This window comes from Myotis daubentonii, chromosome 5, assembly GCF_963259705.1.
Source record: "Myotis daubentonii chromosome 5, mMyoDau2.1, whole genome shotgun sequence".
Classification (NCBI taxonomy): Eukaryota; Metazoa; Chordata; class Mammalia; order Chiroptera; family Vespertilionidae; genus Myotis; species Myotis daubentonii.
This window is the reverse complement of record NC_081844.1, coordinates 25970950-26115128: the sequence shown is the minus strand read 5'-3', so window position 1 is coordinate 26115128 and position 144179 is coordinate 25970950. Positions and strand designations below refer to the sequence as shown.

Here is a 144179-nt window from a genome sequence, read left to right as displayed (position 1 = left end):
CTTTAAACACGTTACCCAGAGAGCAGGCAGAGTCGGCTTGAGATGGGAAACTTAAGAGCTGGAAACAGGCTCAAGACCTGCTGATGCCCAAGGATTAGATTAGGACATTCCCAGGCTGACCTCACCTGTGCAGACCAGTTGGTTTCCCCATTTCAGATCATCTCATTTCCTGAATAGGACTCCAGAACCCTGGCGTCACCTCAAAGGTGGGGGCCAGGAGCCTATCGCTGTCTCAGCAGTTGTGTGAATGAGGGCGGAGGTTGCCCCAGAGGGTGATTCCTGAAATTCAATCCTGTTGTGTCCTCCCCCAGACCTCTGTTCTTTATAAGAACCCCAAGGCGGGGGAAGGAAGTGTTGCACATGTAGCGCTCCAAGTTCAGGACAGTTCAGCATTCTCCCAGCAGAGGAAACATTTTTGTCGTTTTATTTATTTATTTATAGATATAGTTTTATTGCTTTCAGAGAGGCTGGGAAAGGGAGAGGTAGAAACATCAATGATGAGAGAGATTCATTGATCGACTGCCTCCTGCACGCTGCCTATGGAGATCAAGCCCACTTTGGGCATGTTCCCTTGAATAGAATTGGAACCGGGACCCCTCAGTCACAGGTCAATGTTCTCGCCACTGAGCCAAACCAGCGAGGACCAATTTTGTTATTTTATATTGTTTTTAATGTTTGCACAGTTTCTGGAGTAGTTATGAGTTTTCAGTAATACAATTACATCACCACCGAGACAGAGATCTCCCCATCGACCAAAAGGAACACAATTGTGGTGGCCGTTTATACTGGATTTGTTACAGCTTCCTCTAAACCAGTGGTTCTCAACCTTCTGGCCCTTTAAATACAGTTCCTCATGTTGTGACCCAGCCATAAAATTATTTTTGTTGCTACTTCATAACTGTAATGTTGCTACTGTTATGAATTATAATGTAAATATATGATATGCAGGATGGTCTTAAGCGACCCCTGTGAAAGGGTCGTTCGACTGCCAAAGGGGTCGTGACCCACAGGTTGAGAACCGCTGCTCTAAACCTTTACCTTTTTTCTTTTCTTTAAATATTTTTTTAATTAATTTCAGAGAGGAAGGGAAATGGAGAAATAGAAACCTCAATGATGAGAATCACTGATTGGCTGCTTCCTACATACCCCATACTGGGGGTCAAGTCTGCATCCCAGGTGTGTGTCCTGACTGGAAATTGAACCATGGTCTCCTGGTTCATAGGTCAACACTCAACCATTGAGCCACACCAGCCAGACCAAACCGTTTCCTTTTCCAGAATGTCATGTAGTGGATCACCATGTTGTTTCTCAACCTGGCTGGGAAGCAAGGATGGTTAGAGCATCATCTCAATGTGCCGAGAGCAGGTTAAATCCCAGGTCACACAAAAATCAACCAATGAATGTAGAAGTAAGTAGAATGATTGATGTTGCTCTGTCTCTCTCTCTCTCTCAAATTAATTATATACAAAAAAAAAAAGTAAAAGAAAGCTCTTGCTGGTTTGGATCAGTAGATAGAGCATGGGCCTGCCGATTAAAGTGTTCAGGGTAAGATTCCTGTTAAGGGCAAATGCCCGGGTTGCGGGCTTGATCCCCAGTAGAGCAGCCGTGGGCAAACTACGGCCCGCGGGCCGAATCCGGCCCGTTTGAAATGAATAAAACTAAAAAAAAAAAAAAAGACCTTACCCTTTTATGTAATGATGTTTACTTTGAATTTATATTAGTTCACATAAACACTCCATCCATGCTTTTGTTCCGGCCCTCCGGTCCAGTTTAAGACCCACTGTGGCCCTCGAGTCAAAAAGTTTGCCCACCCCTGCCAGTAGAGGGTGTGCAGGAGGCAGCCAATCAATGATTCTCTCTCATCATTGATGTTTCTAACTCTCGGTACCTCTCCCTTCCTTTCTGAAATCAATAAAAATATATTTAAAAATAAAAAGTAAAAGAGAGTCATAATCTATCACTAAGAACAGCTTCTTTGGAATAGAGATTCTAACTTTGTTTTCCTGCTTGGATTGTATTGTTGGACAGTATTCCTAAATTTATGAACTTCAGGTGACTCATAGAGGAGATAACTTTTCAAGGAGTAAATGATTAGAAATTATATATAGATCACTTTTTGGAAATGCACCCAATACCCTCTAGGAAATATTTCAGTGTTCAGATAACAAGGAAGGCAAAAGCTGTTCCAGAAGAGTTGCAGGCCTTGCACTCCTTGCCAGCCCTAGACATACATGGTTGAAAAGAAAAGGTCACACATGTCCATCATCACACAGAGCTACTCCATGACCACAATGAATCAAGACACACACAAAAAGGCATTCATGTCTGTATTCCTGATGAGAACAGGTTTCTAAAGAATATCACAGAATCCAATGCAGAAAAATGTCTGGCTTCCCTGAATGGCAAACAAATGACCTATCACAAGGCAAAATACAGCAAAAAACTAAAAAACAAACAAAGAAAAACATGAAGTTTTAAATATTTTGAACGAATAAAAAAGCAGTCTGTTCCAAACAAATATAAACAATATAATTTCCCTGAGGAAACATGTCTGAGTTTATACACACATGATAATTGTGACTCAGATTGTATGATTAAGTGGAAAAGATTACATGTTGATCTGAAAATACATAATTACAATGGGACATTTACACATATCTCAGGAAACAATAAAATGCAATAGCTATTAGCATAAGAGTGATTGGAAAACAGTTCATGTTTCGTTAAAAAGTACAGAAACATTGATTAGAGAGAAAAAATGCACATAATTTTAATCACATACAACCCAAGATAAATGAAAGCATTGAGAGATTAGGCTCAGCTCTGAGTGACACCAAACATCCAGAGTCCGCCTGCAATGGGGAAAGTGCCGATTCTCACATGGGAGGACTGGCTCAGAGCCCTCACTGCAGAGGGTGGTACAAGAACAAACTGTCACGGGCTCCGTGGCACTGCACCACTGCAGCTGTCACAGTGGCATCTGAATCAGAGTCAGTAGTAGAACCAACAGGACAAGTTGATTTCTAGTCAAATTAGATCTAATGCAAATGCAATCTAGAGAAGAGAGCGTACCTTTCAGTAAACAGCCTCAACCATGATAGTCTATGTTTGTTGCCTGGTGGACACCTATGGGCTTGCAGGAAAAGCCAACCTATGCTGGCTCTTTAATGTTGAATTATGAAAATCTGTAAAGCTTACACCTGACATCAAGGGAAGTGAAGCAGTCGCTGGTGGTTTTGAGGGTATTCTTGGCTGGCAGGGCAAAGATTGAGAAAAGAAACTCAAAGCCAGTGTACACAAATGCTCTATGCTTCTGGCCATCTCCTTTATACAAGTGGATTCAGAACCAGTCTAATCCTATCTCACCTCTGCATTCAAGTTTCATGGAAGTGAGGCCTTGCTGATTCTAACACGGAACCATAAAGGCACCAGATTGTGCAAAATGTAGCTCACAACATTCCTCGCGTTGACCTAACGGAGTCAGGAAGGGTCATCTCTGACTCTAGATCTTATTGTCCTATCACAGGTATTCTCCTCTTAATGCAAACTTCATAGTCCAAGCCCAGCCAAAAGGAATGACAACAAGCAAAGGACATAGGTGAAAATAGCTCACCTGGGACTCTACAGTGCACTTTGCGTACTTACAAATAGATGGCAAATATTTATTGACTAAAGTAATACTGAATGTCAACTGCAATTGAAATATTACAAAAACATTTATTGACAAGAAAATGGAGTAAGCTTCTCCTGGTCACTGAAAAGGCACTTTTCCATTAAGGTAGAATATATATATATGGGTGAGACACATTCATTCAATGCTTGCCGTGGGAGGCCAATAAGACAACATGAAGAAATACCAAAATAACCTTTTTCTTATTTTTCCATTGATTTCTTAGAGAAAAGAAGAGAGAGGGAAAGAGAATATAGATGTGAGAGAAAGATACCAATTGGTTGCCTCCTCACGAGCCCTGACCATGGCCCAGCCAGGGAAGAGCCTGCAACCAAGGTACCTGCCCTTGACTGGATTCTAATCCAGGACCCTCTGGTCTGTAGGCCGACACTCTAATCCTTGAGCCAAACCGGCTAGGACTGTCTTATATCTTTTAAATATATTTTTGTAAATTTCAAATAAGAAGAGACAGGGAAAGAGATATAGAAACATCAATGATAAGAGAGAATGAGTGATTGGATGCCTCCTGGGGATCGAGACCCCAAGCAGAGCATATGCGCTGAGGACTCTAACCATGACCTCCTGGTATGTAGGTCGACATTCAACCACTGAGCCACATTGACTGGGCTGTATACGCCAACTTTTTAAAAACAGTGCCTGGAACTTGGAAAGAACAAATTACATGATAGCTATTACGACCTCAAGTGAGGATCATTTCCTTCATCTAATATGGTAGAGAAACTAGATACAATGACTCTATAATGAAACACAGAAACCTGATTATTTTTTCTGTGACATCACCTTCCAAAATTAAAAAAATTTTCCTAGACCAAGAGAAGGAATCTATTTCTTTGTCTCCTCCCCTGTCAAGTAGAAGCCATTTGTCTTTTACCTCTTTACCAATGCTCTCAAATAATTTCCAAATATTATCCAAGATTTTGGTTTCTAGCACTCGAATAGTTTTTTATTTACATGTTTTTATTGATTTCAGAGAAGGGAGAGATAAAAACATCAATGATGAGGGAATCATTGGTCAGCTGCCTCCTGTAATGCCCCTAATGGGGATCATCCCCGCAACCGGGCATGTGCCCTTGACCAGAATCTAACCTGGGACCCTTCAGTCCCCAGGCTGATGCTCTATCCATTCAGCAAGACTGGCTAGAGCTTAGTATGTCTTTTTATTACAGGAATTTCTCAGCTCAGAATCTAGGAGGGTAGAGGGACAATTGTATTTCCTTATACAATATACTGTAGAGGAGTAAGGTTGAAAAAGCAAACTGAATTTTGTAAATGTGAATTTGGAGCCATTATAAATACTGTCTCAAGACCAGGGCTTTCTTAAACTCCTATAGCCTCATAAAACAAAAAATTATAGTGATATTATTATTCTTATATACCTGACTCTAAGAGTTTGGGATTGTATGGGAGGAACAAATTTCCCGTATACCATTCTAGGCTGGTCTAAGAATTGAATGGACATAAGAAACATTTGTTGCAGGAAATGGGAACAACAACAGATGTCTGACTGGTATGGTCAGACAAAACCTGGGTTCAGCAACCTGGGTACTTGGGTTCTGGCTGGGAAAGAATTAGGAGCCAACACCCAGACTGTAAGAGAACATTTATTTGGTAAATCACAGATAGAAGTAATTCCTAGAACAGATGGGCTGAGGAAACAAATTATAGAGATAAAGGAAGGTCCCTGGGAGCTTGGGAATGAGGAAGCGAATGGTACCGGTCCTGGTGCCGGAGGGGGCTAGGCAAGGAAAGATGAAGGAAATTGATGGGGATGCTCTCAGGTTTCTCAGACCTCAGAGTTTTAACGGTAGAGATTTAAAAAATACATATATTTTTACTGATTTCAGAGAGGAAGGGATAGAAACACCAATGATGAGAGAATCATCGATCAGTTGCTTTCTGCATACCCCCTATTGGGAGTTGAGCCCGCAACCCAGGTATGTGCCCTTGACCAGAATCACACCCAGCACCCTTCAGTCCACAGACTGACACTCTATCCACTGAGCCAAACTGGTTAGGGGAAGTCCCTGGGGAAGAGCTCAATTGAATATTCTGCGGTTTTCCAGGTGTGTCCTTTCAGGGTTGAAGTCGCCACTGATTGATTGGCAGGCACTAGGGCAAGGACTCATTATTCAATGCAGCTGGTCCTCAAGCTGATTTTATTGCTTACCTGAGCCTGCACCTGAAATAATACTGAGGAATAGAGGTTGTCTACAGGGAGGAAAGGTCAAGGGGCCCAAACTGTGTGGATATGCAGGGTGAGGAAGTCACCTGGGGGGAAGGGTCCCACCCTACAATGGATTGTTCCTTGCTTGGCACCTCGGGCTTTTCTACCCTGGTGACCTTCAGTACTGGCCCTGCTTCCTTGCACCCCTCATGCCTAACTGCCTAACACGGGTCATCAAGAAACAAAAAAATTTTCATTAGGATTTTTTACATGCAGAAATTTCACAAAGATTTGAGACTTAACTGGCAGTCAGAGAAGTGAGACTTCTATGCCATCTGGAGGTGAGCAAGGTAGGGGTCTCGAGCTTCTGGGGTTATGGGAGGCAATTCACTTGAAGGTGAGAGGAAGCAATGTTTGTTAAGCAAAGGTGGTCCAGTTAATAGGCAAGTCTCTTAGGTGAAAAAGTTATCTATACTAATAATAGAGGAATACGCAAATTGTCTGGGACGCCCTCACACATAACAACCAGAACAGCAGGTTGCCTGGGGAGACCAGGCCAACAGGGGGTTTACTGAGGGACGACCAAATGCCCAAACAGCAGGCCATGTGAGGTGACCAGGCCAGCAGGGGTGTTAGTGAGGGATGACCAAACAACTGAACAGCAGGCTGTGTGGGGTGACCAGGCCAGCAGGGGAGCAGTTGACAGCAACCAGGACAGCAGGGGGGCAGTTGAGGATGACAAGGCTGGTGGGAGGGGGGGCAGTTGGCAGCAATGAGGCTGGCAGGCAGAGGTGGTTAGGGATGATCAGGCTGGCGGGGGGAGGGGGGGTAGTTAGGGGCTATCAGGCAGGCAGGCAGGTGAGTAGTTAGGAGCCAGTGGTCCTGGATTGTGAGAGGAATGTTTGACTGCCGGTTTAGGCCCGTTTCCTGATTGGGCCTAAACCGGCAGTCATACATACCCTGAGAAGTTCTGCATTGGAGAGGGTTCAGGCTGGGCTGAGACCCCCTCCCATGCACAAATTTCGTGTACCTGGCCTCTAGTCCTATATAAAAAGAGCTAAATATGCAAATTTTCCCTCTGAAGGAGTCTGACCGGGAGTCTGACCATTCGCTATGACGTGCACTGACCACAAGGAGGCTGCACGGAACATGGTAGGCATCAGTGAGGCGGCACTGGCAGTGGGTGGCAGTGGAGGCACTTCCTGCCCCGATGGGCCCTGAAGAGAGCAGGACCAAGGCGGCATGGAGGAGTAGGTGAGCGGGCAGCGCCATGCCAAAGCATGTGTGAGCAGGTGCCTGATCGCCTCGTAGATGGAGACCAGCGGTGGCCACGGGGGTTGAGGCTGGTACCCGGCTCCCAGGTGCTGAGGGAGCCAGGAGAGGCTGCGGGCGCATGCTGGGTCTTCGAGCTTGGGGGTTGATCCCCACAGAACACCCCAAGGGACCCACTGGTGCACAAATTTGTGAATTGGGTCTCTAGTCTCTGACAATAGTACTCTTCCAGATACAAAGGCCCCTTTTCTAGTGTAAATTTCCTTTATAATTGCTGATTATCTCACAAATGGGGAATGTTATACTTTCTTAGGTTTGGGGGGCAGTGCAGGAAGAACTAAGGGCTTTTCCTGAGTCTATTGGGTTCTGATTGCCTTCAACTCAAAATAAGCCACATCCAAAATGGTGAAAGGAGCTTTGGGGGCAAAATAGGCAGGTTTAGGAAATTTTAAAAAATGAAGGGGTCCATAGGGAAAGCACACGGCTGCAAAGACCATACATTCACAGAATAAGGGAGCTGCCAGAAGGTACACATTTCCATAGAATAAGGGAGCTGAGAGCTGCAGAAGAAATACATTTAAAAATAAAGGGAATGAAGCCCCTTCTTCAGAGAGGGAAGAGGAAAGCTCAAAAGGAACTAGGAAAACAATAAGGGAAAAGCAGAGAACCTCAGGTACCTCACCTGTGGTTTGAGCTCTGGGGTGGCTATAGTGACAAATCAGAGGGGATAGTGACCAATCAGAGGGGATATCAAGGCCCAAAGAAATACAGCCTTTATAAACCATAGAAAAAAGGGACATAGTGGGATTCTCTCACTCTCCCCACATGGGAGTCTGTGCTTCTTTCTCAATTAATTTCCTTTATTATACCATCTGTTGTCCATGGTTTCCTTCAACTCCACTTGGACAAGGACCTGGGAATCATCCTGCCCAGAAGGACACCATGCTTTCCAGTCCAACTTTTGTGTTTCAACGTTTTGAGGTGCCATGCTCTGCACCCCGTAAGGAGATAAAATAAATTCTTTCAAAATATATGGATAGGTGACCAAGGCTGCGTTGTAATTTGGGTGTGGTCCATCCCTCTGTCCCAGAGCCTGTGCACTTCCCATAGCCCCAGGTGGGTGAATGGAAAGTTGATGGGATTCATGGATGGTGGTGCTCAGTGAGTGGAAGTAGATGGGCTTAATAATAAAAACATGAGAATGAAAGATTGGGTTTAGGAGAGAGAAATCTGTTTGACTGGAACCACTTGAAATAAACTCAGGGATTGAAGGAAGAAATACTTTCTCACACACAACAACTAATGATTTCAGGTAACGACTGTTCCTCTGACCAAAAAGCTGCTTAGCTGGCTTCATTTTCTTTCAGCTCCCAAATCTGGAGGAGCAGCTGTCCAGCTGAGCTCTGACTGGCTGCAGGTTGGGGGAAGGGTTTCTCTTGGCAGCTGGAATTAAAAGGTCAGGGGACTTGCAGGACTCATAGGCCACCATCTAAGTGAGGACTGAGATTTCTGGGGCATCCACTTTTCACTGCAGAGCCCAGCTTCCCGAAGAAACCCACCTCAGTCCATGCCTTCTTTCGGGGTCCACTGGTGGTTGAAGCAGCTCTGGCAGGACTCCCCGCAGTAATCAACTATCCCATCTGTCTGGATGACCTGAAAAAGCCTGTCACTATGGAAGGTGAGCACAATGTCCGTCACTCCTGCATCCAGCTGCCCTGGGCTGATCTACAGGACAGGTTCCCTTGCCCTGTGTGCCGTCACCCATGCGAAGAGAGGCATGTGAGGAGCAACACCCAGCTGGGAAGGATGGTGGACATCACCAAGCTCCTCCAGACCACCAGGGGCAAAAGGAGGCAGAAAGAGATGCTTGTTGCACAGGCACATGGTCCTGACCCTATTCTGAGAGGAGGACGTAGAGCTGCTGTGTCACCTGTGCAATCTGGTCCCGGACACCAGGAGAGGCCCATGGAGGGGGCTGCCTGTCATCACAGGCAAAGGCTCAGCAGTTACACTGAGCCCCTGAAGAAGCAGGTGGCAGATGTTCAGAAATTAAGCATTCAAAGCAAAAAACTCTTAGAACTTAGAAGGGGAAAACCAAAGGCTGGAATTATTCTCTGAATTTGAGCACCTCAGGCGGTTTTTAGAACATGAGCAAGAAGCAGATCTTTCAAGATTAACCAATGAAAAAACTACTGAAAAGAAACTTGGAGCTAATACAACTGCATTTCCAAAGTACAATTCCACATTCAAAGACCTACTAAGTAAGGTAGTAGAGTGCACTGCGCTGAGGGAAGTGGAATGGCTGTTTATTTATCTTCCATGACTTCGCTTTCATGCTCCTCCTCTAGCCTAAATAAGCTTTCGAAAGAGTGCCCCACAAATACACTCTTTTATCTTTTCAGAATCCAACTCATCTTTCAAGAACCCAGCCAAACAAGTTATTCTCTGTAAAACTTGTCTGGACAAGTGTCTTCTTTCTACTTGAAAACTCCTATGAAACATACTACCCTTAATATTTAGTTGTAATATTTCTCATGCTGCCTTGTATAATTTTGCAAGACTACATTGAAGGGGTTGGGCCTACAATAGTGTCTTTTTGCTGTCTCTCACTTGATGTTCAATAAATACATGTCTATATCAAAGACACTGTCCAATGGATCGCACAGGAAATATAATAAATCCATACAAATAGCACCCATCATTCTCTAATTCACATCTCCAAGTGAAAGGAGGAAGATGCCTCCTTATACCAATATTTCTTCATTTTCACCATTAATAACTACATTCCAACCTGTAGAACACCTCTCTTGTTTTTGCCCACACCGTATCTCTTCTCTCTTCTTTTGTGACAATAACTCTATTTTTGATGGGAACAACCATTTAACTCTGCATTACACCACAATGGGAACATCTTTCAATACTCTTCCCCCTCCTCTGGCCTGGGGATGGTCATGAAACTAAAGGGATCCGGGCAATTCAACTCTGTGAGCAGTAAAGCCAAGGGAAAGCCAAGGGAGACCCTGGTTAACGCAGATCCATTCCAGGGCAGACCCTGACAGGACTTGAGCTGACCCTGTTGGGTCCTTTCAGAGGCCTGTGTTTATCTGCCCCATTTCAGAGAAACGCCTGCCTTCCTTAAATTAGCCAGAGTTCTTTTCTGCTAGCGAACAATTAACCTCAACTAAAAAGCCTTCACATTTTTGAAGTCACTGAAGTGTCTGGGCCTATGACATGGCAGATCATTTTTAGCTTTTTACTGAATGGTAGGATTCATATCCACAAAATACCAAAGCAGGCAACTTGCTCATATTGACAGTGATTTACCTATGTAATTGTTGGTGAGACAGATTTCTGGAATTGTACTCATTGTAAAGCTAAAAGCTACAGATGCCAGAACTCTGGGTTAGCTAAGCATCAACGCAAAAGCATTTATCAGAGAGAGAGAGAGAGAGAGAGAGAGGGAGAGAGAGAGAGAGAGAGAGAGAGAGAGAGAGAGAGAGAGAGAGAGAGAGAGAGAGGAGAGAGAGAGAGAGAGAGAGAGAGAGAGAGAGAGAGAGAGAGAACCATTTGCTGCATGAATTTGTCTAAGTCTCGCATTTTATTTATTCATTTTATTTCCATACATTGTCAATTCATGAGTCCCTTAAAAATTTAGAATCAATCAAATTATCCTTAAAGTTTATTTCATTCTCTACAAAATATATATATTTTTAAAACTATTATTTTTATTGATTTCAGAGAGTAAGGCAGAGGGAGAGAAGGAAACATCAATGATGAGAGATTATCAATATGGCTGTGTCCTGTTCACCCCCTACCAGGCATTTACCTAGCAATCTGGGCATGTGCCCTTGACTGGAATTGAACCAGGGATGCTTCATTACTGAGCCCAATGCACTATCCACTGAGCAACCTTGCCAGGGCCAAATTGTCTTTAAATGAGTCTCAAATCTACTTCCAGGTGAAAAAAGAGAACTTTTTAGTCTTAATAAGGAATTGTTTGGTTATTATTTACTTGATTAATTAAACGATGGTAACTATTTACCATCTAAGCTCTTGTAGGGCTGGAACTGTGTTTCATGTCTTGGCTGATGGACTTCATTCAGTGATAAGATCATAGTAATATTTCTATTAATTTATTAATCCAAATTAGTGCTTTAATGTCACTCAGCTGTGTATTTTTAAAAGGTCACTCGTTTTATTTTGTGCCAGCAGAGTTACTCAGTTAATTCTAGGTACAACCATGCTTTCCCTAAAAATGTTACAATATACTTAAGAAAAGATTTCTTGCAATTATGCTATCACTCCGTACACTGTAAAATAGGGCACTGTATTCTAGTAATCTGCTTTGGATCCATCTAAGAAAGGAGACTCAACAATCCTTGCATTCCTACCATGCCTGCCTAAAATCAAAACATCCCATTGTTCTCCAAAGTCAGTTTCCAGGTGATGATAGCCACAGGTCTGGCGGATGGTCTGCCTATTGCAGCTGCTCCAGGTCCCACAGCCCTTCAGAGCCAAGGCAGGAGACCCACAAGGAGGGGAGATTCGCCATGCATTCGCCAGCGGGACAGAGTGAAGCCCAGCAGCTGGGCGAGTCCGGGCCACGCATGGAGCCTAGACTGTGAGGCCATGCGCAGCACACGGTTCCTGGAGCAGATGCAGCATGCACGAGGGCTGTGCCCAGCAGCCAACCCTGGCAGGGAACTAGGAAAATAAGGCTGAAGCTAATATGTCAGAGCCTCTCTGGAGTCTCTTCCTGCAACCCCACACTCCGGGCCAAGCCTGTTCCTGAGGCTTATTTCCATCCTGTCTTCTTTTATGTCTTCCAAGATGTGACACAACGGAAGGTTTTCCCACATTGCTTACATTCATAACGTTTTTCCTCAGTGTGTGTTCTTCCTTCCATGCTAAGAGACTTGGAGAAACTGAAAGCTTTACCACATTCCTTCCATTCATACAGCTTTTCTCCACTGTGTGTTGTTACATGTCTGGGCATGGGCAGGAGGGCAACCAATTGATTTGTTTCTCTCATATCAATATGGTTCTCTGTCTTTCTCTTTGACTTCCACTCTCAATGGAAAACGATTCTCAGGTGAGGATTAAAAAGAAAGAACTAGGATGGTCAAAGGCTTTTCTACAATCTTTACACGATAGGGCTTATTTTCAGTGTGAGTTCTTTCATTCATTATGATTTCTCTCCACTATTAGTGCTTTTGTGATTTTGAAGGGAACTGGGATGAATAAAAGGTTTGGCCCATGGTTTACAGTCATAGGGTTTTTCCTTATTATGAGTTCTTTCATGATATCAGAGGGAAAGTGGATAATAGAAAGTTTTACTGGATTCCTTTCATTCATAGGGTTTTCCCTCACTATGAGTTCTTTCATGATGTCAGAGGGAACTTGGATAAGAGAAAGTTTTACCACAATGGTTACATTCACAGGGTTTTTCCCAAGTATGAATTTTTTCATGATTTCTAAGCAAAGAGGGATAAAGGAAAGTTTTACCACATTCCTTACATTCATGAGGCATATTTCCATGATGAGTTATTTTATGTTCTCTAAGGCATTTGGCAGGAAAAAAGGCTTCCTCACATTGCTTTCTGTCATAGTTTCTCTCCAGTATGTATTTTTTTCATGATCTCTAAGAGATGCAGAAAGACTAAAAGCCTTACCACACTGCTAACATACGTGGGACTTTTATCCAGTGTGTGTTCTTTCATGATATCGCAGGTAAGCTGAAGAAGATACAGCTTTACCACAATGCTTACATTTATAGGGTTTTACACCAGTATGAGTTATTTCATGTCTTTTAAGGAAAGAGGGATAAATAAAGGTTTTACCACATTCTTTACATGCATGAGGCTTCTTTCCATCATGGCTTCTTTTATGATTTCCAAGAGAGCTGGGAGAAATGTAGGCTTTCCCACATTCCTTACATTGATAGGGTTTTTCCCCAGAATGGATTCTTTCATGATATTGAAGGGAAGTTGAAGAAGACAAAACTTTACCACATAGCTTACATTCATAGGATGGTCTAACAGTATGAGTTCTAACGTGACTTTGGAGAGAAGATTGATAATAGTAACCTTTACCACACTGCTTACATTCATAGCGTTTTACACCAGTATGAGCTCTTTCATGATTTTGGAGGGCAGATAGAAAACAGAAAGCTTTGCCACAATGCTTACATTTATAGGGTTTTTCCCCAGTATGAATTCTTTGATGATATAGGAGGTAAGTGGGATAAGAGAAAGCTTTGCCACAATGCTTACATTTATAGGGTCTTTCCCCAGTATGAGTTCTTTCATGACATTGGAGGGAAGATGGATAAGAGAAAGCTTTGCTACAATGCTTACATTTATAGGGTTCTTCCTTATGATGAGTCCTTTCATGACTTCGCAGGGAAGATGGATAACAGAAAGCTTTACCACAAGGCTTACATTCATAACGTTTTACACCAGTATGAATACCTTCATGAAGTTGGAGGTAATATTGATAATAGAATGTTTTGCCGCATTCCTTACATTCATGATTCTTCTTTCCGTCATGTCTTCTTTTATGATTTCCTAGAGAGCTGGGAAAAATGAAGGCTTTCCCACATACTTTACATTGATAGGGTTTTTCCCCAGTATGCATTCTTTCATGATATTGAAGGGAAGCTGAAAGGGAGAAAACTTTACCACAAACCTTACATTCATAGGGTTTCTTCCCAGAATGAGTACTTTCATGATTTCTAAGGGAATAGTAATGATGGAATGTTTTACCACATTTCTTACATTCATGAGGCTTCTTTTCATCATGACTTATTTTATGATTAGCAAGAGAGCTCCCGGAACTGAAGGCTTTCCCACATTGCTTACATTCATAGGGTTTTTCCTCCGTATGAGTTCTTTTATGATACTGGAGGGAAGTTGAATAAGAGAAAACTTTACCACATAGCTTACATTCATAGGGTGTTTCCCCAGTATGAGTTCTTTCATGATATCGAAGAGAATATTGATAATAGAAACCTTTACCACAATGCTTACATTTAAAGCGTTTTACCCAAGTATGAGTTCTTTCATGATTTCTAAGGAAAAAGAGGTGATGGAATGTTTTACCACATTCCTTACATTCATGAGGCTTCTTTCTGGCATGACTTCTTTTATGTTTTCCAAGAGAGCTGAGCCAACTGAAGATGTTCCCACATTCATAAGGTTTCTCACCAGAGTGCATTTTTTCCTGATTTCTCAGAGAAGTGGAACTGAAAGCTTTTCCAGATTTCTTACATTGATAGGGTTTTTCTGCAGTGTGTCTTTCATTTTCTCCAGAGTACTTGGGAGAACTGAAAGCTTTGCCACATTGCTTACTTTGACATGGTTTCTCTCCACTATGAGTATTTTTGTGATGTTTAAAGTAAGTGAGACGACTAAAGCCTTTTCCATATTGCTCACACACATACGGTATCCCAGGAATATGTGTTCTTTCATGATTTCTAAGGGAAGTTGAATAGTGAAAAGTTTTCTCACAGTGGCTGCCTTCACAACTCTGAATATGTTGGTGAGGCTTGAAAGCTTTCTCAGCTTCCTTATATTTATAATGTGTTTCTTCATATTCCGGACACAGGTACAGTTTGGGTCCAATGTGAGAGCTCAGTTGGTTATTCAAGGATAAATAACGTATGAAGATTTGCCTACACAACCTGGATTTAGGTTGTTTTATTTCAGGAGTTTCCTTCTTTTCATTATTATTTGGAATCTGGCTGAAGTTTTCTCTGCATTGACTACCATCCTTCCTTGTACAGAGTCTCTCTACCATATGACTGCTGTAAAAATCAGAAACATATTATTAATACACTGTAAATGATTTAATATTTAATAATAGCATGACAATGACATTTTTACCATTTTCAAAGAAAGGGTAGGGTTCCTGAACATTCCATTTTTGAAAGTGGATATCTTAAAACTTCTGTTATAGGCTGAATAACGAATGTTATGAAAACATTTATATTCATTAATGGTACTTCTTTTTTTTTTTTAAATAGCTTTTCCATTCTTTTTTTTATATATATATATTTTATTGATTTTTTTACAGAGAGGAAGGGAGAGAGATAGAGAGTTAGAAACATCGATGAGAGAGAAACATCGATCAGCTGACTCCTGCACATCTCCTACTGGGGATGTGCCCGCAACCCAGGTACATGCCCTTGACCGGAATCGAACCTGGGACCTTTCAGTCCGCAGGCCGACGCTCTATCCACTGAGCCAAACCGGTTTCGGCATTAATGGTACTTCTTTATATTGTTTCCAAGTGTAATTTTTTTTTTAAAGGAGAGAATGATGATTTTTATTTTTATTTTTTAAAAATAGACTTTATTGATGTTTTTATAGAGAGGAAGCGAGAGGGATAGAGAGTGAGAAACATTGATGAGAGAGAAGCATCAATCAGCTGCCTCCTGCACGCCCGCCACTGGGGATGTGCCTGCAACCAAGGTACATGCCCTTGGCCGGAATCGAACCTGGGACCCTTGAGTCCACAGGCTGACATTCTAACCACTGAGCCAAACCGGTTAGGGCATGTAATTATTTTTTATACACTAAACATGTAGGTCATATTTCTGAAAAAAAAAAAAAAAAAAACAACAAAAAAACATTTTGATGAGATTATTCTGAAAATCAATACATTTAAAACTGGGCTAATACCATTGGATTATCTGTTTTTAAGATTCTTTTGTGGACTGGGCCCATATGGCTCAGTGGTTCAGGATGGACCCACGCACCAGGGGCTTGCCGGTTCAATTCCCTGAAAGGGAGCATGGCCAGATTGTAGATTTATTAAACCCAGTACAGGGCATGCAGGAGGCAGTCTATTGATTTTTCTATTTCTCACTCTCACCTCCTTACTCTAAAATCAATAAAAACATATTTTTTGCATCACCAGCGAGGCTCAGTGGTTGATCACTGACCTCTAAACCAATTTCTGGTCAGAGCACATTCCCAAGTTCTGGACATGTTTCCGAATGTGGGGCATGAAGGAGGCAGCCATCAATAATTCTCTCTCATCATTGATATTTCTTTCTCTTTCTCCCTCTTCCTAACTCTCTGAAATAAATGTTAAAAATATTAAATGTATAAATAAATAAAATATATAAAAACCTATGTTAAAAAAACACTAAGATGCTCGTAACGCTTTGTCATAAATAATTTTATGAATTACTTATAGGTCAATGCGACTCACCTAAGATGCATCCAATGATTTTCATACTGATCTTCACTGTCATGGTCATCACATTGTTCTTCTAAAATACATGCTAGAAAAAGCATTATAAACTATTAAAGAATATAAAAAAATGGTTAGATTTTAGGTATCCAATGAGCTATGCATTCCTGGTTTAATTACCAATGTACTCCCTTTCCATATTTCACTTCTTGAAACAGGATTAATGAACAAGCAACACTAGTTTTCTAATTGCCTAAGTACCAAGTTGTTAAAGGCCATAGTTGCTCTGTGGTTGACCATCAACATATGAACTGGTATGAACCGGAAGGTCACAGGTCAATTTAAAGTAGGACTGGTTTGCAGGCTAGATCCCCAGTGTGATGCTCGCACCAGGTACCCAGTCAGTGATTCTCTCTAATCATTGACTTTGCTGTCGTTCTCTCCCTCTCCTTCCTCTCTAAAATCAGTAAAAATATACTAAAAAAAAGAATTTGTGATAACTACCTACTGATGCCAGGTTCCAGAAGGTTTCCAGCATCACATCTGTGTAGAGTTTCTTCTGGGTGGGATCCAGGAAAGCCCACTCCTCCATGGTGAACTCCACATTAACATCCTCAAAGGCCACTGAGTCCTAAAACATTCCACATATACATATAAGAGAATGGGTGAGACAGACAACACTGGGGACCTACAAATAATTCATAGAAAGTTCACATAGAACACGTGGTCACCAACATTTAGTGTATCACTTGATTGTAAGACTATTATTAATTTGCCAAATTCATTTCCTCAAGAACATGTGGGATTTATTGATATGATTTTACTTTGATCACTTCAACTCTTTTTTTTTCTCTTTTTTAATTAAATTTTTATTATTCAGATTATTACAGTTGTTCCTCCTTTTTCCCCCATAGCTCCCCTCCACCTGGCTCCCATCCAACCCTCTGCCCTTACTGCCCCCCACTGTCCTCATCCCTAGGTGCACGACTTTTGTCCAGTCTTTTCCCACACCCCCACCCCCCTTCAGATTTTCCATTCACTTGATTTTTAGATTCACCCGTTGATAGATATGTACTTTTTGTTCATAATTTTTATCTTTACCCCTTTCTTCTTCCTCCTCCTCCTAAAGAACACCTCTCAGCATTTCATACAATACTGGTCTGGTGGTGATGAACTCCCCTAGCCTTTTCCTATCTGCGAAGCTCTCTATCTGGCCCTCAATTCTGAATGATAGCTTTGCTGGGCAAAGTAATCTTGGTTGTAGGTTCTTGCCATTCATCACTTTGAATATTTCTTGCCACTCCCCTCTGGCCTTCATAGTCCCCGTTGAGAAATCAGCCGACAGTCGTATGGGTACTCCCTTGTAGGTAACTCACTGTTTTTCGCTTGTTGCTTTTAAGATTCTCTCTTTGTCTTTTGCTCTTGGCATTTCAATTATGATGTGTCTTGGTGAGGTCCTCTTTGGATTCCATTTGTTTGGGGTTCTCTGTGCTTCCTGGACTTGTAAGTCCACCTCTTTCACCAGGTAGGGGAAGTTTTCTGTCATGATTTCTTCAAATAGGTTTTCAATATCTTGCTCTCTCTCTTCTTCTGGCACCCCTATAATTTGGATGTTGGTGCGCTTGAAGCTGTCCCAGAGGCTCCCCACACCATCTTCGTATTTTTGGACTCTTTTTTCTTTTTGCTTTTCCGGTTGGGTGTTTTTTGCTTCCTCGTATTTCAAATCCTTGACTTGATTCTTGCGATCCTCTAGTCTGCTGTTGGATCTCTGTATAATATTCTTTATTTCAGTCAGTGTATGCCCAATTTCTAGTTGGTCCTTTCTCATATCCTCGAGGGTCTCACTAAATTTATTGGCGGTTTCTAGAAAATTCTTGAAAAACCTTATAACCGTGGTTTGAGCTCTATATCCAGTCATTTGCTTTCCTCCGTTCCTGTAATTTGTGAACTGTTTCTTTGTCTACGCATTTTGGCTTCTTCCCTGTGTTGATAGAGTGACTTTCTGTGCTAGGTGTCATATAGGGCACAGTGGCTCAGCCTCCCTGATTACCTGAGGTGGACACTCTTGGTGCACCCCTTTGTGGGCTTTGTGCACAGTCTTATTGTAATCAAGCCTTGATTGTTGTTGGTATCAGTGGGAGGAACTGAACTCCAGGCCAACTGGCTGTGAGATTCATCTGCGTCTACAGTAGGAGAACTTCTGTCCTGGAGATACCTTTATGGAGCAAGACTTGCTTCAGTGAGGCTTTGGTGCTCTCTGAGTCTGCTCCCTGAGTGAGTGTCCCTTATGAATCTGAGGAATTGTAATCTGGATCGTCCCACTCTGACCACTGGGTACACTGACTCTTGGATCTCTAAGGAGGTGCTAATTTAGCCTCTGCCTGAGGCCACCCAGCAGGAGCTACAGAGAGATCTACAGATTCCTCTTCTTTGTTTGGGGTGTGGAGGTGCCCAAATGATCACTTCAACTCTTCATTGATCTCTAATGTCAGGGTAAAAAAACACCTTGAACAATTTCTATATTAATAAGTTAAAATACTTCTGTTTTAAGCCCATCGATTCCTTGTGAGAAAACTCATCTCCATTATAACCACCATTTGATGCAGCAGTCCATGAAACATATTGTCATAGCTGCATAAAGTTTTAGTGACTTTGAATACAATAAAGGCCTGGTAGCTTTCTCTTCTATTCTCATCACCAAACAGGAGAGGCCAGGTGGTGTGTGGAAATTCAAATTAGAACAAAATGTACTTGGCCATATTTCCTGAAGTACTCCAAATTATCAGAAATAGTCAGATACACCTGAATGAATGAAAATATTCTTGTAGAGGAGTATGAACAATCATTTCTTTTTATATTATTTGTTAGTAACTCAGTTTGACCTTCTTTTGCCTCTCTCATTTAATAGAGATAGGATGTTCAGTTAGAGGTCAGGCATGAGCAAGATAGGGCAACTTAAGCCCTCCACAAAAGTCCTCTACTCATGAGCCTCAGGGTTACTTCATACTGATTTTTAGGACACATAAACACGTGTATTAAAATCCTAAGATCATACTCAAAAGAAGTCTTTCTGGCAGAATTGTGACACTATAACCAGGGCCTGGCCCTTGAGGAACAATTTAAGACTTGGCATGTACAAGGGCCTTTATTGATATCTGCAATATTTTCATGTTGAAATTAGTTTCACCTAAAACTAATACAAAATAAAATTAAATGTAAACTGCAATTGGAATGTAAAGTATAAATAGAAGCATATATGGTGTTTATGGAGAGGAAAAATTAATATAATTAAAATGTCCATACTACCCAAAGCAATCTATAGCTTCAATGCAATTCCTATCAAGATACCCATGACAAATATCACATAACTAGAACAAATATTCAAAAATTTTATAGAGACCACAAAACACCCTGAATAGCAACAGCAATCTTGAGAAGGAAGAACAAATGTGGATGAATCACACTACCTAATATCTAACCGTACTACAAGGCTATAGTACTCAAAACAGCATGGTCCTGCCCTAAAATCAGCATTTAAATCAGTGGAACAGAACAGAGAGCCTAGATATAAACCCATGCCTTTATGGTCAGAGAATAGTAGAAAAAGGAAGCAAGAATACACAATAAAGTAAAGGTAGTATCCTGTATAATAAAAGGCTAATACGGAAATTATCACTGGGAGTTTGACCAACCGGGATTTCCACGGCTCGCTATGATGTGCACTGACCACCAGGGGGTGGCACAAAACATGGCAGGTTCCCGCAATGTGGTGCTAGTAGCGGGCGGCAGTGGAGGCGGTGCTGGCCCCGATGGGCTCTGATCAGACTGGGACTGCTACGGGATTGTGCAGTAGATGAGCGGTCGGTGCCAGGCCAAGGTGGATGCGAGTGGGGTCCCCGAAAACCCCTCCTGTCACCCCAGAGATGGAGACAGGCCAATACGTTGGGGGGCGGTGCCAGCGAGTGGGCAGCACCAGGCCAATGTGGGTGGGAGCAGGGCTGATGGCCCCACTGTTTGCACCACAAATGGCAACAAAATACAACAGTGGTTAAACAGTTGTGAAAAGCAAATGGTGCCTTGGTTACAAGGAAACACTTAAAGGGCCTTTTGGAGACGATTATAACTTATAACCCTTGCTTCCCTGATGCTAGAACATTAGACCTTGATCTATAGGAACAAGAAGGTAGGAATTGAAAGAGAAATCAGGCCCAGGGAAAACAAGTGCCTTTGTCATCGTTAACTATGTGGGTTCTTGTTGAAGCTGCACTATGCCCACTTCATATTGAGAATCAAAAGCCTGCAGAAGACCAGCAGGATTTATCACCGCCCCCTCCTCCGGCAGTAGAGCCTGTAAAGCCAGCAAAACCGAAGGCCCCTGATCCTCCGCCTCCAGTGTGGGAAGGCTCATCAACTAAATCCTCAGTTATGGGATCATGTGTCAGGCAAGCTATGTTAGGAGAGCTTCTGGCTTGCCCATTTATGCAAGATGCAAGGTAATTGGATACATGAACCCCTCTCCTTTAATACCTTTAAAGAAATAAGGAAAAGTATGAGAGAAAATGGGCCATTTACAAAAGGACTCCTTCATGCCTTGTCTGAAAATTACCATAAAATGCTTTGGGACTGGCAGATTTTGGCTAAAAGAACTCTGGACTCCAGTCAATATTTAATTTTGAGAGCAAAATATGATGAGATGTGTGAACAACAGGCTGTTTGTGGATGTTTACTGGCAACCCTACCTGGGAGTCCTCTGGACCACATTCTGGCTGTAAGCCCCAGGCACTGTAACACATCGGAAAGATCCGTGAAAAGGACTCTGGTTCATTAAGTCTTGTCTGTGAGTTATGCACGCCTGTAAAAATTGTCCATAGAGTGTCTCTGTTAATTGTTATTTTATGTCTTTGTTGTTTGGTTTAATTTGTTTAAGGATAGGGCATATTTCACTTTGCTAGAGGCCCCAGCTATCTGTGTTAGGCTGAACATGTGGCAGAAATTGCAGGAACTTCCCAGCAGGGGCCAAGAATTCTAATCTTGGGGACCCCTTTCCTGCTCTCCCTCTCAAGTCATCAGCCATTACCTAGTGAAAGTCATTATCTAGTGCTATAACCGGTTTGGCTCAGTGGACAGAGCGTTAGCCTGCGGACTGACGGGCTAATGGGCCAGGTTCGATTCCAGTCAAGGGCATGTACCTTGGTTGCGGGCACATCCTCAGTAAGGGGTGTGCAGGAGGCAGCTGATCGATGTTTCTCTCTCATCGATGTTTCTAACTCTCTATCCCTCTGTCTTCCTCTCTGTAAAAAATCAGTAAAATATATTTCAAAAAAAAGAAAGTCATTATCTAGTGAAAGTTCTTCTCTGTCTCTAATGCAGTGGTTCTCAACCTGTGGGTTGTGACCCCTTTGGGGGTCCACCGACCCTTTCACAGGGATCACCTAAGACCATCGGAAAACACATATATAATTACATATTGTTTTTGTGATTAATCACTATGCTTTAATTATGTTCAATTTGTAACACTGAAATTGGGGGTCACCACAACATGAGGAACTGTATTAAAGGGTCACAGCATTAGGAAGGTTGAGAACCACTGCTCTAATGTACCTTGGTTATTGAGGTTCTTTGCTTGTTTTCTTATCTTTGGGGGACTTTGCTGTTTTATGAACACAGGGAATCCTCTGTCTCTACTGTTTGGCCTTTGTGCCACTCAGAACCCATTTGCTGTGATGGGTCAGTGTGAGATAAGATTCTAAGGCTAATGTCCCAGTCCAATGTTTTATGAGTACCCATTTATTTACTGTAGGGATTTTTCTGTTTCTGTTTTTTTTTTTAATATATTTTATTGATCCTTTACAGAGAGGAAGGGAGAGAGATAGAGAGTTAGAAACATCGATGAAAGAGAAACATCGATCAGCTGCCTCCTGCACATCTCCTACTGGGGATGTGCCCGCAACCCAGGTACATGCCCTTGACCGGAATTGAACCTGGGACCTTTCAGTCCGCAAGCCGACGCTCTATCCACTGAGCCAAACCGGTTTCGGCCTGTTTCTGTTTTTAACATCTCTTCTTCTTCTTTTTTAAAAATACCTTTTTATTTATTTCAGAGAGGAAAGGAGAGAGAGATAGAAACATCATTGACAAGAGGGAATTGTTGGTTGGCTGCCTCCTGCACGTTGGACTGTGCCCACAACTCAGGCATGTGCCCTTGATTGGAATCAAACCTGGGACTCTTTGGTCCACAGGCCGATGCTCCATTCAATGAGCCAAACCGGCTAGGACAATCTCTCTTCTTACAGGTAAGATTTCATGTTGTTAGACTATTCAGAAAGAAAAAATATGGGAAATAATTATTTAAACCCTCAAGTCTTTTTCACAGGAGGATTAGACCTGTAGAAGTGCCTTAGAGCAGGCTGCAGAAATAGCAGTGGAGGGCCACTTCCACTTTTGTAAATAGAAAAAAATACATTATAGCCACTAAAGGCCAGTGAGTTATCCCTGTTACAAAATTTCCCAAGAAAATGCCTTGGGTAATAATTGGCTTTAAAATCTCACTACTTTAAGGCAAAATAAATACAACTAAAATGAAGGGTATATGATAAAGCTTTATCCTGGGTAATTATATCTATGCCTAAACAGTTTTCCAAAGTCTTTGGTAACTTAAAACTTTGAAGTTTGCTGGATTAAATAGTAAATTATTAAATATCTAGGCATTTTGAAATAACATGATACTGAAATATTAATCTGAATTTGCCTCATATGGAGAATCTAAAGGATAAATTTGAACCTGTTAATAAATAAGTCTTGAATTTTATTTGAAGCAACTCTTAAAATATGAATGTACTGCTCATCTGAGGAATGTTAATTACTTACATGCTACCTAAACATTAAAATTTCTAAGGGTTAAGAATTCTAACCAATTGGAAAGAAAGTATGGCTTTGGTGTAATGGAAGGCATGAGGCACGGAGATGCATTTTGAAGGAAAAAGAAAGTGGAATCTAAAGCTGGTTAATTCTGAGTTATAAGGTATCTGAAGAAAGATTTGTGAAAGTGGTAGAAAGTCTGTGGAAGCTGTGGGATTTTGTGATGAGAAATGTTGAAAGGAAACTGTATAAATGACACAGGCCAGTAAGCCAGGACAAGGGGAACAGTGAAACTGAGATGGTTAAACAGCGATTTAGAGCCATCTAGTAAATGGAGCAGACTGGAGCTGTGTGAGCAGAAGCCAGGATTGGGAACTCGGAGGGCAGAGATCAGAAGACAGACATCCCCAGATTCCTGGGCAGACGTCCCCTGTTTCATTCCCTCACATAGCAGAGGGCATCTTTCCCACACAGACATTTGCCTTGTCTGGAGGGAAGGCAGTTGACACACACTATTGGAAATCACCTTGCCCTGAGGCCACTTAGGAGACTAAAAATTACAATTAGCCTCCAGGCAGAAGCAACTGCCCCACCCTGTTGAGAAAAACTCACCATAACTCAGGACCACTGCCTGGAGGGACAATTCAAGCCTGAAACCTATCAGTGTGTAGGTAGAGGTGATCTCTGGAGACTGAGTCTTTGCCTGGCCTAATTAGTCAGAAATAGCATTTGACACTATCCTGAACTAGAGTTTGAGAGGCGTAGAGGATTTACCTAACATATAGTCCCAAACCCAAACAGATAGCCAAAATGAGGCAATGAAACAACCCTCCAATGAAAGAACAAGAGAATTCTCCAGAAAAAGAAATACATGAAGCAGAGATAAGAAATTTATCTATAACGAAGTTCAGAGTATGATGTTAAAGATGCTCAACAGTATGAAAAATGATATAGTAACTATGGAAAAAGAAGAGTTGGAAATAAAGAATGATATAACACTAATAACACACTGGAAGGAATACACTGCAGATTAGGGGAAACTGAGGATCAAATCAATGAATTACAAGACAGAATTGAAAATATCACTCAATCAGAGAACCAAGAAGAAAAATCAATTAAAAAACATGAAAATAGCTTAACGAAGCTATGAAAGAACAAGAAATGTAACAATAGTAGACTAGCATGTGGGCCAGATAGGCAGAAAGGGAGAAGTGACCTTGTTTGAAGAAATAATGGAAGAATACTTTCATAATCTGGTAAAGGAAAAAGTCTCACAAGTTCAGGGGGCACAGTGAACCCCAAGCAAGAAGAACCCAAACAGACCCAAGACCCAGACACATCATAATTAAAATGCCAAAAATTAAAGACAAAGAGAGAATCTTCAAGGCAGCAAGAGAAAAGCAAACTACTACCTAAAAAGGAGTTCCCATAAGGCTGACACCTGATTTCTCATCAGAAACTCTACAGGCCAGAAGGGAATGGCATGAAGTACTCAAGGTAATGGGAAGCAAGGGTCTGAAACCACGATTACTGTATCCAGCAAGGCTATCATTCAAAATCAAAGGTCAAATAAAGAGCTTCCCAGATTAAAAAAAAAAAAAAAGGCTAAAGGTTTACATCATCACCAAGTGCTAAAGGGGGCAAAGGACCTAAATAGACACTTTTGCAGAGTGGACATACAGAAGGCCAAGAGACATAGGAAAACATGCTCAAAGTCACTAATCATCTGAGAGATGCAAATCATAATGACAATAAGGTGCCACCTCACACCTGTCAGAATGGCTATCAACAAATCAACAAATGACAAGTGCTGGTGAGGATGTGGAGAAAAAGGAACCCTGGTGAACTGCTGCTGGGAATGCAGACTGCTGCAGCCACTGTGGAAAACAGCATAGAGTTTCCTCAAAAAATTAAAAATGGGACACCCATTTGACCCAGTAATCCCACTTCTAGAAATATATCCCAAGAAATGAGAAACATCAATCAGAAAGGATATATGCACCTCTATGTTCATAGCAGCACAATTTGCAATAGCTAAGAGTTGGAAACAACCTAAGTGTCCATCAGCAGATGAGTGGATTAAAACCAACCAACCTGTGGTACATCTATACAATGGAATACTATGCTGCTGTAAAAAAGAAAGAATTCTTACCATTTGCATCAGCATGGATGGACCTGGAGAGCATGATGCTAAGTGAAATAAGCCAGTTGGAGAAAGATAAATATCACATGATCTCACTCATCTGTGGAATACTGTATAATGAACAACATAAACTGATCAACAAAAATAGATCCATAGACATTGAAGCATCAAACAAACCGTGAAACCTCAGAGGGAAGGCAGGGGAGGGGTGTGGGATAAAAGATCAACCAAAGGACTTGTAAGCATGCATAGAGGCATAATCAATGGACACAGACAGGAATGAGGTGAGGGCATGTGCCGGGGGTGGGGAGTAGCTGGGGAGAGGTCAATGGGGGAAAATGGAGATATATGTAATACTTTAAACAATAAAGAATTTAAATTTTTAAAAAAGAAGAAATGCTAAAGGGACTGCTGTAATGAGAACAAGAACCAGAGAGAAACCTAGGCATACACAATTAAAATGGCAATAAATAAGAACCTAACAATAATAATCCTAAATGTAAATTGATTAAATGCTCTAATCAAAAGGCATAGGGTAGCTGAAGGGATACAAAACATGACCCAACTATATGTTGTCTACAAGAGACCAACCTCAGAACAAAAGACACACACAGGATGAAAGTGAAGGGATGGAATCAATTTTTCCATGCAAATGGAAAAGAAATGAAAGCTGGAGAAGTAATACTCATATCCAACAAAATAGACTTTAAAAGGAAGGCCATCACAACAGAAACAAAGGGATCGATCCAACAGGGGACATAACCTTGGATAACATGTATGCACCCAATATAGTAGCACCTATCAGGTGTACTGGTTAATAATGTGGGTTTTGTAATCAAAGAAAACAAGATAATTCCAAGAGAAACATAAAAAGTGCTTTATTCAAAGTAATGTCCATTGCAACTACACATTTCCCCATCTTTCAGGTAATTTGCGGACACTGTCCCAATAGAACTTTTCTTGTTTTGAGGCAAACCATTGAGGGACCCAATTTTCCACTTCTTCATACATTTTGAAGTGCTGCTCAGACAGTGTGGAACAAGTGGCAATTTGTAGGAGCAAGGTCTGGTGAATACGGCAGGTGGATTAATACTTCCAAGGCAAGATCTTTTATCGTGTCTTTAACTGGTCTTGACGTGTGTGGTGTTGTGTTATCATGAAGCAAAATTACTTTGCTGTGTCTTCTGGCCCATTCTGGTCGTTTTACAATTAAAGCGTGGTTCAAATTGATTAACTGTTGTCAGTAATGATCAGTATTAACGATTTCACCTGGTTTTAGAAGTGCATAATACGCCACATTTGATCCCACCAAATGCAGAGCATTGTCTTCTTTCCTAAGGGATTTGGCCTTGCAGTCAATGTTGATGGTTGACCTGGATCAACCCATGATTTTGTGCCTTTGGGATTCAAAAAATAAATCCACTTTTCATTGCCAGTCACAATTCAATACAAAGTAGACTCTTTTGTTCCATTGAAGCAACATTTTTAAAAACATATTTTTTTGATTTTTTTACAGAGAGGAAGGGAAAGGGATAGAGAGCTAGAAACATTGATGAGAGAGAAATGTCAGCTGCCTCCTGCACACTCCCTACTGAGTATGTGCCCACAACCAAGGTATATGCCCTTGACCGGAATCAACCCTGGGACCCGTCAGTCCGCAGTCTGACGCTCTATCCACTAAGCAAAACCGGTTAGGGCTGAAGCAACATTTTACAGATGACTTTTCGGTTTTCCATTTGTCTTTCGTTAAGTTGATGTGGAACCCATTTTCCTGCCTTTAAAATCTTTCCCATTGCTCGTAAACTAGCTGAGTTTGAAACGCATCTTTAACCAATAATGCTTGTAATTGTTGGTCTTCAAACTTTTACAATTGACCTGGATGTTCTTTCACATAGAAATCATCACTTTTAAAGCATTTAAACCAGTGTTCACAAGTATCTTGAGGTGGAATATGTTCACCATAAGCTTCCCAAAGTATATAGTAACTTTCAGCAGCACTTTTCTTCAAAATAAAGTAATGAATTAAAACTTGCCGCAAATGCTATTTTCTTGGCACGAAATTCGACATTTTTAAACCTAAAAATATCTATGATGTTAACACCTGCAGAAAATTTGACATATGAAGTTTTGAAGCTTGTTGTCAATACAACAAAATAGCATACATATCAAATCACATATATATCAATATATGTGCAACTCCATCGATTGAAAAAAATCCGCATTATAAACCGGTACACCTAGTACATAACTTCTAGTGAACTTTAACAGAGAGATCGACAACAATACAGTCATAGTACGAGACTTCAACACCCCACTGACTTTACTAGATAGATCTTCCAGACAAAAACTTAAAAGAAGACAGTAATTCTAAAAGAAACTGTGGATCAGGATGATTTAACTGACATTTATAGAACATTTCACCCCAAAGAGCAAAATATACATTCTTCTCAAGTGCGCAAGGATCATTCACAAAGAAAGACCTCATTAGGACACAAAACATGTCTCTAGAACAGTGGTTCTCAACCTTCCTAATGCCGTGACCCTTTAATACAGTTCCTCATGTTGTGGTGACCCTCAACCATAAAATTATTTTCGTTGCTACTTCATAACTGTAATTTTGCTAATGTTATGAACTGTAATGTAAATATCTGATATGCAGGATGTATTTTCATTGTTACAAATTGAACATAATTAAAGCATAGTGATTAACCACAAAAACAATATGTAATTATATATGTTTTTTCTGATGGTCTCAGGCGACCCCTGTGAAAGGGTCGTTTGACCCCCAAAGGGGTCGCGAGTCACAGGTTGAGAACTGCTACTCTAGAATGTCAAGAAGATTGAAATCAAATCAAGCATCTTCTCAGATCACAGTGGAATGAAATTAGAAATCAACTACAGTAAAAACACCCAAAAACATTCAAACACATGGAGGCTAAAGAGCATAATATTAAACAATGAATGGGTTACCAATGAGATCAAGAAAGAAATCAAAAACTTCCTGGAAACAAATGAAAATGAACACACAACAGCCCAAAATCTCTGGGACACAGCAAAAGCAGTCCTGAGAGGGAAGTGCATAGCACTACAGGTATACCTCAAAAAACAAGAAAAATCAAAAATATATTATTTAACACTACACCTTAAAGAATTAGAAAGAGTACAATAAGAAAAGTCCAGAGTAAGCAGAAGGAAGGAAATAATAAAGATTACAGAACAAATAAATTACATCGAAACAAAAACTAATAAACAAAAACAATACAAAAAAATTTAATCAAACTAAAAGCTGGTTCTTTGAAAGGATAAACAAAACTGATAAACTGTTAGTCAGACTTATCAAGAAACAAAGAGAGAGAATCTAAATAACTAAAACAAGAAACGAAAGTGGAGAAGTAACCAACTACACCACAGAAACACAAAGGGTTGTAAGAAAATACTATGAACAGCTATATGCCAACAAGCTGGACAACGTTGATGAAATGGACAAATTCCTAGAAAAATACAATCTCCTAAAACTGAATCAGAAGGAATCAGAAAACCTGAATAGGCCAATAACAACTGATGAAATAGAAGCAGTAATTAAAAAACTCCCAGCTAACAAAAGCCCAGGTTCAATGGCTTCACAGGGTAGTTCTTCTTCATTCAAAGAAGAACTAACACCTTTACTCCTCAAACTATTTCAGAAAATCCAAGAGGAAGGAACACTTCTAAACTCTTTTTATGAGGCCAGCATTATTCTAATTCCAAAAGCAGATAAAGACACTACAAAGAAAGAATTACAGGCCAAAATCCCTCATGAACATAGATGCTAAAATCCTCCACAAAATATCAGCAAATCGCATCCAGCAATATCTTAAAAAGATCATACAGCATGACCAAGTAGGATTTATTCCAGGCTGGTACAATATTCCTAAATCAATAAACATGATACATCACATAAACAAATTGAAAGACAAAACTCACATGATCATATCAATAGATGCAGAAAAGGCATTTGACAAAATCCAACACCCAGTTTTGATAAAGACTCTCATTAAAGTGGGATTATAGAGAGCATATCTCAACATGATAAAGGACATATATGACAAACCTACAGCCAACATCATACTCAATGGGCAAAAATAATTGTTTTATGATCAAAGCGTGGTTCAAATTGACCTGGAACAAGACAGGGATGTCCGCTTCCACTACTCTTATTCAACATAGTACTAGAAGTCTTGGTCACAGGGTTCAGACAAATAGAAGAAATAAAAAGCATCCAAGTTGCAAAGGAGGAAGTATACTCTCATTATTCACAGAAGGAGGACGTATACTCTCATTATTTACTGTACACAGAAAACCCTTAAGACTCCACCAAAACACTGCTAAATTTAATCAATGAATTTGGCAATGTAGCAGGATACAAATTAATACCCAAAAATCGATAGTTTGTTTATATACCAACAATGAATTATCAGAAAATGAAACTAAACAAACAATCCCATTTACATTGGCAACAAAAGAAATTAAGATACTTAGGTATAAACTTAACCAAGCAGGCAAAAGACCTGTACTCGGAAAACTACAGGATGTAGAATAAAAAGATAGAATATATAACCAACTGGAAGAATATACTGTGTTCATGGATTGGTAGAAGCAACATCATTAAAATGTCCATACTGTCCAAGGCAATCTATAGAGTCAATGAAATCCCATTAAAATACCAATGTCATATTTCACGGAGCTAGAACAAATACTCCAGAAATGTATATGGAATCAAAAAACACCCTGAATAGTTGCAGCAATTTTGAGAAAGAAAACCAAAGTCAGAGGAATCACAACACCAGATTTCAAGTTATACTACAAAGCCACCAAAATGAAAGCAGCCTGGTACTGGCACAAGAACGGGCATATAGATCAATGGAACAGAACAGAGAATCCAGAAATTGAACCAATCCATTATGCTCCATTAATATTTGACAGAGGAGGCAAGAGCATACAATGGAGTCAAGGGAGTCTCTTCAATAAATGTTGTTGGGAAAACTGGACAGACACATGCAAAAGAAATGAAACTAGACCACCAACTTACACCACACGCAAGAATAAGCTCAAAATGGATAAAAGACTTAAATGTAAGTTGTGAAACCATAAAAATCCTAGAAGAAACCATAGGCAGCCAAATCTGAGACATCTCTCGTAGCAGCATGTTTATAGACACATCCTCCTAAGGCAAAGAAAACAAAGGAAAAATTTACAAGTGGGACTACATCAAAATATACATCTGCACAGCAAAAGAAACCATCAATGAAACGAAAAGGGAGCCCACAGTATGGGAGAACATATTTAGCAATAATAGATCTAAAAAAGGGTTAGTATCCAAAATATATAAGGAACTCATACAACTTAACGGAAGGAATACAAACAATCCAATATAAAAAGATGGCCAAGAGACATATAAAAAAAATGCTGAAAGTCACTAATCATCCAAGAGATGCAAATCAACAGGACACCTTGTCAGAATGGCTGCCATCAACAAATCAACAAATGACAAGTGCTAGTGAGCATGGGGAGAAAAGGGAACCCTAGTACACTGCATGTGGGAATACAGACTGGTGCAACCATTATGGAAAACAGTATAGAGTTTCCTAAAAAATTAAATATGGATCTGCCATTTGACTCAGTGATCCTACTTCTAAGAATATATCCTAAGGAAATCTGAAACACCAATCAGAAAGGATATATGCACCCCTGTGTTCACAGCAGCACAATTTACAATAGCTAAGATCTGCAAACAGCCCAAGTGCCCATCAGTAGATGAGTGGATAAAAAAGCTGTGGTACATTTATACCTCAGAATACTATGCAACAGCAAAAAAGAACAATCTCTTACCATTTGAGACAACATGAAGGGACCTGGACAATATCATGCTAAGTAAAATAAATCAGTCAGAAAAGGACAAGTATCATATGATCTCTCTCTTATGTGGAATCTAAGTAACAAAAAATAAACTAATAAAAGGAGTGGATCCAGACACATGAAAGCCTGGAAGAGAGTGCAGAATCTCAGAGGGAAGGCGGGGGAGGATGGGAGGATGGGAGCTAATCAACTAAAGGCCTTGCATACATATAAGCATAACCCATGGACAAAGACAAAAAGGTGCTGAACACCTAGGGTAGGGGGCAGGATGCGGGGGGAGGGGTCAATTGGAGAAAAAAGGTGATATAGTAGGTCCTCCGGGTTACGTCGGAGATCTGTTCCTATGGCACAACGTAACACAACCTAACACGACCATAAGTCAGAACCCACCTACATAGCAGTAATGAAGTGAAACAGTAAAAAAAATTTAAAAGAAAGATAACAATTCCTGACCTTTACTTGTAAATACAGGAAATAATAAAAAACATAAAGCACATATGTATAGTACATATGTAGAAATGATGGAACTTTTTTTTTTAATAAATAAAAGGGAAATGGCGACATAACCATGAAACAATGTATGTCGAGTCCGAAGTAACCCAAGGACTGCCTGTATATGTAATACTTTCAACAATAAGGAATTATTAATTTTTTTAAGGAAGTACATACCCTACCTGCTTTGGCTCAGTGGATAGAACACCAACATGCAAACCAAAAGGTCCCAGGTTCAATTCCAATCAAGGGCATGTACCTTGGTTGCAAGTTCCTCCCCGGCCAGCTCTGGTCAGGGCTCGTGCAGGAGGCAATCAACCAATGTGTTTGTCTCTCACATCAATGTTTCTCTCAGTCTTTCTCTCTCTCTTCCAGTCTCCCTAAAACAATCAAGGGGAAAATATTCTCAAGTGAGGATTAACAAACAAAAACAACAGCAGAAAGGAAGCACAAATTGGTAGATACAAAGTAGTCAGGGGGATGGAAAGTAGAGCATAAGAAACACAGTCAATAATATTCTATTAACCATGTGTGGTATCTGATGGGTGTTAGACTTTATAACTTATGTACCTGTCTAATCACTATGTTGACACATGAAACTAATGTACTGTGTCAACTTATTGAAAAAAAAAGTTTAAGCCCTAACCACTATCACTCAGTGAACAGAGCGTCGGCCTGTGGACTGAAGGGTCCCTGGGTTCGATTCCGGTCAAGGGCACATCTTGGATGCAAGCACCCCTCCCGGCCTGGGCCAAGGTTGGGTATATGCAGGAGGCAACTAGTAGATGCGTTTCTTTCACATCAATATTTTTCTCTGTCTTTCCCTTTCTCTTCCCCACTTTCCAAAAATCAATGGAAAAATATCCTCTGGTGAGAGTTTAAAAAAAATGTTTAAAAGAAAATGGTGCATGATTTGGAAACAGCCTTAGTGGCCATCAGTAGATAAGTGGATTAAACAACTGTGGTACATCTACACAATGGAATACTACGCTGATGTAAAAAAGAAGGAACTTTTACCATTTGCAGCAGCATGGATGGACCTGGAGAGCATTATGCTAAGCCAGGGGTCGTCAAACTTTTTAAACAGGGGGCCAGTTCACTGTCCCTCAGACCGTTGGAGGGCTGGACTATAGTTTAAAAAAAAAAACTATGAACAAATTCCTATGAACACTGCACATATCTTATTTTGAAGTAAAAAAACAAAACGGGAACAAATACAGTATTTGTATTTGCATGTGGCCCGCGGGCCGTAGTTTGAGGACCCCTGTGCTAAGCGAAATAAGACAGTCAGAGAAAGATAAATATCACATGATCTCACTCATATGTGGGATATAATGAACATAAACCTATGAACAAAAATAGATCCAGAGACTAAGAAACACTGAACAGACAGGACAGTGCAACCTCAGAAAGAAGGGAGGAGAGGGGGTAAGAGGTCAACCAGAGGACTTGTAGGCATGCATATTAGCATAACCAATGGACATGGACACTGGGGCAATGGGGGCTTGTCCTGGGGGCAGGCGGGGGGGGGGTCAATAGGGGAAAAATAGATATATGTAGTACTTTAAATAATAAAAAAAGAAAAGAAAATGGTGCACACATACACAGAGGAATATTATTATATTATTCAGCCATTAAAAAAAAAATTCTGCCACTTGTAATAACACATTCATGGACCTTGAGGGCAGGATGCTTTGTGAGATAAGTCAGAAAAAGGGAATTACCACGCGTGCTCACTTATCTGCAGAACCATTAAAAAAGCAAGTCCATAGATACAGAGCACAGACTGACTGATCGTTGCTAGAGGTTGCGAGAGTGGTGTATGGGGGTGCAGTGGGGTCAAATGGATGAAGGGTGTCAAAAGGCACAAACTTCCAGTTATAAAATAAGTCATGGAAATGCAGCTTACAGCATGATGACTGCAGTTAGTAATACTATATTTCAGATGTGAAAGTTGCTAAGAGTAAATCTTAAAAGTTCTCTTCTCAAGAAAAAAAAATTCTGTAAGTATGTATGATGACTGATGCTAACTAGACTTATTGTGATGATCACTTCACAATACATACAAATATCAAATCATTATGCTGTACACCTTAAACTAATATAATGTTGTTTGTCAATTGTAACTTAATGAAAAATAAAATCCCTTCTATAAAACAAAAAGATTACAGTGGATTTGAAAAACTGAAATCACCTAGTGATGTCACACCCATCACGATGTCATAGGGAAATGCATTACTCAGAAGTTTATAATGACGCTGGTGTAAACAAGCTCCCTGTGCTGCCAGTCCTATGAAAGTCCAGCACACACAGTTATGTTCACTACTTTATGTGTTTGCTATACTAACCTTTTTATCTTTGTGAGCCTTGTACTTAGTGAAAGGAAACTTTGCTGTGAAGCAGTATGCTGTTTATGCGGGCAGCAGCCTCAGAGATCTTGGGTTGACTGTGCCTTTCGATTGCATCATTGCCTCCTGGGCTTGATTGAATCTGTTGTTTTGTAAATTTCCTGGCCTAAGTGTACACTGTGATAAAGTCTAGAGTCGTGCACAGTAACATCCTAGGCCTTCATATTCACTCACCAATCACTGACTCCTGCAGAGCAGCCTCCAGTCCTGGAGCCCATTCAGGGTCAGTGCCCCACACGGATGTACCATTTCCTACCTTGCACACCACATTTTTACTGCACCTTTTCATAAATGCTTCCTACCATTGCATTACAATTGTCTACAGTATTCAGTACAGAAGCATGTTGCACAGGTTTGTTGTCTAGAACCCACAGGCTACACCATATGGCCTAGGTGTGTAGCAGGCTACACCATGCAGGTTTGTAAGAGAACTGAAAATAACAGAACTGCCCCAGGATGTCCTCCCCAGGTTCAGGGGTGCAGGACTGTAGGTAACTGCAGTTTCACCTCTCCCAGGAGTAAAATTTTAACCCAGTCACTCTGCAACTTGCTGTTCCACACTCATCTGTCTAAAGACTCCTGCTGTTCCTTCCCCTAAGGAAGGGTGACCCTGCCTGAAGCAATCCCCTCTTTTCTTTCACTAATAACCTCTCAAAGCCACTTCATTTCTGCCTATTGTACAGACCCTCAGATTCTATTTCCTAGATGGGATGCGGCCCGATTCGTGAATGGGGAATCAAACCAGTTAGACCTTCCAACTTACTCAGCTGAATTTTGTTTGAAAAGCACCACAAAACAAATAGCTGATAAGAAAGACGCTGTTACTCAGAGAGGGAAGATGGCGGTTAGGATTCGGGGAGAGCCTGGAAATGCAGGCATTTGCTGCAGAGCTAGGCCTGGGGGACAGGGGGTGGACTTGAGAGCCTGCTCCACAAACATCAAAACTCAGGAGAAAACGGGTCCTTCTGGGGAGAAAGGAGGGACAGGGGCCCCACAGACCACAGCTCCTCCCGTGCACGAACCGCGGGGACCGAGTCACCGTTGTCCCCATGACCCTCCCCGTGGTCCCCGCACCGACTGCGGAGCCGCGGGGATGAGGGTGCAGAGCTGCCCAGACGCGCTCCGCAGCCCAAGGCCCTGCCGCGGGGACACACTGGACGCCCGGGTCCCGGCTGGGCCCCGCCCTGCGAGCCCGAGGGGCCTGCAGTTTCAGCGGAGCCCCCGGCGCCTCGGGTCCGCAGGCTCCGGACCTGACGGTGGGGAGACGGTCCCGCCACGGCGGCTCCACCCGCCCCTCCTCCCGTCCCCGCGCCGGCCGCACACTCACCATTTCTGGTTCCTGGGCCTCCCGAGTCCGCCTGCAGCTCCCACCACCTTACAGATCGCAGATGGACGAATGGCGGAAGAACAGGCAGATGGGATATGAGTGAACTTCCGCATAGTAGCAGAGCGTAGCCCCACCCACCTGCCCCCCAATAGTCCCACCCATGTGCCGGAACCGTAACCCTACCCACCTGGCGCCCAGCGCCCGTGACAGACACTTCGCTGGACATCGCCCCCTAGCGCCTGAGGTGCACAGGCCTGAGCCCAAAGCAGCCAGATCTCCTGTCCAGGGACATTTGCTGCTATGGGGGTGCAGTGGGGTCAAATGGATGAAGGGTGTCAAAAGGTACAAAATTCCAGTTATAAAATAAGTCATGGAAATGCAGCTTACAGAGGCAGCGCTGAGAGTCCCCAGGGAACAGTGGTCCTTCCTTGCAAACACACACACTTAAAAGGCACCTAAGGAATCTGGCTCCATTTTCATCTTTGTTGACACCTGGAGTCTGACGTGTGTATTTGCCCAAAAGGTGCACAGGCTCAGGTACCAGGGATGCCTTAGGACAGTGGTTCTTAATCTTTTGGCCCTTTAAATACAGTTCCTCATCTTGTGACGCCCAACCATAAAATTATTTTCGTTGCTAGTTCATAACTGTAATTTTCCTACTGTTATGAATCATAATGTAAATATCTGATATGCAGGATGGTCTTAGGTGACCCCTGTGAACAGGTCGTTCAAGCCCCGGAGGGGTCGCGACCCACAGGTTGAGAACCGCTGCCTTAGGGTGTTATCCTCCCAGAACTACAGGCAGATTCCCCAAAAGAGCATTGAATCCAGAAACAAGCCATCATTTCCAGCGTGGAAAGTGACTTCTATGTATTCAGAATGGTTAACTTTAGAAAATGTTTTTCACATGAAAACATGTGTTCCCACTGGTTTCAACCACACTCCTCTGAGGTCATGAGCCACCCCTTACTTGTGGTTGTCTTGTGGGCAGTTCCACAGGCCTACCCAGAGCAAGGAGATGGGCCGGGCACAGAGGTCACCATGGTGGGAAGCCCAGGTGTCCAGCAATGGGCAACCAATTGTAGGGTGGGGCCTTGTCCCCAGGGTGACGTTTCCTCCTCTACCTCCAGGCCCAGATAAGCAGCAAAATGCCAGGGCTGACATCAGGACCAGCTGCATTGAATAATGACCCCTGTCCTGGTGCCAGCCAATCCATCAGTGGAGGCCACATCCCTGAATGGACACACCTGGAAACTACAGAATATTCCATTCAGCTCTTCCCCTGGGACCTCCCCTGAAATCTCCACCCTTAAAACCTTTAGGAAGGAGGACCCAGTGTGCTCTCCCTCCCTGGAGCACACCTGTACCTTTCCCTTCCCCTCCTTCTCCTCCTCCCCCAGGCAGGTTACCATTAGCTTGCACTCCCAAGCTCCAAGGGCACTTACGTTACCTCCTTAACACCTTTCTGAAGCTCATTTCTTCTAAGAATTACTTCTCCTACCTCTGTAATTCAATAGTAAATGTTGTCTTATAGTTTGGGTCTTGCTGTGAATTCTTTCCTAGCCAGAACACAAGTACCCAGGTTGCTGAACCCATATTTGGTCTGAGCCCAGTCAGACACCTGAGGCCATTCCTGTTACCACCACAGTTACACTGTTTAATCCAGCAATAATGAGATTTATCAGAAAACTGGGTTCCATCTGTCAATGTAAGAATCATTCATGAGAATTTTTGAGTTTATTGTCAGGAAGCAAAATGTCAATGGATTGAGATATTGTTCCTGGGAATGGCAGTTTTCTACCTTATCTATAACTAGTAACCCTGTGCATGGAATTTGCGCACATTAAAAGGGAATTAATTAGAGGATATATTTTAATATTGCTATTCACCATTTCTCTATAATAGAAGTGTCAGAGATGAAAGAAAATTAGTAAAATATATATGAAAATCTTCTTCCTGTCAGAGTCTGGGGCACGCCACAGGAACCAGTGTCAAGTCCCTGCCCACCCATGTGCGCCTCAAAATCAAGTGAGACCCAGACCTGGACTGCTCCACCCCCATTTGGCTATATCCAGACCTGGCCAGCCCCATCTCTTTCAAGCCCCACTGGGTGGGGGGTGGGGGAGAGAGGGGGCGTAGCCTAAAGTCACCTGGCCTGGTGCAGAGGTCCCCCGGCCGGGCTGGGGCGGTGGGCATGCCTTGAGGTTTCCTGTCAAGCCCTGCTAGGTGGGGGGCACGGCCTCAGGTCCCACAGACCAGCGCTGGGGCATGGGGCGCCGCCTCAGATCCCCTGGCTCAGTGCCTGGTTGGGGGGCACAGCCTGAGGTCCCCCCGCCTGGCGCTGGGGTTGGGGGTGTGGCCTGAGGTCCCCTGTCAAGCCCTGCCAGGCAGGGGTGGCACAGCTTGAGGTCCCCCAGCCTGACACCCGGGCAGGGGACACGGCCTGAGGTCCCCTGTCAAGCCCCAACAGGCGGGGGCACAGCCTCAGGTCCCTGCTGATTGCTCCTTAAGGCCCCTTACTGGAACTCCGCGGGGGGCGCAGCCATCTTGTGTTATAGAATCCCTGCCTCCACGGTTAGTGCAGCTATCTTGACTGTTAGGGCATGTATTCCCTCTTTATTAGATAGAATAATAAAAGCGTAATATGCTAATTAGACCACCTGTCCTTCCAGACAAAGCCGGGGCTGAGAGGGAAGCCTGGGTCCTAGGTTCCACAGGCGACCAGAGGGAAGCCAGTGCCAGAGCCGGGGGAAGGAAGGCTTACTCTTGCACGAGTTTCATGCATTGGGCCTCTAATTTTATATATTACAATCAGAAGACAAGATCCAAGCGGGTTACAAATCCATTGGTGACACAGTAGCGGGTAAGAGGAGGTGGTTCCTGTAGTCTCCACCATGAGGTCTCAAGACTCACCCTACAAGATGGTCCTTTCAGCCAAAGAACTCCATGGAAAAGGCACAAGGAGTTCCTTGTATTTACAGAGAGATTTTCCCCGTAGCCTTGGCACATGGCTCTAATGGAAAGAGTCACACAAGGTTCAAGCAGCTGCTCTGTGGGAGGGTCACTGAGATAACGTGACAGCTGGTCAACCAATGAGCTAGGCCAGTGGTCGGTTGCCCAGATTTTTAAGTGGCAGTTCGAATAAGCACAGGAACTTGCATACCAGGGTGTTCTTGGGAGGCCATTAGAGCAGTAGACCTCCACACTGCCCACCAGAATCTTCAAAGTTTACCAAAGTTACTCATTAGTCAACAGAGCCAAATATCAACAGTACAACGATTGAAATTTCTTTTGAGAGCCAAATTTTTTAAACTTAAACTGTATAGGTAGGTACATTGTTATTAACTTAATTAGGGTACTCCTAAGCTGGCCTTTGCTAAAAACGTCCTCAATCTGATTGAGGTACGTTCACTGAGGTCGACCTCTTCCAACTCTCCCATCCACACTCCTCTTGTATACTCATTTCGTCTATTTCCTTTCTGAAAACTGACTTCTGCGCATGGGCCACGAAGTTTCAATCGCACTGTACGTGCGCGCCCGCACATGGTATTTTGTGGAAGAGCCACACTCAAGGGGCCAAAGACCCACATGTGGCTTGCAAACCACAGTTTGCCGACCACTGAGCTAGGCAATGAGATTCCTTCCTCCCATCCCTGTACTTGGGATATAGATTCTGCCCACTGATGGAGAACTAAAGCCATTTCCAGGACGGAGGTTTGAGAGGACAATGCTGCTGACCCCATCTGACCCGGTGACCCAGTGAAGGCTTCTAGGTAAACTTTGAAGATTCTGGTGGGCAGTGTGGAGGTCTACTGCTCTAATGGCCACCCAAGACCACCCTGGTATGCAAGTTCCTTTGCGTATTACAACTGCCACTTAAAAATCTGGACTGGTCTGTCTCTTTCTTTGGTCTTTCCTTTTCCTTCATGTGCTGGGCCAGTTTCAGTGTTCACTGGAGAACTCCCAAGTTGCACTCCAGCCTCTTATATCTGAGTGAAAATAAGGAAGCAATGGATCCTTTTTGTGATAAAGCATGAAGTACCTTTAAATGGCAGAAGAACAGATATTTGTTTGTACCTAAAAATATTTTTCCTTGTGGTCTGACTGAAATATAGACATGGTGTTTGAAGCAGTAGTGGAAGAATCAATGACATTTTTTTTTATCTAGTTAAGAAGGCAATACATCATAATCACAGCATATATTTTGAAGGTTTCAGAGGAGGAAATCAAAATAGTCATCACAGAATTATATTAAAAGCATTACTTCATAGTTATTTTACCTGTCAGTTTAGATTTGACATTTTAAAAATGATATACAGTGGGGCCTTGACTTACGAGTTTAATTTGTTCTGAGACCGAGCTTGTTAAGGAGCTCATTAACTCAAATTACTCTATCAACTCAATGCAAAACATCGGCCAAGAGACAGCTGGTATCTCAAAAAACTCGTTAGTAGGGACACTTGTAAGTCAAGGCCCCACTGTATATGTATGTCTATATATTTCATTTATTTCAGAAAAGATAGGAGAGGGAGAGAGAGATATAAACATCAATGAGAAAGAAACATAGGTAGGCTGTCTTCTGCACTAAGGACTGAATTTATAACTCAGACATGTGTCCTGACCAGGAATCAAACCAGCAGTCTCTTGGTGCAAGGGTTGATGTTCAACCACTGAGCAACACTGTCTGAGCAACTGTTTTAGTGTTTATAAGATAATGACAATGAGAATAGGAACAGGAATGCTAACACTAATAATAAAGACACTTTACGACGCACGCACCTGTATAGTATATGACCGTCTAAAATCTAACCACTGAATGGTACAACCAAACCAATACATGAAAATGAATACTTAAAATAAATGCAGTGGTAGAGGCTTACTAAGTGTAAGACACTCAGCACCATGAGAGGATTGACTCAGTACTTTACATCTTCAGAGATTCCTAAACATGGAAGCACTAATCTGATCACCTTTGGTTAGAGAGGCAACTGAGACTTTGGGAGCTAAATGACTTGTCCACTTACATAGGCAGTCAGTAGGGCAGCTCAGGTTCATCACCACAAAAACAAACAAACTGCAGACATATTTCTCCTGTGAATATAGATTATAAAAAAGAAAATATCTTAACCCAGTGGTCAGCAAACTGCGGCTCTCAAGCCACATGCGTCTCTTTGGCCCCTTGAGTGTGGCTCTTCCTAAGCCTTAGGAGTACCCTAATTAAGTTAATAACAATGTACCTACCTATATAGTTCAACTTTAAAAAATTTGGCTCTCAAAAGAAATTTCAATCGTTGTACTGTTGATATTTGGCTATGTTGACTAACGGGTTTGCCAACCATTGCTTTAACCAATAGTAGCACCTAATCCAGCAACATCTGAAAAGAAGTATGCAGCATGACCAGGTAGATATGTGAGGGTGGGTTACATCCCAAAATCAACTAATGTAATACATCAGATTAATAGAGTAAAACGCAAAAATATCAGGGTCATCGTAAGAGACTCAGAGGAAATTCTTGAGAAAACCCAACATCCTTTCATGAGAGAAATACTCAGCAAATCAGGACTCGAGATTTTCCTGAACCTGAGAATGAGCGAATATGGGACATCCACAGGTACTTCTACCTTTAATGCTAAAGTCTGGATGTTTTCTCCTGAAAATGAGGAATAAAACCAGGATGCCAGCACTTTCCACTTCTATTTGGCAATTTACTATTGATTTTAGCCAGAACAATTTAGACAATAAAGAAAATAAAATGTATCCAGATTGAATAGAAAGCAGTAAAACTACCTTCACTTGCTATGACTGACCATGTGTACAGAAAACTCTAAGGAACCCACTGAAAATAGCTATTAGAACTGATGATTTAGTACAGCAAATTGGTATGATACAAGATCAGTATATAAAAATAAACTGTTTCTATATACTGCAATGAACAATCTGATAACAAAATTAACAAAAGAAACCTATTTGCAATAGAATCAAATGAAACAAATGGGAATAAATTTAATAAAAGTAGAAAAAAATACTCATAAAAGTGCCAAACATTATTAGAATTTTAATAAATATCCACAACTGTGAAATGACAAGTGTTGGTGAGAACGTTGAGATAACAGAATCCTTGTGCACTGTTGGTGGGAATGTAAATTGGTGAAGCCACTGTAAAAAACTATGGATGTTATTTTAAAAATTTTAAATAGAGATACCATATGATTCAACAATTCCACTTCTGTGTATTTATTTGACAAAAAGAAAAGAAAACTGTGTCTTGAGAAGATATATGCACCCCCATGTTCACTGCAGCATTATTTACAATCACCAAGATATGGAAACACTCTAATGGTGCACCCATGGATGAGTAAATAAAGAAGATGTGGTAGTGCCCTCCCCTTCCCGGGTGCATGCATCTGCCTTTCACTCCATCCTTGTTCTTCCCCCGCACACAAGCATCTCCTAAATTCTAAGGTTCCCATGAGACTTGCAACCAGGGGAGCTATTGGCAGCATCTGGTCACCCCCTGATCCCATGCCAAGGGCCCCTTTTGTCTGACTTTCCAGTGAGCCAACGCAGCCCTGCCCAGGCTCTCTCCTACTGCTTCTTCTATCCTAGTCCCTTCCTTGTTTCACTGTCCCCAGCTTTAATTTAATTTGCCCTCCAAATCATCTAGACCAGTGGTTTTCAATCTTGGCTTCACATTAGAATCACCTGGGAATTATCTTTTTAACATCCTGATTTCTGGGCCTCATCCTCCGGAAATTCTGTTTCTTTGTTACTAATGTTGTGGCCTTACCCCATAACAAAGAAACAGAATTTCCAGGGATGAGGCCCTGAAATCAGGATTTTAAAAAGATTCCCAGATGATTCTAATGTGCAGCCAAGGTTGAGAACCACTGATCTAGACCCTGCTGCATACATTACTTTGACCATTTTTGTTATGCTGGTCATGGTAGGCTCCCTCAATGTAGAAGTGACCCGACTGGCTTGTAGCACGGTAAAAGCCCTGAATGCCACCTCCAGGGCTTTACCTGGGATAAATCCAGAGCTGAGCCAGGTCAAGGAGGCAGTTCTAGAAAATCGGGCAGCAATAGATTACTTGCTATTGCAGCATAAACATGGTTATGAGGGCTTTAAAGGAATGTTTCTGACAGTTCTCAGTTGATAGAAAACACATCCAAGATCCTGCATGTGGTGTATTCCTTCCCTGGGAACTGCTTTCAAGCAGAAGCAGATGCAGTCCAGCAGGATGAGACTTTTCATCTAAAACTAACCTCATAGAGATGAGATGATAGAAATAGCAGTGGGGAAATGTTAGGGGCAGGAATAGAATATTGGGACGAGCTATGCTTATGCAAAACATTAATCATGCTCTGTTAACCAGGATTGCCTTGTGTTGGTTCAAGAAAGGTCATTCTGACCTGGCTGGGAGTTGTATGCCCCTGGGACCTGAGAGTCAACCTTGGACCTGGGAGTCAACCATGGAATGTGGTCCATTCCCATGGAAAGATTAACAACTTTATTGCCCAAACAATGGAGTCCACCCCAGCCTCCTACTTCCCCATGCTTGTAATCCCTGCTTCCCCATATCACACATATAATCCATATTTCCCTGTGTAATCTATGTCTTACCCTACAAAAGCAGCTGGTTTATGAGGGGCTGCAGAGGAGATTTTTGTGGATGACCTGCTGCTCTCCCAGACTGCTGGCATTATTGGAATACACACTCATATATAATTTATTTATTTTTATTTTTTATATATTTTATTGATTTTTTACAGAGAGGAAGGGAAAGGGATAGAGAGTTAGAAACATCGATGAGAGAGAAACATCGATCAGCTGCCTCCTGCACACTCCCCACTGGGGATGTGCCCGCAACCAAGGTACATGCCCTTGACTGGAATTGAACCTGGGACCCTTGAGTCCACAGGCTGATGCTCTATCCACTGAGCTAAACCAGTTAGGGCTATAATTTTAAAAATAATCTAGAAAAATGATAAAAAATAAAATTTGGTTGAAGAAAAAGATATCAAATCTTGTATGTTCATAATAATAATAATTCATAATATATCCTATAAAATAAAAGGCTAATATGCAAATCTATTGAACGGCAGAATGACCGGTTGTTATGATGGGCACTGACCATCAGGGGGCAGATGCTTAATGCCAAAGCTGCCCTTTGGTGGTCAGTGCACTCCGACAGGGGGAGCACCACTCAGCCGGAAGCCCTAAGCCAGACTCATGGATGGCGATCAAAACGGTGGTGGCGGGAGCTTCTCCAATGTCTGCAGCAGCACTAAGGATATCTAACTGCCTAAGGCATCAGTCAGACAGCCCCCAAGGGCTCCCAGACTGCTAGAGGGTGCAGGCCAGGCTGAGGGACCCCCCCTCCAGTGCACAAATTTTGTGCACCAGGCCTCTAGTAATTAAATAAAGGTAACAACAATGTTTACCTGAAAGGCCATATTAGAATGGAATATTTTCTATATCGTCTCCCTATGTGAAAACACAATATCAGTTAGCATTAGATGGCTTAGTAAAAGTTAATAAAATATTCTTTTTAATACATTTTTATTGATTTCAGAAATGAAGGGAGAGGGAGAGAGAGAGAAACATCAATGATGAGAAGGAATCATTGATCAGCTGCCTCCTGCACACCCCCCATGAGAGATTGAGCCCACAACCCATGCATGTGCCCTTGACCAGAATAAAAACCGGGACCCTTCAGTCTGCAGGCCGATGCTCTATCCACCGAGACAAACCAGGTAGGGCAATAAAATATTTTTATAAAACAGGAAATGCATTCCCTTATTAGAAAAATGTACATGCAGCCCTTATCAAGGAGCTCAGCTAGTTAGAGCGTTGTCACGCTACCCCAAGGTTGCAGGTGAGATTCCCAGTCAGGACACAAGTAAGAGGCAATCAATGAATGCATAGATGAGTGAAATAACAGATCAATGTTTTCTTTTTCTCTCCAAAATCAATTTTTGAAAAGTGAAAATAGTTTAAGGGAGCTCTGAGATGACATCAGGCATAACAACATTTGTGTTATAGGGATAGCAGAAGAGATGAAAGAAAGCAAAGAATTGGAAACTTTTTAAAAAATAAGTACTGAAAATTTTCATAATCTGGCAAAAGAAAATAGACAGAAGTCCAGGAAGTACGGACAGTCCCAAGCAACATGAACCAAAGGCCTATTTTAAGACCCATCATAATTAAATTGCCAAAGATCAAAGACAAAGACGATCTCAGAGGCAGTAAGAGAAAACCAGCTGGTTACATACAAGGGAAATCCCATAAAAGTGTCAGATGGATTCTTAATAGCAACTTTACAGGGATGTGCCCACAACCAAGGTGCACGCCCTTGGCCTGGATCAAATCTAGGACCTTTCAGTCCGCAGGCTGACACTCTACCCACTGAGTCAAACCTGTTAGGGCAAGCCTGGATATTTTTATTGATGAGAGAGAGAGAGAGAGAGAGAGAGAGAGAGAGAGAGAGAGAGAGATCAATGTGGGAGGAAAACATGAATTGGTTGCCTCCCATACCTTCACAACCAAGGATGGAACCAGCAACATGGGTATGTGCCCTGACAATGACTCAAACTGGCAACCTTTCTGTGCTCAGGACAATGTCCAACCAACTTAGCCACACTGGCTAGGGCTGGCATGGAATATTCCTAGTAATGAAAAGACCTACAACCTAGATTACCCTACCCAGTGAGACTATAATTCAGAATTAAAAACAAAAAACAGATAAAGACTTTCCCAGACAAGAAAAAGGTAACAATGTTCAGTGCCATTAAGCCAGTTTTACAAGAAAAGTTAAAGGGCCTTACTTAAAAACAAAAGAAAATATTAAAAATATGAATAATAAAATGTTAATTAATTATTGTTCCCATAGCAAGAATTTATTTTATAAATTATTAATCATACTTCAACACCTCCAGTCTAAGCTCTAAAAATCTATTTGACTCACTCGAAATAATAGAGCTTGTAATATTCCTACCAACACTCGGAAGTAACAAGCCAAACAATAATTTAATACATGCAATCTAACGATAAAATATGTTATTTCTCTGAGAGGCACTTGTGTCCAGAATACTTGAAAATATCTTTTTTAAAAAATATATTTTATTGATTTTGTACAGAGAGGAAGGGAGAGGGATAGAGAGTTAGAAACATCGATGAGAGAGAAACATTGATCAGCTGCCTCCTGCACACTCCCTACTGGGTATGTGCCCGTAACCAAGGTACATGCCCTTGACCGGAATCAAACCTGGGACCCTTGAGTCCACAGGCCGATGCTCTATCCACTGAGCCAAACCGGTTAAGGCCTTGAAAATATCTTATACTTTATTTTAAGTTGCAATCATTGCATACATTTTTATTCATTAAAAACCTGAGACTAAAATAAAGTGAATAAATATTTAAAGGTGACAAACTTGGGGAGAGGAAGTGCTGCATCCAGAAAGATACCCAAAGGAATCACCAAAGGACTTCTCATAGGATTTCTGTTCCCCAGAAAAGATCCTGGAAAGAGAGACACAAAACGTTTATGCAAATTACACCCAGGTGGTTGTTAGCTACCTGTAAATACACACACACACACACACACACACACACACACACACACACACACACACACAATACACCTTTTAAAAACAGCCATTCATTGACTGGGAAAATAAACAATTAAAATTTGTGTCTGGCCCTGGCCGGTTTGGCTCACTGGATAGAGCACCAGCCTGCGGACTCAAGGGTCCCAGGTTTGATTCCGGTCAAGGGCATGTATCTTGGTTGCAGGCACATCCCCAGTAGGGGATGTGCAGGAGGCAGCTGATCAATGCTTCTCTCTCATCGATGTTTCTAACTCTCTATCCCTCTCCCTTCCTCTCTGTAAAAAATCAATAAAATATATATTTTTAAAAATTTGTGTCTGTTCTATTAAAAAAAAAAGGGTCAATGGGCACACAATAAATCACTTGTGTAAAGTCACATCACCAAAAGCAAAACTTAATACAGTCATGAGCCACATAACAACATATGGTCAACAACACACCCCATATAGGATGGTAGACCCATAAGATTAAAATGGATTTGGAATAAAAAATAAAATCCCTAGGAATAAATTTAACCAAGAAGGTAAAAGACCTGTACTCAGAAAATTATAATACACTAAAGAAAGGGATTGAAGAAGATACAAATAAATGGAAGTAAATACTATACTCATGGATAAGAATTAACATCATTAAAATATCCATACTACCCAAGGTGATCTATAGATTCAGTGCAATTCCTATCAAAATACCAATGACGTTTTCCACAGGATTGGAATAATTCAAAATGTGTCCCTAGCTGGTTTGGTTCAGTGGATAGAGTGTCAGCCTGCAGACTGAAGGGTCCTGGGTTTGGTTCTGGTCAGGGGTACATGCCCAGATAGCAGGCTCGATCCACAGTGCGGGGCATGCAGGAGGAAGCCGATTGATGATTCTCTCTTATCATTGATGTTTCTGTCTCTCTCCCTCTCCCTTCCATTCTGAGATCAATAAAAATGTATTTAAAAAATATTAGTAATTCAAAATTTTATATGGAACCACAAAAGACCCCAAATAACCATAGCTATCTTGAGGAAGAATAACAAAGTCTGAAGTATCCATCTTATATAAAAACTGCTGTTTGAAATTTTAACCCTGCTATTCTGGCTTCTGTCTTAAATAATAAGGAAAATAGGACTACTCCTATTCCAGAGAGGCCATAAACTATGCCCCAGACAGAGTTTTCAGTGCTGACACCAGGCCAGGCCTTGGAATGTGGTCTCATGGCCCCTTCCCAGCACACAGGCCTTCTTTCTCAGAAGGCCCGGAGGTGCTGGGCTGCATATCTGGCGCTTCGGCCAGGCATGGCACGCTGTGCTCTCTGTTCCTAGAACACATAGATAGGAAGGTGGACACTGTACTGATGCTGTACTGTGTCGGGAACAAATTGTGTAAACAAGGCTTTGTAACTAACTTTGTGGTTTTTGCAAATAAAAACGCTGTAACTCCTGTAGTTGGCACTGCAGTTCAGCCTTTGTTTCGGCAGGGTGCTGTAACTGTAGTCGCTGGCCAGCTTAATAAAGGCTCCTGAATCTTGATCTGAGTCCCTGCTGGTCGTCTCCACAGGTCGCCCCATTACAGTCAGAGATACCACATTAACTGATATCAAACTATACTACAAAGCTATAGTAATCAAACCAGAATGGTACCAGCATAAAAACAGACATATAGAACAATGGAAGAGAACAGAGAGCCCACAAATAAGTCCACACTTATATGGTAAATTAATATATGACAAAGGAGACAAGTACACACAATGGAGTAAAAACAGTGTATTCAATAAATGCTGTTGGGAAAATTGGAAAACGTGTGCAAAAAAATGAAACCTAGAGAGAAACCAAGATGGCAGCATAGGTCAACACCGGAAATTGCTGGCTCACACAACCACTTCAAAAATACAACTAAAAGACGAAACAGACATCATCCAGAACTACAGGAAGGCTGGCTGAGTAAAAATTCTACAACTAGAAGGAAAGAGAAAAGCACACTGAGACTCAGATGAGGTGAGGTAGTAAAGTGCAGAGGTACGGAGGTGCACTCGGAAAGGGCTGGCAACTGAGGACACAGGGCACGTGGAAAGGGCTGGCAGCTGAGGACACAGTTGTCTTTTTCAATCAGGAGGGAGTCTCAAGCTCCAGACTGCTCTGAACTCCAGTTCTGGGTGAGTCTCTGGGGACCCAGGCTCATACAGGAGAAACTGGACTGTCTGGCATCGCTCGGAACTCAAGGGCAGCTTTCTCTCAGAGGTACTTGCAGTGATTACCGGGACACTGAGATGCGGGGCATCTTAGGGTAGGACTGAGGAGCAGCCATAGCTGCTAGCTCCTCCCTGTTGATCCCCAGAGACCCTGCCCCACCCAAGCTGTGCACAGAGGCTTTTGCATATGAAAGGCCTGGCCCTTTGCAATCTGAAAATTACCTAACAAACTGCAGCTGGGCCAGACACACCCAGAACTTCCAAAAGAAGGCCCAAGGCCCCACAGCAGTTTGCATTGCTTCACAGCTGGGATCCGGCTGGGTAGCCTCAGGCAGAGTCTAAATTAGCACCTCTTTAGAGATCCAAGAACCAGTGTACCCAGTGGTCAGAGTGGGACCATCCAGATTACAACTCCTCAGATCCATAAGGGACACACTCAGGGGGCAGACTCAGTGAGCACCAAAGCCCCACTGAAGCAAGTCTTGACCCTGAGGGGCGTCTCCAGCACAGAAGTTCTCCCACTGCAGACACAGCTGATTCTCACAGCCATTTGGCCTGGAGGTCAATTTCTCCCAGTGATACCTACAACAATCAAGGCTTAACTACAACAAGACTGTGCACAAAGCCCACAGAGGGGTGCACCAAGAGTGTCCACCTCAGGTAATTTGGGAGACTGAGCCACTGGGCCCTATAGGATACCTAGCACAGAAAGCCACTCTATCAACACAGGGAAGCATAAAAAATGTGGAGACAAAGAAACAGGTCACAAATGAGAGAAATGGAGGAAAGCAAATTACTCGATATAGAGTTCAAAACCACAATTTTAAGGTCTTTCAAGAATTCTCTAGACACTGCTGATAAACTTAGTGAGACCTTCAAGAAATCTAGTGAGACCCTCAAGGTTATGAAAAAGGACCAACTAGGAATTAAGCATACACTGACTGAAATAAAGAATATTATACAGAGTTCCAACAGCAGACTAGAAGGTCACAAGAATCAAGTCAACGATTTGAAATACGAAGAAGCAAGAAAACACCCAACCGGAAAAACAAAAAGAAAAAAGAATCCAAAAATATGAAGATAGTGTAAGGGGCCTCTGGGACAACTTCAAGCATACCAACATCCGAATTATGGGGATGCCAGAAGAAGAGAGAGCAAGATATTGAAAACCTATTTGAAGAAATAATGACAGAAAACTTCCCCTACCTGGTGAAAGAAATAGATTTACAAGTCCAGGAAGCACAGAGAACCCCAAACAAAAGGAATCTAAAGAGGACCACACCAAGACACATCATAATTAAAATGCCAAGAGCAAAAGACAAAGAGAGAATCTTAAAAGCAGCAAGAGAAAAAAAGTCAATTACCTACAAGGGAGTACCCATATGACTGTCAGCTGATTTCTCAACAGAAACTATGCAGGCCAGAAGGGAGTGGCAAGAAATATTCAAAGTGATGAATAGCAAGAACCTACAACCAAGATTACTTTACCCAGCAAAGCTATCATTCAGAATTGATAAAAGGAGTAGATCCAGAGACATGGAAGCATGGAAGAGAGTGCGGAATCTCAGGGGAAAGGAGGGGGAGGGTGGGTGGGAGGTAATCAACCAAAGACCTTGCATGCATATATGCATAACCCATGGACACAGACAATAGGGTACTGAACACCTAGGGTGGGGGGTAGAGTGGAGGAGGCCAGGAGACAGCTGGATGGGGTTAATGGGGTGGGAAAGGTGACATATGTAATGCTTTCAACAATAAAGAATTATTTTTTTAAAAAAAGGAAGTACAGCCCTAGCTGGTTTGGCTCAGTGGATAGAGCATCGGCCTGTGGACTGAAGGGTTCAAGGTTCAATTCCAGTCAAGGTCACATACCCAGGTGTGGGCTCGATCCCCAGTAGTGGGCGTGCAGAAGACAGCCAATCAATGATTCTCTGTCATCATTGATGTTCCTATCTCACTCTTCCTCTCTGAAATCAATAAAAATGTATTTTTTAAAAAGGAAGTACAAATTGGTAATTACAAAATAGTCAGGGAGATGTAAGGTACAGCACAGGAAATATCCTACCCTATATCTATACTAATAAAAGCATTATATGCTAATTGACTGTCACTCAATGACAAATGGCGGTGCCCATAGCCACAAAGATGGAGGCTGTGGCCTGGAGGAACCCTGCGGGCTCCCCCTCCCTCTGCCTCTGCTGTCGCTGAGATAGGCCCAGAGGTGCCCAGAGTGTATGGGGCTCTGGCTTGCTCCGGTCGCCGGGGCGTTCCTGCTCTGCCACCATGGGGGGGCGCCTCTCTCAGCAGTTGACCCTGCAGTGGGGAGGAGGACTTCCTCCTCCCTGCTGTCAGTCTTCACAGAGGTGATGAGGAAGCAAGCTTAAACTTCCTGTGGGTCCATTTTATTCTTTCCCCCAGTTCTGGGAAGCCAGCGCAGTACACTGGGGTAGAACACTGTACTGGAGCATGGGTGAGAGCCCATGTGGCCACAAGATGGTCACCACAAGATGGCCTGCAGGGGAGGGCAGTTAGGGGTGACTGGGCCGGCAGTGGAGGGTAATTGGGGATGACCAGGCTGGTAAGGGAGGGCAGTTGGGGATGACTAGGCCTGCAAGGGATGGCAGTTTGGGGATGACCAGACTTGCAGGGGAGGGCAGTTGGGGGTGACCAGGCTGGCAGGAGAGGGCAGTTTTTCCATTCAGATCTTCCCCTGGGACCTCCCCTGAAATCTCCACCCTTAAAACCTTTAGAAAGAAGGACCCAGTGAGATTTCCCTCCCTGGAGCACACCTGTACCTTTTTCTTTCCCCTCCATCTCTGTCCCACCCCCCTTTGACCCCTACCCCAGGCAGATTACCATTAGCTTGCACTCCCAAGCTCCAAGGACCCTTCTATTACCTTCTTAATGCCTTTCCTAAGCCCATTTCTTCTAAGAATTACTTCTACCTCTGTAATTTACTCAGTAAATGTTCTCTTACACTTTGGGTCTTGCTCTGAATTCTTTTCTGGCCAGAACCCAAGTACCCAGGCTGCTGAACCCACATTTGTTCTGAGCCCAGTCAGAGACACTTGGTGCCATTTCTGCTGCTACCACAGTTACGTTGTTTAATCCAGAAATAATGAGATTTAACTGAAAACTGGATCCCATCAATGTAAGAGTCATTCAAACCGATAGAGAATTTTTATGAGTTCATGTCAGGAAGCAAAATGTCAGTGGGTTGAGATATTGTTCCGGAAAAATGGCAGTTTGGTACGTTATTTTATACACTGCAATCAAAAGAGAAGACCCAAGTGGGTTACATGAAATCCATTGGTGATAGATTAGGGTTCAGATCCTAAACCCTAGCTGTAAAAGATTGCAGCGTCTCTCCACTTTGATATGCACACGAGATGTTTTGAAATATGCTTTTCCTCTCTCATTCATTTAAAAATAAATCCTGGTCTAATTTTCATGTCCATGGTGCTGTGCCACCAGCACACATGATGGAGAAGAGATCCCTGGAGAGCTGCTGCATCTGTCCCTAATCCAGCCATCCTTGGTCTGAAATGGGACCCAATGAACAGCAAGATTAGTCACCTCCCGGCAATCATGAAACACAATGCCCTGGCTAATAGTTGACCCCATCTGCACATTTTTACAACTTTTAGGCCATTGCCAATGGTCTAGCTCTCTGGCACCAAGAGCAAGAACTCCTAATTGAAGATCACCCTTAGGGTTTTAGCGCTCTGGAATAACCCTGCTCATATTACTCATAAAGAAGAGAATGTCACCCGTCTCTGAATATGGGACAAATTAAACCGCAGGGCTTCATTTCAATCACAGCCACATAAATTGGTGAAAGTTTCTGAAACATACTGACACTTCAGGTGCACTCAGAAGCAGAGGGAAAAACAGGGGGTGAGGGAACCTGAAGTTGTAGTATCAAGACAGTGAGGTGTCCCTGTGCTTCCTGGGAGGATGTAATAGGCTTTTTAATACTTCTGTGCACAGACATGGAAATGACCCCTGCTACCCTGTAGGCTGAGAAGACTGCAATACTATTCTGTAAAATTATGCTATATGCCACCCTGTAAAATAAATTATATGTTAATTATATAATATATTCTAATTATCCAAAATATATGCTAAGATACACTACTGTGCTATATACTACCAATACTATATAAATATACTGCATACACTACGTATACTAATTCTACATTATATATACACGAGAGGCCTGGTGCACAAAATTCATGCACGGAGGGGTTCCCTCAGCCCAGCCTGCACCCTCTCCAATCGGGGACCCCTTGACGGATGTCTGACTGCTGGATTAGGCCCCTGTGGGATGGGGCCTAAACTGGCAGTCGGACATCCTTCTCTCAATCTGGGACTGCTGACTCCTAACTGCTCACCTGCCTGCCTGCCTGATTGCCCCTAACCACCTCTGTATACCTGTCTGATCACCCCTAATTGCTCCCCTGCCAGCCTGCTCACTCCCAACTGCTCTCCCATGCCGATCTGACTGCCCCAAACTGCCCTCGCCTGCCAGCCTGATCGCCCACAACTGCCCTCCCCTGCGGGACTGATCGCTCCCAACTGCCCTCTCCTGCTGGACTGATAGCCCCTAACTGCCTCTGCCTTGGCCCCCACCACCATGGCTTTGTCCAGAAGGAAGTCGGACATCCAGAAGATGGCTGGTCGACCAGGTCTAATTAGCACATTACCCTTTTATTTGTATAGACTGATTATATAGGATAGGATTGCTTAAATGGGTGGGGGGCGGGGAGCCTTTTTCAGAAGGAGGAGATGCTCTTTGCAGACAAAAATACATAATCCCTATATCTGGACTGATAGCCAGCCATATGCACTATACTGCCAAACCGGTTATTAAAAAATAGAACAGCTTTCTTACACCTTACACCAAACAGCTGTTGCCCTTAAAACCCCTCCTCAGTCCCCACCTTAGGTTCTGTCTTCGCAGTTCACCCATATTAGGTTCTGATTGGTCGGTACCTATGCCAGTCAGTGTCAAAAGCTCTGCCTCTTAGGCAGTCTTTGGCTCTTCTGGGAAACCCAGAACCCCAGCTGACAGCTGTGTCTCTCTCCCTGACTATCTCTGGGCCTGATCCACAGCCTCTACAGCGACTGCGGATCAGGCCTTGCCTCTCTCTCCAGGCCTCTTCTGGACCTGCTCTGCAGCTGCCACACTTGCTTTGCACCACCCTCCCAGTCCCCCGTTCCCCCGCCCCCCCCCCTCCTCCGCCATGCCTGCTAGTCTGCCCCCAGCCTTGCTGTGATAGGAGCCTGTGGGTCGTGGGGGAGGGACTGAGAGGTGCTCTATACACTTCGTGGTGTCCGATCGTCTGGTCATTTAGGTCATGATGACCCTACGCTATTATTAGTACAGATACTCAGGATATACTCAGATACACATAGATACACACTATATGTAATAATTTTACATTATATAATACATTATAATACATTACATAGGGACCACTTAAAATTTTTTAAATTGATTTCAGAGAGGAAGGGAGAGGGAGAGAGAGAGAGAGATAGAAACATCAATGATGAGAGAGAATCATTGATCAGCTGCCTCCTGCATGTCCCCCACTGGGAACCGAGCCCACAACCCGGGCATGTGCCCTTGACCAGAATCCAACCCAGGACTCCTCAGTCCACAGGCTGATGCTCTGTCTACTGAGCCAAACTGGCTAGGGTCACAGACTAGTTTTTAATATTGATGCAAAAGCCTTAACGAAATACAAACAAACTGAACTGAGCAATATATAACATGACCTATACACCATGACCAAGTGAGATTTAACCCAGGAGAGAGGGTTGGTTTTGCATCTGGAAATGAATTAATATAACATACTGTTAATAGAATAAACCTCAAAAACTGCAAGATCATCTCAATAGATACAAAGCACGGGCCCTTCCTCACTTTGCTTCCCCACTGGAAGCTCAGAGAGACAACAAAGGGTTGCGTGTCCTCACTCAGCTGCCAACTCCTCAGCTGCAGGTTCATGGGCAAGGTGTCCCCCACCTCCCTGAGGTCTCCCCTGTGCACTGGTCTCCCTGGGTCAGTCCCCCTGAGCCTGTCCTCACCCAGCCTTTCATCTCTGCCCCTCACTGAATGTGCCTTGATGGGGATGGGTGGTAGCCTGGGGACCTTGAACCATAGACAGCTGACCTTGGGGACCCAGGAAAACACGGGAAGCTGTTGTAAGACCATGGAGGAGTTTGGGCTCATTTCTCACTCTTCCTGCAAGAACAGGGACAGGGCTCCAGCAAAGAGACCAGGAGCCACCTCCTGTGCCTGCTCACTTCAGGGAAGAGGCAAAATACTTGGCATTCTCAGCCCCTTATTAGGAGTGGTGCTGCACTGCATTCTGGGAGCCAAGTGAGGTGAGGGGGTATCCCACTGGGATGCTGATTTCCTGGCTGGGATGTTATTTCCCACAGCCCATGGGGCTGACATTCTGCAGGGGGAGTCCTGTTCCAGAAGAGTAGGCACCAGATGTGGTGGGCGGGCTCCGCACTCATGCTGGAGGCAGCACTGAGGAGAGGGGGCCGGGTGTGGTCAGCCTCTTCCCTTCTGAAACCAGAGTGGAATAACCCGCAGGACTCAGGGAAGGCTCTTTAGAGATGGCCTAGCTCCTGAGGGACTCCAAGAGCTAGGACAGCCAGGGCATCTCCTTTTCACATTGTTGGGGGGTTTGAGACTCCTGTGCAACGTGCTTCTTGGTACAGGAGTGATGGTCACGCAACAGTGGGGATCTCTGTGTTTGAGGGGCCTGCCCTCATGACATGGGCTCTGGGTTCTATCACTGTTTCACCACAGTCACCTGAGGTGGCAACAGAAAAATTTCCAGAGTCGGACTGACGTTGCCTATAAACACGTTACCCAGAGAGCAGGCAGAGTCAGCTTGAGATGGGAAACTTAAAAGCTGGAAACAGGCTCAAGGCCTGCTGATGACCAAGGATTAGATTAGGACATTCCCAGGCTGACCTCACCTGTGCAGACCAGTTGGTTTCCCCATTTCAGATCATCTCATTTCCTGAATAGGACTCTAGAACCCTGGCGTCACCTCAAAGGTGGGGGCCAGGAGCCTATCACTGTCTCATCAGTTGTGTGAATGAGGGCGGAGGTTGCCTGAGAGGGTGCTTCCTGAAATTCAATCCTGTTGTGTCCTCCCCCAGACCTCTGTTCTTTATAAGAATCCTGAGGTGGGAGAAGGAAGTGTTTTACATGTAGTGCTCCAAGTTCAGGACAGTTTAACATCCTCCCAGCAAGAGGATATACTTTTGCCATTTTATTTATTTATTTATAGATATAGTAGAGGCCCAGTGCACGAAATTTGTGCAGGGGAATGGTACCCTCAGCCCAGCCTGCGCTCTCTCCAATCCGGGACCCCGGGGGAATGTCCTACTGCCAGGGATAGGGCCTAAACAGGCAGTCAGACATCACTCTCACAACCCTGGACTGCTGGCTCCTAATCGTTCACCTGCCTGCCTGGTCACCCCTAACTGCCCTTCCTTACCCGCCACCCTGCCAGCCTGATAGCCTCTCACTGCCTCTGCGTGCAAGCCTAATCGCTCCTAACTGCTGGCCTGGTCACTCTCAACTCCCCCCCCCCCCTGCTGGCCTGGTAGCTCCCAATTGCCCCCTGCTCTGTCGGCCTAGTCTCCCCTCACTGCCCCCCCACCAGCCTGGTTACCCCTCACTCCCACCACCAACCACCAGCCCGATCGCCCCACGCAGTCTGCTGTTCAGTTGTTTTATAATCCCACACTAACCCCTTGCCGGGCTGGTCAAAGACAGCCATCTCGTGGGCATTAATTTGCATATTACCTCTTTATTATATAGGACTTTTATTGATTTCAGAGAAGATGGAGGAGGGAGAGATAGAAATATTCATGATCAGAGAATCATTCATCAACTGCCTCCTGAGGATGGAGCCTACAACTCGGGCATGTGCCCTTGACTAGAATTGGACCCCGGTCACCTCAGTTGCAGGATGATGTTCTTGCCACTGAGGCAAAACAGCTAGGACCACTTTGTTATTTTTCATTGTTTTTAATATTTGCACATACAGTTTCTAGAGCAATTATGAGTTTTTATGAATGCAGTTAACACCACCAAGATGATGGAAAACATTCCATCAATTCAAAAGAACACATTCGTGGTGGCTGTTTATATGGATTTGTTAGAGGTTCTTCTAAACCCTTACCTTTTTTCTTTTATTTAAATGTGTTTTTTTAAATTGATTTCAGAGAGGAAAAGGAGAAATCGAAACTTCAATGACTAGAGACAATCATGGATTGGCTGACTCCTCTACGCCCCCTACTGAGGATCAAGTCTGCAGGCCAGGCTTGTGTCCTGACTGGGAATCAAACCATGACCTACTGGTTCATAGGTCAACACTCAAACCACGCAGCCACACCACCCAGGCCCAACCTTTACCTTTTCCAGAATGAGATGTAGTGGATCACCATGTTGTCTTCACCCTGGCCAGGTAGCTCAGTTGGTTACAGCATCATCCAACATGACAAGGTAGCAGGTTAAATCCCAGGTCACACAAAAATCAACCAATGTAGAAATAAGTAGAACAGAGTACTGTTTCTCCCTCTCTCTACCAATTATTTAAAAAACAAAACAAAACATACAAGAACGCTCTAGCTCAGTGGTTCTCAACCTTCCTAATGCTGCAACACTTTAATACAGTTCCTCATGTTGTGGTGACCCCCAATTTCATTGTTAAAAATTGAACATAATTAAAGCACAGCGATTAACCACAAACACAATATGTAATTATATGTTTCCCGATGGTCTTAGGCGACCCCTGTGAAAGGGATCGCGAGCCACAGGGTGAGAACCACTGCTCTAGCTGGTTTGGCTCAGTGTTTAGTGAGTAGGCCTGTGCATTGAAGGGTCCCAGGTTCGATTTGGTTTAAGGACACATGCCTGGGTTGCAGGCTTGATCCCCAGTAGGGGGCGTGCAGGAGGCAGTCGATCAATGATTCTCTCTCATCATTCATGTTTCTCTCTCTCTCTCACAATCTCCCTTCCTCTCTGAAATCAATAAAAATATATTTTTTAAAAAAAGTAAAAGAAAGTCATACTCTATCACTAAGAACAGTTTCTTTGGAAAAGAGACTCTGACTTTGTTTTCCTGCTTGGTTTGAATTCTTTGAACATATTCCTAAATTTATGAACTTCAGTTGATTCATAAAAAAGATAACTATTCAAGGAGTAAATGATTAGAAATCATAGACATATCACTTTTTGGAAATGCACCAGTACCCTCTAGGAAATATTTCAGTATTGAGATAACAAGAAAGGCAAAAGCTATTCCAGACACTTGGTTAAAGGCCTTGCACTACCTGCCAGGCCTAGAGATACGTTGTGGAAAAGAAAATGTCCATCATCACAGAGCTACTCCATGACCTCCATGAATCAAGACAGAAGCAAAGGCATTCATGTCTGTATACCTGATGAAAGAGAACAGGTTTCCAAAGAATAAAAATAACAAAACTCCCCTTTCTTCACTAATATTTTTTTTCCTACAATTCAAGGTTAGCATGACTTTATTTTTTCCTGCCTCTTAAATAAAAATTAGCATCACCACCCAATGTAGAATTAAGTTCATTTCCTCACAGAATCCAATGCAGAAAAATGTCTGGCTTCCCTCAATAGCAAATAAATGATCTATCACAAGGCAAAATACAACAACAAACCCTTTCAGTGTGCTGTTACTGTCACACCCTACAGCTATTTATGGTTTGTGGTCATTGTTATTATTCGTATTCATTCCATTCCATGTCTCTTTTAGCACAGATGTGATTTTGTTGGTATTTGGCTGGAAGGGACAGAAAAAACATGATTGAAGTTTTTAATATTTTGAACAAATAAGAAAGCAGTCTGTGTCAAATAAGTATAAAAAAGTTTTAATTTCCCTGAGAAAACATGTCTGAATTTATACACACATAATTGTGACTCAGATTATATGATTAAATGGAAAAGATAACATGTTGATCTGAAAATACATAATTACAATGGGATAGTTAAAGATATCCTCAGGAAACAATAAAATGGAACAGCTATTAGCATAAAAGTGATTGGCAAACAGTTCATATTTCCTTAAAAAGTACAGAAGCATTGATTAGAGAGAAAAAAATACAAGAAATTTTAATCATATACAACACAAGATAACTGAAAACATTGAGATTAGGCTCAGTTTTGAGTGACAGCACACATCAGAGTCTGCCTCAAATGAGGAAAGTGCCGATTCTCACATGGAAGAACTGGGTCAGAGCCCTCACTGCAGAGGATGGTACAAGAGCAAACTGACATGGGGCTCCTTGGCACTGCGCCACTGCAGCTGTCACGGTGGGATCTGAATCCCATTAGTAGTAGTATCAATAGGACGATATGATTACTAGTCAAATTAGACCTCAAGCAAATGCAATCTGGAGAACAGTGCATACCCTTCAGAATACAGGCCCAACTATGACAGTCTACATTTGTTGTCTGGTGGACACCTATGGCCTTGCAGGAAAAGCCAACCTATGCTGGATCGTTAATGTTGAATTCTGAACAACTGTAAAGCTTACACCAGACATCAAAGGAAGTAAAGCAGTGGCTGGCAGTTCTGAGGATATTCCTGGCTGGTAGGGTAAAGAGTGAGAAAAACAAACTAAAATATTCTCTTCCTAATGTGAACCCCATGGCACAATTCCCAGCCAAAAGCAACACAAAAACCAACCATGAAAATAATTCACATGGGACTCTATAGTGAACTGTAAGCACAAATATATGGTGAATACTTATTACCTAAAATAGTAAATTTCAAGTGCAATTGAAAAATTAAAAAAGAATACATATGTGTGTAGGGCCTATTCATTCAAAACCTGTCAGGTCACATTACTGGGTAGCTGGGTCAATCCTTGGTCAGGCACATGGAAGATGTTTCTCTCTCACATCGTTGTTTCTCTCTACTACTCTCTCTCCCCCTTCCTCACTCCAAAAAAGCAATTTTAAAATAAACTAACAAACAAAGAATGAACATTGACAATGAATATGTCAAAGTTTATAGAATTTTTTTTAATGCTGTGAGTTTTGGAAAGTATATGACTTTATTTGTAACAGGCTTATTTATATGCAGCAGTCAGTTACACTAATAGGATTTCTTTTAAGTACAATTTTCAAGGTACTTTGAAATTATTTGTTAAAATTTTAAAGTTTGTTTTCATTGTGAAATATACAGTGTACATTCTCACATGGTAGCGTAAGGATACTAGTGGCCTGGTGAATGAAATTTGTTTACATTAAAGGGAAATTAGAGGAAAAAATTTTTTTTGAGGTATAGACACATAGCATTATATTTGTTTCAGGTGTCCAACAGTGATTCAGTATTTGTATACACTGTGAAATGATCATCACAATAAGTCCAGATATCATCCATCACCATAGTTATAACATGTTTATTCCTGTGATGAGAACTTGCAAGATTTACTCTCTTAGCAACTTTTAAATACACAATACAATATTATTAACTAAAGTCCCCATGACTTCTTTATTAGTGTAAGTTTGTATGTTTTGCTAAGACTGATGTCAAGGAGTTGACTGCCAATGTTTTCTTCTAGGAGTTTTTTTGTTTGTTTGTTGTTCTGTCTTCTAGAAGTTTTATGGTGTTTTTTAAAATAATTTTATTAATTTTTAGAGAGAAAGGGAGAGGGAGAGATAGAAACATCGATGATGAGAATTATTCAAGGGCTGCCTCCTGCATGCCCCCTATGGGCATTAAGCCCACAACCCCGCATGAGCCATTGACTGGAATCGAACCCAGGACCCTTCAGTTCACAGGCTGATGCTCTATCCACTGAGCCAAACCAGCTATGGCTAGAGGAAATATTTTAATACTATAGGCCCGGTGCATGAAATTTGTGCATGGGGGGCGAGAGGTTTGTCCCTCAGCCCAGCCTGCACCCTCTCCAATCTGGGACCCCTCGAGGGCAGTTGGACATCGCTCTAACAATCCAGGACTGCTGACTCCCAACCGCTCGCCTGCCTGCCTGCTGGACTGCCCCTAACCGCTTCTGCTTGCCAGCCTGATCACCCCATAACCAGTCCCCTGCCAGCCTGATCGATGCCTAACTGCTCCTCTGCAGGCCTGATTGCCCCTAACTGTCCTCCCCTGCTGGCCCAGTCACCCATAACTGCCCTCCCCTGCAGGCATGGTCCCTCCCAACTGCCCTCTCCTGCTGGCATGATCGCCCACAACTGCCCTCCCCTGCAGGCCACCTTGTGTCCACATGGGGCGGCTATCTTTGACCACACGGGGCGGCTATATTGTGTGTTAGAGTGATGGGCAATTTGCATATTACTCTTTTAATACATAGGATTACTATTTGCCCTTTCTCTATAATAGAAGTGTCAGAGATGAAAGAAAATTATAAAATGTGCATGAAAATCTCCTTCCTGTCAGAGTCTGGGGCAGGCTGTGGACCCAGATTCAAGTCCCTGCCCACTTGCGCACACCTTGAAATTGCAAGAGACCCAGACCCGGCCGGCTGCACTCCCGTCAAGCCCCACAGGGGAGGGAGTGCAAACTCAGGTCCCCTGGCCCGGCCTCAGGTTTCTCGGCCCTGGCGTGAGGGTGTGACAGCCACTTGCATATTAGCTCTTTGTTATATAGGATGAGGCAACATGAAGGTTTTCCTACATTTTTACATTCAATAAATTCCACCACTTTGAGTTTTTTTCATGACCTTTTCAAGGAAAACGGACAGCTGAAGGCTTACCCACCTCTATCTGTATACACTGTTTCTCCAGGTGCATTCTCACATGTCCAAGAAAGGCTCTGCCATGTTCCCTATGTTCATACACTTAGTTTTGGGTGGGAGTCACCTCATGATTTTGTAAAGAACTTGGATACCAATGGCTCTTCTACAATCTTTACATGACAGGGCTTCTCTTCAGTGAGTTCCTTCATCCTTTACATTAAATGGAAGAAATGAATACTTTCATTTCTAGGGTCCATCCTCAATATGAATGGATTATATGGCACAGCTGAGAGATAACAGAAGGTTCTTTGCTATTCTTTACATTAAGAGTGTTTATCAACATATTTTGTTTTCACATGTCTGCAAAAACTAGTTGGAATCTGAAAGGTTTACCATTTTCCTTTCATTCATATGGTTTTCTCCACTATGTGAATTTTTGTAAATATGAAAGGATCTGGGATGACTATAGTCCAGGGGTGGGCAAACTTCTTGACTCGAGGGCCACAATGGGTTCTTAAACTGGACTGGAGGGCCGGAAGAAAAGCATGGATGGAGTGTTTGTGTGAACTAATATAAATTCAAAGTAAACATCATTACATACAAGGGTACAGTCTTTTTTTTTTTTTTAGTTTTATTCATTTCAAATGGGCCGGATCCGGCCTGTGGGCCGTAGTTTGCCCAAGGCTGCTATAGGCTCTCCCACATTGCTTGCATTCATAGGGTTTCTTCCCAGTATACATTTCATATATAAGAGAAAAGAAGTGACAAAAAGGTTTAACTCATTCCTTATTCATGAGGCTGCTTTCAATCATGACTTATGTCTTCCAAAATGTGTGACACAATGGAAAGTTTTCCCACATTGCTTACATTCCTAAGATTTTCCCACAGTATGTGTACTTCCATGCTTTTGAAGAGACTTGGAGAAACTGAAACCTTCACCACATTCCTTACATTCATAGAGCTTTTCTCCACTGTCTGTGCTTTCATGTCTAGGCATGTACAGGAGCCAACCAATTGATGTTTCTCTCTCACATCAATATTGCTCTTTATCTTTCTCTCGGACTTCCACTGTCTAGATGGAAAAATATCCTAAGGTGAATTATATATATATATATATATTACGATTATCAAAGGCTTTTCTACAATCTTTACAGGATAGGGGTTATTTTCAGTGGGTGTTTTTTCATTCATTATGAATGTCTCCATTATGAGTATTTAGGTATATTTCAGGAAACTGGGTGAATAAAGGCTTTTCACATTGCTTATATTCATAGGGTTTTTCCTCATTATGAATTCTGTCATGACATTGGAGGGTAGTTGTATAAGACAGAGCTTTACCACAATGATTACATTCATAAGGTTTTTCACCAGTATGAATACTTTCATAAAGTTGGAGGTGATATAAATCATGGAATGTGTTACCACATTCCTTACATACATGAGGGTTCTTTCCATCATGACTTCTTTTATGTTTTCCAAGAGAGCTGACAGAACTGAAGGCTTTCCCACATTGCTTACATTCGTAGGGTTTTTCCTTATTATGAGTTCTTTCATGACATTGGAGGGAAGTTGGATAAGAGAAAGCTTTACCACAATGGTTACATTCATAGGGTTTTTCCCCAGTATGCATTCTTTCATGAATTCTAAGGAAAGAAGGATAAAGAAAAGTTTTACCGCATTCCTTACATTCATGAGGCTTCTTTCCATCATGATTTCTTTCATGTGTTGCAAGAGAACTGGGAGAACTGAAAGCTTTCCCACATTGCTTACATTCATATGATTTCTCCCCAGTATGCATTCTTTCATGATTTCTAAGATATTTGGAACATCTGAAAGCTTTCCCACATTGCTTACATTCATAGGGTTTCTCTACAGTATGAATTTTTTCATGTATTCTAAGATATTTGTAACATCTGAACGCTTTCCCACATTGCTTACATTCATAGGATTTCTCCACAATATGTATTTTTTCATGAGTTCTAAGCGATTTGGAAAAACTAAAAGTCTTACCACATTGCTGACATTCATAGGGTTTTTCCCCAGTATGAGTTCTTTCATGACGTTGGAGGGAAGCTAAATTAGAGAAAGTTTTGCAACACTGCTTACATTTATAGGGTTTTTCTCCAGTATGCATTCTTTCATGACGTTGGAAGGCATCTAGAGCAAAGAAAGCTTTCCCACATTGCTTACATGCATAGGGTTTTTCCTTATTATGAGCCCTTTCATGAATTCGGAGGGAAGATGGATAAGAGAAAGCTTTACCACAATGTTTACATTCATAACGTTTTTCCCCAGTATGAATACTTTCATGAAATCGGAGGAAATATCGATCATAGAATGTTTTACCACATTCCTTACATTCATGAGGCTTCTTTCCATCATGACTTCTTCTATGTTTTCCAAGAGAGCTGGGAGAAATGAAAGCTTTCCCACATTCCTTACATTGATAGGGTTTTTCCCCGCTATGCATTCTTTCATGATATTGAAGGGAAGTTGAATAAGAGAAAACTTTACCACAAACCTTACATTCATAGGGTTTTTCCCCAGTATGAGATCTTTCATGATCTTGGAGAGAAGACTGATAATAGAAACCTTTTCCACAATGCTTACATTCATAGCGATTTTCCCGAGTATGAGTTCTTTCATGACGTTGGAGGGCAGATAGAAAATAGAAAGTTTTGCCACAATGCTTACATTCATAGGGTTTTTCCCCAGTATGAGTTCTTTCATGATTTCTAAGGGAAGAAGGATGATGGAATGTTTTACCACATTCTTTACATTCATGAGGCTTCTTTCCATCATGAATTCTTTTATGATATCCAAGAGAGCTGTACAAACTAAAGATTTTCCCACATTGCTTACATTTATAGGGTTTCTCCTCAGTATGCATTCTTTCATGATTTCGAAGAGAAGTGGAAAATATGAAAGCTTTCCCACATTGCTTACATTCATAGGGCTTTTCTCCACATTGTGTCCGTTGATGCTCTCGATAAGACTTTGGACAACTGAAGGCTTTTCCACATTGCTTACAACCATAGGGTTTTTCCCCGGTATGAGTTCTTTTATGATTTTGGAGGGAAGTTGGATAAGAGAAAACTTTACCACAAAGCTTACATTCATATGGCTTTTCCCCGGTATGTATTCTTTGATGAATTATAAGGGCATAGCGACGACGGAATGTTTTACCACATTCCTTACATTCATGAGGCTTCTTTCCAGCATAACTTCTTTTATATTTTTCAAGAGAGCTGAGCCAACTGAAGATGTTCCCACATTCATAAGGTTTCTCACCAGTATTTGTTCTTTCCTGATTTCTAAGAGAAGTGGAACTTAAAGCTTTTCCAGATTTCTGACATTGATAGTCCTTTTCTTCAGTGTGTGTTCTTTCATTATCTCCGGAGTACTTGGGAGAACTGAGAGCTTTGCCACATTGCTTACTTTGATGTGGTTTCTCTCTGGTATGGGTGTTTTTGTGAAGTTTAAAGGAAATGAGACGACTAAAACCTTTCCCACATTGCACACACTCATTCGGATTCCCAGCAATATTTGCTCTTTCATAATTTCTAAGGGAATTTGAATAGTGGAAAGCTTTCCCACAGGGGCTGCCTTCATGGCTTCTAATACGTTGATGATGCTTAAAAGTTTTCTCAGGTTCCTTACGCTTATAAGGGTTTTCTTCATATTCCTGAAACAGGTACAGTGTGGGTCCAATGTGAGAGCTCAGGTGGTTATTCAATGATAAATAATGCAAAAACATTTGCCTACACAACCTGGGTTTAGTTTGTTTCATTTCAGGAAGAGTTTCCTTCTTTTCATTATGATTTGGAATCTGGCTGAAGTTTTCTCTCCATTGACTACCATCCGTCCTTGTACAGAGTTTTGCTACCACATGACTGCTGTAAAAATCAGAAGCATATTATTAATACTATGTTAACGATTTAGTATTTATTATTAGCATGACAATGACATTTTTAACCATTTTCAAAGAAAGTGTGGGGTTTCTGAACATTCCAATTTTTGAAAGTGGATATCCTAAAACCTCTGAAATAGGCTGGATCACAGATATTATGAAAACACTTACATTGATTAATGCTACTGATGTATATTTTTTCCAAGTGCAATTATTTTTATGCATTAAACATCTAGGCCATATTTCAGAAAAAACATTTGGATGAGATAATTCTAAGAACCAATATATTTAAAACTGGGCTGTTACCATTGGATTACCTGTTTTTAAGGTTTTTTGTGTACCAGGCCCATTTGGCTCAGTGGTTCAGGATAGAGCCATGCACCAGGGGCTTGCCGGTTCATTTCCCTAGAAGTGAACATGGCCAGACTGCAGACTTATTAAACCCAGTACGGGGCATGCAGGAGGCAGTCAATTGATCTTTATATCTCTCCCTCTCACCTCCATACTCTAAAATCAATAAAAACATACTTTTGCACCACCAGAGAGGCTCACTGACCTCTGAACCAGGTGGTCATAGTTCAATTTCCGGTCAGGGCACATGCCCTGGTTCTTGATTCTGAATGTGGGGCATGCAGGAGGAAGCCATCAATAATTCTCTCTCATCATTGATGCTTCTTTGTCTTTCTCCCTCTTCCTACCTCTCTGAAGTAAATTTAAAAAAATTAAACATACAAATAAATAAATATATAAAAATATATTAAACAGACACACACACACACACAAAGATGCTCTTAATGCTTCTTCATGTCAATGCAACTCACCTAAAATTCATCCCATTATTTTCATATTGATCTTCACTGTCATGGTTGTCACACTGTTCTTCTAAATCACATGCTAAAAAAACCATTATAAACTATTAAAGAATATAAAAACTGGTTAGATTTTAAGTACACAATGAGCTGTGATCATTCCTAGTTTGAGTACCAATGTATTCCCTTTCCATATTTCAATTCTTGAAACAGCATTGATGAGCAAGCAACACTAGTTTTCTTTTTTAAAAAAAATATATTTTATTGACTTTTTACAGAGAGGAAGAGATAGGGATAGAGAGTTAGAAACATTGATGAGCTCCTTCCTGCACCCCTCCTACTGGAGATGTGCCCACAACCAAGGTATATGCCCTTGACCGGAATTGAACCTGGGACCTTTTGGTCCACAGGCCGATGATGCTCTATCCATTGAGCCAAATGAGCAATGGCTAGTTTTCTAATTGAATACATAAGTACCAAGTTGTTGCAGGCCAGAGTTGCTCTGTGGTTGATGGTCAACCTATGAACCGGTATGAACCGGGAGATCACAGATCAATTCCCAGTAGGACCAGTTTGCAGGGTAGATCCCCAGTGTGAGGCGCGCACAAGGTACCCAATCAGTGATTCTCTCTCATCATTAACTTTTCTCTCGTTCTCTCCATTTTCTCTCTAAAATCAATAAAAATATATTAAAAAAAAAAGAATTTATGATACCTACCTACTGATGCCAGGTTCCAGAAGGTTTCCAGCATCACATCTGTGTAGAGTTTCTTCCAGGTCGGATCCAGGAAAGCCCACTCCTCCATGGTGAACTCCACATTAACATCTTCAAAGGCCACTGAGTCCTAAAATATCCCACATATACATAGAGGAGAATGGATGAGATAGACAACACTGGGGACCTACACATAATTCATAGCAAGTTCACATAGAACACATGGTCACCAACATTTAGTGTATCACTTGATTGTAAGATTATTATTAATTTGCCACATTCACAGCCTCAAGAATACAGGGAATTTATGGATATGATTTTTACCGTGATCACTTCAAGTCTTCATTGCTCTCTAATGTCAGGGTAAAGAGCACCTTGAACAACTTCTATGTTAATACATTAAAATACTTCTATTTTAAGCCCATCGATTCCTTGTGAGAAAACTCATCTCCATTACAACAATCATTTGATGCAGCAGTCCATGGAACATACTGTCATGTCTGCATAAAGTTTTAGTGACTGTGAATACAATAAAGGCCTCATAGTTTGTTCTTCTATACTTATCACCAAACAGGAGAGGCCAGGAGGTGTGTGAAAATACAACTTGGAACAAAATGTACTTGGCCATATTATCCGGAAGTACTCCAGATTATGAGAAGTCGTTAGATACACCTGAATGAATGAGAATATTCTTGAGGAGGAGTATGAATGATCATTTGTTTTTGTATTATTTGTTAGTAACTCAGTTTGACCTTCTTTTGCCTCTCTCATTTTATGTAGATAGGATGTTAGACTTGGAGCTCAGTCATGAGCAAGACAGGACAACTTAGCTCACTACAAAAGTCCTCTACTCATGAGCCTGAGGGTTACTTCATACTGGTTTTTCGCACACATAAACACATATATTGAAATCATAAGATCACACTCAAAAGAAGTATTTCTGGCAGAATTGTGACACTATAACCGCAGCCTAGACCTTGAGGAACAATTTAAGACTTGGCATGTCCAAGGACCTTTATTGAAATCTGCAACATTTTCATGTTGAAATTAGTTTCACCTGAAACTAATATAAAATAAAATTAAATGTAAACTGCAATTGGAATGTAAATTATATGGTGTTTATGGAGAGGAAAAATTAATATAAATAAAATGTGCATACTACTCAAAGCAATCTATAGCTTCAATGCAATTCCTATGAAGATACCCATGATGAATCTCACACAACTAGAACAAATATTCAAAAATTTTACACAGACCACAAAACACCGTGAGTAGCAATAGTAATCTTGAGAAAGAAGGACAAATGCGGGTGAATCACATTACCATAGTAATCAAAAAGCATGGTTCTGGCCTAAAAAAGCATATAAAGCAGTGGAATGGAACAGAGAGCCTAGATATAAACCTATGCCTTTATGGTCATGGAATTCTTGACAAGGGAGGCAAGAACACACAATAAAGTGAAGGTAGTATCCTGTATTATAAAAGGCTAATATGGAAATTGTCTCCAAGAGTTTGACTGACCGGGAGTTCCACAGCTTGCTATGATGTGTGCTGACCACCAGGGGGTGGCACAAAACATGGCGGGTGTCAGCGACGCCGCACTAGTAGCAGGCGGCAGTGGAGGTGGTACTGGCCCTGATAAGCTCTGATGAGAGTGGGACTGCTACAGGATGGTGCAGTAGGTGAGCGGTCGGCGCCTGGCCAAGGTGGATGTTCCTGGGTGTCCTGAAAACCCCCCCAGTCACCCCAGAGATGGAGATGGGCGCTAATGGTGGGCAGCAGTGCTGGAGAGCGGGCAGCACCAGGCCAATGTGGGTGGGAGCAGGGCCCCTGATGGCCCCACTGGTTGCAGCACAGATGGCAACAATATATAACAGTGCTTAAACAGTTGTGAAAAGCAAATGATGCCTCAGTTATAAGGAAATAATTTAAGGGCCTTTTGGAGACTGTTATAACTTATAACCCTTGCTTGCCTGATGCTAGAACGTTAGACCTTAATCTCTAGGAACAAGTAGGTAGGAGTTTAAAGAGAAATCAGGCCCAGAGAAAACAAGTGCTCTTGTCATCTTTAATTATGTGGATCCCCACCCACCTTCCCCCTGCCCCGGCCTGAGCCCCCTCCAGTACACCCTGCCTCGGTGCCACACTGCGCCCCTTGGGTCTCCTGCCTCCTGGCCATCCACTTTGCCAAAGCCGTGGCGCTTGCCGGGAGCCGCTCCTGAGGCGGCCCCGCAGTGGGGCATCTCGCAGCTGCTAGATCTCCACCCTCACCTAGGTCACCTTTCTTCCACATTCGCCCTTCATCCATCCCTCTCTCCTGCTGGGCTTGCGCTCCAGGCCCGAAAGAAAAGGACCAAGGCCAAGAAGGACAAAGCCCACAGGAAGTGAGTCTTGAACCCCCACATCTCATTCTCTGGATTTCCTCTTGCACCTTCTCTCTGTTTCATGTCTTGAATGGGCACCGGGTTCGGGCATCCTGGGGCCCAGGCACGTGGCCTCTGGGCGGCCTAGTAGAGTCAGTCTCTGTGAAGCTGTGGATCTGTGGCCAGGTGCCCTGTAGTGACGTTACGGCGTACCGGCTAATGAGCATATTCCTCTATTACATACATAGATAGAGCAGGGACTGGGAACCTTTTTTCTGCCAAGGGCCATCTGGATAATTATAACAACATTCATGGGCATACAACATCATCACCTTAACACATTGTTTGAGGGTAGTTTTTATCGCGCGGTAACAGGTGGCACGGGCCATTTTTGCTAATTTTTTGCGCAAATGGCAACGTTCACTAAAATTACAATAACTTTAGTTTATGTATTTATATGTTACCCGCATTCTACCGCTAGTCTATAAAAAACGTATTAATATGTGTCCCGCGCTCTACTACCCTGGTAGAACATATAAATACGTAAAACGTATAAATACGTTTCCCACATACAATGTGCTAAAAACTAGCCTGCTATATTTGGTCACACATTTATTTAAGTGGCAGAGCCAGAGCTAATGATTCCAGGACCACTTTCAAGAGGACCCAATACCATACTCTGCCTGCCAATTGCCTAGAAATGCATGAAAGCTCCCAAGAGGCACAACAGGCTCAGCAATGCCACATGGGACAGCACAGCTCCCAGAGGTCAACAAGTTTGAGAAACAGAAGTCAGACCCACAGGGCTGGTAATGTTGGGATGTGCTGTTCCTGGCAGCAAGTTCAAGTGTCATGTTCACCTGCAGAGGTGTGGATAAGAGTGATGCTGGTGTGTCACACCCCTCACACCCACACCAGGAGAGCAGGACAAGCCTTAGGACTCACATAGAGGTCTCAGGAGGGCCGGGCTGGCCTCTCAAGCAGCTGAGACCTGGCTTCAGAGCCAGAAATGGAGCCTGGTGTGGTCATGTGGGGCCTCGAAGATGGGTCCTGGGCAAGAGTTCCTCACAGGCAGGAATTCTGTGGTTTGAATCAACTGCCTGCACTATAGGAGACACCACCCAGGCTTTCTTATCAGCTTGTTCACGTGCAAGGCAATAGGGACAAGAGCGGTTGGGGCTCAAGCTGTCAGCAGGCAACCATCAAAAAATGCATAGTTTGCCTGAACCACATGGCTCAGTGTTGGAGCATCCACCTATGAACCAGGAGGTCACAGTTTCTTCTCTGTTCAGGGCAGATGACCAGTAGCAGTTTCCATCCCCAGTGGGGAGGGGGCGGCAGGAGGCGGTCTATGGATTATTCTTTTTCATGATTGATATTTCTATCTCTCTCTCCCTTCCTCTCTGAAATCAATAAAGATTTATATTTAAAAATGAATAGTCCAAGCACTATTTACAAGGTAAGAAAAACACTCAGATATTGTGCTCTGCTGAGGAGTCACCTGCCTGGGCCTGACTGTGGGCAGACTCTAAGGCAGTGATGGCGAACCTTTTGAGCTCGGTGTGTCAGCATTTTGAAAAACCCTAACTTAACTTTGATGCCGTGTCACATATAGAAGTTTTTTGATATTTGCAGCCATAGTAAAACAAAGACTTATATTTTTGATATTTATTTTATATATTTAAATGCCACTTAACAAAGAAAAATCAACCAAAAATATGTGTTCACATGTCACCTCTGACACGTGTGTCACAGGTTTTCCATCACTGGTCTAAGGTGTCAGTGACTGAGTTATGTGCAACTGGGGAAAGGGTCATTCCCCCAATGTTTCTGTAAACCTGACTCGTGCCTCCCCCTCAAGAGAGATGCCCTAGTCCCACTCTGGACTCCCAGCAGCACGCCCCTCCTGGTGGCTCCACCATGCTGAGGGTTGGGCAGAATCCAGAACAGCCTGAGTTGGGTGCTCAAGGCTGAGTGCCACTCCACCGACCTTCCCCAAAGCCTGACGGGCACCTCCCCCTCAAGGGAGGCCCCAATCCCTGCCTGCCTCATACTTGGTGGGCCTGCCCTGCAGAGATCAGGTTCCTAGAGAATCTGGCACAGACTGAGTTGTGTGGCTCTAGGTCTGGGGCCATTTTTCCTTCCCAGGCACAACCTGTACAGAGTCCTCCCTTCACATGGCCAAATTTTGGTCTGTCTGCACCTGATAAACTGCTGGCCTCATCCTGAGGACTTCCTGGGGCCCTGCCCCACCATAGCAGTGTGGAGCATCCAGCGGTAATGGCTAGACTTGGTGTATGTTGGAATATTTGCTAAGAAACAATCAAAACTCTATTTAGGGGTAACTGGAGAAACAATGCTGGAGGGACCAGCATATGTGGGCAGTGAGTCTTAAGTTGGTTTTTTCTATTTTATAGGGGTACTGCAAATAAATGCCGAAATTTACATACTCTATTTTTAACTATTCTAGAATTTAATTTCTTTAAATAACAACAGTTTAACTCCTAAAATGTATTGACTTTTCAGAAACTTACATACTGTTCTCATAGTTGTCACATCAACTACAATAAAAAGTCAATGATTTAAGGTTCTCGAGAACAGCGGTTGGCAACGGGTGGTCCATGGACCACTGGCAGTCCATGAGGTCCGAAAGGTTGGGCAACCTATGCTCTAGTACAAGTATGTCAAACTCAAAGGCTAACACAGGCCAAGTAAACAAGGTTTAAGTTTATGCGGGTCAAAAAAACCCAAAAGCTGCAATTTTCATACAATCATATGTTTATTTTCATAGAGACATACTGAATACAAAGGGCTGAAATAAATAATTGTTAACATAAAATAATAGAACATTGTCAAAGTTAAAATTTTTTTTGAACATTAACTTACCAAACACTGAATAACTGCACAAATTAATAAGCATAACCTGTTTTTCTTGTTTTGAATGAGAAACATTTCCTGTTCTGCACACCAAACATGTCAGTCCGAGACTAATGACATGGCAATTGGCTGCTAAAATATTCCCTGCTAGTATTAATGGAGACAAATGGTGCACCTGCATGTAAGGCGTGTCAGGGAAATGAATGCAACATGATTACAGTAATCAGTCATTATCAAATGTTGCAGTTCGTTATTAATAATAATTTAAAACAAGATATTGTAAAAATTAAGTTAATGAAATTTTTATTAGAATGGTTCTTACATACTGTTATTTTGGCTGGGCGGCAAAAATATTCACTGTGGGCCGTATATGGCTCGGGGACCCTGAGTTTGAGGTGCTTGCTCAAGAAGCATGCCATACAAACAGTGATCTAAAAATAAAAAATGTGCCCTGTAGGTGTGGCTCAGTGGTGAAGTGTTGACCCATGAACCAGGAGACTATGGTTAGATTCCCACTCAGGGACAAGCCTGAGTTTTGGGCAGGCTTGATTCCCAGTAGGGGGCATGCAGGAGGAAGCCAATCCATGATTCACTCTCACCACTGAAGTTTCTGTCTCTCCCTCTCTTTCCTCTCTGAAATCATAAAAATATATTTTATAAAATTAAAATGTGCCTGAAAACTTAAATACATTCATTTCACATTTGGAGTTTCTCTTGCATAAAAGGGAAAAGGAAAATCTGTTTGCTTTCACAAATTTCCTTGCTTTTTTCATCTTCTCTCACTCCCTCCCTACCCTCTCTAATGCTCATCTGAGAATATTTTTCCACTTATTTTTAGAGAGAGTGGAAAAGAGAGGGAAACACAGAGATAAATACCTATGTAGGAGAAACACATCAGTTGGCTGCCTCCTGCACATGGCCAGACCAGGGCCTGGGCCAGGGAGGAGGCTGCAACCAAGTATGTGCCCTTGTTCAGAATGAAACCTGGGACATGTCGATTCACAGGTTGACGCTCTATTCACTCAGGTAAACCAGTCAAGGCTGTATGTATCTTTCTCTCCCTTTCTCCTCTCTCTCTCTCTCTCTCTCTCTCTCTCTCTCTCTCTCTCTCTCTCCATATATATATATTTATATTTATATTTAAATATATGTATGTATGTATTTACTTATATATATTTAAATATTTATATATATAAATATATATTTAAGTATATAAATATTTAAATATATATATATAAATATATATATATATAATTAGGGGCCCGGTGCACGAAATTCGTGCACGGGGGGGGGGGTGTCCCTCAGCCCAGCCTGCCCCCTCTCACATACTGGGAGCCCTCAGGGGATGTCCTAGTGACGGCTTAGGCCCACTCCCTGCTCCCCTTGGGGAGTGGGCCTAAGCCGCAGTCTGGCCTCACTTTGTAGGAGGTGATCGACCGGGCTGATCAGGGGAAGGCACCAGCCCCATCACCCCACTGCTGCAGCCACTGCCAGTCACCGCAGCCAGCAAGGTTTTTTCATCAACACGGACTCCAGTCCCTTCACCATGAAAAAATGACAACTTTCTTTAGGCACTTTTAAGATTTGTCTTTCATATAATAATAATTTCTTTATTATTTTTTTATCCTCACCTGAGGATATGTTTCCATTGATTTTTAGAGAACGTGGAAGAGAAAGGGAAAGACAGAGAGAAATATCAAAGTGAGAGAAACACTTTGATTGGTTGCCTCCTGCATGAGCCCTGACCTGGGCCCTGGCCAGGGAGGAGCCTGCAACCCAGGTATATGCCCTTGGTCAGAATTGAACCCAGACCCTGCCATCGGCAGGCCAAGGCATTATCCACTGAGAGAAACCGACAAGGGCAGGATATGACATTTCTTAGCCCTCCAGCAGTGGGCCTTCGTTTTTTACGCCAGGAGTGTGGTAAAAACCCTAGATCACCTTTTTGGATTCTTATTACCCAAGTCATTAAGACTATTACCAGTGGCATACAGGGAGCTTAGCCAATGAGCAGTCAGAAAAAGTGTTTCCTCTGTAGTTCACATCAATAGCTGGCGTGCTCCGCCACCCTCCTCCCACCTCCCCCCCACCCCCGCCCAGGCCTGACGCCTCTGGCCCAGGCTTCAGGCCTGTGCAGGGGACCCCCAAATCCCCCTGATCACCGGCTCAGCACCCCCGCCCAGGCCTGACGCCGCGGCCAGAGGCGTGGACCCCCATCACCCTCCGATCGCAAGATCCGCCCCTTGCCCAGGCCTGATGCCTCCACCAGAGGTGTCAGGCCTGGAGAGGGGACCCCCTTCTCCCCCCGATCACCGGCTTCTAGGGCTTCTGGGGCTGGCCTGTGGCCGGGAATCACATCCGATCACTGGCAGCAGGCAGACAGCTTCTGGGGTCGCACACGGGGGCCTGGATGGCGGCTCTCGTGCTGGTGGCTGCGCTGTCCCGCCCTGCCTGCAGTATGCAAATTAGCCGCCATCTTTGTTGGCAGTTAATTCACATATTGCACTGATTAGCCAATGGGAGGCATAGCGAAGGTACGGTCAATTACCATATTTATCTATTATTAGACAGGATATATGAGACACTAATAAAGGCAAAGATGCTAATTGACTGTACCTTCGCTGCGCACATCAGACAATCAGAAAGAGTATGCAAATTAATCCAACAAAGATGGCCATTAAATTTGCATACTGCAGGCAGGGCGGCATAACGCAAGCTGCCGCCCCCTGCCATCCAGGCCTCCTGTGTGTGGCCTGGGGCAGTGGGGTGGGGCAGCGCGCTCTACCGCCCACCCCAGCGAGGGATCCGGGCCTGCCATCTGTCACCTGGGGAGTGGGCCTAAGCCAGCAGGTGGTTATCTCCCAAGAAGTCCCAGGCTGTGAGAGGGCACAGGTCTGAGGGACCTCCCCCCCCCGCCACAGAGCACAAATTTTTGTGCACCGGGACTCCAGGATACACACACACACACACACACACACACACACACACACACACACACATTTGAGAGAGGAAAGGAGAGGGGGATAGAAACATCCGTGATGAGAGAATCATTGATCGGCTGGCTCCTGCATGCATCCTACTGGGGATCAAGCCTGCAATTCTGGCACATTACCTGACCTGAATGGAACATTGACATCCTGCTTCATAGACTGACACTCACCCACTGAGCAGCTCTGCTGGGAAGTATCAATAATTCTCTCTCTTTTTTTCTACCTGATACATTCAATCAATAGACATTTTCATTCTCAGGGAAACAAGAGTGAAAAGGCTTCCTTAGGTGATGCATAAAGGCTCTGAAGAAAAGAAACACATCCATTGGATTCAGCTCAGATGAGCAGACTGCTTCCCACAGGACAGAGGAAATCCACTTTCAAAAGGTTCCAAATCCCTATAGGTTAACGCTGGAGATTGCTGCCTCAAACAACCACTTCAAAAAACAAATAAAAGACGGAACGGACATCATCCAGAACCACAGGAAGGCTGGCTGAGTGGAAATTCTACAACTAGGAGGAAAGAGAATATCATACCCAGACTCAGAGGAGGCGCAGTGCTGAAGTGAAATACTCAGGTGCGGAGTGCGGAGGGCGTGGTTGTTGTTTTCAATTGGGAGGGAGTTTCAGACTCTGAGCTCCAGATCTGGGCGAGTCTCTAGGGACCCAGACTCAAACGGGAGAAGCGGGACTGTCTGGCTTCGGTCGGAACTCAAAAGCAGTTTTCTCTCAGAGGTTTGCAGCTATTGCTGGGACTCTGTGAGGCAGAGACCCTGGGGACGGAACTGAGAGCAGCCATAACTCCTTGCTCCTGCCCGCCCTGTAGATCCCCGGGGACCCGCCCCGCCCAAGCCCTGTGGAGAGCCATTTGCCGGATAGCCTCAGGCAAATGCTAGATTATCACCATCCTAGAGATCCAGCACAGAAGCTCTCACACTGCAGACACAGCGGACTCTCATAGCCAGTTAGCCTGGAGTTCAAATCACCCCCGGTATTGCCGACAACAATCAAGGCTTAACTACAACAAGACTGCGCACAAAGACCACTAGGGGGTGCACCAAGAAAGCATAAAAAATGCGGAGACAAAGAAACAGGACAAAACTGTCAATGGAGGATATTGAGTTCAGAACCACACTTTTAAGGTCTCTCAAGAACTGTCTACAAGCTGCGATAAACTTAATGAGATCCTCAAGAAATCTAATGAGACCCTTGATGTTATGATAAAGAACCAACTAGAAATTAAGCATACACGGACTGAAATAACGAATACTATACAGACTCCCAACAGCAGACCAGAGGAGCGCAAGAATCAAGGCAAAGACTTAAAATGCGAAGAAGCAAAAAACACCCAACCAGAAAAGCAAAATGAAAAAAGAATCCAAAAATACGAAGATAGTGTAAGGAGCCTCTGGGACAGCTTCAAGCGTACCAACATCAGAATTATAGGGGTGCCAGAAGATGAGAGAGACCAAGATATCGAAAACCTATTTGAAGAAATATTGACAGAAAACTTCCCCTACCTGGTGAAAGAAATAGACTTACAGGTCCAGGAAGTGCAGAGAACCCCAAACAAAAGGAATCCAAAGAGGACCACACCAAGACACATCATAATTAAAATGCCAAGAGCAAAAGACAAAGAGAGAATCTTAAAAGCAGCAAGAGAAAGAAACTCAGTTACCTACAAGGGAATACCCATATGACTGTCAGCTGATTTCTCAACAGAAACTTTCCAGGACAGAAGGGAATGGCAAGAAATATTCAAAGTGATGAATACCAAGAACCTACAACCAAGATGACTTTATCCAGCAAAGCTATCATTCAGAATTGAAGGTCAGATAAAGAGCTTCACAGATAAGGAAAAGCTAAAGGAGTTCATCACCACCAAACCAGTATTATATGAAATGCTGAAAAGTATCCTTTAAGAAGAGGAAGAAGAAGAAAAAGGTAAAGATACTAATTATGAACAACAAACATGCATCTATCAAGTGAATCTAAGAATCAAGTGAATAAATAATCTGGTGATCATAATAGAATCAGGGACATAGAAAGGGAATAGACTGACTATTCTTGGGGGGGAAAGGGGTGTGGGAGATGCGGGAAGAGACTGGACAAAAATCGTGCACCTATGGATGAGTACAGTGGGTGGGGAGTGAGGGCGGAGGGTGGGGCAGGAACTGGGAGGAGGGGAGTTATGGGGGGAAAAAGAGGAACAAATGTAATAATCTGAACAATAAAGATTTAATTTTTTTTTTTTAAAAAACAGGTTCCACATCCTAGATTATCCCAGCTAGGACAGAACCCTGGAGTGTTACAGTCCCTGGGGAAGCAGAGGAGGGACACCTGGGCAGCCACCCCAGGAATGAAGTCTGGGAGCTCCAATGCCTCCTGTCCCTGGGGAATAATGGAAATGTGCTGGGCAGTTAGACAGACATGAGCAGAGCAAGGAGAATGGGCCAGGGCAGAGGGTCATGCCAAGCAACAGACAACTGTAGGCTGGGACCTCATCCCCAGGGTTACCTTTCATCCCGTAGCATATTGCTAGTCATGCAGTTTGGATCCCCGGACATTTTCCCCCTGGAAATAACCTCTAGGCCACACTTCTATTTTAGCTGCAGGACCAGAAAAGCAGCAAAACCAGAAAAGCGATGCCAGGGCTGACCTCAGGACCAGCTGCATTGAATGATGACCTGTGCCCTGGCCATAACCAATGGATCAGTGGAGACCCAGACCGTGAAGGGACACATCTGGAAAGCTGCTGAATATTCTGAGATTTTCCCTGGAACTTTCCTTAAAATCTCCACCCTAAAGCCTTAGGACAGAGAACCCAGCTCGCTCTCCTTCCTGGGAGCATGTCCCAACCTCTCTTCACCCTCCCAAACCCCAAGCATGTAATAGCTACCTTTCTCACTTCTAAGAGGCCAGGGCCCTTCCATTACCTCTATAACTTGTTCCTTCTATGAATTTCCATTTCTTGAAGAATTTCTTCTTCTATCTCTATTATATCCCAAATAAATGTTCTCTTATAGTTTGAGTCTTGGCTCTGAATTTATTCCCAGCCAGAATTCAAGCACCTATGTTGCTGAACCCAGATCCAGTCTACCCCACGGGTCTAACAGGAGGTGCTGCTCCCACCATGCCTCCGCCAGCAGACATGCTCCCTCTCTCAGTCTTCATCTCAGTGACAGGATGCTCCGCTGGATTCAGTGCAAGATTCTGACCCAAATGAACTCCCAATTTCACAGTCCCTAACCCAGGACACAGACACCTGACTTTCCCTGATTTTATCAATGTGCAACTATACCCTGGATGGAAAACTTCAACTGATGTCTAGAATCAGGCCCAGGGGGACCACAACTAAAACCTCAGAAGGGTCATCACCCCCTCCCGCAGGTACACTTGCTTCCCCAGCTTTCCAGGGTTGTAGCTTCTCTCACTGTATAGGCTCCTTCCATAGGGGGTGTGAGCAGGTAGGACACCTGCAGGGGGAGGCTCCCCAGGATGATCAGTGGGCCTTCAAGTATTTCACTTGGCAGGCTCAAGGGCGTGGGGGGCTTCCTTAGCTTAAAGCGCCCGGCCTCAGACCTCTGCTTCCCCGACATTGCTCTGGGCCACCATTGATGTTTCAAGCGACACAAAGCCAGTATTGGAACAATCAGTAAACTTGCTTAAACTCGGTGTTCATGTGTAAAGAAGGTATTAAAATGGTAAGGCACTTTGCTACCTCTATAAGAAATTCCACAAGTATCTATTATTGCATTTTAAAAAGATGCTTATTAATTATTGTTCCCATGGCAAGAATTTGTTTTATAAACTATTAATCATATTTCACCACCTCCAGTCTAAGCTCTAAAAATCCATTTGACTCACTCAAAATAATAGACCCTAAAATATTTCTACCCACACTGGGAGAAAACAGGCCAAACAATAATTTAATACATGCAATCTATATATATAAAACCATAATATGCAAATAGACCAAATGGCAGAACAACCAAACAACTGAAAAACCAATCACTATGATGAGCGGCTGACCACCAAGGGGCAGTTGCAAACAGGACCAGCACCATCAGCACATGGGAGTGGTGGCGGCAGGAGCAGCGCTGCTGGCAGACAGGGGATGGGGGGCTGTGGAGGGCAGGGCTGGGTGGGGGTGCAGAGTACAGGCCAAGACCCACCCTGTGCCCACAGAAGCCTCGTGGCCCACAGTTCCTCTCACGGTCCACAAATTCGTTTACTGGGCCCCTAGTGTAACAATAAAGTATTTTATTTCTCTGAAAAGCAATTATTCCTACTTGCTTTGATGCAAATTATTTCCAGGTGGTTATTAGCTACCTGGAAATACACACATACAAAATACACTTTTTAAAGACAGCCATTCATTGACTATGGGAAAATAATAAACAATTCAAACTCTGAGTCTGTTCTATTAGAAAAGGGGACGACGGGTGCACAATGAATCACGTGTGCAAAGTCACATCACCAAAAGCAAAACTTAACACATTGCCGGGGGATCATGAGCATTCTGGTGTTTTCTTATGACACAGTGTTTTACATATTAGTAAATGTTAAAGGCATGCCTTAAAATTAAATGCCCATTGCATTTTGAAGTTATTTATTACATGTTCTTACAAGATAATATCTTGTGAAAATATGATACTTTGTAAAACGTTTTTTGTACTCGTTCAATAGAAACTTACCTGGCCACTGGGTAAAGCTAGCAATAAAACTACTGGTCCGCAATGTGTTAATACAGTCATGAGCCACATAACCTATGGTCAACAACAGCCCTCATATAGGATGGCAGTCTCATAAGAGAATAATGGATTTGGCTTAAAAGGCAAATTACCTAGGAATACATTTAACCAAGGAGGTAAAAGAGCTGTATTCAGAAAATTAGAAGACAGTGAAGAAAGAAATTGAAGATACAAATAAATGGAAGAAAATACCATACTCCTAAATAAGAAGAATTAACATCATTAAAACGTCCATACAACCCAAGGTGATCTATACATTCAGTGCAATTCCTATCAAAATACTAATGACGTTTTTCCCAGGACTAGAACAAGTAATCCAACATTTCGTATGAATCCACAAAAGACACTAAGCAGCCATAGCTATCCTGACGAAGAAGAACAAAGTCAGAGATACCATATTACCTGATATCAAACTATACTAAAAACTATAGTAATCAAACCAGCATGGTATCAGCATCAAAACAGACATATAGACGAAAGGAAGAGAACAGAGAGCCCACAAATAAATCCAAACTTATATGTTAATATATGACAAAGGAGATAAGTGCATACAATAAAATAAAGACAGTCTATTCAATAAAGGTGTTAGGAAAATGTGTGGAAAAAAATGAAACCTAGACCTCGTTCTTATAAGAATTAACTCAAGTGGATTAAAGACTTAAATGTAAAACTTCTACAGTAAAATCTCTTAATATTTCTCTTAGTATTTTTATGACATGTCCCCTTGAGCAAGGCAAACAAAAGAAAAAATAAACAAATGAGACCACCTCAAACTAAAAAGATTTTGCTGGGCAAAGAAACCATCCACAAAATGAAAAGACATCCTACAGAATGGAAAAACGTATTCAGCAATGATACACATGATAAGGGGTTAATATCCAAAACTTATAAAGAATGCACACAAGTCAACACCAACAAAACAAACAATCCAATTAAAAAAGACCTGAACAGTTACATCTCAAAAAAGGACGTACATTACAGATGGCCAACAGACATATGAAAAGATATTCAGTGTCACTATTAATCAGAGAAATACAAATTAAAACTACAACCGTTTCCATTGGTTGAATCATCATTAACAAAAGGGTGCAGTTTCAATTATGGACTGGGCACATACTTTGGTTGTGGGTTCGATCCCCAGTTGATGGTCCGGGAGGCACCCGATGAGTTTCTTTTTCTCTTTCTTTCAAATCAATAAACAAATCCTTGGTTGAGGATTACAAGGAAAAAACAAAATGAGCTATCAACTCACACCTGTCAGAATGGCTATCATCAATAAATCAACAAACAATATGTGCTGGCGAGGATGTGGAGAAAAGGGAACCTTTATGCCCTATAGGTGAGAATGAAGATTGGTGAAGCTACTATGGAAAAACAGTATGGAGGTTTCTCAAAAAATTAAAAATGGAACTGCCTTATGACTCAGCAATTCCACTTCTGGGTAAATACCCAAAAAAACCAAAAAACTTATTCAAAAGAATATATGTTCACTGCAGTGTTATTTACAATAGCCAATATATGAAGCAACACAAATGCCTATCAATGGACAAGTGGATAAAGAAGAATATTACTTGGCCGCAATAAATAATGAAACCTTACCTTTTGCAACAGCATGGATGGACTTAAAGGTTTAACTCAGTGAAATAAGTCAGAGAGAAAGATAATACCATATGATTCCACTTACATGTGAAATCTAAAGAAATAAATCAATGAATAAAAAAAATAGAAATACTCATAGAGATCAGACTGATGGTTGCCAAAGGGGAAAAGGTTTGGTGGATGGGTGAAATGGTTAAGAAGTACAAATTGGGGTGATTAAAAATGGCAGCAGAGTAAGATGGTATTGCACAGACATGCTTCCGGGAACAAACTGCAAGTATAACTAATATACAGAAAAACTTCCTGAATAATCAACGGAAGATTTGCTGCAGAGAACCCTGATACCCGAGGACTGAAAGTGGAGACCCCAAAGAGACTGGTAGGCAGGGCAGAGGCAGGAAGGGCTGGCATCTGCATCCAAAGACAGCAGTTGAAGCTCCAGAGAGATATCTCAGCTGTGGAGGACTGCCATAGAGAACTCTGGGATCTAATCCCTAAGCTGGGCACCCCAGCAGAGAGCACAACTGAGAAGGGTACCCACATAACATCTGGATGTGAAAAGCAATGTAGTTGCTGTTTCTCAAGGAGTGACAGCTGCAAATTCAGCCACCATCTTAAAGGGCCAATGCACAAAATTCCCTTCCAGCCAACCACCTTGTGCTTCAGCAGAGGGAGGGCAGAGCAGACAGGAGCTGTGAAAGCAGAAGCCAGGACTGGGAACTCGGAGGGTAGAGATCAGAAAACAGACACCCCCAGATTCCTGGGCAGACACCCCCAGTTTCATTCCCTCACACAGCAGAGGGCATCTTTCCCACATAGACATTTGCCTTGTCTGGAGGGAAGGCAGTTGACACACACTATTGGAAATCACCTTGCCCTGAGGCCACTTAGGAGACTAAAAATTACAATTAGCCTCCAGGCAGAAGCAACTGCCCCACCCTGTTGAGAAAAACTCACCATAACTCAGGACCACTGCCTGGAGGGACAATTCAAGCCTGAAACCTATCAGTGTGTAGGTAGAGGTGGTCCTGAAACCTATGAGTGTGTAGGTAGAGGTGGTCTCTGGAGACTGAGTCTTTGCCTGATCTAATTAGTCAGAAACAGCATTTGACAGTATCCTGTACTGAAGTTTGAGAAGTGTAGAGGATCTATGTAGCATACAGTCCCAAACCCAAACAGATAGCCAAAATGAGGAGACAACAAAACAACCCCCACATGAAACAACAAGAGAATTCTCCAGAAAAAGAAATAACTGAAGCAGAGATAAGAAATTTATCTATAACGGAGTTCAGAGTATGATGTTAAAGATGCTCAACACTATGAAAAATGATACAGTAACTATAAAAAAAAGAAGAGTTGGAAATAAAGAACAATACAATGCCAGGGTCCAACCCCAGCAGGTCCAGGGGTCCCCAAAGGTGTGGACAGAGTCGGCGAAGAAGGAATGACACAGAGGCAGCGTTCAGTTGATCAGCATGGTTGGGTTCTCTTGCCTGGTTCTATTGCCAGGTTCTGTAGGTTCTCCAGCCAGATTCTGTCTGAGATCTCCAGCCAGGTTCGGTCCAGGTTCTCCAGGCAGGTTTGGTCACCAGGTTCTAGTCAGGCTCTCCTGCCAATCTCCGCAGTCAGGTTCAGTCCAGGATCCCCTGCCATGCTCTCCTGCTAGGCTCTGTCTCTAGGCTCCGAGACCAGTCCCTGTCCAGGATCCTCCGGCATGCTCTCGCCAGCGAAGTTCTTCTGTCCCTAGAGACCGTTCTGTGTAGGTTCTGTGCCTAGGCTCTGTCTCTCTTGGTCCTGTCTTCCAAGCCCTGTGTTCTCAGTTCTGTGTCTGAAGTTCTGTCTCTTGCTGTCTTGTTATATCTGTATTTATACCAGTTGATTCAATCCCATCAATCTCTATTCCAAAGGTTAGGGCGTTTCTTGTCTCCATTCCAGGGAGTAAAGATTATGTAGCTTAAGCATGATTGTTCGTAGTTAAAGTGATTAATTACCCGCCTGGCACTTAGTTAAAGGGTTTTATTCCCTCCCTAACTTCAGGGGAAAATCCCTACCTGGGGAAACAACCTTTCTCAGAGGTGACCTTGGTTAAAACACATAGTGCCTAGAAGGTGAGCAAACATATTAAGAAAAGTATGCCATATATGCCAGGTCCCTTGAAACAGCAAGCATGGACCGGCTCCCGGCAATGCAACACTAATAACAATGGGAATACACTGCAGATTAGGGGAAACTGAGGATCAAATCAGTGAATTACAAGACAGAATTGAAAATATCACTCAATCAGAGAACCAAGAAGAAAAAGCCAATTAAAAAAACATAAGAACAGCTTAACAGAGCTGTGAAACAACATGAAATGTAGCAATATTAGAATAGCAGGTGGGCCAGGAGAGCCAGAAAGGGAGAAGTGAACTTATTGAAGAAATAATGGAAGAAAACTTCCATAATCTGGTAAAGGAAAAAGTCACACAAGTTCAGGAGGCACAGAGAACCCCAAGCAAGAAGAACCCAAACAGACCCCAAGACCCAGACACATCATAATTAAAATGCCAAAAACCAAAGACAAGGAAAGAATCTTAAAGGCAGCAGGAGAAAAGCAAACTTTTAACTATAAAGGAGTTCCCATAAGGCTGACACCTGATTTCTCATCAGAAACTTACAGATCAACCAAAGGCCTTGTATGCATGCATGGAGGCATAACCAATGGACACAGACAGAGCGGGGTGAGGGCATGTCCTGGGGGTGGTAGTAGCTGGGGAGAGGTCAATGGGGGAAAATGGAGATATATAATACTTTAAACAATAAAGAATTTAAATTAAAACAAAACAAAACACAAAGAAATGCAAAAGGGACTGCTGTAATGAGAACAAGAACCAGAGAGAAACCTAGGCATACAGAATTAAAATGGCAAAGAAACAAGTACCTATCAATAATAATCCTAATATAAATTGATTAAGTGCTCCAATCAAAAGGCATAGGGGTGCCCTGACTGGTTTGGCTCAGTGGATAGAGCGTCGGCCTGCAGACTCAAGGGACCCAGGTTCGATTCCTGTCAAGGGCATGTACCTTGGTTGCAGGCACATTCCCAGTAGGGGGTGTGCAGGAGGCAGCTGATTGATGTTTCTCATCGATGTTTCTAACTCTCTATCCCTATTCCTTCCTCTCTGTAAAAAATCAATAAAATATATTAAAAAAAAAAAAGGCATAGGGTAGCTGAATGGATACAAAACATGACCCACTGACTTCACTGGATAAATCTTCCAGACAAAACCTAATAAGGAGAAAGTGACTCTAAAGGACACACTGGATCAGATAGATTTAATTGACAATTATAGAACATTTTACCCCAAAAAGCAAAATATACATTCTTCTCAAGTGCACATGGATCATTCACAAAGAAAGACCACATTAGGACACAAAACATGTCTCTAGAACAGGGGTGGGCAAACTTTTTGACTCGAGGGCCACAATGGGTTCTTAAACTGGACCAGAGGGCCGGAACAAAAGCATGGATGGAGTGTTTGTGTGAACTAATATAAATTCAAAGTAAACATCATTACATAAAACGTCTTTTTTTTTTTTTTTTTTTAGTTTTATTCATTTCAAACGGGCCGAATCCAGCCTGCAGGCCGTAGTTTGCCCACGGCTGCTCTAGAACGTCAAGAAGATTGAAATCATATCAAGCATCTTCCCAATCACAGTGGAATGAAATTAGTCAGAAACAGCATTTGACACTGTCCTGCACTAAAGTTTGAGAAGCGTAGAGGATCTACCTAGCATATAGTCCCAAACCCAAACAGATAGCCAAAATGAGGAGACAACGAAACAACCCCCAAATGAAACAACAAGAGAAATCTCCAGAACTACAGTAAAAACACCCAAAAGCATTCAAACACATGGACGCTAAACAGCATAATATTAAACAAGGAATGTATTATCAATGAGATAAAGAAAGAAAGAAATCAGAAACTTCCTGGAGACAAATGAAAATGAATACACAACAACCCCAAATCTCTGGAATACAGCAAAGTAGTCCTGAGAGGGAAGTTCATAGCACTACAGGCATACCTCAAGAAAATAAGAAAAATCAACAATAAATTATTTAACCCTACAAGTTAAAGAACTAGAAAGAGTATAATAAGAAAAGTCCAGAGTAAGTAGAAGGAAGGAAATAACAGCGGCATAGGTAAACACCTATGCTTGCTGCCCCTCACAGCCACATCAAAATTACAACTAAAAGGCAGAACTACTACCCAGAACCACGGGAAAGCTGGCTGAGTTGGAGTTCCACAACTAGAGAGGTGAAGGAAGCCCACTAAGACTGGTAAGAGGTGCGGAGGCGCAGAAAGTGCTGGCACCTGGATGTGCTGCTCTTTTAATCAGGAGGGAGACACAGCTCCTGCTTGCTCTGATCTCCAGTTCTGGATGAGACTCTAGGGGACCCAGACACATATGGAGAGAAACTGGACTGTCTGTCATTGGAACAGGAATGTGAGGGCAGCTTTCTCTCAGAGGTCCTCACAGTAATCATTGTTCCTGCACGGGGGGCGCAGGACACGGAGGCCCTGGAAGTCTCTGGTGCAGGGCTGACTGGCAGCCATTGCTGTTACCTCTGCCCTGGTGATTCCCATAAACACCGCCCCACCCAATTTGCAACCCCACCCAAGCTGTGAGCATCAGCTTTTGCATATGAATGACCTGTCCTTTCTCCTCCTAAAACCTATCAAACTGCAGCAGGGTCAGAGAGCCCCAGAGTTTCCAAAAGAAGGCCCAGACCCGGCAGTAGCAGCAGACTGCCTTGCTTCACCGCTGGGCCTCATCTGGGCACTTCCAAACCCCATACAAAGAGGAGGAATCTGCAGAAGTCTCTGTAGCTCCTGCTGGGCGGCCCCAGACAGCGGCTGACCTTGCACCTCCTTGGAGATTCAAGAGCCAGTGTACCCAGTGGTCAGTGTGAGACATACCAGATTATAACTCTTCACATCCATAAGAGACACACTCAGGGGCAGACTGAGTGAGGACCAAACCCCCACTGAAGCAAGTCCTGCCCCATGAGGGTGTCTCCTGTGCAGCAGATCTTCCAGTGTAGACACAGCTGGTCCTCACAGCCAATTGGCCTGGAGGTCAATTCATCCCAGTGATACCAACAGCAATCAAGGGTTAACTACAACAAGATTGTGCATACAGCCTACAAAGGGGTGCACCAAGAGTGTCCAACTCAGGTGACTGGGGAGGTTGAGCCACTGGGCCCTATAGGACACTTATCATACAAGGCCACTCTATCAAATCAAGGGGACTTAGCAACTACCCAGTACATAGAAACAAACACAGGGAAGCAGCCAAAATGCAGAGAAAAAGAAACAAGTCACAAATGAAAGAACTGGATGAAAGAAAAATTCTGGATATAGAGTTCAAAACCACAGTTATAAGGTTACTCAAGAATCTTCTAGAAACCTCTGAGAAATTTAGTGACACCTTCAAGGATATGCAAAGGGACCAATCAGAAATTAAGCATACACTGACTGATAAAGAATAATATACAGAGATTCAACAGCAGATTACAGGATCCCAAGAATCAAGTCAAAGATTTGAAATATGAAGAAGCAAAAAATGCCAAACAGGAAAAGCAAAAAGAAAAAGGAATCCAAAAATATGAAGATAGTGTAAGGAGCCTCTGGGACAGCTTCAAGCTTACCAACATCTGAATTATGGGGTGCCAGAAGAAGAGAGAGCAAGATATTGAAAACCTATTTGAAGAAATAATGACAGAAAACTTCCCCTACCTGGTGAAAGAAATAGACTAACAAGTCCAGGAAGCGCAGAGAACCCCAAACAAAAGGAATCCAAAGAGGACCACACCAAGACACATCATAATTAAAATGCCAAGAGCAAAAGACAAAGAGAGAATCTTAAAAACAGCAAGAAAAAGACAGTCAGTTACCTACAAGGGAGTACCCATACGACTGTCAGCTGATTTCTCAGCAGAAACTATGCAAGCCAAAAGGGAGTGGCAAGAAATATTCAAAGTGATGAATATCAAGAACCTACAACCAAGATTACTCTACCCAGCAAAGCTATCATTTAGAATTGAAGGTCAGATAAAGAGCTTCACAGATAAGAAAAAGCTAAAGGAGTTCATCACCACCAAACCAGCATTATATGAAATGCTGAGGGTATTCTCTAAGAAGAGGAAGAAGAAAAAAAAGGTAAAGATAAAAAATTATGAACAACAAAGTGACAACAAATACCTATCTATCAACAAGTGAAGCTAAAAAGCAAATGAATAAAAAAACCTGATGAACAGAACAAACTGGTGAGTGTACTAGAATCACGGGCATGGAAAGGGAGCAGACTGACAATTTCGGGAGGAAGGGGTTGTGTGGGTTGCAGGAAGAGACTGGACAAAGAGCTTAGACCTATATAGATGAAGTCAGTGTGGGGTGAGGGGGAAGGCCTGCAGTGGGGTGGGAACCAGGTGGAGGGGAGCTATGGGGGGAAAAAAGAGGAACATCTGTAATAATATGAACAATAAAAATTTAAAGGTTAAAAAAAAAAAAGAAACAAAGAGAGAGGACCAAAATAAGTAAAACCAGAAAAGTGGAGAAGTAACCAACGACACCACATAAATACAAAGGATTGTAAGAAAATACTATGAACAGCTATATGCCAACAAGCTGGACAATGAAATGGACAAATTCCTAGAAAAATACAATCTCCTAAAACTAAATTAGAAGGAATCAGAAAACCTGAAGAGGCCAATAACAACTGATGAAATAGAAGCAGTAATCAAAAACTCACAACAGCCCTAACCGGTTTGGCTCCATGGATAGAGCATCAGCCAGCGGGCTGAAGGGTCCCAGGTTCAATTCCGGTCAAGGGCAGGTACCATGATTTCGGGCACATCCCCAGTAGGGGGTGTGCAGGAGGCAGTAGATTGATGTTTCTCTCATCGATGTTTCTAACTCTCTATCCCTCTCCCTTCCTCTCTGCAAAAAATCAATAAAACATATTAAAAAAACACACCAAAAAACCTCCCAGCAAAAAGCCCAGGTCTGGATGGCTTCACAGGAGACTTTCACCAAACATTCAAAGAAGAACTAACACCTTTACTCCTCAAACTATTTCAGAAAATCCAAGAGGAAGGAACACTTCTAAACTCTTTTTATGAGGCCAGCATTATTCTAATTCCAAAAGCAGATAAAGACACTACAAAGAAAGAGAATTATAGGCCAATATCCCTCATGAACATAGATGCTAAAATCCTCCACAAAATATTACCAAATCGCATCCAGCAATATCTTAAAAAGATCATACAGCATGACCAAGTAGGATTCATTCCAGGCTGGTACAATATTTGCAAATCAATAAATGTGATACATCACATAAACAAATTGAAAGACAAAACTCACATGATCATATTAACAGACACAGAAACGGCAATTGACAAAATCCAACATCCAGTTTTGATAAAAAGTCTCAGCAAAGTGGGAATATAGAGAGCATATCAACATGATAAAGGCCATATATGACAAACCTATAGCCAACATCATAGTCAATGAACTAAAATAAATTGTTTTATGATCAAAGCTTGGTTCAAACTGACCTGGAAAAAGACAGGGATGTCCGCTTTCACTACTCTTATTCAACATAGTACTGGAAACCTAGTCATAGCGTTCAGACAAGTAGAAGAAATAAAAAGCATCCAAGTTACAAAGGAGGAAGTATAACTCTCATTACTCACAGAAGACATGATACTGTACACAGAAAACCCTAAAGCAGTGCTTCTCAACCTTCCTAATGACGAGACCCTTTAATACAGCTCCTCATGTGTGGTGACCCCCAGCCATAAAATTATTTTCGAGCTACTTCATAACTAATTTTGCTACTGTTATGAATCATAATGTACATATCTGATATGCAGGATGTATTTTCATTGTTACAAATTGAACATAATTAAAGCATAGTGACACTGGGGTGGTGGGGGCTTGTCCTGGGGGTAGGGTGGGATGTAAATAGGGGGAAAAGAAGATATATGGAGCCGAAACCGGTTTTGCTCAGTGGCTAGAGCATTGGCCTGCAGACTAAAAGGTCCCAGGTTTGATTCCGGTCAAGGGCTTGTACCTGGGTTGCGGGCACATCCCCAGTAGGAGATGTGCAGGAGGCAGCTGATCGATATTTCAAACTCTCTATCTCTCTCCCTTCCTCTCTGTAAAAAATCAATAAAATATATATATTTTTAAAAAAAGATATATGGAGTACGTTAAACAATAAAAAAAAGAAAGAATGAAAATGGTGCACACACACACAGAGGATTATTACTGTATTATTCAGCGATTAGAAAAAGAAATTCTGCCACTTGTAACAACCTGGATCTTGAGGGCAGGATGCTTTGTGAAATAAGTTAGAAAAAGAGAAATACCACGTGTTCTCACTTATCTGTGGAACCTTTAAAAAAGCACCTCCATAGATACAGAGCACAGACTGATGGTTGCTAGAGGTTCCAGGTGTGGTGTACAGGGTGCGCTGAGGGTCAAATGGATGATGGGTGTCAAAAGGTACAAACTTCCAGTTATAAAATAAGTCATGGAAATGCAGCTTACAGCATGGTATCTGCAGTTCTTAATACTATATTTCAGATTTGAAATTTGCTAAGAGTAAATCCTAGAAGTTCTCTTTACAAGAAAAAAATATTCTGTAAGTATATATGATGACAGATGCTAACTAGACTTATTGTGATCACTTCACAATACATACAAATATCAAATCATTATGCTGTACACCTTAAACTAATATGTTATATGTCAATTGTAACTTAATGGAAAATAAAATCTTCTATAAAAAAAAGATTACAGTGGATTTGAAAAACTGCAGTCACCTAGTGATGTCACACCCATCACAATGTCATAGGGAAATGCATTATTCAGATGTTTATGATGACTCTGGTGTAAACAAGCTCCCTGGGCTGCCAGTCCTCTGAAAGTCCAGCACACACAGTTACGGTCACTACATAGAATACTTGATGATGAGAAACTGGTTTATGCATTTGCTATGCTATCCTCTTTATCTTTATGTGCTTTCTACTTAGTGACAGAAAACTTTGCTGTGAAGCAGTATGCTGTTTATGCGGGCAGCAGCCTCACAGGTCTTGTGTTGACTGTGCCTTTTGATTGCATCATTGCCTCCTGGGCTGTTTTTTGTAAATTTCCTGGCCTAAGTGTACAGTGTGATGAAGTCTACAGTCATGCACAGTAACAGCCTAGGCCTTCATATTCACTCACCAATCACTGACGCCTGCAGAGCAGCCTCCAGTCCTGGAGCTCATTCAGGGTCAGTGCCCACACGGATGTACCATTTTCTACCTTGCACACCACATTTTTACTGCACCTTTGCATAAATGCTTCCTACCATTGCATCACAATTGCCTACAGCATTCAGTACAGTAGCATGTTGTACAGGTTAGTTGCCTAGAACCCACAGGCTACACCATATGGCCTAGGTGTGTAGCAGGGTACACCATGCAAGTTTGTAAGAGAACTGAAAACAACAAAACTGCCCCAGGATGTCCTCCCCAGGTTCAGGGGTGCAGGACTGTAGGTAACTGCAGTTTCACCTCTCCCAGGAGTAAAGTTTTAACCCAGTCACTCTGCAACTTGCTGTTCCACACTCATCTGTCTAAAGACTCCTGCTGTTCCTTCCCCTAAGGAAGGGTGAGCCTGCCTGAAGCAATCCCCTCTTTTCTTTCACTAATAACCTCTCAAAGCCACTTCCTTTCTGCCTGTTGTAAACGCCTTCCATTGTGAACAGCTGCTCCGAGATTATATTTACTGGATGGGATGGGGAACGGGAAATCCAGCCAGTTAACCTTCCAGTTTATTCAGTTGAATTTTGTTTTTAACTGTTTGAAAAGCAGCACAAAACAAATAGCTGATAAGATGCTGTGACTCAGAGAAGGAAGATGGCGGTTAGGATTGGGGGAGAGACTGGAAATGCAGGCATTTGCTGCAGAGCTAGGCCTGGGGGACAGGGTGGACTTGAGAGCATGCTCCACAAACATCAAAACTCAGGAGAAAACGGGGTCCTTTTGGGGGAGAAGGAGGGACAGGGGACCCCACAGACCACAGCTCCTCCCATGCACGAACCGCAGGGCCGAGTCACCATTGTCCCCAATGGCCCTCCACGTGGTCACCGCACCGACTGCGGAGCCGCGGGGATGAGGGTGCAGAGCTGCCCAGACGCGCTCCGCAGCCCAAGGCCCTGCCGCGGGGACACACTGGACGCCCGGGTCCCGGCTGGGCCCCGACCTGCGAGCCCAAGGAGCCTGCAGTTTCGGCGGAGCCCCCGGCGCCTCGGGTCCGCAGGCTCCGGACCTGACCGTGGGGAGACGGTCCCGCCACGGCGGCTCCACCCGCCCCTCCTCCCGTCCCCGCGCCCGGCCGCACACTCACCATTTCTGGTTCCTGGGCCTCCCGAGTCCGCCTGCAGCTCCCACCACCTTACAGATCGCAGATGGACAGTTGGGGACAGAACAAGGGAGATGCGATCTGACTGAACTTCCGCGTAGTTGCAGAGCGTAGCGTAGCCCCAACAACCCGCCCCCACAGAAACCCCACCCATCGGCCTCCACAGCAGCTCCACCCACCTGGCTCCCAGTTCAGATGACAGACACTTTGCACCACCTGCCCCTAGCGCCTGAGGTGCACAGGCCTGAGCCCAAAGCGGCCAGATCTCCTGTCCAGGGACGTTTGCACTGAGAGGCAGCGCTGAGAGTCCCCCAGGGAACAGTGGTCCTTCCTCGCAAACACACACACTTAAAAGGCACCTAATGAATCTGGCTCCATTTTCATCTTTGTTGACAACTGGAGTCTGACGTGTGCATTTGCCAAAAAGGTGCACAGGCTCAGGGACCAGGGATGCCTTAGGGTGGTACCTTCCAGAACCACAGCCAGATTCCCATAAAGAGCATTGAAACCAGAAACAAGTCATCAATTCCAGCGTGAAAGTGACTTCTGTGCATTGAGAATGGTTAACTTTAGAAAATGAAATGTTTTTTACATGAAAACATGTGTTCCCACAGGTGATTCAGTCACACTCCTCTGAGGTCATGAGCCAGCCCTTACTTGTGGTTGCCTTGTGGGCAGTTCCACAGACCTACCCAGAGCAAGGAGATGGGCCAGGCACATAGGTCGCCAGGGTGGGAAGCCCAGGTGTGTAGCAATGGGCAACCAATTGTAGGGTGGGGCCTGGTCCCCAGGGTGACTTTTCCTCCTCTAGCTCCAGGCCCAGATAAGCAGCAAAATGCCAGGGCTGACATCAGGACCAGCTGCACTGAATAATGAACCCTGGCCTGGTGCCGGCCTGTCCATCAGTGGAGGCCACATCCCTGAATGAACACACCTGGAAAGCTACAGAATATTCCATTCAGCTCTTCCCCTGGGACCTCCCCTGAAATCTCCACCCTTAAAAACTTTAGGAAGGAGGACCCAGTGAGCTCTCCCTCCCTGGAGCACATCTGTACCTTTCCCTCCCCCAATTCTCCTCCTCCCCCAGGCAGGTTTCCATTAGCTTGCACTCCCAAGCTCCAAGGGCCCTTCCCTTACCTCCCTAAGTCCTTTCCTAAGCCCATTTCTTCTAAGAATTACTTCTCCTACCTCTGTTCTCTTACACTTTCGGTCTTGCTCTTACTTCTTTCCCAGCCCCGTGATGGCTAACCTTTTGAGCTCAGCATGTCAGCATTTTGAAAAACCCTAACTTAACTCTGGTGCCGTGTCACATATAGAAATTTTTTGGTCTTTGCAACCATAGTATAACAAAGATTTATATTTTGGATATATATTTTATATATTTAAATGCCATTTAACAACGAAAAATAAAGCAAAAAAAATGAGTTCGCGTGTCACCTCTGACACGCGTGTCATAGGTTCACCATCACTGTCCTAGCCAGAACCCAAGTACCCAGGCTGCTGAACCCATGTTTGGTCTGAGCCCAGTCAGACACCTGGGGCCATTCCTGTTGCCACCACAGTTACACTGTTGAATCCAGCAATAATGAGGTTTATCAGAAAACTGGGTTCCATCTGTCAATGTAAGAATCATTGAAACCTCACGAGAATTTTTGTGAGTTTATTGTCAGGAAGCAAAATGTCAATGGATTGAGATATTGTTCCAGGGAATGGCAGTTTTGTGCCTTATCTATAATAATAAAAGCATAATATGCTAATTAGACCAGATGTCCTTCGGGACGAAGCCGGGGCTGAGAGGGAAGCCCCGATCCTAGGTCCTACAGGCGGCCAGAGGGAAGCTCGTGCCAGAAGCCTGGGGAAGTAAGGCCTACTCTTGCACGAATTTCCGGCATTGGACCTCTAATTTTATATATCACAATCTGAAGAGAAGACAAAAGTGGATTACATGAAATCCATTGGTGATACATTTGGGGGTAAGAGTGGGTGGTTCCTGTAGTCTCCATCATGGCAAACACAAGGGCCAGAATAGACTCAGTGTGGCTGCATCCACCTGCACCTTGGAAACCATGAGGTCTCAAGACTCACCCGACAAGGTGCTCTTTTCAGCCAAAGAGCCCCACTGAAAAGACACAAGAAGTTCCTTGTATGTATAGAGAGATTTTCCCCATAGCCTTGGCATATGGCCCTAATGGACAGAGTTACACACGGTTCAAGTAGCCGCTCTGGTGGAGGATCATTGAGAAGATGCCACAGCTGGTCAACCAATGAGCTGGGCAATGACATTCCTTCCTCCCATCCCTGTCCTTGGGATATATGTTCTGCCCACTGATGGAGAACTAAAGCCATTTCAAGGACGGAGGTTTGAGAGGACAATGCCTTGCTGACCCCATCTGACCAGGTGACCCAGTGAAGGCTTCTAGGTAAACTTTGAAGATTCTGGTGGGCAGCGTGGAGGTCTACTGCTCTAATGGCCACCCAAGTCCACCCTGGTGTGCAAGTTCCTTTGCGTATTACAACTGCCACTTAAAAATCTGGACTGGTCTGTCTCTTTCTTTGGTCTTTCCTTTTCCTTCATGTGTGGGGGCCAGTTTCAGTGTTCACTGGAGAACTCCCAAGTTGCACTCCAGCCTCTTATATCAGAATGAAAACAAGGAAGCAATGGATACTTTTTGTGGTAGAAAGCATGAAATACATTTACATGGCAGAAGAACAGATATTTGTTTGTACCTACAAATATTTTTCCTTATTGTCTGACTGAAATATAGACATGGTGTTTGAAGCAGTAGTGGAAGAATCAATGACATTTTTTCTATCTAGTTAAGAAGGCAATACATCGCCCTAACTGGTTTGGCTCAGTGCATAGACCATTGGCCTGCAGACTGAAGGGTCCCAATTCGATTACGGTCAAGGGTGAAAGAACAAAGCAGAACTGACTATCCTCCATCTTGTAAAGCTGGGTCCCCAACCAGACCGCAGGAATGTCCTAACCTACCCAACCCCCACCTGAATGGACCAATGAAGCTCCAGGAACGCAGCTAAGGTCCAAATTAGGCTATACCACAGAGGGGTGTTTCCAGCACAGTTCTCCCACTGCAGACACAGCTGATTCTCACAGCCAATTGGCCTGGAGGTCAATTCCTCCCAGTGATATCTACAACAATCAAGGCTTAACTACAACAAGACTGTGCACAAAGCCCACAAGGCGGTGTACCAAGAGTGTCCACCTCAGGTAATTGGGGAGGCTGAGCCACTGGCCCCTATAGGACACCTAGCACAGAAAGCCACTCTATCAACACAGGGAAGCATAAAAAATGTGGAGACAAAGAAACAGGTCACAAATGAGAGAAATGGAGGAAAGCAAACTACTGGATATAGAGTTCAAAACCACACTTTTAAGGTTTTTCAAGAACTTTCTGGAAACCGCCGACAAATTTAGTAAGACCCTCTAAAAGACAGGTGAGACTGCGGATAATATAGTGAGACCCTCAAGAAATCTAGTGAGACCCTCAAGGTTATGAAAAAGGACCAACTAGAAATTAAGCATACAATGAGTGAAATAAAGGAGATTATGCAGAGTTCCAACAGCAGATTAGAGGATCCCAAGAATCAAGTCAAAAATTTGAAATATGAAGAAGCAAAAAACACCCAACCAGAAAAGCAAAATGAAAAAAGAATCCAAAAATACGAAGATAGTGTAAGGAGCCTCTGGGACAGCCTCAAGCATACCAACATCCGAATTATAGGGGTGCCAGAAGAAGATAGAGAGCAAGATATTGAAAACCTCTTTGAAGAAATAATGACAGAAAACTTCCCCAACCTGGTGAAAGAAATAGACTTACAAGTCCAGGAAGCGCAGAGAACACTAAACAAAAGGAATCCAAAGAGGACCACACCAAGACACATCATAATTAAAATGCCAAGAGCAAAAGACAAAGAGAGAATCTTAAAAACAGCAAGAGAAAGACAGTCAGTTACCTACAAGGGAGTACCCATATGACTGTCAGCTGATTTCTCAACAGAAACTTTGTAGGCCAGAAGGGAGGGGCAAGAAATATTCAAAGTGATGAATGCCAAGAACCTACAACCAAGATTACTTTATCCAGCAAAGCTATCATTCAAAATTGAAGGTCAGATAAAGAGCTTCACAGATAAGTAAAAGGTAAAAGAGTTCATCACCACCAAACCAGTATTATATGAAATGCTGAAAGGTATCCTTTAAGAAGAGGAAGAAAAAAAAAAGAGAGAAAGAAAAAGAAGAGGAAGAAGAAGAAAAAGGTAAAGATACAAATTATGAACAACAAATACACATCAATCAACAAGTTAATCTAAAAATCAAGTGAATAAATAATCTGATGAACAGAATGAACTGGTGATTATAATAGAATCAGGAACATAGAAAGAAAGTGGACTGACTATTCTTGGGGCGGGGAGGGGTGTGGGGGATGTGGAAAGAGACTGGACAAAAATCGTACACCTATGGATGAGGACAGTAGTGGGGGGTGGTGAAGGCAGAGAGTGGGATGGGAACTGGGTGGAGGGAAGCTATGGGAGGAAAAAAGAGGAACAACTGTAATAATCTGAACAATAAAGATTTAATTTCAAAAAGAAATGGCAGTGGGGAAATGTTAGGGGCAGGAATAGAATACTGGGGACTAGCTATGATTATGGAAAACATTAATCATTCTCTATTAACCAGGATCCTCTTGTGTTGGTTCAAGAAAGGTCATTCTGACCTGGCTGGGAGTTGTATGCCCCTGGGCCCTGGGAGTCAACCTTGGAATTAGGAGTCAACATTGGAATGTGGTCCATTCTCATGAAAGGATTAACAACCTTATTGCCCAAACAATGGAGTCCCACCCCAGCCTCCTACTTCCCCATGCCTGTAATCCCTACTTCCCCATACCTTACATATAATCCATATTTCCCTGTGTAATCTGTGTCTTACCTTACATAACCAGCTGGCTTATGAGGGGCTGTAGAGGAAATTTATGTGGATGACCTGCTGCTTTCCCATACTGCTGGCATTATTGGAATAAACACTCATATATAATTAAAAAAATAATCTAGAAAAATGATAAAAAATAAAATTTGGTTGAAAAAAATGTATAGAATCTTGTATGTTCATGATAATAATAATTCATAATATATCCTATAAAATAAAAGGCTAATATGCAAATCGTTTTAATGATGGAACAACCGGTTGCTATGAGGGGCACTGACCATTAGGGGGCAGACGCTCATTGCTGGAGTTGCCCCTTGGTGGTCAGTGCACTCCCACAGGGGGAACACCACTCAGCCAGAAGCCCTAAGCCAGACTCATGGCTGGCGAGCAAAACGTTGGTGGCGGGAGCTTCTCCACTGTCTGCAGCAGCACTAAGGATATCTAACTGCCTAAGGCATCAGTCAGACAGCCCCCAAGGGCTCCCAGACTGCTAGAGGGTGCAGGCCAGGCTGAGGGACCCCCCCCCTCCAGTGCACAAATTTTGTGCACCAGGCTTCTAGTAACTAAATAAAGGTAACAACAATGTTTACCTGAAAGGGCATATTAGAATGGAATATTTTCTATATTCTCTCCATATGTGAAAACACAATTATCAGTTAGCATTAGATGGCTTAGTAAAAGTTAATAAAATATTCTTTTTAATACATTTTTGATTTCAGAGATGAAGGGAGAAAAAGAGAGATAGAAATATTGCTCTCTCTACCACTTGCTAATGCGTCAGTAAGGAGGGTAGGGGAGCCAACCCCGGGTTTGAATAAAGACTCTTATCCTTTTGCATCAGACCTGGCTGGCTCCCTGGTGTGATTTCTTGGGGATCCTGAAATCTGGGCATAACATTTGGGGGCTTGTCCGGAATCCCCAAGACCCTCGAGGAACCCCTGATCCGGAGAGTATGACTGACCGCGTTTGTCTCTGCCAGGTCACAAGCCCAGCTCCTTCTGTGCCCAGGACAGCAGGGAGCCTGAGTGGAAGATGACCTCTAACCAGACACACCCGCTGCAGATCACCCTCAAGAAGAGAGCGGACTTCGCCGGACCCCTTGTAATCCTCCTACTGCTGTTGACTTCTGGCCCTTGACTAGTCCAATTTGTCAAGAAGCGTCCGCCTCATGATTGAGCCAGAAGTTCCAAGACAAAGGGGGGAATGAAAGGGCGAGGGCTATGCTCTCCATCTTGCCCCAGAGTAAGGACTATGCCCTCCATCTTACCCTGGATCCTCCATTTTTGGGCAGCCATGTGCTCCGCAAGGAGCTTCTTCCTGGAAGCCCAAGCATCTGCTAGACACACCCAGGACTTCTTTAAACTAACCAATGACAATCAAGGGAAGTGCACGCCATAGATATACCACGTCCTGTGTAACAAGACACCGACTTGCGCCTGGCCAATCGGCAGAACCCACAGTCCTTTCTCCTCCCCTTACTCCAACCCCCTATAACACCCCTCTCCCCACAGGGCTGGCTCTCTCTGCCACTTGCTGCTGAGTCAGTAAGGAGGGTAGGGGAGCCAAGCCCGGGTTTGAATAAAGACTCTTATGCTTTTGCATCGGAAAAAAAAAAAAGAAAGAAACATCAATGATGAGAAGGAATCATTGATCAGCTGCCTCCTGCACACCCCACATGAAAGATTGAGCCCACAACCCATACATGTGCCCTTGATCGGAATAAAAACCGGGACCCTTCAGTCTGCCGGCCGATGCTCTCTATCCACTGAGATAAACCAGGTAGAGCAATAAAATATTTTTATAAAACAGGAAAAGCATTCCCTTATTAGAAAAATGTAAATGCAGCCCTTGTCAAGTAGCTTAGCTAGTTAGAGAGTTGTCCCGCTATCCCAAGGTTGCAGGTGAGATTCCCAGTCAGGACACAAGTAAGAGGCAATCAATGAATGCATAGATGAGTAAAATAACAAATCAATGTTTTCTTTTTGTCTCTAAAATCAATTTTTGAAAATTGAAAATAGTTTAAGGGAGCTCTGAGATGACATCAGGCATAACAACATTTGTGTTATAGGGATAGCAGAAGAGACGAAAGAAAGCAAAGAATTGGAAACTTTTTAAAAAATAATTACTGAAAATTTCCATAATCTGGCAAAAGAAAATAGACAGAAGTCCAGGAAGTACAGACAGTCCCAAGCAAGATGAACCAAAGGCCTATTTTAAGACCCATCATAATTTAATTGCCAAAGATCAAAGACAAAGACGATCTTAGAAGCAGTAAGAGAAAACCAGCTGGTTACATACAAGGGAAATCCCATAAAAGTGTCAGATGGATTCTTAATAGCAACTTTACAGGGATGTGCCCACAACCAAGGTGCACGCCCTTGGCCTGAATCAAACCTAGGACCTTTCAGTCTGCAGGCTGACACTCTACCCACTGAGACAAATTGGTTAGGGCAAGCCTGGAAATTTTTACTGATGAGAGAAAGAGAGAGAGAGAGAGAGAGAGAGAGAGAGAGAGAGAGAGAGAGACAGACATCAATGTGGAAGGGAAACATGAATTGGTTGCCGCCCACACCTACATGACCAGGGATGGAACCAGCAACATGGGTATGTGCCCTGACAAGGACTCAAACTGGCAACCTTTCTGTGCTCAGGACAATGTCCAACCAACTTACCCACACTGGCTAGGGCCGGCATGGAATATTCCTAGTAATGAAAAGACCTACAACCTAGATTACCCTACCCAGTGAGACTAAAATTCAGAATTAAAAACAAAAAACAGATAAAGACTTTCCCAGAGAAGAAAAAGGTAAAGATGTTCAGTGCCATTAAACCAGTTTTACGAGAAAAGTTAAAGGGCCTTACTTAAAAACAAAAGAAAATATTAAAAATATGAGTAATAAAATGTTAATTAATTATTGTTCCCATAGCAAGAATTTATTTTATTTTTTATGTTTTTTAAAAAATATATATTTTATTGATTTTTTACAGAGAGGAAGGGAGAGGGATAGAGAGCCAGAAACATCGATGAGAGAGAAACATCGATCAGCTGCCTTCTGCACGTCCCCCACTGGGGATGTGCGCGCAACCAAGGTACATGCCCTTGACCGGAATCGAACCCGGGACCCTTGAGTCCGCAGGCCGATGCTCTATCCATTGAGCCAAACCGGTTCTGGCAAGAATTTATTTTATAAATTATTACTCATACTTCAACACCTCCAGTATAAACTCTAATAATCTATTTGACTCACTCGAAATAATAGAGCTTGTAATATTCCTACCAACACTTGGAAGAAGCAAGCCAAACAATAATTTAATACATGCAATGTAGCGATAAAATATGTTATTTCTCTGAGAGGCACTTGTGTCCAGAATACTTGAAAATATTTTATACTTTATTTTAACTTGTTATTCATTAAAAACCTGAGACTAAAATAAAGTGAATAAATATTTAAAGGTGACAAACTTGGGGAGAGGAAGTGCTGCATCCAGAAAGATACCCAAGAGGAACCAACCGAAGGACTTCTCATAGGATTTCTGTTCCCCAGAAAAGATCCTGGAAAGAGAGGCACAAAACGTTTATGCAAATTACACCCAGGTGGTTATTAGCTACCTGTAAATACACACACGCACACACACAATACACTTTTTAATAACAGCCATTTATTGACTCTGGGAAAATAAACAATTAAAATTTGCGTCTATTCTATTTTTTAAAAAGTGTCAATGGGCACACAATAAATCACTTGTGTAAAGTCACATCACCAAAAGCAAAACTTAATACAGTCATGAGCCACATAACAACATATGGTCAACAACACACCCCATATAGGATGGTAGACCCATAAGATTAAAATGGATTTGGCATAAAAAAATGAAATCCCTAGGAATAAATTTAACCAAGAAGGTAAAAGACCTGTACTCAGAGAAAATTATAATACACCAAGGAAAGGAATTGAAGAAGATACAAATAAATGGAAGTAAATACTATACTCATGGATAAGAAGAATTGACATCATTAAAATGTCCATACTACCCAAGGTGATCTATAGATTCAGTGCAATTCCTATCAAAATACCAATGATGTTTTGCACAGGATTGGAATAATTCAAACTGTGTCCCTAGCTGGTTTGGCTCAGTAGATAGAGTGTCAGCCTGCAGACTGAAGGGTCCTGGGTTTGGTTCCGGTCAGGGGCACATGCCCGGATTGCAGGCTTGATCCGCAGTGCGGGGCATGCAGGAGGAAGCCGATTGATGATTCTCTCTTAACATTGATGTTTCTGTCTCTCTCCCTTCCATTCTGAGATCAACAAAAATGTATTTAAAAAAGTATTAGTAATTCAAAATTTTATATGGAACCACAAAAGACCCCAAATAACCATAGCTATCTCGAGGAAGAATAACAAAGTCAGAGATACCACAATAACTGATATGAAACTATACTACAAAGCTATAGCAATTAAACCAGAATGGTACCAGCATAAAAACAGACATATAGAACAATGGAAGAAACAGAGAGCCCACAAGGAAGTCCACCCTTACATGGTAAATTAATATATGACAAAGGAGACAAATACACACAATGAAGTGAAAACAGTGTATTCAATAAATGCTGTTGGGAAAATTGGAAAATGCGTGCAAAAAAATGAAACCTAGACCACGTTCTTACACAATATATACAAGAAAATAAACAATCCAATTAAAAGATGGCAGACGACCTGAATCTCCAAAGAGGATGTACATTACAGATGGCCAAAAGACATATGAAAAGATGTTCAGTGTCACTGTTCATCAGAAAAATACAAATTAAAACTAAAACTGCCCTAACTGGTTTGGCTCAGTGGCTAGAGCTTTGGCCTGCGACTGAAGGGTCTCAGGTTCGATTCCAGTGAAGGGCACATCCCCAGTAGAGGGTGTGCAAGAGGCAGTTGATTGATGTTTCTCTCGCATCAATGTTTCTGATTCTCTATCCTTCTCCCTTCCTCTCTGTAAAAAAATCAATAAAATGTATTTAAAAAATAGACAAGGGGATAAAGAAGTGGTACATATATACAATGGAATATTACTTGGCTGTAAGAAAAAATGACACCTTACCTTTTGCAACAGCATGAATGGACTCAGAGGTTAAACTCAGTGAAATTGCCGGGAGCCGGTCCATGCTTGCTGTTTCAAGGGAACTGGCATATATGGCATATGGTTCTTAATATGTTTGCTCACCTTCTTGGCACTGTGTTTTAACCAAGGTCACCTCTCCGAGAAAGGTTGAATCCCCAGGTAGGGATTTTCCCCTGAAGTTAGGGAGGGAATAAAACCTCTCAACTAAGTGCCAGGCGGGTAATTAATCACTTTAACTATGAACAATCATGCTTAAGCTACATAATCTTTACTCCCTGGAATGGAGATTAGAAGCGCCCTAACCTTTGTAATAGAGATTGATAGGATTGAATCAACTGGTATAAATACAGATGTAACCAGACAGAGAGAGACAGAACTCAGGAGACAGAATTCAGAAGACAGAACCTACGCGGAACCTGGAGATGGAGGAGCTTCGATGGAGAGAACATGGCAAGGGATCCTGGACTGAACCTGACTGCAGAGGTTGGCAAGAGAGACTGACTAGAACCTGGTGACCGAACCTGGCTGGAGATCTCAGACAGAACCTGGCTGGAGAACCTAGCGAGGGAACATGGCTACAGAACCTGGCTGGAGATCCTAAGCAGAACCTCTCTGGAGATCGAGACCAGAACTTGGCTGGAGATCCTGGCTAGGCTGCTGATCAACTGAACGCTGTCTCCATGTCATTCCTTCTTCGCCGACTCCGTCCACACCTTTGGGGACCCCTGGACCCGCTGGGGCTGGACCCCGGCATGAAATAAGTCAGACAGAAAGATAATTACCATATGATTCCAATTATATTTGAAATCTAAAGAAAAAAAATCAATGAACAAACAAAATAGAAAGACTCCTTGAGATCAAACTGATGGTTGCCAGAGGAGAGAAGGTTTGGGGGCTGGATGAAATGGTGAAGGGATGAAGAAATACAAATTGGTAAGATTAAAAATGGCGGCAGAGTACTAGTAAGTTGATATTGCACAGACATGGTCCTGGAACAAACTTGAAAAGCAACTAATATACAGAAAAACTTCCTGAATAATCAAATGGAAGATTCACTGGATAGAACCCTAATCCTTGGGTGGAAGTAGATGGGCTTAATGGTAAAAGCATGAGAGTGGAAGATTGGGGTTAGGAGAGAGAAATCTGTTTGACTGGAATCACTTGAAATAACCTCAGGGACTGAAGGAAGAAATATTTTCTCACACACAGCAACTAATGATTTCAGGTAAGAACTGTTCCTCTAACCAAGAAGCTGCTTAGCTGAATTCATTTTTGAGCTTCCAAATCGGGAGGAGCAGCTGTCCAGCTGAGCTCTGACTGGCTGCAGGTTGGGGGAAGGCTTCTCTTGGCAGCTGGAATTAAAAGGTCAGGGGACTTGCAGGACTCATAGGCCACCATCTAAGTGAGGACTGAGATTTCTGGGGCATCCACTTCTCATTGCAGAGGCCAGCTTCCCGAAGAAACCCACCTCAGTCCATGCCTTCTTTCGGGGCCCACTGGTGGTTGAAGCAGCTCTGGCAGGACTCCCAGCAAAAATCAACTATCCCATCTGTCTGGATGACCTAAAAAAGCCTGTCACTATGGAAGGTGAGCACAATGCCCGTCACTCGTGCATCCAGCAGTCCTGGGTGATCTACAGGACAGGTTCCCTTGCCCTGTGTGCCGTCACCCATGTGAAGAGAGGCATGTGAGGAGCAACACCCAGCTGGGAAGGATGGTGGTCATCACCAAGCTCCTCCAGACCACCAGGGGCAAGAAGAGACAGGAAGAGGTGCTTGTGGGACAAGCAGAAGGTCCTGACCCGCTTCTGAGAGAAATACCTAGAGCTGCTGTGTCACCTGTGCACTCAGCCCCCTGACCACCCGGAGAGGCCCATGGAGGGGGCTGCCTGTCATCACAAGCAAAGGCTCAGCAGCTACTTTGAGCCCCTGAAGAAGCAGGTGGCAGACATTCAGAAATTAATAAGCATTCAAAGCAAAAAACTCTTAGAATTTAGAGAGAAGATGGAAAACCAAAGGCTGGAATTATTCTCTGAATTTGAGCACCTTTGGCAGTTTTTAGAACATGAGGAAGAAGCAGATCTTTCAAGATTAGCTAATGAAGAAAAGGCTCTTGAAAAGAAACTCAGCGCTAATACAACTGCACTTTCAAAGTACAATTCCACATCCAAAGATCTACTAAGTAAGTTAGTAGAGTGCACTGCGCTGAGGGAAGTAGAATGCCTGTTTATTTATCTTCCATGACTTCACTTTCATGCTCCTCCTCTAGCCTTTCTGGAGTGCCCGACAAATACACTCTTTTATCTTTTCAGTATCCAACTCATGTTTCAAGATCCCAGCCAAACAAAACTTATTCTCTGTAAAACTTGTCTAGACAAGTGTTTTCTTTCTACTTGAAAACTCCTATGAAACATACTACCCTTAATATTTAGTTGCAATATTTCTCATGCTGCCTTGTATTATTTTGCAAGACTACATTGAAGGTGTTGAGCCTACAATAGTATCTGTTCCCTGTCTCTCATTTGATGTTCAATAAACACATGTCTATATCAAAGACACTGTACAATGGATCGCACAGGAATTATAAGTTCATACAAATAGGACAAATCATTCTCTAATTCACATCTGCAAGTGAAAGGGGAAGGGAAGATGCCTCCTGAAAACAAATAATTTCATTTCCCCCATTAATAACTACATTTCTACCTGCAGAACAAATCTCTTGCTTTTGCCAACACCAAATCTCTTCTCTCTTCTTTTGTGACAATAACTATTTTCGTTGGGGACCCACCACCTACCTCTGCATTAAGTCTCAATGGGAACATCTTTCAATACTCTTCTCCCTCCTCTGGCCTAGGGATGGTCATCGAAGTAAAGAGATCTGGGAAATTCAACTCTGTGGGCAGTAATGCCAAGGGAGACCCTGGTTAACACAGATCCACTCCAGGGCAGACCCTGACAGGACTTGAGCTGCCCCTGCTGGGTCCTTTCAGAGGCCTGTGTTCATCTGCCCATTTCAGAGAAATGCCTGCCTTCCTTACATTAGCCAGAGTTGGTTTCTCTGCTTGCAAACAATTAACCTCCACTAAAAAGCCTTCACCTTTTTAAAGTCACTGAAGTGTCTGGGCCTATGACATGGCAGATCATTTTTAGCTTTTTACTGAATGATAGGATTCATATCCACAAATTCAGTGATAAGATCATAGTAATATTTCTACTAATTTATCAATCCAAATTAGTGCTTTAATGTCTCTCCACTTTATATTTTTCAAAGTTCACTCATTTTATTTTGTGCCAGTAGGGTAATTCAGTCATTTCTAGGTACAAATATGTTTCCCCTAAAAATGTTGCAATATACTTAAGAAAATATTTTTTGCAATTATGCTTTCCCTCCATACACTATAAAATAGGGCACTGTATTCTAGTAATCTGCTTTGGATCCATCTAAGAAAGAAGAGTAAAAAATCCTTGCATTCCTATAATGCTGCCTAAATTCAAAACATCTATTGTTTTCCTCCAAAGTTGGTTTTCAGGTAATGATAGCCACAGGTCTGCCCATGGGATGCTGGTGGCTGGCCTGCCTGTTGCAGCCGCTCCAGGTCCCACAGCCCTTCAGAGCCAAGGTAGGCGACCCACAAGGAGGGGAGATTCTGAAAGGACAGAACAGGACTGATAGCTGTGTCCCTAACCCCTCTTCCAAGAAAAAGCCACAGAATGTATCAGTTACTCAGCCTGCCCTTATATCGGCCAATGGGAAAGCGAGGGAAACTAGCCCAAGGCTAAAAGTATACTAGCCCCCCCCCCCCGTCTTTGTGTAACCAGGCCCTAGCTGCACCCTGCCCTTGCGTCATTAGCCCCCGGCCCTCACGCAACCACCGGAATCAGCCAAATCAGTGGTCAGAGTGTGCCCCCACCCCCCCAACCCCAAGCCCTATAAATTCTTTGTTCTCTTGGAACTCCAGGCTCTCTTGCACCCTATCGCTGCGTCGGTAGGGGAGGCAGAGGGACCAAGCCCCGGGCTGGAATAAAGACTCTATGCTTTTGCATCAGACTCAGTGCTCCCTGGTGGTGTCCTATGGGGGATGTTGAAGTCTGGGCATAACAATTCACCCTAAACGTGCCAGTGGGATAGAGGGGAGCCCAGCAGTCAAGCACCGAGGCCACACACAGAGCCTGGACTGTGAGGCCAGGTGCAGAGCTGTTCCCAGAGCAGATGCACACTGCATGTGGGCTGGGAAGCCCCCACACAACCATCACCCAGCAAACCACCCTGGTGAAGAACCAGGATAAAAAGGCAAAGCCGATGTGTTAGGGAACCCACCCCACACTGTAACTCCTCCTGCAACCCCGCACTCTGTGCCAGGCCCCTTCATGAAGCTTATTTCCATCATGTCTTCTTTTATGTCTTGAAAGATGTGTGACACAACATAAGGTTTTCCCACAATGCTTTCATTGATAATGTTTTTCCCTGGTATGTGTTCTTCCTTCAATGCTTTCTAAGAGACTTGGAGAAACTGAAAACTTGACCACATTCATTACATTCATAGAGCTTTTCTGCACTGTGTGCTTAAATGGCTGGGGATGTGCAGGAGGCATCGAACTGATTTGTTTCTTTCATATCAATATTGCTCTCTGTCTTACTCGCTGACTTCCACTGTCTCAATGGAAAAATATCCTCTGGTGAGGATGAAAAAAAAAAAAAAAGAACCAGGATGGTCAAAGGCTTTTCTACAATCTTTACACAATAGGGCTTATTTTCAGTGTGAATTCTTTCATTCTTTATAATTTCTCTCCACTATTATTAGTGTTTTTGTCATTTTGAAGGGAACTGGAATGAATAAATGGTTTTCCACATGGATCACATTCATAAAGTTTTTCCTTAGTATGAGTTCTTTTATGATGTTGGCGGGAACGTGGAGAAGAGAAAGTTTTACCACAATGGTTACATTCATAGGGTTTTTCCCAAGTATGAATTTTTTCAAGATTTCTAAGCAAAGAGGGATAAAATAAAGTTTTACCACATTCCTTACATTCATGAGACATCTTTCCATGATGAATTAGTTTATGTTCACTAAGACATTTGGCAGAAAGGGCTTCCTCACATTGCTTTCAGTCGTAGAGTTTCTCCCCAGTATGTATATTTTTATGATCTCTAAGAGATGCAGGAAGACTAAAAGCCTGACATACATGGTTTTTTTTTTTCCAGTACGTGTTCTATCATTTTATGGGAGGGAAGCTGGATAAGATACACTTTTACCATAATGCTTACGTTCATAGGGTTTTCATCCAGTATGAATTGTTTCATGTCTTCTAAGTAAAGAGGGAAAAGGAAAGGTTTTCCCACATTCCTTACATTCATGAGATTTCTTTTCTTCATGACTTCTTTTATGACTTCCAAGAGAGCAGGGAGAAATGAAGGCTTTCCCACATTCCTTACATTGATAGGGCTTTTCCCCAGTATGGATTCTTTCATGATATTGAATGGAAGTTGAAGAAGACAAAACTTTACCACATAGCTTACATTCATAGGATTTTACAACAGTATGAGTTCTATCATGACGTTGAAGAGAAGATTTATAATAGAAACCTTTACCACACTGCTTACATTCATAGCATTTTATGCCAGTATGAGTTCGTCCATGACTTTGGAGGGCAGACAGATAATAGAAAGCTTTGCCACAATGCTTACATTCATAGGGTTTTTCCCCAGTATGAATTCTTAAATGATATCTAAGTTTACAGGGATGATGGAATGTTTTACCACATGCCTTACATTCATGAGGCTTCCTCCCATCATGAATTCTTTGATGACATCGAAGAGAACTGAGGTAACTGAAGACTTTCCCACATTGCTTACATGCATGGGGTTTTTCCTTATTATGAGTCATTTCATGATTTCGGAGGGAAGATGGATAATAGAAAGCTTTACCACATTGCTTACACTCATAACGTTTTACACCAGTATGAATACTTTCATGAATTTGGAAGTAATATTGATAATAGAATGTTTTACCACATTCCTTACATTCAAGAGGCTTCTTTTCATCATGAATTCTTTTATGCTTTCCAAGAGAGCTGGGGAAAATGAAGGCTTTCCCACATTCCTTACATTGATAGGGTTTTTCCCCACTATGCATTCTTTTGTGATATTTAAGGGAAGTTGAATAAGAGAAAACTTTACCACAAACCTTACATTTATAGGGTTTTTCCCCAGTATGAGATCTTTCATGATCTTGGAGAGAAGACTGATAATAGAAACCTTTTCCACAATGCTTACATTCATAGCGATTTTCCCGAGTATGAGTTCTTTCATGACGTTGGAGGGCAGATAGAAAATAGAAAGCTTTGCCACAATGCTTACATTCATAGGGTTTTTCCTCAGTATGAGTTCTTTCATGATTTCTAAGGGAAGAGGGATGATAGGGTTTTTTACCCGTATGCATTCTTTTATGATATAGAAGAGCAGCTGAATAAGAGAAAAGTTTACCACAAACCTTACATTCATAGGTTTTCATTCCAGTATGAGTATTTTCACGATTTCTAAGGGAATAGTGATGATGGAATGTTTTGCCACATTCCTTACATTCATGAGGCTTCTTTTCATCATGACTTATTTTATGATTTGCAAGAGAGCTGCTGGAACTGAAGGCTTTCCCACATTGCTTACATTCATAGCATTTTTTCTCAGAATGAGTTCTTTTATGATCTTGGAGGGAAGTTGAATAAGACAAAACTTTACCACATAGCTGACGTTCATTTGATGTTTCCCCAGTATGAGTTCTTTCATGATCTTGCAGGTAAGAGTGATAATAGAAACCTTTACCACAATGCTTACATTCATAGCATTTTACCCAAGTATGAGTTCTTTCATGATTTCTAAGGGAATAGGGATGATGCAATGTTTTACCACATTCCTTACATTCATGAGGCTTCTTTCCGTCATGACATCGTTTATGTTTTCCAAGACAACTGCGATAATGGAAGGCTTTCTCACATTGCTTACATTTATAGGGTTTCTTCTCAGTATGCATTCTTTCATGATTTCGAAGAGAAGTGGAAAATACGAAAGCTTTCCCACATTGCTTACATTCATAGGGCTTTTCCCCAGTATGCATTCTTTGGTGAATTATAAGGGAATAGCGATGACAGAATGTTTTACCACATTCCTTACATTCATGAGGCTTCTTTCTGGCATGACTTCTATTATGTTCTCCAAGAGACCTGAGCTGATGGAAGACGTTCCCACATTCATAAGGTTTCTCACCGGTGTGTGTTCTTTCCTGATTTCTAAGGGAAGTGGAACTTAAAGCTTTTCCAGATTTCTTACATTGATATGGCTTTTCTGCAATGTGTGTTCTATCATTTTCTCCAGAGTACTTGGGAGAACTGAAAGCTTTGCCACGTTGCTTACTTTGATAAGGTTTCTCTCCACTATGAGTATTTTTGTGAAGTTCAAAGTAAGTGAGACGATTAAAGCCTTTCCCATATTGCTCACACTCATATGGTTTCCCAGCGATATATGTTCTTTTATAATTTCTAAGGGAAGTTGAACAGTGGAAAGTTTTCCCACTGGGACTGCCTTCATGGCTCTGAATATGTTGGTGAGGCTTGAAAACTTTCTCACATTCCTTATATTTATAAGGTATTTCTTTGTATTCCTGACACAGGTACAGTTTGGGTCCAATGTGAGAGCTCAGGTGGTTATTCAAGGATAAGTAACGTATGAAGATTTGCCTACACAACCTGGATTTAGGTTGTTTTATTTCAGTAGGAGTTTCCTTCTTTTCATTATGATTTGGAATCTGGCTGAAGTTTTCTCTGCATTGACTACCATCCTTCCTTGTACAGAGTCTCTCTACAATACGATTGCTGTAAAAATCAGAAGCATATTATTAATACTCTGTTAACCATTTAATATTTATTAATAGCATGACAAGGACATTTTTACCATTTTCTAAGAAAGGGTGGGGTTTCTGAACATTCCATTTTTGAAAGTGGATATCTTAAAACTTCTGATATAGGCTGGATCATAGATATTATGAAAACACTTATATTCATTAATGGTACTTCTGTATATTGTTTCCAAGTGTAATTATTTCTTATATACTAAACATTGAGGTCATATTTAAAAAAAAAAACATTTTGATGAGATTATTCTAAAAATCAATACATTTAAAACTGGGCTGATACAATTGGATTATCTGTTTTTGCTTTTCTGGACTTGGGTCATAGGGCTCAGTGGTTCAGGATAGACGCACACACCAGGGGCTAACTGGTTCAATTCCCTGAAAAGGAACATGGCCAGATTGCAGACTTATTAAACCCAGTACAGGGCATGCAGGAGGCAGTCTCCTGATTTTTTTTATCTCTCACTCTCAACACAACATATCAAAATCAATAATAGCATATTTTTGCACCACCAGCGAGTCTCACTGAACCTCTGAACCAGGTGGTCATAGTTCAATATCTGGTCAGGGCACAATCCCAGGTTCCAGTCATGATTACAAATGTGGTGCATGCAGGAGGCAGCCATCAATAATTCTCTCTCATCATTGTTTCTTTCTCTTTCTCCCTCTTCCTACCTCTCTGAAGTAAATTTTAAAAAAATTAAACAGACAAATGAATAAAATAAATATATAAAAAATATATTAAAAAACACACACACACAAAGATGCTCTTAATGCTTTCTCATGTCAATGAAACTCACCTAAGATTCATCCCATGCTTCTTATACTGATCTTCATTGTCATGGTCGTCACATTGTTCTAAAATACATGCTAGAAAAAGCATTATAAACTATTAAAGAATATAAAAAATGGTTAGATTTTAAGTACACAATGAGTTGTGATCATTCCTGGTTTAATTACCAGTATACTCCCTTTCCATATTTCAGTTTTTGAAACAGCATTGATGAGCAAGCAATACTCGTTTTCTAATTGCTTAAGTAACAAGTGGTTGCAGGCCAGAGGTGCTCTGTGGTTGACTGTCAACCTATGAACCAGTATAAACCGGGAGGTCAAAGGTCAATTTCCAGTAGGACTGGTTTGCAGGCTAGATCCCCAGTGTGAGGCGCGCACGAGGTACCAAATCAGTGATTTTCTCTCATCATTGATTTTTCTCCCATTCTCTCCCTCTCCTTCCTCTCTAAAATCAATAAAAATATATATTAAAAAATAATTTGTGATACCTACCTACTGATGCCAGGTTCCAGAAGGTTTCCAGCATCACATCTGTGTACAGTTTCTTCTGAGTGGGATCAAGGAAAGCCCACTCCTCCATGGTGAACTCCACATTAACATCCTCAAAGGCCACTGAGTCCTAAAACATCCCACATATACATATAGGAGAATGCATGAGATAGACAACCCTGGGGACCCATACATAATTCATAGGAAGTTCACATAGGACACATGATCCCCAACATTCAGTCTATGACTTGATTGTGAGACTGTTATTAATTTGCCATATTCACTTCCTCAAGAGAGGAATTTATTGATATGATTTTATGGTGATCACTTCAACTCTTCTTTGCTCTCTAATGTCAGGGTAAAGAACACCTTGAACAACTTCTATGTTAATAAGTTAAAATACTTCTGTTTTAAGCCCATCAATTCCTTGTGAGAAAATGCATCTCTATTATAACCACCATTTGATGCAGCAATCCATGAAACATACGGTAATGTCTGCATAAAGTTTTAATGACTTTGAATACAATAAAGGCCTCATAGCTTTTTCTTCTATTCTCATCACCAAACAGGAGAGGCCAGGCAATGTGTGGAAATTCAAATTAGAACAAAGTGTACTTGGCCATATTTCCTGAAGTAGTCCAAATGATCAGAAATAGTCAGATACACCTGAATGAATGAAAATATTCTTATGAAGGAGTATGAATGATCATTTGCTTTTATAATATTTGTTAGTAACTCAGTTCAACCTTCTTTTGCCTCTCTCATTTCATGGAGATAGTAAGTTAGAGTTAGAGCTCAGGCATGAGCAAGATAGGGCAACTTCGCCCTCTACAAAAGTCCTCTACTCATGAGCCTCAGGGTTACTTCATACTGATTTTTAGGACACATAGACATGTATATTGAAATGATAATATCACACTAAAAAGAAGTCTTTCCAGCAGAATTGTGATACTATAACCAGGGCCTGGACCTTGAGGAACAATTTAAGACTTGGTATGTCCAAGGGCATTTAGTGATAGCTGCAATATTTTCATGTTGAAATTAATTTCACCAGAAACTAATATAAAATGAAATTAAACGTTAACTGTAATTGGAATGTAAACTATAAATGGAAGCATATATGGTATTTATGGAGGAAAAATTAATATAATTAAAATGTCCATACTACCCAAAGCAATCTATAGCTTCAATGCAATTCCTATCAAGATACCCAAGATAAATCTCACATAACTAGAATAATCAAAAATTTTATATACACCACAAAACACTCTGAATAGCAACAACAATCATGAAAAATAAGAACAAATGTGGATGAATCACACTACCTAATATCCAACTGTCCTACAAGACTATAGCAATCAAAACAGCATGGTCCTGGTATATAAACAGCATATAAATCAGTGGAATGGAACAGAGAGCCTAGATATTAAACCCATGCCTTTATGGTCATGGAACTGTTGACAAATGAAGCAAGAACACACAATAAAGTAAAGATAGTATCCTGTATTATAAAAGGACAATATGGAAATTGTCCCCAGGAGTTTGAGCAACTGGGAGTTCCACTGCTTGCTATGATTTGCGCTGACCACCAGGGGGCAGCACGAAACATGGTGGGCTTCAGCAATGTGTAGAGGGTGGCAGTGGAGGCAGTGCTGGCCCCGCTGGGCCCTGATGAGAGCAGGACTGCTATGGGTTGGTGCAGTAGGTGAGCAGATGGCACTAGGCCAAGGCGGATGAGAGTGGATGCCCCAAAACCCCGCCTGTTACCGCACAGATGGGGAAAGGCCATTAAGGTGGGGGGCAATGCCGGCGAGCGAGTGGCACCAGGCCAATGCAGGTGGGAGCAGTGCCCCTGATGGCACCGCTGGTTGCACCACAGATGGCAACAATATATAATAGTGTTTAAACAGCTGTGAAAAGCAAATAGTGCCTTGGTTACAAGGAAACAATTAAAGGGCCTTTTGCAGACTATTATAACTTACTAGAAGCCCGGTGCACAAAATTCGTACACGGGGAGGTGGGGGGTGGTCCCCTTAGCCCAGCCTGTACCCTCTCCAATCCGGGCCCCCTCAGAGGATGTCTGACTGCCAGTAAACCAGCAGACGGACATCCCTCTCACAATCCAGGACCACTGGGTGCTAACTGCTCACCTGCCTACCTGCCTGATCACCCCCAACTGCCCCCACTGCTGGCCTGGTTTTCCATCACTGCCCCCCAGCCCCGCTAGCATGTTCGCCCCTAACTGCCCCCCCCCCCCCGCCCCGCCAGCATATTTGCCTCTTACTGCCCCCCCTGCCAGCCTGGTCATTCCCAACTGTCTCTCCTACCATCCTGGTTGTCCCCAGCTGCCCCCCACACTGTCCTAGTCAACACCTACTGCCCCTCATGCCAGCCTGGTAGCCCCTCACTGCCCCCCGCCCCGCTGGCCTGCTCATCATACTTATTTTGTTAAGGCAAAACAAATATAACTAAAATGAAGGGTATATGCTCTAGTTGGTTTGGCTCAGTGGATAGAGCATCAGCCTGTGGACTGAAGGGTCCCAGGTTCGATTCCAGTCAAGGGCACGTGCCCAGGTTGCAGGCTCGATCCCCAGAAGGGGGTGTGCAGGAGGCGGCCTATCAATGATTCTCTCTCGTCATTGATGTTTCTATCTCTCTCTCCCTCTCCCTTTCTCTCTGAAATCAATAAAAAATATATAAATAATAAATAAATAATAAATAAATAAATGAAATGAAGGGTATATGATAAAACTTTATCAGGGCTAATTATATATGCCTAAAGAGTTCCCCAAAGTCTTTGGTAACTTAAAACTTTTGAGTTTGCTGGCTTAAATAGTAAAAATTATTAAATATCTAGGTATTTGAAATAACAGGATACTGAAATGTTAATCTGAATTTGCGTCATACGGAGAATCTAGAGCAGTGGTTCTCAACCTGTGGGTCGCGACCCCTTTAGCAGTCGAACGACCCTTTTGCAGGGGTCGCCTAAGACCATCCTGCATATCAGATATTTACATTATGATTCATAACAGTAGCAACATTACAGTTATTAAGTAGCAATGAAAATAATTTTATGGTTGGGTCACAACATGAGGAACTGTATTTAAAGGGCCAGAAGGTTGAGAACCACTGATCTAGAGAATAGATTTGAATCTGTTAATGAATAAGTCTTGTATTTTATTGGAAGCAGCTTTTAAAATGTAATGTATTGCCCATCTGAGGAACGTTACTTACATGCTACCTAAAAATTAAGATTATTAAGGGTTAAGAATTCTAATTGGAAAGAAATATGGCATTGGTGTAATGGAAGGCATGAGGCATGAAGATGCAGTTTGAAAGAAAAAGAAAGTGGAATCTAAAGCTAGGTACTTCTGAGTTATAAGATGTCTGAAGAAAGATTTGAGAAAGTGGTAGAAAGTTTGTGGAAGTTATGGGATTTTGTGATGAGAAATGTTAAAAGGAAATTGTAGAAATGACACAGGACAGTAAGCCAGGACAAGGGGAATGGGAAAATGAAGATGGTTAAACAGCAATTTGGAGCCATCTAGTAAAACCCATCTTCCCTAAACCAAGGACACTTAAGAGTAAATGATTTGGCTGAAACCGGTTTGGCTCAGTGGATAGAGCGTCGGCCTGCAGACTGAAGGGTCTCAGGTTCGATTCCGGTCAAGGGCATGTTCCTGGGTTGCGGGCACATCCCCAGTTGGAGATGTGCAAGAGGCAGCTGATCGATGTTTCTCTCTCATCTATGTTTTTAACTCTCTCTCTCTCTCCCTTCCTTTCTGTAAAAAATCAATAAACTATATTTAAAAAAAAAGAAAGAGTAAATGATTTGCATTTTGCCTCCCTAACCAGAGGGTATAACCAGATGGTAAATACCTTCTATCAATGGACTCAGGGAGACAGACAGCAGAAATCCAATTAGTGTCATTTGCTGACCACACCCAAGGACAAATGAAGTTAGAGAATAAACCTTATTTTGGATAATCCTCTTCTAGTCTGTTAAAAGGAAAAAGATCTTTCCTGTTTTTGTACCCAGGAAGCAAGAGTTCTATAAATTATTAAAATGGCTTTATTAATCAGGAAGTTCTTTTAAAGCCATCTTTTCATCATGGGAACTGAAGTTCACTAGCCTGTTTGTGCTTAATACACTTTGATATATGAACTTCTGGAAAAAGAAATTTGACAATCCTTCCAGGGTTTGAATTTTAAGACACTTTCTCTTGACATAGAATTGGCTTTAGATCGCTCCAATAGTCCCTGGAATGCATCAAGTATTTGTTTCCTCTCCCATGAAGGAAAATTTTCTGCTGAAAGCACATGGGAAACTTTGTCAAATAATAACTATATTTTGCTTTCATCTATAGCTCTGTTATTCAGGAATATTGTGTTTTGCAGATAGGACAATATTCCATGTCATTTGCGAGTACTGCTGATTCTTAAACTTTTTGTTTTTTAGATATAAGGAAGCATTTTTAAAGCAATTTTGTAAATTATATATTTCTCTCTCTACCTGTCCCTCCAGTAATTGGCAATCTACACTAATAAAAGACAAAGATGCTAATAGACCGTACCTTTGCTATGCCCGCCAGCCATTCAGAGCAACTATATGCAAATCAACCCAACCAAGATTGCGGCAGGCAGCCACGGAGCTGGAGCAAGCAGAAGGCTTGGTTTCCTGGGCGATGGAGGAAGCCAAGCTTCCCACCTGCCCTTAGCTGGCTGTGGCCTCCGCTCATGGCAACAAAGTTTCAATTATAGAAGACAAATAAATCCCAGATACCTGCTTCCAGCCAGCCTCCACTGGGAGCTTGGGTGGCTGGGAGTTGTGGCCAGCTAACAAACAGCCAACAGCCCCTCACCCAGGCTGGCCACACCCTCATGGGGTGAGGGTCTCCGCTGAGGGGCTTAGCCATCAGCCACTCACCCAGGCAGGCCAGGCACTCTTATATAATAAAAGGGTAATATGCAAATTGACCCTAACAGCAGAATGGCTGGGACTGGTCACTATGACACACACTGACCACCAGGGGGCAGATACTAAATGCAGAAGCTGCCCCCTGGTGGTCAATGCACTCCCACAGCAGTGCTAAGGATGGCCAACTGCAGCTTCGGCCTGCTCCCCGCTGGCAAGTGGACATCCCCCAAGGGCTCCCGGGCTTCCAGAGGGATGTCTGATTGCCAACTTAGGCCAATACCCCATGTGCCTTGGTTGCGGGCACATCCCCAGTGGGGGGTGTGCAAAGGGCCTAAGCCAGCAGGTGGTCATCCCCCAAGGGGTCCCAGACTGTGAGAGGGCATAGGCCGAGCTGAGGGACGTGCCCCCCCGAGTGCACAAATTTTTGTGCACTGGGTCTCTAGTCTACACTAATAAAAGAGAAAAATGGTAATTGGCGTACGACGCTACCCTTTTCATTGGCTAATCAGGGCTATATGCAAATTACCTGCCAACTAAGATTGGCAGTTAACTGCCAACAAGATGGCGGTTAATTTGCATATGTAGGGACAATGCAGGGAAGCGAAAGGGAAAGCAGGAAGAAGCCCCCTGCCACTGACAGTGATCGGAAACCCAGGGGGGAGCTAAGAGCTGGGGGCCAGGGTTGCCCTGGGGCCGCCTTTGCCCTGCCCCCCAGCCATGATCGGGTAATCGGGCGCCTTTGCCACCCTGGCCAGTGATAGCAGGAAATAGGAGTGGAGCCAGCAATGGGAGCTGGACATGGTCGAAGCTGGCAGTCCCGGGAGCTAGGGATCAGTTGCCTGGGCCTAAAGCGAAGCCCACGATCGCAGGGCCGCTGCAGCTGCGGGTCCCCGCTGCCCGGGCCGGACGCCTAGGCCAGAGGCGTTAGGCCTGGGCAGGGGCAGAGCCTGCAACCGCGGGGAGCTGCGGGTCCCCTGCCCAGGCCTGACACCTCTGCCGGAGGCCTCAGGCCTGGTCAAGGGGCCGATCCGGTGATTGGTGATTGGAGGGTGATGAGGGTCAACTCCTCTGGCCGAGGCATCAGGCCTGGGTGGGGGGCGGAGCCGGGGGTTGGGGGGATATGATGGTCCCCTTGCCCAGGCCTGAAGCCTGGGTCAGAGGCGTCAGGCTTGGGCGGGGGGTGGAGCCAGCGGTCAGAGGGAGATGGGGGTCCCCTGCCCAGGCATGATTCCTGGGCCAGAGGCCTCAGGCCTGGGCGGGGGCCAGAGCCAGTGATCGGCGGGAGATGGGGGTCCCCTGTCCAAGCCTGACACCTCTGGCGGAGGCATCAGGCCTGGGCAAGGGGCCGATCAGGCAATCGGAGGGTGATGGGGGTCTACGCCTCTGGCCGAGGCATCAGGCCTGGGCAAGGGGCAGAGCCAGCAATCGGAGGGGTCGAGGGGCAAGGGGCCGATCCTGCGATTGGAGGGTGATGGGTGTCAACGCCTGAGGGCTCCCAGTATGTGAGAGGGGGCAGGCTGGGCTGAGGGACACTCCCCCCCCCCCACCCAGTGCACGAATTTCGTGAACCGGGTCCCTAGTTTTTAATAAGTAGCAATAAAGTTCTTTGCATGAATTCAATAAGACCTGTTTTCAGTTGTAGCTATATTAACCAAGAAAAACTGATAGTGGGCCTGCTTATAGCAGCCTTGGCTTCACTGCCTTTTGCAGACCTTTGTCCATTCAGTATTCCACGGGAATCCCTTACAATCCACAAGGGCAGGCCTCCACTGAATGTGCCCATGGTACCCTGAAGGGTATGCTAGTAAAAAAAAGGGGGTATACTGGACTGAAGGACCCTGCTACACTACTATCTAAAGCATTCTTTATTCTTAATTTTTTGAATCTGAATGATCATTTTCAATCCTCTGTAGAGCAGCACTTGACCTAAACCCCATCTCAGAAATCACAAGTCTTGTGGCGAGATAGGACACTAATAACTAGATGAGACCCAATGAATTATTAACATGGAGGAGAGGATATGTGTGTGCTTCTAGCTCCACAGGGCCATTGTGGATTTCAGCTCGCCAGATTAAACCCTGCCATGGCATGGCACAGGACCTATCCTCTTCCCGAAATGAAGAATTTGGGCCTGGGAACTCCACAGCTCCGAATGATGTTCCTTCCCCAGACCTAGATGGCCCCCGAATATCCTGGGGAATGATGATGAAGCTGATGGCCAATGATTAGCAATAATTGGAGTGTACTCACACTTTACAAATTCCAGATAACTAACCATTCCTCTTTTTGTTTTTCTCAGAGCCTGTAAAATCAGAACTGGAACAGTAAATGCATTTCACAGACTCCAATATTCCAAAGCAGAAAGTTCATCACCTCTCTCTGTCTTCTACCAATACATTCAGCAAAACAAAAAGGGGAAGATGTTGGGGAGCACCCGAGACTTGGTTGGAAAGTTTGTAAGGACATTCTGGAAAAAGGGAAGCATGTGGATGGCTGCCTGCCCTGTTTATCAAAATTCTGACCTAGTGCCCTGACCGGTTTGGCTCAGGGGATAGAGCGTCGGCCTGTGGACTGAAGGGTCCCGGGTTCGATTCCGGTCAAGGGCATGTGCCTTGGGTGCGGGCACATCCCCAGTGGGGGGGTGTTCAGGAGGCGGCTGATTGATGTTTCTCTCTCATCAATGTTTCTAACTCTCTATCCCTCTCCCTTCCTCTCTGTGAAAAATCAATAAAATATATTTTAAAAAAAAATTCTGACCTAGGGGTGTGCCAAAGGCAGTGCCCCTAATTATTCCTTGACCTTTCCAAACAATTCTGTGCATGTGCAGAGACCGGGTGTTTACTGGAATCCTTATACTTAATCTTTGGGGGTCCTTGCTTAAAGGATATTACAAACACAAGTGTCCTCCCAAAATTACATCTCTTACTGAATGTACCTGAAAGATAAACTTTATCTTAAACTGCTGTTACAATAACAGCCTAATGTGGCAGGCAATCAAGGCTCCCTGGGTTCCTTTAGCCAGGTAGTTCCTTAGGCCTCTCTTTCACAGCAAACTTTGTGCCAGAGTAATCCATTCATCTATCGCTCAGAATCTGTAGGTCAACCCGGCAATGACCCAGCCATTTCACTTCTGGGAATATATCCAAAAAAAACTCAAAACACTAAAGCAAAAGAAAATATGCACTCCTGCCCATCAATAGGTGAGTGGATAAAAAAGCCATGGTACAACTCAATTGAATTTTACTCAGCCATAAAAATGAAGGAAAACTTACCCTCCATGACAGCATGAATGGACCTGGAGTGCATTATAATTAGTGAAGAAAAGCAGTAAGAAAAACATAAATATCACATGATATCATTTATATTTACAATGTAAAGAAGAGAAATTAATGAAGTATAAAGAGACTCATATAGCTGAAACCGGTTTGGCTCAGTGGATAGAGCGTCGGCCTGTGGACTGAAAGGTCCCAGGTTCGATTCCGGTCAAGGGCATGTACCTGGGTTGTGGGCACATCCCCAGAGGGAGATGTGCAGGAGGCAGCTGATCGATGTTTCTCTCTCATCGATGTTTCTAACTTTCTATCTCTCTCCCTTCCTCTCTGTGAAAAATCAATAAAATATATTTAAAAAAAAAAAAAGAGAGAGACTCATATAAATAGAGAACAGACTGACAGCTGTCAGATGGGAGGGGATGAGACAAGGGGGAGGAGTAAACAACACAAACAAAACCTTAGACTCAGAAAACAGCATGGGGTTCCAGAGGGAAAGAGGAGTGTGAGGAAGTGGAAGAGGGTAAAGGGGAGGATTAAATGGTGATGGAAGGGGACTTTGGGTGGGGAACACACAATACAATATACACATGATGTGTTATGGAATTATACACTTGCAACTTCTATAATTTTATAAGCCAATGTCATCTCAATAGGGTTTTTAAAATCTTCAATTTGTAGACATAAAACTTACAAAGTGATTTTCTCCAAAAACTTGATGCTACTCTAGGGGCTTTTCTTCCAACTGGTCTCATTTCTGATCTCACCTTTGAGTTCCAGCAGCAGCAGGACAGTCTATCTCAGGCATAGGACATGCCCAACAACATAATTCCCCTAATGCTGCTCCCAGAGAGACATCATACCCACTGATGTCTATGTGTAGGGAACAGAGAAAAGGTTTCCACTCACCACTTGTGATGCCTGATAACCAATGATCTATTCAGTAGGGCAATGACAAAATAGGAAAACCTCTCTTGTCTTAGGTCCAGGGAGAGGAAGGAGTAAGACAAGCTGCCTGTTTGAGCCCTGCTGATTTTTTCTACAGAGCAGGGGTTGGGAACCTTATTTCTCCTGAGGGCCATCTGGATAGTTATAACGTCATTCATGGGCATACAACATCATCAACTTAAAAACTAGCCTGCTCTATTTGGTCACACATTTATTTAAGTGGCAGGGCCAGAGCAAATGATTCCAGAACCACTTTCAAGAGGACCCAATTCCATACTCTGCCTGCCAGTTGCCTAGAAATGCATGAAAGCTCCCGCTCTGGTACAAACAAATGAGGCACAACAGGCTCAGCAATGCCACATGGGGAAGCACAGCCTGGCACCCAGAGCCACAGGTCAGCAAGGCTGAGAAACAGAAGTCAGACCCACAGGGCTGGTAATGTTGGGATGTGCTGTTCCTGGCAGCAAGTTCAAGTGTCATGTTCACCTGCAGAGGTGTGGATGAGAGTGCTGCTGGTCACACCCCTCACACCCACACCAGGAGAGCAGGACAAGCCTTAGGACTCACATAGAGGTCTCAGAAGGGCCGGGCTGGCCTCTCAAGCAGCTGAGACCTGGCTTCAGAGCCAGAAATGGAGCTTGGTGTGGTCATGTGAGGCTTTGAAGATGGGTCCTGGGCAAGAGTTCTGCACAGGCAGGGACTCTGTGGTTTGAATCATCTGCCTGCTGTATAGGAGACACCACCCAGGCTTTCTTATCAGCTTGTTCAATTGGGAGGCAATAGGGACAAGAGCAGACTGAGGCTCAAGCTGTAGCAGGCAACCATCAAAAAATGCATAGTTTGGCCCTAGATGGTTTGGCTCAATGGATAGATCTTCAGCCTGTGGACTGAAAGGTCCCGGGATTGATTCCGGTCAAGAGCACATGCCAGGGTTGGGGGCTTGATCCCCAGTAGTGGGCATGCAGGAGGGAGCCAATCACTGATTCTCTCTCATCGTTGATTTTTTTTTTCTCTCTCTCTCTCTCTGCCTCTCCTTTCCTCTCTGAAATCAATAAAAAAAAATATTTTTTAAAAAAAATGCATAGTTTGGGGAAACCACATGACTTACTGGTTGAGCGTCCACCTATTAACCAGGAGGTCATAGTTCCATCCCTGGTCTGGCCACATGCCCAGGTTACAGGCTTGATCCCTAGTGAGAGGATGTGCAGGAGGCAGCTGATGGATTATTCTTCTCATTATTCATGTTTCTATCGCTCTCTCCCTCTCCCTTCCTCTCTGACATCAATAAAGATATATATATATATATATATATATATATATATATATATATATATATATAGATAGATAGATATAGATATATATAGATATATATAGATATATATAGATATTTAAATGAATAGTCCGAATGCTAATTACAAGGTAAGAAAAACCCTGCAGATTTTGTACTCTGCTGAGGAGTCAGCTGCCTGGGCCTGAGTGTGGGCAGACTCTACAGTGACTGACTTGTGTGCCTCCGGGGAAGGGGTCATTCCCAAAGATTCCTGTGAACCTGACTCGTGCCTCCTCCTCAAGAGAGACGCTCTAGTCCCACCTCTGGACTCCCAGCAGCACGCCCCTCCTGGGGGCTCCACCATGCTGAGGGTTGGGCAGAATCCAGAACAGCCTGAGTTGGGTGCTCAAGGCTGAGTGCCACTCCACCCACCTTCCCCCAAGCCTGACGGGCACCTCCCCCTCAAGGGAGACCCCAATCCCCGCCTACCTCACACTTAGTGGGCCTGCCCTGCAGAGATCAGGATCCTGGAGAATCTGGCACAAACTGAGTTGTGTGGCTCTAGGTCTGGGGCCACTTTTTCTTTCCAGGCATGACTTGTACAGAGTCCTCCCTTCACAAGACCAAATTTTGGTCTGTTTGCATCTGATAAACTCTGCTTGCCTCATCCTGAGGACTTCCTGAGGTCCTGCTCCACCACAAAAGTGTGGAGCATCCAGCCGTAGTAGCTAGTTTTGGTATAAGTTGGACATTTGCTAAGAAATGATCAAAACTGTATTGGGGGTGGGGGTGGGGGTCGGGAGGCCTGGAGAAACAGTGCTGCAGGGATCAGCATATGTGGATAGTGAGCCTTAAATTGGACCTTTCTATTTTACAGATTTATTTAAAATAAATGTGGAGATTTACATACTCTTTTTTAAAAATATATTTTTATTATTTCAGAGAGGAAGCAAGAGGGAGAAATAGAAACATCCATGATGAGAGAGAATCATGGATTGGCTCCCTCCTGCAAGTTCCCCACTGGGGATCGAGCCCACAACCTGGTCATGTGTCCTTGACCGGAATAGAACCTGGGACCCTGTAGTTAACAGGCAGAAGCTCTTTCCACTGAGCCAAACAGTATGGAGTTTCCTCAAAATCAACAAATGGAACTCCCATTTAACCCAGTGATCCCAAGAAATCAGAAACACCAATCAGAAAGAATATATGCACCCCTATGTTCACAGTAGCACAATTTACAATAGCTAAGAGTTGGAAACAGACTAAGTGCCCATCAGTAGGTAAGTGGATTGAAAACCTGTGGTACATCTACACAATGGAATGCTACACTATGGTAAAAAAGAACTCTTACCATTTGCACCAGAATGAATGGACCTGGAAAGCATGATGCCAAGTGAAGTAAGCCAGTAGGAGAAAGATAAATAAAATATCACATGACCTCACTCATTTGTGGAATATAGTGAACAACATACTAGTAAACTGATGAACAAAAATAAGATGCATGACCTACAAGCATCGAACAGACTATCAAACCTCAGAGAGATGGCAGGGGAGCGGGGGATAAGACATCAACCAAAGGACTTGTATGCATGCATATAAGCATAACCAATGGACACAGGACGGGGTGAGTGCATGTGCTGGGTGTAGGAGCATCTGAGGAGAGGTCAATGGGGGAAAAAGAAGGTATATGTAATACTTTAAATCATAAAGAATTTAAATTTGCCAAAACCGGTTTGGCTCAGTGGATAGAGCGTCGGCCTACGGACTGAAAGGTCCCAGGTTTGATTCCGGTCAAGGGCATGTACCTGGGTTGCAGGCACATCCCCAGTGGGGGGTGTGCAGGAGGCAGCTGATCGATGTTTCTCTCTCATCGATGTTTCTAACTCTCTATCTCTCTCCCTTCCTCTCTGTAAAAAATCAATAAAATATATTAAAAAAATAAAGAATTTAAATTTTAAAAAATTGCTAAAGGGACTGCTGTAAATAAGAACAAGAAACAGAGAGAGAAGCCTATGCATACAGAATTAAAGTGGCAATAAATAACTACCTACCAATAATAACCCTAAATGGATATGGATTAAATGCTCCAATCAAAAGGCATAAGGTAGCTGAATGGATACAAAAACATGACCCAACTATATGCTGTCTACAAGAGCCCCATCTCAGAACAAAAGACACACACAAGATGAGAGTGAAGGGATGGAATCCATTTTTCCATGCAAATGGAAAACAAAAAAAATGCTAGAGTTGCAACACTCATATCTAACAGAATAGACTTTATAATGAAAGCCATCACAAGAGACAACAAAGATCACTACACAATATTAAAGGGATCGCTCCAACAAGGGGACACAACCCTGCTAAGCATATATGCACTCAATATAGGAGCGCCTAAATACATAAAAAAAAACTTCTAGAGGACTTTAACAGAGAGATCAACAACAATATAGTCATAGTAAGGGAATTCAACACCCCGCTGACTTCACTGGATAGATCTTCCAGAAAGAAACTTAAGGAGACAATGACTCTAAGTGACACACTGGATCAGATGGATTTAATCAACTTTTATAGAATATTTCACACCAAAGCAGTAGAATATACATTCTTCTCAAGTGCACATGGATTATACACAAAGATAGACCACATTAGGACACAAAACAAGTCTCTACAAGGCCAAAAAGACTGAAATCATATCAAGCATCTTCTCAGATCACAGTGGAATGAAATTAAAAATCAGCTACAGTAAAAAAACACAAAAACATTCAAACACATAAAGGCTAAATAGCATATTATTACACAATGAATGAGTTACCAACGAAATATAAATAGGAATCAAAAGCTTCATGGAAAAAAATAAAAATGAACACACAATGACTCAAAATCTCTGGGACACAGCAAAAGCAGACCTGAGAAGGAAGTTCATAACACTATAGGGATACCTCAAAAAACAAAGAAAATCAACAATAAAGTATTGAACCCTACCACTTAAAGAATTAGGAAGAGAACAAGAAGAAAACCCCAGGTAGAAGAAAGGAAGGAAATAATAAAGATTAGAGCATAAACAGATAACATAGAGACTAAAAAAAAAAAATTGAATGAAACCAAGATCTGGTTCTTTGAAACGATAAACAAAATTGATAAGCTAGCCTGACTTGAAAGGACCCAAATAAAACCAGAAACAAAAGTAGAGAAGTAACCACCGACACCACAGAAATACAAAGGATTATAAGATAATACTATGAACAACTATATGCCAACAAGCTGGACAATGTGGATGAAATGGACAAATTCCTAGAAAAATACAATCTCCTAAAACTGAATCAGAAGGAATCAGAAAACCTAAATAGGTCAATAACAACTGATGAAATAGAAGCAGTAATCAAAAAACTCCCAGCAAACAAAAGCCCAGGTCTGGACGGCTTCCCAGGGGAGTTTCACCAAACATTCAAAGAAGAACTAATACCTTTATTCTTCAAACTATTTCAGAAAGTCCAAGAGGAAGCAACACTTAACACTTCCAAACTCTTTTTATGGCGCCAGCATTATCCTAATTCCAAAACCAGATAAAGACACTACAAAGAAAGAGAATTACGGGACAATACTACTGATGAACATAGATGCTAAAATCCTACACAAAATATTAGCAAATCGCATCCAACAATATCTTAAAAAGATCATACACCATAATAAGTGGGATTTATTCCAGGCTGGCACAATATTTGCAAATCAATCAACGTGATACATCACATAAACAAATTGAAAGATGAAAATCACATGATCATATCAATAGAGAGAGTAAAAGCATTTGACAAGAGTCAACACCCATTTTTGATAAAAACTCTCAGCAAAGTTGGAATAGAGAGAGCATATCTCAACATGATAAAAGCCATATATAACTAACCTACAGCCAACATCATACTCAATGGGGAAAACTAAAAGCATTTCCCCTATTAACTGGAACAAGACAGGTATGTCTGCTTTCATCACTCTTATTCAACACTAGAGCCCGGTGCAAGACATTCTGGCACTTGGGTTGCAGGAGGGAGTGGGGGGGAGGGTCCCTCAGCCTGGCCTGCGCCCTCTTGCAGTCTGAGATCCCTCGGGGGATGTCCGACTGATGGCTTAGGACCAATCCCTGTGGAGAGGAGCCTAAGTCAGCAGGCCAACATCCCCCAAGGGGTCCTCAGCACTGCCCCAGAGGCAGGAGAGCCTCCCGCTACCGCCAGCTGTGAGCCCGGCTTCTGGCTGAGCAGTGCTCCCCCTGTGAGAGCACACTGACCACCAGGGGGCAGCTCCTGCATTGATCGTCTGCCCCCTGGTGATCAGTGCACGTCATAGCAACTGGGCATTCCACCATTTAGTCGATGTGCATATTAGCCTTTTATTATATAGGATACTACTGGAAGTCCTATTCACAGCATACAGAGAAGAAGAAATAAAAGGCATCCAAATTAGAAAGAAGGAAGTAAGACTCTCATTATTCACAGATGACATGATATTGTACACCAGGGGTCCTCAAACTTTTTAAACTGGGGGCCAGTTCACTGTCCCTCAGACCCTTGGAGGGCTGGACTATAGTTTAAAAAAAAAACTATGAACAAATTCCTATGCACACTGCACATATCTTATTTTGAAGTAAAAAAACAAAACGGGAACAAATACAATATTTGTATTTGCATGTGGCCCGCGGGCCGTAGTTTGAAGATCCCTGTTGTACACAGTAAAACCTAAAGACTCTACCAAAAAAACTACTAGATTTAATAGTGAATTTGGCACTTTTTTTGCCGCATTTACTGCGAAGATGAAGACCGTTCTCTGCAATCAGACTGTAGACATCCCAGAAAATGTGGACATCACTCTGAAGGGATGCACAATTATTGTGAAGGGTCCCAGAGGCACCCTGCAGAGGGACTTCAACCACATCAATGTAGAGCTCAGTCTCCTTGGAAAGAAAAAGAATAGGCTCCAGGTTGACAAGTGGTGGGGAAATAGAAAGGGATTGGCCACAGTTCGCACTATCTGCAGTCATTGTACACAACATGATCAAGGGTGTTACACTGGGCTTACAAGATGAGATCTGTGTACGCTCCCTTCTCCATCAACATTGTTATTCAGGAGAATGATTCTCTTGTAGAAATTAGAAATTTGTTGGGCGAAAAATACATCCTCAGAGTTCAGATGAGGTCAGGTGTTGCTTGTTCAGTATCTCTAGCCCAGAAAGATGAGTTGATTCTTGAAGGAAATGACATTGAACTTGTATCAGATTCAGCGGCTTTGATTCAGAAAGCCACAACAGTTAAAAACAAGGATATCAGAAAATTTTTGGATGGTATCTATATTTCTGAAAAAAGGAACAGTTCAGCGGGCTGATGAATAAGATCTAAGTTATCCAGCTATAGAAACACCGAGATGCCGAATGAGTTGTCACACTTCTTTATGAAACTAAAAAGATGTACAATAAAAGCCTTGTATTGATTTGGGGGCGGGGAGGGAGGAATGAATTTGGCATTGTAGCAGGATACAAAATCAACACCCAAAAATCGATGGCTTGTTTATACACCAATAATAAATTGTCAGAGAAACTAAACAAACAATCCCATTTACTTTGGCAACAAAAAAAAATTAAGATACTTAGGAATAAACTTAAACAAGGTGGCAAAAGACCTGTACTTGGAAAACTACAGGATATTGAAAACAGAGCTAGAAGAAGATATAAACAAGTGGAAGAATATACTCTGTTCATGGATTGGTAGAATCAACATCATTAAAATGTCCATACTATCCAAGGCAATCTACAGAGTAAATGAAATCCCATTAAAATACCAATGTCATATTTCACAGAGCTAGAACAAATACTCCAGAAATGTATATGGAATCAAAAAAGACCCCGAATAGCTGCAGCAATTTTGAGAAAGAAAAACAAAGTTGGAGGAATCACAACACCAGATTTCAAGTTATACTACAAAGCCACCAAAATGAAAACAGCCTGGTACTGGCACAAGAACGGGCATACAGATCAATGGAACAGAACAGAGAATCCAGAAATTGAACCAATCCATTATGCTCCATTAATATTTGACCAAGGAGGCCAGAGCATACGATGGAGTCAAGAGAGTCTCTTCAATAAATGTTGTTGGGAAAATTGGACAGATACATGCAAAAAAATGAAACGAGACCACCAACTTACACCATACACAAGAATAAACTCAAAATGGATAAAAGACTTAAATTAAATGTAAGTCATGAAACCATAAAAATCCTAGAAGAAACCACCATAGGCAGCCAAATCTGAGACATCTCTCCTACCAATATGTTTATAGACACATCTCCTAAGGCAAAGGAAACTAAGGAGAAAATAAGCAAATGGGACTACATCAAAATATACATCTTCTGCACAGCAACAGAAACCATCAATAAAGCAAAAAGAGAGCCCAATGTATAGGGAAAAATATTTAGCAATGGTACATCTTATAAAGGGTTAATATTGAAAATATATAAGGAACTAATACAACTTAACCGAAGGAAGGCAAACAATCCAATTAAAAAATGGGCAACTTCTCCAAAGAGGACATACAGATAGCCAAGAGACATGAAAAATGCTCAGTCACTAATCATCCCAGAGATGCAAATCAACAGGACAATGAGGTATTGACCATAGCACTGTCACAAAGATGGCGGAGCCCACAGTGGAGACTGGGTTTCCATAACACAAGATGGATGCACCCACAGTGGAGGCCAAGTTCTTGTATCGAGCCTTAATGAGCAATTAGCAGGGACCTCACACCTTGTCAGAATGGCTACCATCAACACTTCAACAAATGACAACTGCTGCTGAGGATGTGGAGAAAAGAGACCCCTAGTATACTGCTGGTGGGAATGCAGACTGAGTGCAAACATTATGGAAACCAGTATGGAGTTTCCTAAAAAATTAAATATGATCTGCCATTTGACCCAGTGATCCCACTTCTAGAATATATCCTAAAAAAACCTGAAACACCAATCAGAAACAATGTACGCAACCCTATGTTCATAACAGCACAATTTACAATAGCTAAGATCTGCAAACAGCCCAAGTGCCCATCAGTAGATGAGTGGATATGAAAGCTGTGGTACGTTTATACCACAGAATACTATGCAGCAATAAAAAAGAAGAATCTCTTACCCTTTTAGACAGCATGGAGGGACCTGGCGAGTATCATGCTAAGGAAAATAAGTCAGTCAGAGAAAGACAAGTATCACATGATCTCAGTCATATATGGAATCTAAGTAACAAAAAATAAGCTAATGATAGGAGTGGATCCAGAGACATTGAAGCATGGAAGAGAGTGCAGAATCTCAGAGGGAAGGGGTTGGAGGGTGGGTGGGTGGGAGCTAATCAACCAAAGGCCTTGAATGCATATATGCATAACCCAGGGAGACAGACAATAGGGTCCTGAAGACCTGGGTGGAGGGTGGGGCGGGGAGCAGGAGGACGCAAGAAGGCTGGAGGGGGGTCAATGGGGGGAGAAAGGTGACATACGTAATACTTTCAACAATAAAGAATTATTTTTTAAAAAAAGGAAATACACGCCCTAGCCGGTTTGGCTCAGTGGATAGAATATCAGCATGCAGACAAAGGGTCCCAGGTTTTATTCTGGCCAAGGGCATGTATCTTGGTTGCAGGCTCCTCCCTGGCCCAGGCTCTGGATCAGGCTCCTGCAGGAGACAACCAACTGATGTGTTTCTCTCTCACATCATTGTTTCTCTCTGTCTTTGCCTCTCTCTTCCACTCTCCCTAAAAAATTAATGGGAAAATATCCTCAAGTGAGGAATCACAAACAAAAAAAACAACAGAAAGGAAGCACAAATTGGTAGATACAAAATAGTGAGGGGTATGTAAAGTACAGCATAGAAAATATCCTATCTAATAAAGAGGGAATATGCAAATTGACCATCGCACTGTCACAAAGATGGCGGAGCCCACAGTGGAGACTGGGTTTCCATAACACAAGATGGATGCATCCACAGCGGAGGCCAAGTTCCTGTATCGAGCCTTAATGAGCAATTAGCAGGGACCTGAGTCTATGCCCCCCACCCAGTGGGGCTTGACAGGGGACCTCAGGCCACGCCTCCTGCCCCTGTGCCAGGCTAGGGAACCTCAGACTGCACCCCCAGCCCAGCAGGGCTTGACAGGGGACCTCAAGGCATGACCCTGTCCCGGTGCTGGGCAGGGGACCTCAGGCCACGCCCACCACCCCGGGGGACCTGAGGCTGCGCCCCCGCTGCCCAGCAGGGCTTGACGGGGGACCTGAGGCTGCGCGCCCCACCTGGCAGGGCTTGACAAGGGTGGGGCCGGCCGGGTCTGGGTCTTGTACGATTTTGAGGCTCCATCGGTGGGCAGGGACTTGACTCTGGGTCCTGCGGCACACCCCAGACTCTGACAGGAGGAAGATTTTCACATACATTTTACTAATTTTCTTTCATCTCTGACACTTCTATTATAGAGAAAGGGCAAATAGCAATATTAAAATACTTCCTCTAATTAATCCCCTTTTAATGTGCACGAATTTCGTGCACTGGGCCACTAGTAGTCAATAATATTCTATTAACCATGTGTGGTATCTGATAGGTATTAGACTTTGTAAGTTTATACATGTCTTATCACTATGTTGACACCTGAAATTAATATATAGTGTCAACTTATTAAAAAAAAAAAATTAAGCCCTAGCCAGTTTGGCTCAGTGAATAGAGTGTCAGACTATGGCCTGAAAGGTCCCCAGATCAATTCCAGTCTGCAAGCAACCTTCCAAGCAGGGCCCTTGTTAAGGCACATGCAGGAGGCAACCAATCGATGTGTTCCTCTCACAGCGATATTTCTCTGTCTTTCCCTTTCTCTTCCACTCTCTCCAAAAATCAATGGAAAAACATCCTCAGGTGAGAATTAAAACAAAAAAAAAAACATTTTAAAGAAAATGGTGTATACACACACATAGAGGAATACTATTGTATTACTCAGCCATTAGAAAAAGAAATCCTGCCACTTGTAACAACACATTCATGGACCTCGAGAGCAGGATGCTTTGTGAAATAAGTTAGAAAAAGAGAAATACCATGTGTTCTCACTTATCTGTGGAACCCTTAAAAAAGCAAGTCCATAGATACAGCGCACAGACTGATGGTTGCTAGAGGTTGCGTGAGTGGTGTAAGGGGGTGAGGTGGGGGTCAAATGGATGACCCGTATCAAAAGGTACAAACTTCCAGTTATAAAATAAGTCATGGAAATGCAAGTTACAGCAAGGTGACAGCAGTTAGTCATACTACATTTCATATTTGAAAGTTGCTATGAGTAAATCTTAAAAGTTCGCTTTACAATAAAAAAAAATATTCTTGTTTGAAATCCCAGCAGCGGCCGTGGGAAGATGGCTGCTGGGCTGCAGCGGCATTGCTCTTCGTACGCAAAGCTGTGGGAGGCTGACTTTTGTGATGACGGATCCTCTTTTTTTTTTTTTTTTTTTTGACGGATCCTCTTTTAGGACTTCCATGGAGTGGGACACACAGGGGTCACAAGTAACGTTGTTTTGGAAACTCCCTTCCTTGTTGGCATTGAAGGTTTACTCCAAGGCAGCACTTACAGCCTTTTATTCTGTAGTACCTGTGGGATTCCCATTGGTTTCCATCTCTAGTCTACCCATGTTGCCCTGGCTACATTGAAAGGTCACGTCTGCCTTTCCAGGGACAAAATGGAATGCTATCTCTTAAAAACAAAAGCCGTAGTAAATGCATCTGAGATGGATATTCACAACATGCCTCTACCGGAAAAGATTGCAAAGCTAAAAGAGAAGATAATATTAGCGCATAATCACTGAAATTCACTGATGAAGATGCTGAAGGAAGTGACTCCTGACCAGTCCAATGCAAAAAACTGATCTAGAACCAGAGCTTTAGTATCAGGGTCAGGCCTTACTGCCATCTTCAAAGACAGGTGCTGTCGATCATTTCTTGAGAAAGATCAACTTCAAGAATGGACAGGAAATGTGGTTTATTAGGTTTACATCTAGGCTGATTTTCCAAATGATTTGTGAAGCTGCTAATAGAAGATGAGAAATTAAGGAGCTCTCTGGCCATGATTCATATCTACTTGACTTTTGAAATTTCTGATCAGTTTCATAGTCATTTCTGAAAACACCGTTAACTGCATATTTAGGGATTAAGGGGCAATGTGCCATGAATGAGCTTAAGAAATATATGGTAATAAAGTTGTACTTAATGTTAACTACTGCGATTCCTACATGGAGCAGTTATATGAATAGTTGTAACCAAGAATTAACATTTCAGTTAAGCAATAAAGGTTTTATATTCTGCATTTTCTCAAAAAAAAAAATATTCTGTAAGTATGTATGATGACAGATGCTATCAAGACTTATTGTGATGATCACTTCACAATACATAAACATATCAAATCATTATGATGTACACCTTAAACTAATATAATGTTGTATGTCAATTGTAACTTAATGAAAAATAAAATCCCTTCTGTAAAAAAAGATTACAGTGGATTTGAAAAACTGCAGTCACCTAGTGATGTCACACCCATCACAATGTCACAGGGAAATGCATTACTCAGATGTTTATAATGACGCTGGTGTAAACAAGCTTCCTGTGCTGCCAGTCCTATCAAAGTCCAGCACATACAGTTACGGTCACTACATAGAATACTTGATGATGAGAAACTGGTTTATGCATTTGCTATACTATCCTCTCTATCTTTGTGTGCTTTCTACTTAGTGAAAGAAAACTTTGCCGTGAAACAGTATGCTGTTTTATGCAGGCAGCAGCCTCACCGTCTTGTGTTGACTATATCTTTAGATTCCATCATTGCCTCCTGGGCTTGATTGAATCTGTTTTTTGTAAATTTCCTGGCCTAAGTGTACAGTGTGATAAAGTCTACAGTGGTGCCCTAGCTGGTTTGGCTCAGTGGATAGAGCATCCGACTGAGGACTGAAAGGTCCTAGGTGTGATACCTGTCAATGGAACATGCCAGGGTTGGAGGCTCGATCCCCACTAGGGGCCATGCAGGAAGCAGCCAATCAATGATTCTCCCTCATCATGAAGTATGGTACCTATTTGCTTTGTTTAACAATGGATAGGTTACTTTGATTTTCTAAATTGTATAAGTCATCCCATTTGATTGAATGCCTTATCGATTGAATGACTATTCCATTGATTGTTATCATACTGGTTTTAGAGAGCACATTCTACTGTACCTGGAAACAGGACAGCACAATTACCCTAAATTGTTTTAGTGGCCACAGGTGGTGTGTTCCAGCTGACTCAGTGGTCCCGAGACCAGGACAGCACAATTACTCTAAATTGTCCTGACAACTCAGTGGTCAGGAGACCCGGGGGCTCTAGATAATGTGTTTCTATCAACTCAGTGATCCCGAGACCCAAAACTGTAATTTAGATAACATGCCTAAGTTAAACCCAGGTTACCCAAGGACTCTAGATAATGTATTTCTGTCAATTCAGTGACCCTGAGACCCGAAACTGTAATTAACATGCTTAATTCTGCTTCTGTAATCTGCTTTTTTGGGAGCCAGGTGCCACATTCCAAACCCTGGGATGTAATCAATACCTTTGTAATTTTTGCCAATATAAGTCTGGTTTTGCCACCATCTTATTGCTATGAGATTTGGGAATGGCCCCTCATAGTCCTGGATTGCAATAAATGTGACTCTAATTCGACTTCTTGAGGCGTCCTTCTGTGATTCGCGGGTTACATTACAACAATCATTGATGTTTCTATCTCTCTCTCCCTTTCCCTCTCCCTCTCTGAAAGCAATAAAAATATATTTTTAAAAATAAATAAAGTCTACAGTCGTGTATAGTAACATTCTCTGCCTTCATATTCACTCACCAGTCACTGACTCCTGCAGGGCAGTCTCCAGTCCAGGAGCCCATTCAGGGTCAGTGCCCCACACGGATGTACCATTTCCTACCTTGCACACCACATGTTTACTGCACCTTTTCATAAATGCTTCCCACCATTGCATTACAATTGACAACAGCATTCAGTACAGTAGCATGTTGTACAGGTTTGTTGTCTAGAACCCACAGGCTACACCATATGGCCTAGGTGTGTAGCGGGCTACACCATGCAGGTTTGTAAGAGAACTGAAAACAACAAAACTGCCTCAGGATGTCCTCCCCAGGTTCAGGGGTGCAGGACTGTAGGTAACTGCAGTTTCACCTCTCCCACGAGTAAAGTTTTAACCCAGTCACTCTGCAACTTGCTGTTCCACACTCATCTGTCTAAAGACTCCTGCTGTTCCTTCCCCTAAGGAAGGGTGAGCCTGCCTGAAGCAATCCCCTCTTTTCTTTCACTAATAACCTCTCAAAGCCACTTCCTTTCTGCCTGTTGTAAACGCCTTCCATTGTGAACAGCTGCTCTGAGATTCTATTTCCTAGATGGGATGCAGCCCGATTCGTGAAGGGAATCAAGCCAATTAGACCTTCCAATTTTATTCAGGTGAATTTTGTTTTTTAACAGTTTGAAAAGCACCACAAAAATAAATAGCCCATAAAGATGCTGTGACTCAGAGAAGGGAAGTTGGTGTTTAGGATTCGGGGGAGAGACTGGAAATGCAGGCACTTGTTGCAGAGCTAGGCCTGGGGGACAGGGGGTGGACTTGAGAGCATGCTCCACAAACATCAAAACTCAGGAGAAAACGGGGTCCTTCTGGGGAGAAAGGAGGGACAGGGGGCCCCACAGACCACAGCTCCTCCCATGCACGAACCGCGGGGACCGAGTCACCATTGTCCCCATGACCCTCCACGTGGTCACCGCACCGACTGCGGAGCCGCGGGGATGAGGGTGCAGAGCTGCCCAGACGCGCTCCGCAGCCCAAGGCCCTGCCCCGGGGACACACTGGACGCCCGGGTCCCGGCTGGGCCCCGCCCTGCGAGCCCGAGGGGCCTGCAGTTTCAGCGGAGCCCCCGGCGCCTCGGGTCCGCAGGCTCCGGACCTGACCGTGGGGAGACGGTCCCGCCACGGCGGCTCCACCCGCCCCTCCTCCCGTCCCCGCGCCGGCCGCACACTCACCATTTCTGGTTCCTGGGCCTCCCGAGTCCGCCTGCAGCTCCCACCACCTTACAGATCGCAGCTCCACGGATGAGGACAGAACAAGGGAGATGCGATCCCAGGGACGCTGAAGCAAAGGAACAACAGGGAGGAAGCTGAACATAGGCCCGCCCCCCGCCGCGTCCCCACCTCTCCTCATAGGACGGACACTTCACAGGAAATCGCCCCCTAGCGCCTGAGGTGCACAGGTCTGAGCCCAAAGCAGCCAGATCTCCTGTCCAGGGACATTTGCACTGAGAGGCAGCGCTGAGAGTCCCCAGGGAACAGTGGTCGCTCCTTGCAAACACACACACTGAAAAGGCACCTAATGAATCTGGCTCCATTTTCATCTTTGTTGACACCTGGAGTCTGACGTCTGCATTGCCAAAAAGGTGCACAGGCTCAGGGACCAGGGATGCCTTAGGGTGATATCCTTCCAGAACTACAGTCAGATTCCCAAAAAGAGCATTGAATCCAGAAACAAGCCATCATTTTCAGCGTGAAAGTGACTTCTGTGCATTTAGAATGGTTAACTTTAGAAAATGTGTTTCACGTGAAAATCTGTTCCCACTGGTGATTCAGTCACGCTCCTCTGAGGCCATGAGCCACCCCTTACTTGTGGTTGTCTTGTGGGCAGTTCCACAGACCTACCCAGAGCAAGGAGATGGGCCAGGCACAGAGGTCACCAGGGTGGGAAGCCCAGGTGTCCAGCAATGGGCAATCAATTGTAGGGTGGGGCCTGGTCCCCAGGGTGACTTTTCCTCCTCTAGCAGATCTCTAGTCCTGGACCCCCTGATCTTCCTCCCTAGAGATAACATCTAAGCCTCATTGTATTTCACCACCAGGCCCAGATAAGCAACAAAATGCCAGGGCTGACATCAGGACCAGCTGCATTGAATAATGACCCCTGTCTTGGTGCGACCAATCCATCAGTGGAGGCCACATCCCTGAATGGACACACCTGGAAAGCTACAGAATATTCCATTCAGCTCTTCCCCTGGGACCTCCCCTGAAATCTCCACCCTTAAAACCTTTAGGAAGCAGGACCCAGTACGCTCTCCCTCCCTGGAGCACACCTGTACCTTTCCCTTCCCCTCCTTCTCCTCCTCCCCCAGGCAGGTTACCATTAGCTTGTGCTCCCAAGCTCCAAGGGCCCTTCCCTTACCTCCTTAACTCCTTTCCTAAACCCATTTCCTCTAAGACTTACTTCTCCTACCTCTGTAATTAACCCAGTAATGTTTTCTTACAGTTTGGGTCTTGCCCTTTATTCTTACCTAGCCAGAACCAAGAACCAAGATTGCCGAACTCAGTTGGGTCTGACCCCACCTGTCAGACACTGGGTGTCATTCCTGCTGCCTACCACAGTTACACTGCTTAATCCAGCAATATTGAGATTTATCAGAAAACTGGATCCCATCAATGTAAGAATCATTCAAACCTATAGAGAATGTTTATGATTTCATTGCCAGGAGGCAAAATCTCAATGAATTGAGATAATACCCAGAGTATGGCAGTTTGGTACCTTATTTTATACATTACAATCAAAAGAGAAGATCCAAGTGAGTTACATGAAATCAACTGGGGATATATTAGGGAGCTGGGAGGAAGCAAAGCAGGGAAACCCTGGGATAGGATGAAAAGCAAAATGATAGACATACATATATATTTTACATAGCTGGGTACAGGGTAGTTAATAGTTAATGATAGCATGATAACAATAACAATGAGAGGAGCTATGGTCTCAGCCCTGGTGTGTTAGTTGTGCACTGAGGGGTCTGAAATAGGGGGATTCACCCTGACATTGCCAAGGTATGATATCTTATATGCAAAAGACAATGGACAGGCGTAGGAAAGGGAGATTCTAACCTGGGACATGACTATCTGGCATAAACTGCTTCTAGTTAAAATCTTTTCATTTCAGACCATCCTTTTTGGTTATTTTAGCTCTTTTAATTTGCAGGGCCATCACACACAGGCCTTCTCTGAACTTGGCAGGTGAGCATGTGGACTCTTTTCATCCCCACATCTCAATAATAATCCCCCTGATTGCTGAGTCTGTGATACTAGCATAACACTCATTCTAACCATGATGGAAGTACTCCCTGACAGGCAGCCTCTCCATAGAGTATGCACAGCTTCCTGGCTCTGACCATTGCCTCTCTCCAGTCCCTGAGGAAATGGTCACCTTTAGTATCATCTGAGATAAACATCCCCACCCCAATAGCAGCAATAACCCCATCAAGCCTGGGACACAGAAGAACCTGGAGGCCACCTGACACAGGCAGCCTGAGGGCAGAGCCACAGAACCACAGGTGACCTCAGTGGAGAGAGGAAAGGAGGGCACACATTTCACCCAGGACTCAGCTTACCAGGAGGCCCACACGGGGAGGAGCGGCATCAGTCACCACACACAGCAGGAAGAAAGGTCTGTGGGCATTCACCATGCAGAACTGGGATGGAGAACATATTTGCATTTCATCACCTTTTTTTCACCTTCCTTTTCACAGCTATCTCAAAAACAATAGTCTCCAATCACTTTTTCTAGAAATCATTCTGATTTCCTAAAGTCTGGAATACCTCTGGTTTCTTATTTTGTTTCCTCTCTCATCTCACCCTCAAATAAATGACCTCCTACTAAAAATGCATGTTCACTGGGGAAGATGCCCATGTTTGGTCTCTTCTCTCACACCGTTGAACTTCAGGAACCTGCTGCTGCAGAAATTACATCCCATCCCTGCCCTTCCACACCCTGCTGGTACTTGCTCCTGTGGGAATTGTATAGTTCCAGCTGTGGCCCCATCTGGGCAGAAACCCTCCATTTCTCACAGGTAACAAAGCTGGTTGCTTTGCTGAGGCCACTTCATGCTGCTCTCTAAGGTGCTTGAATTACTCGGTTGTGTTTAATAAGAGGAGGTGGTTCCTGTGATCTCCACCATGGCAAACGCAAAGGCCAGAATAGCCTTAGTGCTGCTGCATCCACCTGCACCATGGAAACCATGAGGTCTCAAGACTCACCCTACAAGATGGTCTTTTCAGTCAAAGAGCTCCACTGAAAAGGCACAAGGAGTTCCTTGTATGTATAGAGAGATTTTCTCCGTAGCCTTGGCATATGGCTCTAATGGAAAGAGTCACACAAGGGTCAAGCAGCTGCTCTGTGGGAGGGTCACTGAGATAACATGACTCCTGGTCAATCAATGAGCTGGGCAATGAGATTCCTTCCTCCCACCCCTGTCCTTGGGATATATGTTCTGCCCATGGATGGAGAACTAAGAGCCATTTCAAGGACACAGCTTTGAGAGAACAATGTGTTGCTGACCCCACCTCAACTGTATACATGATCCAGTGAAGGCTTCTAGGTAAACTTTGAAGATTCTCCTGGGCAGTGTGGAGATCTACTCCTCTTCTGTCCACCCAAGGCCACCCTGGTATGGGAGTTCCTTTGCTTTTTAAAACTGACACTAACACTCACGATTGGCCGGGCTCTGTGGTTGAGTGCCAACCCATGAATCAGAAGTAAAGTATGGGTAATACAAAATTTTTTATCATAAATTGTTTATTTGAAGATCAATTGTGAAAACCTAAAGCTGAGATGGAGAAGTGTGCCTGAGGAAACACTTCTACTTGTCCTTAAAGAAAGGGGGGCTAGTTTCCCTATAGAGAGCAATGTAGTTTGTTTCTTTCCAATCTTTTCAGTGTTCATGCAAAACAACACCATGTAAAGCATACTGTTCTCTCTCCTCTTTGACAAGCACAGGAGATATTTTGAAATATGCTTTTCCTTTCTCATTCATTTAAAAATAAATCCTGCTCTAATTTTCATGTCCATGGTGCAGTGCCACCAGCAAAGGAGATGGAGAAGAGATCCCTGGAGAGCTGCTGCCCTGTCCCTAACACAGCCATCCCTGCTCTGAAATGGGAACCAATGAACCGCAAGATTAGTCACCTCCAGGCAATCATGCCACAGGATGCCCTGGCTAATAGTTGACCCCATCTGTACATTTTTACATTTTTTAGGCCATTGCCAATGGTCTGGCTGTCTGGCACCAACAGCAACAACTTGTAATTGAAGATCACCCTTTGGGATAAAGTGCTCCTGAATAACCCTGCTCATAATTACTCAAAAAGAAGAGAATGTCACACATCTTTGCACCTGGGACATATGAAACCGCAGGGCTTCATTTTAATCACAGCCGGATAAATTGGTATAAGTTTCTGAAACATACTGACACTTTAGGTGCACTCAGAAGCAGAGAGAAAAACAGGGGGGTGAGGGAACCCGAGATTGTAGTATGAAGACAATGAGGTGTCCCTGTGCTTCATGGGAGGATATAATAGGGTTGTTAATACTTCTGTGCACACACATGAAAATGACCCCTGCTACCCTGTAGGCTGAGAAGACTGCAATACTATTCTGTGAAATTATGCTATATGACACCCTGTAAAATAAATTATATGTTAATTATCCTATCTAATAAAAGAGAAACATGGTAATTAGCGTACGGCTGCTACCCTTCCCATTGGCTAATCAGGGCGATATGCAAATTAACTGCCAGCCAAGATGGCGGCCGGAAGCCAGGCAGCTTGAAACTAACATGAGGCTTGCTTGCTTCAGTGACGGAGGAAACCAACGTTCCCCGCCTGCCTTGCCGGCCTCTGAGCCTGCAGTTTGAAACATTGTAACAAATATAGAAGCTAAACAAAACCCCAGAAACCTGCTTTCAGCGAGCCGGGATCTCAGAGCTGGAGTTATACATTGTTTCAATTATAGAATGGAAACAAACCAGATACCTGCTTTCAGCAACAGAGGCCTCAGAGCTGGAGCACCAGAGCTAAAGCCGGCCCAGAATAAAAAAAAAAAAAAAAGTTCTAACCAGTTTGGCTCAGTGGATAGAGCGTCGGCCTGCGGACTTGCCGGGGTCCAACCCCAGTGGGTCCAGGGGTTCCCAAAGGCGTGGACGGAGTCGGCGAAGAAGGAATGACACAGAGGCAGCATTCAGGTGATCATCATAGCCGGGTTCTCTTGTCAGAGTCTCCAGCGAAGTTTTATAGAAGAAGTATGTCAATGGCTTCCAGAGGATGGAACTCACACTCCTCAACAGGATCTGTAATTGGGGCCATTGCCCTTAGGACTGCTGATCCCATAGTCTGGAAATCGTCACAACCAGTATGGGTTGAGCAATGGCCCTTAACATCTGAGAAAATATCAGCAGCCTAGCCAGGATCTCCAGCCAAGTTCTGGTCTCGATCTCCAGAGAGGTTCTGCTTAGGATCTCCAGCCAGGTTCTGTACAGGTTCTCCAGCCAGGTTCAGTCACCAGGTTCTAGTCAGGTTCTCTTGCCAATTTCTGTAGTCAGGTTCAGTCCAGGATCTTTTGCCATGTTCTCTCCAGCGAAGTTCTTCTGTCTCTAGAGAACGTTCTGTGTAGGTTCTGTGCCTAGGCTCTGTCTCTCTTGGTCCTGTCTTCCAAGCCCTGTGTTCTAAGTTCTGTGTCTTTCTGTCTTCTGAATTCTGTCTCCTGAGTTCTGTCTCTCTCTGTCTGGTTACATCTGTATTTATACCAGTTGATTCAATCCTATCAATCTCTATTAAAAAGGTTAGGGTGTTTCTTATCTCAATTCCAGGGAGTAAAGATTATGTAGCTTAAGCATGATTGTTCATAGTTAAAGTGATTAATTACCCGCCTGGCACTTAGTTGAGGGGTTTTATTCCCTCCCTAACTTCAGGGGAAAATCCCTACCTGGGGATTCAACCTTTCTCGGAGAGGTGACCTTGGTTAAAACACAGCGCCAAGAAGGTGAGCAAACATATTAAGAACCATATGCCATATATGCCAGGTCCCTTGAAACAGCAAGGATGGACCGGCTCCCGGCACGGACTGAAAGGTCCCAGGTTTGATTCCAGTCAAGGGCATGTACCTTGGTTGCGGGCACATCCCCAATAGGGGGTGTGCAGGAGGCAGCTGATCGATGTTTCTCTCTCATCGATGTTTCTAACTCTACCCCTCTCCCTTTCTCTCTGTAAAAAATCAATAAAATATATATTTAAAAAGAAAAAAGGAGCGGTTGGGAGCTTCCGTCACCCGCCAGCATGAAAACAGCCCTCAGCCCTTCACCCAGACTGGCCAGGCACCCCAGTGGGGAGCCGCACCCTGAAGGATGTGTGACCAGCTGCAAGCAGCCATCATCCCCTCACCCAGGCTGGCCAGGCACCCCAGTGGGGACCCCCACCCTGATCCAGGACACCCTTCAGGGCAAACCAGCCGGCCCCCACACGTGCACCAGGCCTCTACCCTATATAGTAAAAGGGTAATATGCCTCCCAGCATCGGGATTAGTGGAGCCGCGAGGCCTCCGGGCACCGGGATCAGCATGACAGGGGGCAGCGCCCAAACCCCTGATCGCCCTGCGGCTCTGTGTGTGACAGGGGGTGGGGCCACAACCTCCCTATCCACCCTGCTCTGTGTGCGACAGGGTGTGGCGCCCCAACCCCCTGATCGGCCCTGCTCTGTGTGTGACCGGGTGCGGCACCCCAACCCCCCCTCCGCCAACAGGCCCTGCTCTGTGTGTGATGGGGTAGAGCCATAACCTCCCCATTGGCCCTACCCTGAGTGTGAGAGTGGCAGCGCCCCAACCCCCTGATCGGCCCTGCTCTGTGGGTGATAGAGGGAGGTGCCCCAACACCCCCCCCCCCGGGCCCTGCTCTGTGTGTGATGGGGTAGAGCCATAACTTCCCCATCGGCCCTGCCCTGAGTGTGACAGTGGCAGCGCCCCAACCCCCTGATCGGCCCTGCTCTGTGTGTGATAGAGGGCGGCACCCCAACCTCCTGATCTGCCCTGCTCTGTGTGTGACAGGGGACAGTGCCCCAACACCCCTATCGGCCCTACTCTGTGAGTGATAGGGGGGAGCTCCTCAACCCCCTGATCAGCCCTGCTCTGTGCGTGACAGGGGGGAGCTCCCCAACCCCCTGATTGACCCTGCTCTGTGCGTGACAGGGGGCAGCGCCCCAACCCCTGATTGGCCCTGCTCTGTGCGTGACAGGGGGCGGCGCCCCAACTCCCCAATCGGCCCTGCTCTGAGCCCGACCAGGGGCTGCACCTAGGGATTGGGCCTGCCCTCTGCCACCCAGGAGCAGGCCTAAGCCAGCAGGTCATTATCTCCCGAGGGGTCCCAGACTGCGAGAGTGCACAGGCAGGACTGAAGGACCCCCCCCCCCCAGTGCACAAATTTTTGTGCACCAGGCCTCTAGTATAATATATTCTAATTATGCAAAATATATGCTAAGATACACTAGTGAACTATATACTACCTATACTATACAAATATACTACATACACTATATATACTACATTGTACATCATATATACATACACAGATACACATTGATATAGACTATATAAAATAATTTTGCACTATATAATCTTCTATATCTATATATATAAAAGGCTAAGTGACCATCTGTCCATCCGTCCATCTGACCATCTGGTACACATGAGGGGCACTGGCAATCCTATATAATAAAGAGGTAATATGCAAATTGACTGTCACACCCTCACAAGATGGCTGCCTATGACCAGGCCAGCAGGGGGGTTAGTGAGGGACAACCAAACGACTGACCAAGAGGCTGCGTGGGTCAACCAGGCCAGCAGCGGGGTTAGTTAGGGATGACCGAACAAGTGAACAGCAGGCTGCATGGGGCAATCCAGCCTGCAGGGAGGCAGTTGGGGGCGACCATGCTGGCAGGGTGGGGGCAGTAAGAGGCGACCAGGCCAGCAGGGGGGGGGCAATTAGGGGCAACCAGGTTGGCGGGGAGGTGCAGGTGGGGGTGACCAGGCCGGCAGGGGAGGCAGTTGGGGGTCATTAGGCTGGCAGGGGGGGACAGTGATGGGTGACTAGGTCAGCATGGGGGGCAGTTGGGCGTGACCAGGCTGGAAGGGGGGGCATTAAAGGGTGAACAGGCCGGTGAGGGGGGCAGTTCGGAGCAACCAGGCCAGCACAGAGGGAGTAGTTTGGGGTGACCTGGACAGCAGTGGGGGACAGTAGTGGCAAGCAGGCAAGCAGGCAGGTGAGCGATCAGGAGCCAGCAGTCCAGGATTGTTAGAGGGATGTCCAACTGCCGGTTTAGGCCCGATCCCTGGGATCAGGCCTATACTGGTAGTCGGACATCCCCTGAGGGGTCCCAGATTGGAAAGGGTACAGACTGGGCTGAGGGGACCACCCCCATCCATGAATTTCATGCACCAGGCCTCTAGTCTATAATAATAAAAGGTAATATGCTAATTAGACTGAACGTCCTTCTGGGCATCATTCCAGACATCCTTCTGGACGAAGCCAGGGCCGGAGCAAAGCCAGGGTTCCGGGTGCTGGAAGGAAGCTGATGCCGGTAGCTGGGGGAAGGAAGGCCCACTTTTGCATGAATTTTCATGCATTGGATCTCTAGTTTAAAAATAAACAGGAGTTAACAGGGTCTGGCCTATAGAGGCATTTTCAATCCCAGCAACAACATAGCGCTGGTAACTAACTATTACGCAGTCAGCTCTGGGCAGTGAACTTCCACTGGAAAGAGAGGCCCTATAGCCCCAGAGGCCAACCCCAGAACACTGCCACCCAGAGGCTGACCCACAAACTGACTCTTTGCTAAACACAAAATAAGGCAGTCTGGGAAATAAATGCGACCTGCTTTAAAATAAGGACTGTGGTTCACAACACAGAGGAACAGTATATCGCAGGGAAACTCAACACTCTCCTGAATACCTGGAAGGTCTAAGGCGAGCCACACTGAAGAATAGAAGAACCGAAGGACCTTCACTACTGCATTTTTTTTTCTTTTTTCACTTTTTAACTAAGAAATCAATTTTTTTTATTTTTTTTTCTGTTCTTTTTTTTTTTCTTTTTCCATCACCTGATTTTACCCTTTTAATTACTACCTTATTATTTTTTAACCAGTATTATTACTGCTACCATTTTACCATTTTTTAAAGTGCCATTTTATTTTCTCTTTATTTTATTTTGGGATTAGTGTTCTCCATTCTATTTTCATTGTTATATTATTGGTTGTTTCTAGTTTGCATTCATATCCAGGGAGCTGTTGCTGGAATTTGTTGGGATTAATGGCTGTTCTATAGGAGTATTCTCCTCATATAAAAAGTATCTTCCCCTCTTCCACTTCATTCTCTCTTTTCGCTCTTTTTTTTTCTTTTCTTTTCTTTTCTCGCTTTTATTTTCCCCCCTCCTTTTTCCCTATTTCATATTTGCAATCCTTTTTTTGGTCCCTACTTTTCTTTTCTTTTTTTTCTTTTATCTTTTCCTCTTCCTTCTTCCTTATCCCCTAATTCTCTTAATTCAGGTGGTCACCTTTATTTGGAGTTATTAATATCGTGAATATATTTGTGTATAGTGCCTGGTACGTGGTGCCTTGTTGTGTTGTATTTTGTGCCTTTAAATCAATGCAGCAGATCCAAGCAACAGCAACCTCCTGAGCACCACATCCTCTGCTGAGGAAAAGCAGCTGTACGTGAAACCTCGCCCCACCAGCCAGAAGAGCCACCACAGCTGTGAACAGCACCCACCAGAGGAGCTGCTGCCAACTGAAGAGCAGCAGCTACCGCAACCACCCGAAGAGCAACCACAGACCAAGGAGTCACTGCCACCCAGGGAGCAACCACTGAACGACTCAACATCAAGATATATCAGTGAGATCAAACATGGGTAGACAAAGAAACCCCCAAAGGAAAGAGAAGGAGGACTCTCCAGAAAAGCAGCTAAGTAATACAGAGGCATGCAACATGACAGATAAAGAATTCAGAATAAGGGTCCTAGAGTGCATAAACCGGATGGAGGAAAAAATCGACAACCTCTTCAAGAAGCAAGAAGAAACAGATGAAAAAATCGATAACATATGGAAGAAGCTAGAAGAAACAGATGAAAAAATCGATAACATATGGAAGAAGCTAGAAGAAAC

At 43.2% G+C, this 144179-nt stretch overlaps 3 protein-coding genes and 1 pseudogene across 7 annotated transcripts; 1 reads left to right on the top strand and 3 right to left on the bottom strand.

The window, feature by feature from the left end:
* Positions 1-10706: 10706 nt before the first annotated feature.
* On the bottom strand, positions 10707-35559 carry LOC132234998 (zinc finger protein 14-like). The gene is given in 4 exon segments (XM_059696678.1): positions 10707-14931; positions 16344-16416; positions 16830-16956; positions 35449-35559. Coding segments are annotated over 4 exon segments (2463 nt in total). The 5' UTR covers positions 35452-35559; the 3' UTR covers positions 10707-12671.
* A 26138-nt stretch (positions 35560-61697) lies between these two features.
* On the bottom strand, positions 61698-91566 carry LOC132234996 (zinc finger protein 709-like). Of its 4 annotated transcripts, none has more exons than XM_059696673.1 (4): positions 91466-91566; positions 66444-66570; positions 65738-65810; positions 61698-64902 (listed from the first exon to the last, which is right to left on the bottom strand). In XM_059696673.1, the coding sequence occupies exons 1-4, from the start codon at positions 91466-91468 to the stop codon at positions 62190-62192; spliced, it is 2916 nt and encodes a 971-aa protein (XP_059552656.1). In that variant the 5' UTR covers positions 91469-91566; the 3' UTR covers positions 61698-62189. The 4 variants fall into 4 exon arrangements, 3 of the variants coding, with proteins under 3 accessions (XP_059552656.1, XP_059552657.1, XP_059552658.1); XM_059696675.1 differs by lacking the exon at positions 61698-64902 and adding an exon at positions 64932-65321; XM_059696674.1 differs by lacking the exon at positions 91466-91566 and having other exon boundaries at positions 65738-65829; positions 66444-66543.
* Positions 91567-99601: 8035 nt separating this feature from the next.
* LOC132234997 (zinc finger protein 791-like) lies at positions 99602-134306 on the bottom strand. Of its 2 annotated transcripts, none has more exons than XM_059696677.1 (4): positions 134205-134306; positions 110722-110848; positions 110238-110307; positions 99602-99975 (listed from the first exon to the last, which is right to left on the bottom strand). In XM_059696677.1, exons 1-4 carry the CDS (start codon positions 134205-134207, stop codon positions 99849-99851), a joined length of 327 nt encoding a protein of 108 aa, XP_059552660.1. In that variant the 5' UTR covers positions 134208-134306; the 3' UTR covers positions 99602-99848. The 2 variants fall into 2 exon arrangements, with proteins under 2 accessions (XP_059552660.1, XP_059552659.1); XM_059696676.1 differs by lacking the exon at positions 99602-99975 and adding an exon at positions 105534-109399.
* Positions 125910-126598, top strand: LOC132234181 (large ribosomal subunit protein uL6-like; annotated as a pseudogene).
* Positions 134307-144179: the final 9873 nt, after the last annotated feature.

Excerpts from the sequence above, each read along its gene's own strand:
- LOC132234997 (XM_059696676.1), bottom strand. Across the intron at positions 110,308-110,721 it reads CTGGAACCTGGCATCAGTAG|CATGTATTTTAGAACAATGT; the intron begins GTAGGTATCACA and ends TGCTTTTTCTAG. Across the intron at positions 109,400-110,237 it reads AAGCATGGGATGAATCTTAG|CAATCGTATTGTAGAGAGAC; the intron begins GTGAGTTTCATT and ends TGATTTTTACAG.
- LOC132234996 (XM_059696673.1), bottom strand. Across the intron at positions 65,811-66,443 it reads CTGGAACCTGGCATCAGTAG|CATGTGATTTAGAAGAACAG; the intron begins GTAGGTATCATA and ends TGGTTTTTTTAG. Across the intron at positions 64,903-65,737 it reads AATAATGGGATGAATTTTAG|CAGTCATGTGGTAGCAAAAC; the intron begins GTGAGTTGCATT and ends TGATTTTTACAG.